Below are 123,423 nucleotides of genomic sequence, written 5' to 3'. Positions count from 1 at the left end.
CCGTTCAGAGCGGGGTCCCGGCGGGACCCCGCTCTGAACACCCCAAGCGGCACCATGACGTATCAGATACGTCATGGGTCGCTAAGGGGTTAAGGACAAAACAGGCTGCGGAGGCAAGGGGTTATTATCTAATTTATGTGGCATAAACATTTTCCTTACAAGCACAAAATGTCAAATTTATTTATTTTTTTTCCTAAAGATAGGCTGTAAGTATCAACTCAATTTTTCCAGAAATATAAAGTATAACATGTCACGAGAAAACAATTTCAGAATCAGCAGGATAGGTAAAAGCATCCCGATGTTAATAATGGATAAAGTGACACATGTCATATTCCTGAAATTTGGACCGGTCATCACCTTCTCAGCTCTGCTACACGGTCATCACCTTCTCAGCTCTGCTACACGGTCATCACCTTCTCAGCCTGCTATACCATCTTCACCTTCTCAGCTCTGCTATACCGTCATGACCTTCTCAGCTCTGCTACACGGTCATCACCTTCTCAGCTCTGCTACACGGTCATCACCTTCTCAGCTCTGCTACACGGTCATCACCTTCTCAGCTCTGCTACACGGTCATCACCTTCTCAGCTCTGCTACACGGTCATCACCTTCTCAGCTCTGCTACACGGTCATCACCTTCTCAGCTCTGCTATACCATCTTCACCTTCTCAGCTCTGCTATACCGTCATGACCTTCTCAGCTCTGCTATACCGTCATCACCTTCTCAGCTCTGCTATACCGTCATCACCTTCTCAGCTCTGCTATACCGTCATCACCTTCTCAACTCTGCTATACCGTCATCACCTTCTCAGCTCTGCTATACCGTCATCACCTTCTCAGCTCTGCTATACCGTCATCACCTTCTCAGCTCTGCTACACCCTCATCGCCTTCTCAGCTCCACTACACCCTCATCACCCTCATTACCTTCTCAGCTCTGCTACATCATGGACCAATCAGGCAGAAGCATTGCATGATGGGAAATGTAGTTTCCTATCTTGAATATAGAACATCTTTTAGAAAAAATTGGAACTCGGGAACGGCAGCAGCTAGAAAGATGGGAGACGGCTCAAAATACTCAGGGGGCTTGGTGAGTAAGACCAGCTAGGTTTGGGGGCATTTAATTTTTTTAGCTCTTGGGGGGAATACCCCTTTAAGGCCATTTTCGGCTCCGTCCTTAAACATGGCCACTTTTCCCCCTACTGTTGTCTCCAGTTCAGGTGCGGTTTGCAATTAAGCTCCATTTACTTCAATGGAACTGAGTTTCAAAACCCCGCCCAAACTGGAGACAACAGTAGGGGGAAAGTGGCCATGTTTTTGTAGCGCTGGATAACCCCTTTAAGAGGTTAAGGGGTGTAGGAGGATTTTTTTGATATCTTTTTTTTTTTTCTCTTCAAGCAAATGTGTGGTGTCCCAGTATGGGTGGTACACTAACTCTTATGTCACCCGGGTAAAAGTAACTCTGTCAGCTGTCACACAGGGGGATGAAGCTGCCTTCAGGGCTTTCACCATCACAGGTGTGATGTTGGTACCTGCTTTGTATGGACGGTTTATAACCCCAAATGGTCGGCAACCTCCGGGCTTGTTGCGGGTCCCTTAGGCTTTTGTCATGGCATCCTGGAGTGGTAGTTAGCCCACCAGGGTTGTCGGTACCACCACTCACAGAAGGGGGAAAATAACCCAAGGTAGAGGTAGATGGTGGTGTGTATGGGTGCAGGTGCGAACAGAGGAGATAGAGTCACGTGCATTTGGTACAAAAATAGAACAGTTTACTGTAGAACGTTGCAGGTAGACAGTGCAATCAATACCAGCAGTGCAAATCTTGACAAACTTGGTTGCTGACAGTAGAATAGACTTAGTGCTTTTGAGCAATAGGTGCTTGGTGGAAGTGCTTTGTAGAAGCAGAGAGAAGAGGAGTTGCCAGAGGAGCTCTGCCCAAGGTAGATCTTGTACTCTGCCAGACTAAGTCAGACCGTCTTCTGCCCCCTAGTATCATAGAACCCGTCCCAGGTGGGTAGCACAAGCTCCAGTCGTCGGTCATCTGGGTGTAGCAGGTGCCCGAGACTTCCCAGTCGACCTGCTCTGCAGAGTAGTATACATAGACCTTTTACTCTGGCAGCTTTGTCCTAATGGGGTCAGCTCCGCTTGGTTCAGAAGTCTGCCCTGCACGTTTTTGAGAGGTTCCTGGTGTGGGCAAAGGTGTTCCTAAGTGGCTGCTCTCCCCTACTTGGACTTAGCACTGCATAATAGAAATAGTGGTCACTGCTGTAGAAGCAATCTTTAGCTGAGCTGGTCTCTCACACATCTGTCCTCTCGAGCCTCCAACAACTAACTTCCTGTCACGGGTCCTGGCTTAAGCCAGGCCCTGGCTTAACTTCTGCAGAAACTGGTTGGTGTGACCTTTCTCACTAGAAACTTGGACTAGACACTCACTTCCACTGCCAAGTTAACTCTTCCTACAGGGGCATTTGTGTAGCCTCATGTGAGTGCTGGGGCTGAGTGTGTGTAAGAGAGGACAGACAGCATAAGAGAGATAGAAAGAGCACCTACTAGTGGTAAGCACAAAACACATGGTGCAAAATGCTTAACCCATTACCTTCAGCTGCGCAAAGAAGTAATACATATAAAGAACAGTGACACCTAGTGGGGAAACTAAACACTTCATCCACTTTTACCTGAGTTCATGACTTACTGGGGTGCTAGTACACAACAACACCCATGGTGGGACACCACACTGGTACCTCACATAGTTCACAGCCAACTACAAGTCTCCTCTCTCTTACACAGCCCCACCAATAGGAAGTTAGACCCAGTCATCCCTATATAAGCCTAGTTAGTCTCTGGTGTTTCTTGTCTGATTTATGGGAGAGAGAACAAGCATACTAGAGAGCCCTTGTCAGGGACCAAAGACTAAAGACACAGCCTTCGTCTATAAGAGAGACTCTTGCTAAGATGCAGTGCTTAACCCTCAGGAGGGATAGCTGTCCTCTAGGGAAAACCTTGTCCATGCCAGCAGGGATCCTTCTCCAGATTCGTCAGGACAGTCACCAGAGTCAAGAGACTGATCCCCAGGAACACAAAGAGCACAAGCTGAAGTATCTTACTCATCTCGCATGGCTACCTTGGGGAACCTCGAAAAGTCTGCTACCCCCAGTTGTATAGGTCTTGGGGCTTGTACTACCCAACCTGACACTCTCTGAACTGGTTGAGCAGAAGGCGGTCTTTTATATACTTGACCCTAAGTACTTTTCTTTACACTAATCCTGGCAGAGTACACTTCTACCTTTGATAAGGCCCCCCAAGACGGTGCCTAGACCTTCTCTAAGTCAAGCCACACTTCTACTTCTGCTCACTACTTCTCTAGTCACTACCTCACGCACTACTGTCACCTGCACCTGTCCAGTTCTGTGTTTCCATCCACTGTATTGCCCTGAAGTTCATAAGTAAAAGTCACCTTTGTTTAAGTGGTGGGCTCTGTGCGGATTCTTCCGCTGCACCTCACGACTGTGCTACCTTTACCAGTGTTGGCGCCCGTGTGTCTGGGGGTGGGTAATACTGCTCCTGCCCACTGTGACAAGTGAACCAGTCACAAAACACCAAACGCCCACCAGCTGCATAACACCTCAGCACCCTGGGCCACGGCAAATGTACTTTAAATTGGAGTTCATCTTGGAGTGGGCCTGTAAAAGTAGCGTATTTCAGGGACCTAGGAGTTTTTAATGCATCGATGCATGCCCCCCTGCGGTGCCAGTTCCATTTCCATTTAATGAATTGCAGTACTGTATCATTTCATTGTGTTCTTGCCCACACAGCATGCCATATGCTCTACCTGTAGTGCCAATGTTGGAATAAAGTACTGAACTTTTTGAATTTAAGGTTTTATGATCAAGCATCTTTAGTCTTTGAAATTGATCCCACAATAAGGATTTATCTGATATTATCTTACATGGGATATACTGTTTATGCCTCATTTTTTGTCCAGGTGGGATTGGCAGTGCCGTCTCTGATTCTCTATGCTGTTTAGCATCATGTAATTGTGTTACTGTGTCATTTTTGTGAAGACGCTGCAGTACTGCAATGAGACTCCAGCATGTGTGAACATAGCCCGAATTTGACTGCAGACTTTTGCACAATCAGTGAAGTTGCAGAAGTTGCTTCTATCACTCCTTGTCTGCTCAGGAGTCGGCTGGAGGGGCTGGTCAGAGATGATGAACCACTAGTTAGAAGCTGAGGGTCAATACAAGTTTTGTTGTCCGTCCATTTTCCATTTCCTGTCAGTAGGTCTATTGGTAATAACATTTTACTACAAAGTTATATATCTTGGGGTGATAGTTAAATTTAAATACAATTTTCTCATAATGGAGTGCCCCTTTAAGTCTCCCATTGACTTTAATGGAGTTTGTTACTCAAGTAATGTACTCAAGCATCAGAAAATACTTGACTCAAATAACGAACATTCAAGCGTTTACTCGCTCATCTCTAGTAGGGTCCTTTTACAGGTCTCGCTGATCTACACTATGCCTTCTCCTTATCATTAAAGTACAGTATATATATACTGTATAGATAGTGTATAGATAAGATGGAATCCGGCCATTTACCATAGCTGCCCTTCCTGCACAGGTCATAGAACATGATTTGATTTCCCAGGGGCCAATGTTCCTAGATTCACTGATATTGAGAAACGTGATGGTGTCTCTGTGGTGTTTTGTTTGATCTTGTCCTAATGTTGCATCCTGCACTTCTACCACAGAGGAAAAGTACCTAGTCCTGGACTCCAGCACTCCTTCAGTCCTTCAGTCGGTTGTCGCCAAGGTCCTGAGGGTTGTGACCTGGGGGTTTGAAGTCCATCTTGTCTTGCAGTGAAAACTGGGAGCTCCGTAGACTTTGTCCCTCGGGAAGGAACGCCAGCACTCCTTGGTGATTCAAGAGATCCACCTCTTTGTGCTTGGACCATCCATTACACAGTGGTTTACAAACACATGGCCTTGTCTTGGGTCGCTGTGACAATCTTGTTGACTAATGGCTCTTCAAAGTCTGCGATGTTTCATTCTTTAGATTGGGCTCCACTTTTTTCCTTGTGCTGTTTCTTACATAAAACAGTTCCTATCATGTCCTGATGGTAAAAGGCTGTCAGGCCATGATGGGTGTTGTAGTTTTGAAATCACTAGAGAACTGCTGTTTGGGAAACACTGGAGTGGACTACCTTGTTCCCACTGTCCACCATCCAGACACAGATGACACCACCAGTACACCCCTTGTCTGTGCCTGTAACGCCCGGAGTAGTGGATCCACTGAACTGTCACTAGCGATGGTGGTAACCTCACCAGGGAGCGGAGTCTAAGGGGCCGCTGGTTTTCACCAGAGCCCGCCGCAAGGCGGGATGGACTTGCTGTGGCAGGCGACCCCCAGGTCGCTACCCCTGGCTTGGTTGCTAGTGACAGCAGGCGAGGCGTGGCAGGAGCAGTAGGCAGATGGTAATGCAGGCAGAGGTCTGTAGGCGTGACCGCAGGTGGCAGGCAGAGCACAGGAACAATGGTAAAGCAGCGGACAGGGACCGGGACAGAGGACAGAGACTAGGAACAAGGACTGAGGTCAGGAACAACAGGGAGCTGGGCCAAACGCTATGGGAAGCATGTAGAGGCTCCAACACCTGTAGTGGGGCAGGGCTGGAATTTATAGGAGAGTGTGATGTGCAGCAACCAATTAGGGGCGGACTGCCCCTTTAAATCTGAGACAGCCGGCGCGCGCGCGCGCCCTAGGAGGCGGGGACGCGCGCCGGCCGGCACATCGGGTGACAGGAGCAGGGCGAGGTAAGGCGCCCCCAGGGGCCGAACTAGTAGCAGCACTGGGTCCCTGCACATGGACCCCGGCGGCTGCACGGGACGCCGCCACGGCTGTGACAGTGCCCCAACATTTCCAGTAGCTCAGCAGAAGGAAATTTGGTGCTGTACCACCCATTGTATGTCCTGTCATTAAAAGGGCCACCATTTCCATTGCTAGTAGTCGTGAATGAGAAACCTGAAGTGCTATGGGCTGGCATCATATTGTTTTTAGCAAGTAATCCAGGTTGTGTTTGGGATTTAATGACTATCAAGTTAGAGTATGGAACCTTGTAGAGAGAGTTTCTATCCTGCCTGTACTGTGGAGCGACATATTCCTCCCAGCTGGTGTGATGATGTGGAGGACACACTGCCCCCTGCTGATATGATGATGATGTGGAGGACTAACTGCCCCCTGCTGGTGTGATGATGTGGAGGACAAGCTGCCCCCTGCTGGTGTGATGATGTGGAGGACAAACTGCCCCCTGCTGGTGTGATGATGTGGAGGACACACTGCCCCCTGCTGGTAATGATATGAAGGATACACTGCCCCCTGCTGGTGTGATGATGTGGGGAGGACACACTGCCCCCTGCTGATGTGATGATGTGGAGGCCAAAGTGCCCCCTGCTGGTAATGATATGAAGGATACACTGCCCCTGCTGGTGTGATGATGTGGAGGACATTTTGCCCCGTACTGGTGTAATGATGAGAGGACACACTGCCCTCTGCTGGTGTGATGATGTGGGGAGGACACTTCAACCTTCTGGTGTAATGATGTGGGGAGGACACACTGCCCCTTAAAGGGGTTATCCAGCGCTACAAAAATATGGCCACTTTCTTCCAGAAACAGCCTCACTGTCTCCAGCTTGGGCGGGGTTTTGCTGCTCAGTTCAATTGAAGTGAATGGAGCTTAATTGCAAACCGCACCTGAACTGAAGACAAGAGTCGTGCTGTCTCTGAAAGAAAGTAGCCATGTTTTTGTAGCGCTGGATAACCCCTTTAAAGTTGTGAAGTTGAGTGTTCACATAGTGTAAGACAACGGCCATTCTGTGACCCGGTGTTACTGAAGATCATCCTCACTTCTAATAATCTTCACTTCTGCTGAATACGGATGTGGGTGCACCCTTCTGCGCTCACATACGAATTTACCGCTGCACACAATGGAGCGTGCGGCTGGAGCTGCACGCTGCATTGCGTGAACTGACATGTCTATTCATTGAATAGCGGCCGCAGAAAACTAACATGTCAGTTTTTTGCGTGACCGCTACTATGTGTACACACTCCGGCCGGGATTCCCTCTAGCTGCAGCACAATGTAAGTTAATTATTAATCACGGCCGTGTTGCAAATCGTCAACAACGGCCGTGATTAATACTTAACTTACGTTGTGTGAACATTATAAAAATACGTAAAAATGTTCCAGTATGAAGAACTGAAGGAAAAGCATCACAAATAAGACACTGTGCCATGGGGCTACATATGAATAATCCAAACAAGCTCATGAGAAGAATAATCATATCAGTTGATGTAGAACAACACTTGTGATTACAGTCATACTCCATGGCTTCATGTAGATAAGCCAATGTGAATATAGTCATGTGGGTACATGGGGATAAGCCTGAGGATAGTTCCCAAGGAGCTTATAGAGCATCTTAAGAATCATCATGAGGAAAACATGATGACCAGGAGGTTAATGGCTCTGCAGGGCACGAACCCAAAGGGGGCTGTAATATACATATTGCATTATGGAGAGTGGTCTGAGACCCTCACAGAGACAAAATATCACTTCTTCCAGTCAAAGACAGCCTGGCACTGGCGGCACGGACAGCCTGGCACTGGCGGCACAGACAGCCTGGCACTGGCGGCACAGACAGCCTGGCACTGGCAGCACAGACAGCCTGGCACTGGCAGCACAGACAGCCTGGCACTGGCAGCACAGACAGCCTGGCACTGGCAGCACAGACAGCCTGGCACTGGCAGCACAGACAGCCTGGCACTGGCAGCACAGACAGCCTGGCACTGGCAGCACAGACAGCCTGGCACTGGCAGCACAGACAGCCTGGCACTAACAGCACTGGGGAGACTGGTGGCAACCTGTGAATTTGGGGACATCAGAGACAGGATAATGTGTGAGATCAGTGACAGGATAGTGTGTGGTATCAGTGACAGGATAGTGTGTGGTATCAGAGGGTCTCATCAGTGACAGGATAGTGTGTGGTATCAGAGGGTCTCTCATCAGTGACAGGATAGTGTGTGGTATCAGAGGGTCTCATCAGTGACAGGATAGTGTGTGGTATCAGAGGGTCTCTCATCAGTGACAGGATAGTGTGTGGTATCAGAGGGTCTCTCATCAGTGACAGGATAGTGTGTGGTATCAGTGACAGGATAGTGTGTGGTATCAGAGGGTCTCTCATCAGTGACAGGATAGTGTGTGGTATCAGAGGGTCTCATCAGTGACAGGATAGTGTGTGGTATCAGAGGGTCCTATCAGTGACAGGATAGTGTGTGGTATCAGAGGGTCTCTCATCAGTGACAGGATAGTGTGTGGTATCAGAGGGTCTCTCATCAGTGACAGGACAGTGTGTGGTATCAGAGGGTCTCATCAGTGACAGGATAGTGTGTGGTATCAGTGACAGGATCATGTGTGGTATCAGAGGCTCTCATCAGTGACAGGATAGTGTGTGGTATCAGAGGGTCTCATCAGTGACAGGATAGTGTGTGGTATCAGAGGGTCTCATCAGTGACAGGATAGTGTGTGGTATCAGTGACAGGATAGTGTGTGGTATCAGAGGGTCTCATCAGTGACAGGATAGTGTGTGGTATCAGTGACAGGATCATGTGTGGTATCAGAGGCTCTCTCATCAGTGACAGGATAGTGTGTGGTATCAGTGACAGGATAGTGTGTGGGTTCAGAGTGTCTCATCAGTAACAGGATAGTGTGTGGTATCAGAGGGTCTCTCATCAGTGACAGGATAGTGTGTGGTATCAGAGGGTCTCTCATCAGTGACAGGATAGTGTGTGGTATCAGAGGGTCTCTCATCAGTGACAGGATAGTGTGTGGTATCAGAGGGTCTCATCAGTGACAGGATAGTGTGTGGTATCAGAGGGTCCTATCAGTGACAGGATAGTGTGTGGTATCAGAGGCTCTCTCATCAGTGACAGGATAGTGTGTGGTATCAGAGGGTCTCTCATCAGTGACAGGACAGTGTGTGGTATCAGAGGGTCTCATCAGTGACAGGATAGTGTGTGGTATCAGTGACAGGATCATGTGTGGTATCAGAGGCTCTCATCAGTGACAGGATAGTGTGTGGTATCAGAGGGTCTCATCAGTGACAGGATAGTGTGTGGTATCAGAGGGTCTCATCAGTGACAGGATAGTGTGTGGTATCAGTGACAGGATAGTGTGTGGTATCAGAGGGTCTCATCAGTGACAGGATAGTGTGTGGTATCAGTGACAGGATCATGTGTGGTATCAGAGGCTCTCTCATCAGTGACAGGATAGTGTGTGGTATCAGTGACAGGATAGTGTGTGGGTTCAGAGTGTCTCATCAGTAACAGGATAGTGTGTGGTATCAGAGGGTCTCTCATCAGTGACAGGATAGTGTGTGGTATCAGAGGGTCTCTCATCAGTGACAGGATAGTGTGTGGTATCAGATGGTCTCATCAGTGACAGGATAGTGTGTGGTATCAGAGGGTCTCTCATCAGTGACAGGATAGTGTGTGGTATCAGAGGGTCTCCCATCAGTGACAGGATAGTGTGTGGTATCAGAGGGTCTCATCAGTGACAGGATAGTGTGTGGTATCAGAGGGTCTCCCATCAGTGACAGGATAGTGTGTGGTATCAGAGGGTCTCATCAGTGACAGGATAGTGTGTGGTATCAGAGGGTCTCCCATCAGTGACAGGATAGTGTGTGGTATCAGAGGGTCCCATCAGTGACAGGATAGTGTGTGGTATCAGAGGGTCTCATCAGTGACAGGATAGTGTGGTATCAGAGGGTCCCATCAGTGACAGGATAGTGTGTGGTATCAGAGGGTCTCTCATCAGTGACAGGATAGTGTGTGGTATCAGAGGGTCTCATCAGTGACAGGATAGTGTGTGGTATCAGAGGGTCTCATCAGTGACAGGATAGTGTGTGGTATCAGAGGGTCTCATCAGTGACAGGATAGTGTGTGGTATCAGAGGGTCCCATCGGTGACAGGATAGTGTGTGGTATCAGTGGGTCTCTCATCAGTGAAAGAATACGGAGGGAGGAAGAACTGACATTAGAGAAATGCCATGGCCTGGGGCGCTGTTGCAGGTGTTGTGTGCAGCTGGTGGGCTCTGGTGTTTTGGGGCAACTTTTTACGGTGGCCAGGAGTGGTGATACCTACCCCAGAACACACGGGCACTGGATTTTGGTAAAACCTGTGTGAGGTCCTGAGTCCAGCACTTAAACAGAAGCTTAAACTTTACTGAAAAGATCTTCAGTGCAATACACAATATATAAGGAAAACTGCTCACAGGTGCTAGTGCAAAAATAATACAGTAATACTTTAGAAGTAAACTCTTGAGGTAGATTTAAAAATAGTAGAGAAAAGAGCAGACTTGTTTGCGAGGGTAGTATCGGAGCCGGATAGGAGCCCTTGCCCAATTAGTAACAGGACTCTACAGAGATGAGTGCTGAAAGTTGCTTGAAAGAAGAATCATCCTCATACTCACATATACATATCTATATATCTGACCGCCTTCTGCCTACACAAGTTAGGAGACCACCATGTGAGGTAGTATGAGTCCCAGTGTGGTGTCCCACCACTGGTGTTTTCCTCTTCTCCTATGCACCTGTCAAAAAGTTCTCAGGTTTAGTGGTGGATGAGGTACTTTACGGTTTCTCCACTAAGTGTCAGTGTTTCTTATATGTGTTGTGCACTGGCCACTAGGAGGTGCCCTTTTGTTTCTACCTATCCTCTTCTGCCTTTCTCTTGCACACACTCATCCCCACCACTCACAGGCAGGAGAAGTTACTGGTGGAGGAAGTGCAAGTCAGTCTTACTAAGTTTCTCAGGGAGAGAGTACACAAAGAAAACCGTTCCTGCAGTAGCTAAGCCAGGGCCTGGCTTATGCCAGGACCCCTGTAAGGGACACTAAGTTCAGTTCAGACTAGCTTTCAGTGTGAACAGATGCAGCTAGAAAGACTTCTTCTAAAGCAACTACCACTTATCCTATGCAGTGTTAAGCATAAGTAGGGGAGAGTAGCCACCAAGAAACACCCTAGCCCACGCCAGGAACACATCTACAAAGTGCCGGACAGACTCCTGAAGCAAAAGGAGCTAATCTTAGTAGGACAAAGCTACCATTGTGCAGTGCTGTGCAGGTAACTGGGATACCTCGGACACCTAGCTACACTCAGATAACCACAGCTGGGGCTCTTGCTACCCACCTAGGACGGGTTCTACGATACTTGGGGGCAGAAGGTCGCCAGAGACAGTCTAAACGGGAGTACGAGTATCACTTAACTACTAAGGATATCTACCAAGGTTCGGTAAGAGTACAAGGCTACACTGGGCTTAGGGCTCCTCTGGAAAACTCCTCTCCTCTTTACTTTCTACAAGCACAACTACAACTACTTCACCTCACCAAGTCTCTGTCTCTGGGTGGAGCTCGAACTGAAATTTTACCCAGGTGAACGAGCGCCTGCCAGTAAGGTGCACCAGCTCTTAGCATCTTAGTCTTACTGGGGACGAGTCCCTCTGCCTTTTCTTAGGGTGTGACTTTCCTGACTGAAAGAATCCTTGGTGTAGGCAAGGGTTAGTCCTAGTCTTCCGGTTACCTCACCTCTGAAGCTTAGCACTGCATAGTAGCTGGCTTAGTTTATCATATGAGAAGTAGATGTAGTCCCTTGTCTAGGGCTCTGGCCTAAGCCAGGCCCATTTAGTCACTGCAGCAGAAACTCTGGGCATGGTCTGTCTCCCATACACTGAACTAGACTGTAGACTGACTCATGACAGCAAACCTCTGTCCTATATATGGTCATGTGTCAGGAAGAGAAGAGAACAGAGAGCAAGAGAGTGTAAAGTGTATGCACCTGTGATTGGCTAAACACACATATAGCTAAAACCTTGCTGCAGCTGTACTACAGCTGTGCACATGAGAGAAGTGAGACACCTAGTGTTTGGAGTGAAAACCACAGCTCACAGCTCTTGGTCTGACACCTGACAGAGTTACTTTCTAAGGGGTAGTAAAGTTAGTGACCCCTGTACTGGGACACCACATACTCCCCCACTTAGAAAAAGCCATTCATATAGCTGTGCAGGGCTTCTGAGATGACTAAAGATGAAAGAAGGCAGTGATGCCTTGTTCAGAGTAAAAAGAGGCAAATAGCTCAGAGAAGTCCACACAGTGGTCCAGGTTGCAAACAGTAACAGTAGGTCCCCTGGCTGCAGCATGCTTTAATGCAGTAACTTAAAAAGGAAATGCATCAGGCAGGTTAAGAATATGTATTGATCCTAAGCCACTGAACAAGGCTCTAAAAGTAAATCAGTATCCAAGGTCTAGAACAGAAGACGTTCTCTCTGTGTTGTGGCATGTGGAACTAGATAAAGAATCAAGTTTATTGATAGCATTTTCTTCTCCATTACTTATAAATGACTGAGAATGCCCATGGGAGTAAACCCTGCCCCACGACTGTTCCAGCAAAAAATGATGCAAACCTTGGAAGGACTCTTTGAAGTAAAAACAATAGCAGGTGACATAGCATATATTTTACACTGTGCTATAAAGCTTTTTATGTTGTCATACATTCCAGGCCAATAACAGCAGACATAGCACGCCTCCGCTCTCTGCGCCTCTCTGCTCAAAGAATTGACAGGTGTGAACAGAGCCTTAAAGTAGAAGTCCAAAGGATTATAAAATCCTGCAGCCAGCAGGGGCAGGGTGGAAATTGATTAAAAGTACTTACTTACCTCTACCCGTTCACATGGTGAGCGGATGGAGTGGCCACGGGACCCCTGCTGGAAGACATTTTTCCCCGAGCTGTGATGACGTCACAACTAGGGGCAAAATGCCTGTCCAGCTGATGGACTGGCCGCTCAGCCAATCAGTGACTGAAGCAGTGTCCCACCCCAGTCAGCACCGGAGATCCCAGATCCTGGGGGGGCTATGCCTTCAAGATGATACGATTTAAGATCTGTTGATTCTTATCTTCCTCTCTGAAGGTCTGGATTGTTTTTAAGCAAAACAGATATTCACACACATTGATGCTGTCAATGTCTTTTTCTTCATTTGTGATGGGTAAGTAAGCTCTGCTTAGGGCATCTGCAATCAGTAAAGGCCGTATTACAATAAGCCATTATCGCCTTGCTTGGCTGATTACCTGGTGTTTTGGCCGATAATCGGTTAACGCAATAGCGCATGTTTAAAAGCCACAATCGGCTTATCATGGTTTTTCAACATGTTGAAAGATTCTGATTTGTGCAGTGATGGTCCGCTGCAAATCACTCCATGCAATAGAACGAGTGCCAGCAGACTGCCACTGACATCAATGGTCCACCTGAATGCTCTTAAGAATCGTTTGGGCAGCCCTTTGTGCTGCTCTCCACTTACTGTCTGTGCAAGTAATAGCACAAGCAGTGAGCGAGGAATAAGAGGAAAGCGAATGCCAGCCTCACAGGTCGGCGCTCGCTTCATCAGACATTAGTGTAGCTCCAAGGCCTATTTCTGAGGCATTACATTGTACTACCACTGCTTGATCAACATCATAAAAATATTCTGTAAGTACTATGCTAGACAGACACTTGTTCCACAAGACTGGTGCACAGCTAATGTGGTACCAATATTCAAGAGTGATCCTGGAAACTACAGGCCTGTAAGTCTAACATATATAGTGGGTAAAGTATTTGAGAGTTTTGTAAGAGATGTTATACTGGAGTATCTTAATAATAATCTTATAACGCAGCACCAGCATGGGTTTATAAGGCATCGGTCCTGCCAAATTAATCTGATCAGCTTCTATGAGGAGGTCAATTATAGACTGGACCTGGGGGAGGCTGTGGATGTTGTGTATCTGGACTTTTAAAGGCCTTTGATACTGTGCCGCATGAAAAGTTGGTCTACAAAATGAGAATGCTGGGCCTATCTGCTTGGGCAGAGAAATGGCAAATTAAGTTTAATGTGGATAAATGTAAGGTTGTGCACTTTTTTTTGTAATCTGATTTTATTGAAAGAAGAGGGGTGTTTTTACATAATTTTTGTCGCAGAACACACAGCTATCTGGCAGACCGACAGCCTACAAAAGGTACAGTATAAGGTGTGTGGGGACCTTTCACATGCTGATGAACCCCATTTCTGAGGGACAAGAGAGGAGAAGATAAGTAGACAGACTGTGGGAAGAAGTTAAAGTGTCACTGTCGTGAATTTTTTTTTTGCAGAAATCAATAGTCCAGGCGATTTTAAGAAACTTTGTAATTGGATTTATTATCCGAAAAATGCATTTTTATCATGAAAAAGCAGTTTGAAGCTCTCCCCCCTGTCTTCATTGTTCTCCTATGGAGAGAGCTAAAGAAAAGACCAAAACAGGACAACAAAGAGTTAATCTACAAATCCCTCACGGGATATCTCTTCTGACCATCACCAGTGACCTGTCTGAGCTCGGATTACAGCTGCACCCAGCTCCGTGCCTGTAATCCTCTGTTATCTGCTTTCTGCTGCCGGCTAACTCCCTCCTTCCTCCTCCCCCCTCCCCTCTCCCTAGAGCAGACAGGGGACGTCTCCTGCAACAAGTCACAATTTTCAGATTTTTCAGAGTGGATGAAAAAGAGGAAGGAGGGGGGGGACCTGGGAAAAGGCTTTTTACATGCAGATAATGGCAGATTTGGCTAATAAACCCAATTACAAAGTTTCTTAAAATCGCCTGGACTATTGATTTCTGCAAAAAAAAAAAATACGACAGTGACTCTTTAAACGTGAGCCCCCTAGCTATCTGAGGACCATTGAAGGCTTCAGGCCAGGTCTAGTGACTTCATGGCTGCCAAGTTACAGATTATTCAGGAGACTTTCACCTTACATTGGACCTTGTAGCGCATTCAGTAATACTTGTTTCCTGAGGATCTAATGGGAGCCAACCAGTAAACATGTGTCTCTCAGAGTTGAAAGCAGGCAGGTTATGTACCAAAGTGGTTGCACACACAGGTGCTTTTAGTTGAAAAGGGACGGCTGTACCTTGTTCCCCTATGGACAGTGTCCTGCTGGGCTGCTACGGGGTCCCTTGGGTTGATATCACGGTGGGCCGGAGTGGTTTAGTGACCCTCACCGACTACTGGAACTGCCACCCAGAGAAAGGGGAAATGTCCCAAGGATGTGGTATACACTGTGTTGGTGTGGGGTGAAGAATCACAGTCTCTTTACCAGGGCCGGCTCCAGCTTTTTGTGGGCCCTTGGGCGACAGAGCCTCGGCGGGCCCCTTTGAGGAGCAAATCATGGAGAAACAGGTAAGGAAAGATTTGCAGCAAAAGAAACATGCGGCTGCTGCATATCTTTCTCCTCCTGTATCTCCTGATCTCTGTGGTAGTCAGGACTCTGGAGGAGTCAGACCCAGTCACAGGATTATATAATATATATATTATATAAACATGGTCCGATCACGTGACCCGTGACATCATCAAAGGTCCTTCACACTCAAAGGTCCTCTTTCCTACTCGGCTGTAGGGAAGATTTGTGAAGGAAGACAGGTGCCCGGGGACCCCAGTATGTGTATGTGTCGGCGGGCCCCTAACTGTCACATGTGGCCTCTAGGGGCCCAGTCCCCTTTTTTACTACACTTTTTTTTTTAATAACAAAAAAAATGTAGTAACAGACGGGACTGGGCCCCTAGAGGAGCTGTGGGCCCTGGCATTTGCCCTAGTCAGCCGGGTGCTGATGCCGGCCCTGCTCTTTACCATAAATAATCTCATTTTTACTTTGAAATTACTGGTGTGCAGCAGGTAATACAACTTTCCCTTGTCAAGGTACGATACACTTGATGAATCCTTTGATAAAACTCTTGATAAAACACTTGATAAAACACTTGATAAGACACTTGATAAGACACTCGATAATACACTCGGTTGTACACTTGATCATACAGCAACCAGATCTGTGATAGGGATACAGTGAAGAGCACAGTCTTGCTGACTGAGTTGCGTGCTGAGAGATACAAAGAATCAGAGGAGCAGAGGGGAGGATGTTGTGAAGGTCCCAACCCAAGTAGTACTGTGCTCTGCTGGGATGTTGGAGGATGAGGTAGAAGAATACTTAGAAGAGGAGAATACTTGTGCCCGTGTTCTGACCTTTGGGTCTTTGCACCACCTAATGCCCTACCAGTGTCGGGTGAGCCGTCCTATGAGGGTGACACAAGGCCCCAGACCTTGTTACCTGGGATGAGCGGAATGCTGAGGATTTCCTGCTGACAACCACGCTGCAAGATAGAGTTCCTAGGCTCTTAGCAACTTTGTTCTATCCGGATCAGTTCCTAGCTTACTGCTGTCTGTGGTGTGGGTTGAGGTTATCTCTGACTTGTCCTCTCCTGTAAGGGTTTTAACACTGCATAGTGTTGTGTGAAGTAAGCTGAGAAAAAACTGTTAGCTGAGTCTTGTTTTGCTTTCAACCAAGACAGGGATCTAAGACTAGACTGAAGGTAGGGGACCTGGCAGAGGGTCATGGCCCAGAGAGGACCACTGTAGAGAGCTTGCTAGCGTAAGTCCTTCCTCTACAATGTCCAACACAAAATACTTCTACACCTCCTCTACCCATGTGACTTCCTTCCTCAGCGTATCTAAGGTGCGCTGTGAGTGGGTGAAGAGTGCATTAGAAGAAGTAAAGTGAGAGATGATAGGATAGAAGAAGACATTCCCATAGGTTCAAAGATCAATGTGACACACAAATAAACAATAACCCTTTTCATACTACAGCCGTGCATCATCTAAGTACACATACCTATAACAATGACATCTAGTGGCGAAACTTTATCACTACTTTCATCACCACTAACTCACAATAAGTACAGGCTTATACGAAGGGTGTAACCAATAGCAACACCTGTGGTGGGACACCACAAGTTTTTTTCCATTCACTGTATAGCAGTGGCGAACCATAACTACAGCTCAACTGGCATTAAAGGGCAACTCCGGTGCTGATTATAAAGAACTGAAGCTCCAGTTGGTGTCTTCATTTTTTCTTCACTTGCTAGTTTGGGTTTTCCCATGATGCACTTTGTCTCCTGTCATGTGTAACAGACTCTGTAGAACTGTTAGATGGCTCACAGCTTGCTCAGCCAATCAGAGCTGAGCAACCTGAGTCATCTGACATGATGATGTCATCTAATGATGTCATTGTCACAAAATGGCTGCCACAGAAAAGCCTGGGGTCAACAGTCATTAGGTAAGAATGAGTTTACTCCACTTCCTGGTGGGGGGTTGAGGGGGGAAAAGATAGGGAAGGGGGGCAGATAGGTGATTGAAGCAAATTACAAAGTTATATAACTTTGTAATGTGTTTCAATTACTGGGAAATAGCTTGTCACCGGACTTGTCCTTTAACTTAAAAAGGGACCAACAGCTGATTGGCAGGGATTCCAGATGTCAACATCCTGACGATCAGTGACTGATGAGGTACCCCGTGAAGTCAGCGCCACGGAGCAGAAGACTTCAGCTTTCGGACAACCCCTTTAACTCCAACATAGATATAGGCTTAGCCTATAGAAAATGGTCACGTTGGAAAGTTTTGTCTTACCTGCAGCCCTATTAAAAACAGATCTTCAAAAGACATTGGTTAGATACTAAAATTCCACCACCGCTAAGGCGCATACTAATTTATTATTGAGTTCAATGTATATGGAGTATGCAGTAAGCTCCTATGCTCCCCCTAGTGGTAGCTTCATAAATAACAATTTTATGTAAAGCTGAAATAATGGAAAATCTGAGCTGCGGAGAAGAGTTAACACTGAATAATGTGAGGTATACAATGCCTGTTATATACAGTCACGCTCCTCAGACACATCAGTGTGTTTAAACTCAATAATTTATTATCAATATAATGTAAATGCAGTAACAGTCAATTCCAACATCAATCAATCATAATAAGCAAGATACATTCAATCCCGGGCACTACCGCCTGCAGCAGCCCAGGAGCACGGTCTAGGACGGAAGCCACAGAGGTCGGACAAACATAACCCAATGGCCTCCATTCTGCAAGCAGCTAAAAAAAATTGTAACACCTCCCCCAGTTTGGTTTTGGATGGCAAATCATGTTAATCTTCAGGATATGAATTTGAATTGGCATTGCCATCACCCTTGGATGATGCCATGTGTGTCAGCCTGGGATCAGGATTACAACCTTGGCCATCAATACTGTAGTCTTAAAAAATCCTTTTGATGAAAATCCAACGTGAAGAAGACATCTTTGAGAGGTCTTCTATATTGTTAGAAATGATTGAATATAAAGTTCTAACTTGAGGAAGGCTCAAGCAAATACTGGAGGGGAGTAGGGGATAATGGTCTTCAAGATGCAGGACCCTGGAGATGGTGTTTAGAAGAGAGACCCAATTCTTGTGCCATGATTGTCTAAGGAAAGTCAACTGGAAAAGTTTAAAGAAACACCAACACTCTGCTATGCTAATCCAGGCCCAGAGTGGGCGGAGCATAACAGGGATTTTCTCTTTGGTCGTGTTAGAACCACTTTGTCAAGCCCCGCCCCCTCAGGCCCTGAACTAGGCAGGATACAATGTATCATATGAGTCTGGAGTGTTCCTTTGATAATCTTGTGGTACCAAATATTTAGTTTCAGAAGAAATAACCTATGGTCCAGCACCAGACAATCCAAGAGCATTGTAGAATACGACATCTCCATCACATTAAAGTGTCCTCCTGATAATGGGAGCCTTACCCTGGGATACCCATGCCACCTAGTGCTACGTAGGATGCAACACTACACAGCAACATCTAAGAGGAGGAGGAGGAGGATGTCACCATGATGGCATCAGGAACACAGTTTAGGAAATAAATAATATTCCGTGAGCTTCATACATTACACAGCAGATCCTGTAAGCGCGGAACGGAAAAAAAAAACTTCCCGATCCCACCGGGAATCATCCACAATGGGTGAGGGGGAAATTAACACTGTCAATCTCCTATGGAAACAACGGCTTGGTCCTCCGTCAAGGTCTCAAGCAAACACTCCCTGCAAATCTTGAAAATCCCTGAGAAGGATTCAGAAGATCGAACTGGGGCTGAGGTGGCACAATGTCACATCTTCAGCAGGAAGACAGAATTTTTGTAGAAAAGTGGATGTTTTTGATTTTTTTTTTCTTATATATGTATCCTTTTTGCAGAAATAAAATTCACCTTGATAAGCAAAGATCCAGTCTGTTGTGCATGGAAGTGGTGAAGGATTCTCCTCTTATTCCAGATCTGGATTCACTAGTATAAAAAGAGTTCAAGAGTTCTCCCGAAGGTTTGAGCCTACTGGCAGTAATCTCCAGTCTACGGCATCGGTCAAATCCTCTTGTATTATTCTCATGTGTTGTGCCGGTCACGTTACGTCATCTAGGAAGTGTTCATATTAAATTATGTAAGTGACCATCAATGAAGGAAGGTGTCCTGGAATACCACCACAGAGGGGCGTAGTTTGGTCACCTGGCCCAGCTGCTGAACTGACTGTCCTGGCTTGTAACGGACTTGACGCTGCAGCGCTTCTTGACAATCATGTTGATGTAGGCTCTCATGATCTTGGTGATCTCTCCCACCTAGAAGAATAAGCACATGACAATAAGTTACTAAAATGTATAGTTAAGAAAAAAAAGCAAAACTAACAGTGGGTTGTACTATACTATTACTAAAACATGCTAGACTATAATGCTTCTCCCAGGAGAAGGTTGGAAAACCGCTCATTTTCTGTAACAATTGGGGTCCCAGAGGTTGGACCACCACCTAAGTTACTTTTATGACACCATCCATGAAGAGACTAACCTGGGTTGTTTCAAAAAACATTTCTCGGTCATCTACTGTAATCTTGAAGGTGTTGGGCTGAGGAGCACCGAAGAAAATGATGTGCTCATACTGAAAGGTCTCCAGAGGCTTGGGTTCTCCACGCTTATAAACCGACACATTTTCTGCACTGACCCCGAGCCACAAATCATTAGGAAAACCTCCTTCTTTATACTGTAGAACAAGGAAAACTGGATATTTATGACTAATAAAACACAAGGAACACAGTTACCCAGATGTATATAGAAGCAGTATTATAGTAGTTATATTCCTGTATATAGGAGCAGTATTATAGTAGTTATATTCCTGTATATAGGAGCAGTATTATAGTAGTTATATTCTTGTATATAGGAGCAGTAATATAGTAGTTATATTCTTGTATATAGGGGGCAGTATTATAGGAGTTATATTCCTGTATATAGGAGCAGTATTATAGTAGTTATATTCTTGTATATAGGAGCAGTAATATAGTAGTTATATTCCTGTATATAGGAGCAGTCAGTATTATAGTAGTTATATTCTTGTATATTGGAGCAGTATTATAGTAGTTATATTCCTGTATATAGGAGCAGTCAGTATTATAGTAGTTATATTCTTGTATATTGGAGCAGTATTATAGTAGTTATATTCCTGTATATAGGAGCAGTATTATAGTAGTTATATTCCTGTATATAGGAGCAGTATTATAGTAGTTATATTCTTGTATATAGGAGCAGTAATATAGTAGTTATATTCTTGTATATAGGAGGAGTATTATATACAAGAATATAACTACTATAATACTCCTCCTATATACAAGAATATAACTACTATAGGAGCAGTATTATAGTAGTTATATTCCTGTATATAGGGGGCAGTATTATAGTAGTTATATTCTTGTATATAGGAGCAGTATTATAGTAGTTATATTCTTGTATATAGGAGCAGTATTATAGTAGGTATATTCTTGTATATAGGAGCAGTAATATAGTAGTTATATTCTTGTATATAGGGGGCAGTATTATAGTAGTTATATCCCTGTATATAGCAGTATTATAGTAGTTATATTCCTGTATATAGGAGCAGTATTATAGTATATTCTTGTATATAGGGGGCAGTAATATAGTAGTTATATTCTTGTATATAGGGGGCAGTATTATAGTAGTTATATTCCTGTATATAGGAGCAGTAATATAGTAGTTCTATTCTTGTATATAGGGGGCAGTATTATACTAGTATAAGCAAGAAGGCAGCAATGAGGGGGAAGACAAGCAGGTACAGATGTTTGCCTGTGACAGCTTTCGCTGCAATGGTTGGCGAGTGCTGGCTTTTTTTTTTGTTTTGTTTATATCAATTTTAGGACCTTTTCTTTTGCTGGTGCATCCCAGTGATTATTATATACCTTCTCCAGTAAATCCAGTGTACAAACCCACTACCTTGTATTAGTTTTAAAAGAGCATTGCTGGCTTCTATTTTCTTATGCTGGATTATAGTAGCTCATACCTCAACATCAAATAGAGTGGATCCATATCCCGGCCACTCCGTAACAATGGCCATATAATTCACCATAGCTTGGTGCTGGGACATTCCGTGAAGACGACTCCATTTCTCCGCTATACTTGTGCGAGCTGCGGAGAGTTCCTCTTTCACCCACATCTCCATCATCTGTTCTTCCTCCATCTTTTGTTTCTTCATGGAGCCCACTTTGAAGCCCCGTTTTAGGGTTCCCTCTAGGAAGCTGGTTCTCCTCCTCTCCAGGGTCTGACCGGAGGAGCTGCTGGTTTTGGTGGCTTGAAGAATCTTGTTCTTTAGCCGCTGAACAGGATAAACCATTTCCAGGGACCATGAGACTTTGGAAATATCTCCATGTTGATACTGAAGCCTTAAGGCCGCCAAGTGCTGTAAAGTGTCTTCAGGGGCCGGGAAGTGGCCGCTTGTAAGACTTTCATGGGCCTGGAAAAATTTGGAACAATCAGACACATTGCAGAAGAACATATGGAAACATGTGTAATTGTCCATATTTTCTAAGTTATAAAACTAATCCAGATTACCTTGACCTTATAAAATATATGTAATGAAAAAAATCTATATTTTCCCTGGGCTATCAGTACTTCACATTATAATAGGCCCTAATTCTGCATCATCATGTCTAGTATGACGTTATGAGTTGTCATAGGGGCACTTTTTCCATCAATGTCCATGTCCTAACTGGTACGACTATAAGGGAATGTCAGTAACCCTATGACAAAACTGAAAAGAGCCCAGAGCACAGAAAGGAAGTGTTGTCATGTGGACCCAGAATACGATACAAGGGTTCAGGTATCAGGGCCTGTCACATACAGAATACGGTTTTGACAACCCCACTAGTCGCGGCTTCTTTGCCCTTATTTCGATAGTGGGTGTGTGTGGGTGTCTGTGCTCTATATTCCCTGCAGTCTGTGCCAAACTAAAGTAGTATCGACATTTGCTGCCAAATCGATTTGGCATAAACCTTCGTAAGCGAGCCTGGTAGTCACCAGAGTTTCATGTTTATTATGGCAAATGTTCAGGGTGCAAAGTAGTGAAGAAATTGTCCCGAATGCAAATATACCTTGTTTTTCATCACTTCAAATATCTTTTTTTTCCAAAGATTACAACTTATCAGCTGTCTGGAGGGCTGTGACTTTTGGGAATATTAGTGATGACAAGAATGTGGGTTAAATAGTCCCCTGTGTGAGGGGATTGGCGGCCTAGCATGTGCACTGCGCCTATCCTGTGGATAGATGAGAAGTTGTATTCTTGATATAACCCTATTACCGCTATGTCTGTACTGGGGAATCTGTTAAGGCCCTATTACATGAAACGATTATCGGCCGTATTGGGCAGATATCGGCCGTTACTACCGATAATCGTCTTGTGTAATAGAAGACAACGATCAGCTGACATTAACGACGTCGGGTGATCGTTGCTGCCGTTTGTTTTTCAGTGTTGAAAAACAAGCGACTGATATAGCAGCGATCTGCTGACGTCAGTCCGTGGAATAGAAGCAGCGGCAGCAGATTCCTGCTATCTGCTATGTGCTCCCCGGATTATCAAGCAATTATCCGGGCAGCTCCCGGCGGCCCCCCCTGCACTCACCCGCTCACTACCGCCGTGTGTAATAGTGAGGAGTGAGGAGCAGGTGAGCGCTGACAGTGCTCCTTCCAGTCGCCCCGTGTAATAGGGGCTTTACTTAGAAAAAGTAAACTCTAAAATATATCTTATCAGAGAAAATGTCACTATACAGGCCTATCACCTTTCAAGCTGAGCTCAGGACGGGTAACTACAGAGAAAACTGCCATATAAAAATATAAAATAGTCAGGAATAGCTTTTCTAGAAGAGTTCCATGAAACTGTTGCCACCTCTGTCCATGTCAGGAACTGTCCAGAGCTGCAGCAAATCCCCATAGAAAACCTCTCCTGCTCTGGACAGTTCCTGACATGGACAGTGGTGGCAGCAGAGAGCATTGTGTCAGACTGAAAAGAATAACACCACTTCCTGCAGGGCATACAGCAGCTGATAAGTATGTTTTTCAGTAGAATTCACAAATCTGTATACCTGTCAATTTAAAAATAAAAAAACTCTGGAATACCCCTTTTAGTACTGTATATTCCTCCCAGCATTTCAGATGTAATAATTGACTCTTGGAAATGAAGATGAAGACATAATCATTTCTTGGAAAGTTACTTGTCATCTATTCCAGGTTATGGGAGGAGTTAGTGATCGCTATACAATCTTCTCACCCATTAAGATGAAAGACTCTCTAAACTTCTATTGTGCAGACTATGTGTTAAATATAACAGACCTGCTCAAACATGAAGGCAAACTCGACGCCCTCCTTGGGAACACTCTGCACATCCAGGAAGCAATAGAGCTTGAAATACAACGTCCACTGACCCGATTCTTCCTCCTCCTCTCCTGTGCCGGCAAGTCTGAGAAATAAGGGAAGAGAACCCACACCCGATCAATACACAAAAATAGGAGATGTGAGGGTCTTAAAGGGACAGATCAGGGGAACGCCATTTATGGTCTATTATGTCCCAACAGATGAATGAAGGAATAAAACTAAACTAACTACAACAGCTATACAAAATGCAGCAAAATCCAACCTCTCAAATTTTGCAAGGACGTCCGCCACGATAACCCGACTCTCCACAGCTCGGTCTGTGTGATTGTTGCGTTCAAAGAGAGCAAACATGTTCCGGCTGTCATCCATAGACAAGCCACGGATTAATTTCTCCACCACCTGCAATGATATAAATCACCACAATGATCACTTAGATTCTACAGGGACAAATCAGTATTTAATATGGTGTTAAACAGGAGCTGTATACATCTATAGGCAATGCGCTCCCCCTAGTGGTCCCTGCAGACATGTTCAATTTTATCATTTATGTCTGCAGGAAATTTGGAGCTCTGTATCTGAAAAACTAGCTGCTTTAAGAATCAGCACAGTACATTGAACCTTGAGCACAGTACATTGAACCTTGGGATCCAGATGAGTAATGCCTTGTTATTATGGTTTTCTGCACCCTTTTACAAAATCACTGTCACTGTCTTTTTTTTTGCAGAAATCAATAATGCAGGCGATTTAAAAAAAAAAAAATTGTAATTGGGTTTATTAGGCTAATATGCCATTATCTGCATTTAAAAAGACATTTCCCTGGTCCCCCCCCCCCTCTCATTCACTGCTCATTATCAGAAAATCACGTCTTGTTGCATCAGACGTGCCCTGTGTAATCTATGGAGAGGGGAGGGGGGAGGAGGGAGATTAGGCAGCAGAAAGCAGAGAACAAAGGATTACACAGTGGGACCTGTGTGAGAGCCTCTATTCAGAGGTCAGAGAGGTCAGTGCTGACTTCAGAGGCGATAGCCCAGTGATGTAGCTGTAAATTAACTCTTTGTTGTCCTGTTTTGGTGCCTCATATCCCTCCACCCCTCCCCTCTCCATTGAGAACAATGAAGACAGGGGGAGAGCATAAAACTGCTTTCTCATGATAAAAATGCATTTTTTGACTAATAAACCCAAATAACAAAGTTTCTTAAAATCACCTGAACTATTGATTTCTGCCAAAATAAATTACACAACAGGTACACTTTAAGAAAAGTTTGTGTGGGATCAGACCACACAGACTAACCTTCACCCCCCAAACACACATCAATGAGCATTGGGCCTCCCATGACCCAGTCATCCTTCCATGGTCGGTACTAACCACTACATACCGGCCGCTCTGGAGATGATCTGACCCCGGCGTATACACATCACTATTCAGCCCTGGTGACAGCCACTCAGATCCATTTTTCCTTCTTCCAACATCAAGTTCAAGAACTGACCAGTCACTTACTGCCTGATATCTCCTCCCTCTATAGACATCTGAACATGAACAAGCAGCTGGTGGGATCACCTAGTCCAATCTTTGCTCCTTGACCTGTAGCTGCCCCTCCACCTGGGAACATCTGTCCTATGACTATGTGATGTATGCCTGTAACGTGTAGTCACACTAACCTCTCCAGCCGTGGTATGAGAATTAATACTGATCTGACAGGAGCCTCCGCCATGACAGTAGACCGATGTGTTCATGTTGCTGCGGGTGAGCAGAGCCGAGATCTCTTCTTGCGATGGAACCAGCTCTCTGCATTTCGTCTTCTTCAGGGCGTCAGCAATAAAATGAGCAAATTGTTCAACCTCAGAGCCAGGGAAGTTGTCCCGCACCCTGAAGAGAAGAACAAAGTCACAAGGATCAGTCAAGGAAACATTATATATATATTATATATATATATATATATATCTATATATTATATATATATATATATATATATATATATATATATATATATATATATATATTATATATATATATATATATATATATATATATATATATATATATATATATATATAAAAAAAAAAAAGTTTGCAATTCTATCTATATCCATATACAAAAAAAAATATTTCAAATCAACTGGTGCCAGAAAGTGTCAGAGATTTGTAATTTACTTTCTTTTAAAATCTCAAATCTTCCAGTACTTATCAGCTGCTGTATGTCCTGCAGGAAGTGGTTTATTCTTTCCATCTGACACAGTGCTCTCTGCTGCCACCTCTGTCCATGTCAGGAACTGTCCAGAGCAGTAGCAAATCCCCATAGAAAACCTCTCCTGCTCTTTAGACTGGAAAGAATACACCACTTCTTGCAGTACATTCAGCAGCTGATATATTTTTTTTAAGTCTTCCAGTTCTTAATAGAAGTAAATTACAAATCTCTGGCGCTTTCTGGCATCAGTTGATTTGAAACATTTTTTTTTAACAATCCCTATAACAGCAGCATCTAAGTGGGGGTCTCCTAGCAGAAAGACCCCCTATGATCAGCATCTCAGAGATTGACCTGACTGTTTTTGAGAAAGTTAATAGGTCACATGCAGAGTTGACAAAACATAGAAATAACAGGTACACCAAATACCAATATGCATAGGGCCAAATGTTACCTCTTAAGGTGGAATTTAAGGTAGCGCAGGATCTCCCGTCCAGGTAGGAAGGTGCAGCTCATACAGGTGAGTAGCTGCCAGTGGCGCAGGTTGGCAGCGCTGTTGGGTTGCGGGACGTGATTGGTCTGTTTGATCAGCTGACAATATACTTCATCTCTTAAGGGTTTGAGGTCTTGGCAGGTCTGCAGGATGCCCTGGATTATAGGGACCGGATCAGGGACGGTCTCAATCTCCTGGAGGGAGTTGAAGATCCTCACCGCCTCGTCCTGCAGCGTGGTGTAACCTTTCTCCTTTTGCACTATAGGAGAGATAGAGGTACACTTAGAAGGTGCATTAGTCGTATCAGGACAATGTGCTCTGAATCTATGCGGTAACTATAGGACCTGTCAGCTCTCCATCTCTAGGATATGTATACTACAACTGCGAGCCCAGTGACTCCACTGCCCTTATGCATAGTGCCTATGATCTGCAGCGATTAGACAGCCTGTATATTGGGGAATGGTTACAAGATGCTATCAATGTATTTATACAACAGAGGAACGGCAGAACACAAGGTTCTAAGAAAAGATTATACAGAATGTTATCTTATAGGGACTGTATCCTATTGTGTCCCCATATGTGACCTTAGTGGCAGGCAGGGCACCCCACACATTATAGAGAAGCAGCGGAGGATCAGGAGGAGACTTACAATTGAGGTTGATGTCCCCATAAGGCAGTGGTAGAAGTGGCGAGTGCAAAGCATGCTGGGTGTATCTTAAGATGGGGTTCCTCCTGTACGTCTGCTCCACAGCTTCAGCGTTCAGGCTGTTCTCCTGGTAGGAAAGGAATAGGACAATGAACAACTGGTATTATTTGGAGGAAAAGATTAGGATGGTGGTGAAAGAAGGAAGCTCGGCATGGGTATAGCTAGTATTTAAAAGGGTTGTCCACTTTTAACCCATATCGATAAAAATATGGCATATGCATATAATAGACCAGAGAAGCAGACAATGCGCTATATCTCATGGTGCATCACTGATTATGTAGTCAATTAATGGAGTAATTCCAGCTGCTCTGAGTCCCCTCAGTCCATAGAAATCCTTCTGCCATGCAAAAAATTTATCAGCAGTCAACTCTGGCTGCAGCATCACTATTGACCACAGGGTGGCACTAAAACACCAGTTACAGTACATATTTAGGCTGGGTTCACACTATGTAACTGTGCGGCTGTATTTTTTATGCGTCTGTAAATGTGCGGATGAAACTACGGCCGTGGGAAAAAATAGACATGCGGCTGAAAACATACGGTCATTTACTTGGAAATCTGGTTCAACTAAAAATAACAAATAAAATCTTAAGAAAGTGATGCAAACACCTCTGGATGCATCTGGGAAAGCAGGGAAACAGTTTACATGAATCGCTATTACCGGGGTTTGCGATCCTCTGCAGTATGCCGAATGCCGATGCCTCTCATGTTTAATATATAGAATTAATAAAACACATTTTCTTTGTAATAAAGTCCCTTTCGTTGTTCAATAATTTAATTCTAACGAATCCATCATTTTGCAATTAAATATACTGTTAAAATAAATATATATATAAATAAATGTATATTTATATATATATTTATTTTTTGACAGTATATTTAATTGCACAATGATGGATTCGTTAGAATTAAATTATTGAACATCGAAACTGATTTTATTTCAACGAAAATGTGTTTTATTAATTAAATATTTATTAGTACAGGAAGCTCCATAAGCCCTTAATTCATATTGCCGGCAATAGAGCTTTCTGTACTAATCAGCACTTTACTTTAATTAAAACATCAAATGTTTCTTCTAATTATGTTATCACAATAGCATTATTAGAAGAAACATTTAGAATTATATGTGCGCTCAGCTGATTGGCTGATCGGCTGAGCGCACATATAATGAGCCGGTCCGCAGCACAGTGACTTCATTGTGCTGCGGACCAGCGAAGAGGACACATCGGGGTGAGTATAGAGCTCTCCCCACCCCCTCCCCAGCACTGCACCCCTCCCAGCAAGGAAGGGGGGGGTCACTTAACCCCTTCCTTGCTGGGATGGGTGCAGTCTGACATCAGTCTGGCCCCCAAGGGGTTAAGGGGGATGCAATACATCCTCCCTTAACCCCTTGGGGGCCAGACTGTAAGCAGCGATCTGTAAAGATGCTGCATACTGTAAGGAGCACAACACCGCTCACAATGATGGGTGTTGTGCTCCTGTTTGTGTGTTTTTTGTGTGTTTCTCCCTTTTTGTTTTTCAGATATCGGTATCCTGGGGATTACGTCGGATTCCGTGGACTACGTCGATGACCAGCGGTTGTTTGTTGTTTTTTTTTATAAAATGGTCAATGAGGGGTGTGGGGGTGTTTTTATTTGAATAAAAATTTATTTTAACTTGTGTCTTCTCTTTATTTCTTTACTTTATAGACTTAGTAGTGGAAGACGGAATCCATTACTAAGTTGGGGCCTAGTGTTAGCCGGTATAAAATGGCTAACACTAACCCCCCATTATTACCCCAGTACCCAATGCCACCAGGGGTACTGGGAAGAGCCGGGTGCCAGTGGTCCCGGAGCGTCAAAATTGGCGCTCCTGGACCGGGCGGCAGCAGGCTGGTAAGATTTAGGCTGGGGAGGGCCTAAACCAATGGCTCTTCCCACCCTGGTGTTACCAGGCTGCTGTCGTTTGGTTTTAACCCGGCTGGTTATAAAAATAGGGGGGACCCTATGCGTTTTTTTTTTTTAAATAAATAAATAATTAAAAAAACGCATAGGGTCCCCCCTATTTTTATAACCAGCCGGGTTAAAAACCAAACGACAGCAGCCTGGTAACACCAGGGTGGGAAGAGCCATTGGTTTAGGCCCTCCCCAGCCTAAATCTTACCAGCCTGCTGCCGCCCGGTCCAGGAGCACCAATTTTGACGCTCCGGGACCACTGGCACCCGGCTCTTCCCAGTACCCCTGGTGGCATTGGGTACTGGGGTAATAATGGGGGGTTAGTGTTAGCCATTTTATACCGGCTAACACTAGGCCCCGACTTAGTAATGGATTCCGTCTATTAGACGGCTTCCACTACTAAGTCTATAAAGTAAAGAAATAAAGACAAGACACAAGTTAAAAAAAATTTTTATTCAAATAAAAACATCCCCACACCCCTCATTGACCATTTTATTAAAAAAACAACAACAAACAACCGCTGGTCATCGACGTAGTCCACGGAATCAGACGTAATCCCCAGGATACCGATATCTAAAAAACAAAAAGGGAGAAACACACAAAAAACACACAAACAGGAGCACAACACCCATCATTGTGAGCGGTGTTGTGCACCTTACAGTATGCAGCATCTTTACAGATCGCTGCTTACAGTCTGGCCCCCAAGGGGTTAAGGGAGGATGTATTGTATCCCCCTTAACCCCTTGGGGGCCAGACTGATGTCAGACTGCACCCATCCCAGCAAGGAAGGGGTTAAGTGACCCCCCTTCCTTGCTGGGAGGGGTGCAGTGCAGGGGAGGGGGTGGGGAGAGCTGTATACTCACCCCGATGTGTCCTCTTCGCTGGTCCGCAGCACAATGAAGTCACTGTACTGCGGACCGGCTCTTTATATGTGCGCTCAGCCGATCAGCCAATCAGCTGAGCGCACATATAATTCTAAATGTTTCTTCTAATAATGCTATTGTGATAACATAATTAGAAGAAACATTTGATGTTTTCATTAAAGTAAAGTGATGATTAGTACAGAATGCTCTATTACCGGCAATATGAATTAACGGCTTATGGAGCTTCCTGTACTAATTAATATTTAATTAAGAAAACACATTTTTGTTGAAATAGAATTAAATTATTGAACAACGAAACTGATTTTAACGAATCCATCATTGTGCAATTAAATATACTGTCAAAAAATAAATATATATATATATATATATATATATATAAATATACATTTATTTATATATTTATTTATTTTAACAGTATATTTAATTGCACAATGATGGATTAGTTAGAATTAAATTATTGAACAACGAAAGGGACTTTATTACAAAGAAAATGTGTTTTATTAATTTAATATATTAACTATTAGAGGCATCGGCATTCGGCATCATTGCCGGCTATTTTTGAAGTACTCCGTACGGACCGCCTGTCAATCCACGGCCGCATGTCCAGCCGCAAACAATAGTCTTGTTCATTTTTTACGGGTCCGTTTACGATAGGGCCGTAGATTCATACATAGTGTGCACTGTGCAGCCGTATTAAAAAAGCTGGGTAATGTTGAAAATATATTACCTGTACTGATTCTAAGTTACATCCTTTATTATACTCTAGAGCTGCACTCACTATTCTGCTGGTGGAGTCACTGTGTACATACATTACATTACTGATCCTGAGTTACATCTTTTATTATACTCCAGAGCTGCACTCACTATTCTGCTGATGGAGTCACTGTGTACATACATTACATTACTGATCCTGAGTTACATCCTATATTATACTCCAGAGCTGCACTCACTGTTCTACTGGTGGAGTCACTGTGTACATACATTACATTAGTGATCCGGAGTTACATCCTGTATTATACTCCAGAGCTGCACTCACTATTCTGCTGGTGGGGTCACTGTGTAGATACATTACTGATCCTGTTCTGATTCTGAGTTACAAAACTTACATCCGGTATTATACTCCAGAGCTGCACTCACTGTGTACATACATTACATTACATTACTGATCCTGTACTGATCTTGAGTTACATCCCGTATTACACTCCGGAGCTGCACTCACTATTCTGCTGGTGGGGTCACTGTGTACATACATTACTGATCCTGTACTGATCCTGAGTTACATACTGTATTATACTCCAGAGCTGCACTCCCTATTCTGCTGGTAAGATCACTGTGTAGATACATTACTGATCCTGAGTTACATGCTGCATTATACTCCGGAGCTGCACTCACTATGCCCTCTGGTAATTTGATTTATTACACTTACTTTGATGTCCCGGATGAGTTGCTGAGTTGGGGTCTCTATGGGGGCTTTGCTGTCGATCACTCCCTGGATGGCGTTGGCCCACCTCATGGCCTCATTGAGCAGCTTTGTATACAATCGATAGGAATGTTTCCTCCCATACACGACAATATTCCAATATCCTACAGACAAGAAGCATGCTGATGAGTGAGCGGGTGCAGGGAGGACAATGGCGGACGCTCCCTGCTCCCGCCTGGTTACTGCACCTGTTTCCGTGTGCGTCTTCTCGTCCGGCTGCACCACAGAGCACAGGCTGTTCAGCACCAGGGTGCCCAGTTTGGACGCCATTCGCTCGGAGGACTTGTAGTAATCTAAAGCGTTTCGGGTCAGCACAAACCAGCGACGTTTTAATTTGAGCGACGCCATTTTGTTGCTGTTCTGGACTTCTTTATGGAGCCAACCTGGGAGATCAGGAATACAGGGAATGAACAAGGCAAAGTATGGGGATCAGGAATCTCAGAGCACATTATAGTTTATTTACCATGTATACGTATAGTCACTTTCTGTGTCCCTATGGCAACACTTCTTGACACAGTGTTTTGGTAGATCAGTGTTGTTATAAGGACACCTGCCTTTTTATTATCCTACACAGTTACTTAAGAGGCTGAGTGTTTATAGCAGCCTTTGGCTGTCCAGGCATGATGGGAGTTGTAGTTTTGCAACAGCTGGAGAGCCAAGGTTCCCTTACCTAGGTCTATATTATAAAACTAAGCTAAACAGAGCAGGAAGTGTTGTCATGGGGACACAGCCACTTTACCTCTCACAAGGAACTCCTGTCCGTCCACCTTGGCCTCTCCTCGCGGCTTCTGCAGCAGTGAGATCCAGTGATGCATCTCCTCCGGGATGTCCGTGTTGCAGTGGATCACCCGGTTAGCAGTGATTATTACAAAGGAATTTGGTCTGTAATAAAAAAACATCACAGGTGAACGGGGCAAAGGCGGCAATATCTGCATACTGTGGGTTAGAGGTTAGTGACGGGACAGTATGCAGTATCTATGGTCAAAAATAGATATTTCCACTGGCCATGATGATCTTGGGTGATAAAGGGTTAAAATTTATAGGAAGTTCAGGGGTTAATATAAAGTGAAGGGATTAAAGGGGTTATGCAGCAAAAAAAAAATTATTTCAAATCAACTGGTCTCAGAAAGTGCCAGAGATTTGTAGTTTACTTCTATTAAGTACTGGAAAACTGGAGATTTTGTTTTATCAGCTGCTGTATGTCCTGCAGGAGGTGGTGTATTGTCTCCAGTTTGACACAGTGCTCTCTGCTGCCACCTCTGTCCATGTCAGGAACTTCCAGAGCAGGAGAGGTTTTCTATGGGGATTTGCTGCTGCTCTGGACAGTTCCTGACATGGACAGAGGTGGCAGCAGAGAGCACTGTGTCAGACTGGAAATAATACACCACTTCCTGCAGGACATACAGCAGCTGAAAAGTACTGGAAGACTGGAGAGAATACACCACTTACTATAGGACATACAGCAGCTGAAAAGTACTGGAAGACTGGAGAGAATACACCACTTACTGCAGGACATACAGCAGCTGGAAGTACTGGAAGACTGGAGATTTTTTTTTTTTTTAATAGAAATAAATTACAAATCTCCAACACTTTTTGAAACCAGTTTTGAAAGATTTAAGATAATTTTTTTTACTGGAGTTCCCCTTTAAGGTTGAAGTGTATTTACTGCAGGTGCTGGGCTGCAAGTGTCAGTATCTGAGGTAAATCCAATCCCATCCAATTAGCCTCCTAAATGTCACAGGCAATAATGACTATACAATCTAGTCACTTAAAATAATACTGGGTCCCTCCATCGACTATAGGGTGCCATTGAGATGACATGGCTAGTGTAGGAGTTTAGTTTCCAGGAAATCTATCTTTCAAAAACAGTGCCTCACCGGTCTACAGGCTACAAGTGGTATTGCGGTTCAGCCCCATTAGAGAGAACAGCTCAGCTGCTATACCAGATGTAGCCTATATACAAGTGTGGCGCTGTTTCTGGAGGGAAGCAGGGACCTTCCTATCCATGTGTAATGGAAGATAAAGGAGCACTCCTCACCTATCAGGACAGTCCGAGGCGCAGACAGAATCAATCAGCCCCACATCCAGGGTTCCCTGTGGGAGAGAGAAGAGATGGTCAGGATGGAGGAGATGAGGGCTGACGACTGGGAGAACAGCAGCCGCTCTGCAGGAGACTTAGAGGAATCAGAGCTCCTGGGAACGTGGGTGACTCACGCAGACACTCACCACAGCATTCTTGGGGTTGGCTTGTTCATCCCTCATATCTCGCAGCTGTTGGGAGGTCGCACTGTGAACTCTGCTCAGGACATTGAACCAGCCGCTGCCAGGAGAGAGGACAGAGGGGAGTTAGTCACCGACCACCAACACTGATGAGTCAGTCACACAAACAAGACTAAGGGAGTCATCCTGTGTCATTTTCACACTTTCTAATATACAATTCTTCACCAGTAAGTACATCTGCCTCCTGTCAGTGAACGCCAGCAAACACATCCAACAGCTGGGGGGTCGTTACAATGAATCAGTTAAGGTCCTTTTAGACGGAACGAATATCGTTCGAATTTGCACGATAACGATCACATTTGAGCGATTATCATTCCGTGTAAACACAGCGACCAATCAATCGATGAGCGAAAAATCGTTCATTTTGATCTTTCAACATGTTCTCAAATTGTCGATCGTTCGCAAAAAATTCGCAGATCGTTCAGTGTAAACATTCTTTCAACGATTTCACCTATGTGTGAGATAGGCTTAAGCGATCGCAAAATGATTTTTCTGTACAATGTATCGTTCCATCTAAACGCTGATCGTTAAAAAACACATCGTTCATTCAAAATCATTAATCGTGCGATCAGGCGAATTAGCGCTCCATCTAAAAGGACCATTAGGAGAATACTCTGTGCAAAGTGCAGGGGAAATACAAAGCCCAGTCCTGCCCTGATCATCTGCTACAATAGATCAGTGCAGGTTAGTTCACAAAAAAAAATATTTCAAATCAACTGGTTCCAGAAAGTGCCAGAGATTTGTAAATTACTTCTATTAAAAAAATCTCAAGTCTTCCAGTACTTATCAGCTGCTGTGTGTCCTGCAGGAATTGGTGTATTCTTTCCAGTCTGAACAGGAGAGGTTTTCTATGGGGATTTGCTGCTGCTCTGGACAGTTCCTGACATGGACAGAGGTGGCAGCAAAGAGCACTGTGTCAGGCTGAAAAGAATACACCACTTCCTGCAACACATACAGCAGCTGATAAGTACTGGAAGACAGGAGATTTTTTTTTTTTTTTTAAATAGAAGTTAAATCACAAATCTCTGGCACCAGTAGATTTGAAAGAAATATTTAATGGGAACTACGCCTTTAAAGTAGCAGTCAGCTTTTTCTTCAACCTAGTACTGGATACATTGTAGCAAACTCTCAGCTGTAAGATACATAAGGCCAGGTTCGTATATATGTTCGGAGATCTGGAGCTGTGTCCAATAGGAAGGTGAGTTGGTTCTGTATTATAGTACATACTATATAGGAATATACCATAATGTAGCTCTTACCTGGCATCTTCGGGGGTCTCCGCCACGATATGATACGTCCGCTCCTCAGTTACGACATCCAGAGCGTTCTCCTTCTCGTGAATATCAATGATGGCTCTGAATGACAAGCACATGAGAGTCACACATATGTAACATGTAAGGTGTGTATACCTCCAGCCCTGCTGGGACTCACTTGGCTGTGCGGACATCGATGGTCCCTCTTAGACGTTCCTCGCTATCGTTCTCAAAGTACATGAGCTTGGACTCTCTCAGCACAAACCAGCGGCGTTTCCAGTTGCGCCGGGACAACGTGGACATCCCGCCACCCTTCTTATACAGCCAGCCTGACTTCAGAGCCTCCTGCTTAGTCCGGAACCACATGAAGGTTTCGTCTTTGAGGACACACCACCGACGTCTCCACATGTTCATAAGGCCACCAGCTGGAAAGACACAGAGAAGAAAGAGTGTTTTCCTCTACAGAGAACCCAACACTTCAATGTGAATTATGTAATGCTTCATTTCTCCTGTGGGGGAGCTATAGGAAAACTTTACACTTGCTAATGGGTTCTTCTACAGATTACAGTACATGCACAACATCAGAAGAGGAACAGAGGAGCAGGACCTGCCAGCATCCTGCACACTGAGGAGAGTAATGAAGGACCTGATCACATTATTAATGCCAATCTAATGCATAGGTCAGAAAGAGGGACATGTAAGGGGCAAAGAGGGACAGAGGGACTTGGCCCAAAAGTAGGGACTCTCCCTACAAAAGAGGAAGACCTGAAAGGTATGGTGTATGTGAAGCAGTGAGTGTATGTATGTATGTATGTATGTATGTATGTATGTATGTGTGTGGGTATATATGTATATGGCAGTGTATGTATGTATGTATGTATGTATCTTTGTGTGTGTATATATATATATATATATATATATATATGTATGTATATATATATATATATATATATATATATATCAGTGTATGTGTTTGTTCGGCAGTTGGTAACCACCATAGGCTGAGCCATCACTTGTGTGCAGGGGAGCTAGGAGAATGAAGGAATGCCAGGGTACTTGGCCCATGGACTCTCAGTGGGGAGGAGAAAACTGCTGCCAGACTCCTCTGGTGGTGGCTTATCTCCCTGAGAACAACGGTGTTGGTTAAAGGATTGGGCACGTTGGACTTCTGCATTGTGGATTGTGGAAGAATCAGAGGGCTCACATACACGCAAGTTCAGCCAACATATCTAATGTGTAAAGATGAGCAAACTTGCCGAAAGTTTTGGTTCGCACAAACCCGAATGATCAGCATTTGAATCAGACTGCCTGGAGAAGATGGATGCCACCCGAGGACTGTATCTGTGTTTTTCAGGCAGTCCTTGAGCGGCATCTACCTTCTCCATACAGCAGGATTCAAATGCTGATCGTTTGGGCCAACTCAAACTGTCTACAAGTTTGGTTCTCTCTACTAACGCATATGGCCACCAGTAGGGTTCCCAGCTATAGGACAACCTGGAATCAAATCCATGGGAGCCTTCTAATATAAAGGTGATGACTTTAAATCAGGGGGTAGTCAGGTAGATCAGTTCCGTTACCTTTCATATACAGGTAACTGTGAAAATAAGGTGGGCCCCCTCCATTAAAGAGAGTGACACGTGAGGTCATGAGTTCTTCATCGGTGTCAATATGGCTGTCCGCTTCTTCATCACTGTCCAAAAACTACAACAAAAAAGTTAAGTAAGCGTCAAGAGCTTTTTATAACCGTTCTGTAAAATCAGCACAAACACTTCCTGCAGAGCTGAAGCAAAACACTACAGATCCTGAGTACGGTAACAATAAAAACCTTTTCTGCGGCCACTAAAACAGATGAGCTCAGAAAAGTCAATATAGCAAGTCTGTGCGAGTGATCAACGGGAACCGTACACATACCAGCCCACGAGGTGTCACCAAATGTACAAGCTCCTGCCAACAATAACAAGAGCAGACAATGACAATCTGTCAATGGAGAACGTTCGTCTCGGCCTGGACAACTCACCGAATCCAGACTCCCACACTGTGACCCATAGCTGCCAGGTTTGGAGATACGAGGGATCTCTTCATCAGTTAAGTGACCATCACTTGAAGTCCTAGCATCGGTAGAACCCGGGGGACCTTCATCAAACTCTTCATGGTCATAGTCCGACTCCACGTCAGGGGGGTAGCTGTAGATGGGTTCTTGGGCCTCCTCGCTGTTACTCTGGACATCTGATAGACACTGATAAATGCTCTCAGATTTATCAGAGAGGGCGCTATATACATCTTGAGTAGATGGAGGCCCTAGAGGAGACACCTGGGAATCGGTGGAATTGCCTGGAATTTGGGTGTAGGTTCCATTCTCAGAAAAGCTCTCGCTAGTCTTAAAGACATCATCGTCATCTAACAACAGCATTGGAGGTGGAGGTGGTAACATCTCATCATCTGCGTGAAATCCTTCATCTACCTCCTCTTCGGCCAAAGGTGCCAACAAGCTGCCTTCCACATTCAAGGTTCCTTCAACTCCATTCTCTAAGCTGTTGGCACTCTCATCCAAGTTTCCAAAGTCCAACAGCTCCAAGAATTCTTGGGCCACCCGAGAGGCTTCCTTCTCCAGCTTATGGATCTGCTCCTCCCGCTGTCGCGTCAACTCATTACGGGTATCCATGCAGGTGATGGACGCTCCATCTATCTTCTGTTGCTGATGCAACTTCTCGATCTCTTTTTCTAGTCTCAAGATCTCGTCCATCTGTCGCTTTTCCTCTTCTTGTAGAAGCAGGTTTTCCAGATTCCGAGCTTTTTCCTGCTCTTCCTATGATAGAATGTCACAAAGTTAATACCATAGATGTTCTTAGCAAATATGTAGTGCAAGGATCGAAAAATATGATATGCTGGGGACCTGTAGGCTTTCACCACCCAATAAGTCCATCTTTAGAGATAGAAAACGAGACTTGGTGGTAGATGTCCATCTCTGTAGGTAATTGACCAAGTTAGGATGGCTCACCACCTTCTAGGGAACCCAACATTAAGAGTATATTGGTTGGACTCACCTGAGCAGCTCTGAGCTCAGCCTCCAGCCTCTCTTGCTCCCTAAAAGAAAAAGACAAAAGAGCTTTGTCACATTTTATAAGCCAACTCAAGACTAGAGATCCTTGAAAAACTTGAGCCTTTTATGAATTTATGGTTCATTAGTATGTAATAGTATGATGAGCAAACTTGCCAAAAGTTCGAGTTGGATGCACCACAATGACTGCCTAGAGAATAAGGATACAGCTTATCCAGGCAGCTTTCACGGATTTGAATGGTCATTGTTCCGTTTTGTGCTGCAAGTTTGCTTATCTCTATGTCACCATTGCTTCCCATCCCTTCCAGAAACGTCAATATCGGCCAATAGTATGTCTATACAAGGATTGGTGCTCCAACCAATCCACAAAAGTAAGGAGTTCCAAGACTTGGTTGACCTATTACCTTCTCTCTTCTTCTTCTCGTCTTTTCCGCTCTTCCTCCATCTTTCTTTGCTCTTCCAGTTCTTGTCTCTGTCTTTCCTCCTCTTCTTTCCGTTTTCTCTCTTCCTCCTCTCGCCGTCTCCTCTCCTCCTCCAGCATTTGCTGATACAGGCGTCTCGCGGTCCTCCCTCGCCAGTGCTTCTGAAGCTGCAGAGCAGAGTGCCGGAGCCTTAGGTACACCGACTTCCAGAAATGAGCTCGATAATTCTTCTGAATTGTGATGATGCTGAGACGCACGTGCTTATAATGCTTCCTGCAAGAAGAGAGAGAGGAAGTTACTGACTGGATGAATTCCATCAAGGACACGGTCAATATGTATGTCAGATTTCCTGCTATTCTATGTTCTCAGCCTCCTTGACCTACAGAATGGTTACACAGTATTTAGGCAGAAAGCTCAGGATACTCAACCAGGTAGGGTAACAGGTTTGAAAAAATGTCCTACCTCTTTGTCCATAGGGGGCAGTATTATAGTAGTTATATTCTTGTATATAGGGGCAGTATTATAGTAGTTATATTCTTGTATATAGGGGCAGTATTATAGTAGTTATATTCCTGTATATAGGGGCAGTATTATAGTAGTTATATTCTTGTATATAGGAGCAATATTATAGTAGTTATATTCCTGTATATAGGAGCAGTATTATAGTAGTTATATTCTTGTATATAGGAGCAGTATTATAGTAGTTATATTCTTGTATATAGGGGCAGTATTATAGTAGTTATATTCTTGTATATAGGAGCAGTATTATAGTAGTATATTCTTGTATATAGGAGCAGTATTATAGTAGTTATATCCTTGTATATAGGAGCAGTATTATAGTAGTTATATTCTTGTATATAGGGGGCAGTATTATAGTAGTTATATTCTTGTATATAGGAGCAGTATTATAGTAGTTATATTTCTGTATATAGGAGCAGTATTATAGTAGTTATATTCCTGTATATAGGAGCAGTATTATAGTAGTTATATTTCTGTATATAGGAGCAGTATTATAGTAGTTATATTCCTGTATATAGGAGCAGTATTATAGTAGTTATATCCCTGTATATAGGAGCAGTATTATAGTAGTTATATTCTTGTATATAGGAGCAGTATTATAGTAGTTATATCCCTGTATATAGGGGCAGTATTATAGTAGTTATATTCTTGTATATAGGAGCAGTATTATAGTAGTTATATTCCTGTATATAGGAGCAGTATTATAGTAGTTATATTTCTGTATATAGGAGCAGTATTATAGTAGTTATATTCTTGTATATAGGAGCAGTATTATAGTAGTTATATTCTTGTATATAGGGGGCAGTATTATAGTAGTTATATTCTTGTATATAGGAGCAGTATTATAGTAGTTATATCCCTGTATATAGGAGCAGTATTATAGTAGGTATATTCCTGTATATAGAGAGCAGTACTATAGTAGTTAGTTATATTAGTTAGTTATATATGGGGCAGTATTATAGTAGTTATATCCCTGTATATAGGGGGCAGTATTATAGTAGTTATATTCTTGTATATAGGAGCAGTATTATAGTAGTGATATTCTTGTATATAGGGGGCAGTATTATAGTAGTGATATTTGTATAGATATCCAGGGACAATATCAATAACCTATAGGCTTTTTTCTCTCCTATTTTTATTACTATATATTACCATGTATAGAGGTGAAGGAAAGCAGGAACGTGCATCTTATATATGACTCATCTAGTTTCCCTTCATCCCCCCTGCACAGATTTGTTACAGCAGCTAGCCATGCACCATCCTGAATTCTATTTCCAAAACAAAAACACTACCTTGTCCTACATCCTGCCCGATGACCCCAAGTAACAGCGGGACTAAAAATAGGATGGCAGATTGACATTATCTACCTCCCTGACAAGGAGCAGCCACCATTTCTTAATCTGGTAGAATCCTGGATGCTCCACTCAACACTGTGACTTTCCCAACATGTTATAAATATAAATGTATGTGCAAGTATTTTGGGATGGGATGAACTGATCGTAAGTTTATCAATAGTGTTATAGAAAGCCTATTATAGAGTCTACAAAATGGTGCAAAGTGTTATATTCTTGTATATAGGAGCAGTATTATAGTAGTTATATTCCTGTATATAGGGGGCAGTATTATAGTAGTTATATTCTTGTATATAGGAGCAGTATTATAGTAGTTATGTTCAGGAAAAGAAACACGTAGTAGCACTCACCCGTACTTCAGCTTAGCGACTTTATTGCATCCACAAGTTGCGGAGAGGGGAAGGGTTCAGGTGTGTTCGCGTCCTGGGACGGCCGTTTCGGGGATACGCCCCCTTTGTCACCTGGTCGACAAAGGGGGCGTATCCCCGAAACGGCCGTCCCAGGACGCGAACACACCTGAACCCTTCCCCTCCCCGCAACTTGTGGATGCAATAAAGTCGCTAAGCTGAAGTACGGGTGAGTGCTACTACGTGTTTCTTTTCCTGAACTTTGGTATATCTTGCCTCTGTAGTCTGCACCCTCACCCAGCAGCTGTATCCACATTCATTGTCTGGCTCAAGACCGTTCCAAAGACCCATTCCACAGTGTATATCTGGAGCGGTGCAGGTCTCTACATCTCACCACCTATTATAGTAGTTATATTCTTGTATATAGGAGCAGTATTATAGTAGTTATATTCTTGTATATAGGAGGCAGTATTATAGTAGTTATATTCTTGTATATAGGAGGCAGTATTATAGTAGAAATATTCTTGTATATAGGGGCAGTATTATAGTAGTTATATCCTTGTATATAGGAGCAGTATTATAGGAGTTATATTCCTGTATATAGGAGCAGTATTATAGTAGTTATATTCTTGTATAAAGGAGCAGTATTATGGTAGTTATATTCTTGTATATAGGAGCAGTATTATGGTAGTTATATTCTTGTATATAGGAGCAGTATTATAGTAGTTATATTCTTGTATATAGCAGCAGTATTATAGTAGTTATATTCTTGTATATAGGAGCAGTATTATAGTAGTTATATCCCTGTATATAGGAGCAGTATTATAGTAGTTATATTCTTGTATATAGGAGCAGTATTATAGTAGTTATATCCCTGTATATAGGAGCAGTATTATAGTATATTCTTGTATATAGAACAGTATTATAGTAGTTATATTCCTGTATATAGGAGCAGTATTATAGTAGTTATATTCTTGTACATATTATGTGCATATTATATTTGGCACAACTAGACATATTTCACTTTTCCATTACATCGTCATACAGTGGAGCAGAGTAAGTTTCCTCCTATTATATTCAGATATAGATCAATCCACCTAACTACACATGCCTACGAGTGGGGCCATGACTGGTAAACAATACTATGCATGCACTATTATATTCAAGGTCAAATATAAGAGTTATTAGTTTACCTGGCAATGTAGCCCTGGATATAAGCTCGGATGACCAATGCTGCTCTCTTCAACTCCTGATCCCGATGCTTCTCCAGCCGTTGCTCCAGAGCCTCTTTGAGGAACACCTGTGGGTGAGTAAAAACACCCTTTAAGTGAGGTGATGGGAGCCATATGACAGGTGGGACCCGCAGCAGTGTGCTCTATGTGACTCCGTCCTAGGATTTTCCTCTTACCCTCTAGCACCAAGGGAAGCCTGGAGCTATCGGGAGGGGTGGAGTAGAGGAGGAGTAGGGGGTGATCTACAGATATGAATCAGTGAACTGGAGCTGGTCACTACTTACACAGCAGAAGGGCATGCACCAGTTTATACAGGATGGAATAGCAGCGCACATGGAGTTTGCTCAGTTTATCTGATGGAATTTGTCCTATGTAGCAGAGCAGAGTTTGTCAGATGCTGTAACGCAGAGTTTATGGTTTGTCAGAAGGGGTAGCAAATGTGGCAGGGGGCAGAGTTTGGGGGTTTTAAGGAGGAGCATCGGGGTTCGGGGGTTGTCAGGAGGAGCAGCAGGGTTTGGGGGTTGTCAGGAGGAGCAGCAGGGTTTGGGAATTGTAAGGAGGAGCAGCAGGGTTTGGGAATTGTAAGGAGGAGCAGCAGAGTTTGGGGTCTGTCAGGAGGAGCAGCAGAGTTTGGGGTCTGTCAGGGGAGCAGCAGAGTTTGGGGTCTGTCAGGAGGAGGAGCAGTTTCTCAGATGCCGCCATACATTGTTTCTTCTGTGCTTTTAGCTGCAGACAGAAGTTAATATTTTCATTTTTCCCCCTCTTTGTGGCTTTCATGTTAGGCCACCTGAAACTCTGTGAGCTACAATAGTACAGTAAGGCTTACAGTCAGTCCTATGTAAAACCACAAATACACTATACATAACATCAAATGACAAATAAGGTTGAGATACCGGTCAGTGACTGAGCTGAAACAGATTCATGGCATGATGCACAAATAATGTGCTACGTAACAAACCCAGCTCTGCTACATCTCCATAGGACACACAGGATGGGAGGGACACTGGGACATAGGAATGCACACAGGATGGGGAAAAGACACACAGGATACAGAGATGGGTTTGCAGGAAGATCCACAGAGACATACTGTATACTACACAATGAACATAGACACATAGATTTATATAGAAGAAGCAGCAGATACAAGATAAAGCCCCAAAGGAGACACCAAGAGTGGAGGATGAGTTCAGTAAACAGAGGCGATAATCTGCAGACATACACACCGAGGGTAGAGTCGCTGTAGATGGCACTGCCCAGCATTACCCTCCAAGGAGCACTTTGTTCTCTATACTGTACAAGTCATTGCAGCTGTTTTATTTGGTTAAAAAAAAATATGACAAAGAACCTGCCCCCCTCCTCGCGCTCCCAGCTTCCTTCCAGAAGTTGTTCCTTCCGTTCACAAACAATCGACGGGAGAAAAAGCACATGGAGCAGAGTCAATGAGTTGGCTGGAAGTAGGTGCAAGTATGTATGCCATAGAGCAAGGAGGCGGGGGCCGAGAGGTGCAAACACAACAAGAACAAGGGGGGCACCTACAGACGTATGCCATAGATCAAGGAGGCGGGGGCCGAGAGGTGCAAACACAACAAGAACAAGGGGGGCACCTACAGACGTATGCCATAGAGCAAGGAGGAGGGGGCCGAGGGGTGCAAACACAACAAGAACAAGGGGGGCACCTACAGACGTATGCCATAGAGCAAGGAGGAGGGGGCCGAGGGGTGCAAACACAACAAGAACAAGGGGGGCACCTACAGACGTATGCCATAGAGCAAGGAGGAGGGGGCCGAGGGGTGCAAACACAACAAGAACAAGGGGGGCACCTACAGACGTATGCCATAGATCAAGGAGGCGGGGGCCGAGGGGTGCAAACACAACAAGAACAAGGGGGGCACCTACAGACGTATGCCATAGATCAAGGAGGAGGGGGCCGAGGGGTGCAAACACAACAAGAACAAGGGGGGCACCTACAGACGTATGCCATAGAGCAAGGAGGAGGGGGCCGAGGGGTGCAAACACAACAAGAACAAGGGGGGCACCTACAGACGTATGCCATAGAGCAAGGAGGAGGGGGCCGAGGGGTGCAAACACAACAAGAACAAGGGGGGCACCTACAGACGTATGCCATAGAGCAAGGAGGAGGGGGTCGAGCGGTGCAAACATAACAAGAACAAGGGGGGCACCTACAGACGTATGCCATAGAGCAAGGAGGAGGCCGAGGGGTGCAAACACAACAAGAACAAGGGGGGCACCTACAGACGTATGCCATAGAGCAAGGAGGAGGGGGCCGAGCGGCGCAAACACAACAAGAACAAGGGGGGCACCTACAGACGTATGCCATAAAGCAAGGAGGAGGGGGCCGAGCGGTGCAAACACAACAAGAACAAGGGGGGCACCTACAGACGTATGCCATAGAGCAAGGAGGAGGGGGCCGAGGGGTGCAAACACAACAAGAACAAGGGGGGCACCTACAGACGTATGCCATAGAGCAAGGAGGAGGGGGCCGAGCGGCGCAAACACAACAAGAACAAGGGGGGCACCTACAGACGTATGCCATAGATCAAGGAGGCGGGGGCCGAGCGGTGCAAACACAACAAGAACAAGGGGGGCACCTACAGACGTATGCCATAGATCAAGGAGGCGGGGGCCGAGCGGTGCAAACACAACAAGAACAAGGGGGGCACCTACAGACGTATGCCATAGAGCAAGGAGGAGGGGGCCGAGGGGTGCAAACACAACAAGAACAAGGGGGGCACCTACAGTCTCACTAGTGGTGGTGCTACAGGAGGATTCAACACTTACTAAAGGTCCCAGCAGAGAGAACACCTGCTGGTGGTAGACCCCTCTGAATAAAAAGAGATTATAGATAGCATAGAACTCCTTTAATTTGCTACATGTGGCTGAGAGGATGACTGTAGTGTCAGTAAAATACCCTGCCCCCGTGGTCACCATGTTATATCAGAAAATAACAAAATCTAAACTTACAGGGGTGTACGCCAGTCTTAAATTAAGCCTTGCCCTTGCACCCCTCTTAGTAAAGCCGGAAGGACCTGCGCAGAAATCGGCAGATTCTCCGAAGAAGATCTCTGCCTTTATTCAGGCCATGAATAGTGTCAAGGCGGCGGAGCTTATCATTCTCAGGGCCATAGCAGCGCTAGCCACATATAGATGTAGGGCTGGAGCAACTGTGCTGTTCCTGACATGGCCATTGGTGGCAGCACAGGAACCATGTGACCCCTTACTGCTGCCAATCAATGGAAAATAAAATTACATTTAATAAAAAGTTACAAAAATGTTTTATATATTAAATAGTTATATAGTAAAGAAATGTAAAAAAAAATTAAGTAAATTCAGGCCTTGAATGATTCATTAATGTTTTTTTCCTCTTTGGCTTTCCATGGCTTACCACTTACAAGATGTCTGCTTGCTGTTTTTTAATGAGAACGTTCTTACGGACACGCCGGACCCAGTTGACATAGCGGAGGGTCCAGGTGATATAGCAGAGATTCAATATATATAGTCTACAGCATGGGTCTCTGCGGCCCTCCAGCTGTTGCAAAACTACAACTCCCATCATGCCTGGACGGCTAAAGCTTTGGATTTGGCTGTCCAGGCATGATGGGAAATGTAGTTTTGCTCTAGCTGGAAAGTCACATTTTGGAGAACATTGCTGTTGGGTGATACAATGAATTGTAGTTGCAATGTTCTCACTAAATGATAAAGCTTAAAGGGGAACTATCAGCAAGTTAGATGGCTCTAACCTGCTGATCTCTCCTTATAGTGCACTGGATGCTGAGGATGACAGTAAGTTTATCACCTTCTTCCTCGGCGCAGTTTCTGTGCAGTTTGTTGGTAAATACATAGGCGGTTTGGTGCACTGGGGGTAAGACTACCTCCTTAAGTGTACTGATCCACCCCAACAGGCCTGAGTGGGCCGGCAGGGGACAGGCTGGATTGGTGCACTGGGGGCGTTAGTCCCGCCCACACCAAACCACCTTATCAGCCCATGGATTTAAAGGGGTACTCCCCCAAGAGCTAAAAAAATGAAATGCTCCCAAACCTAGCTGGCCTTACTCACCAAGTCCCTCTGAGTATTTTGAGCCATCTCCCATCTTTCTAGCTGCTGCCGTTCCTGAGTTACAAGTTTTTCTAAAAGCCAATCTATATCCAAGATCGGAAACTACATTTCCCATCATGCAATGCTTCTGCCTGATGATGGTGAAGTAGGAGAGCTGAGACAATGAAGGAGATGATGACAGTGTAGCAGAGCTAAGATGGCGGTGTCGGTGTTGCAAAGCTAAATTGGAAGTGACGTTGTAGCAGAGCTGAGTTGGGGACGACAATGTAGTAGAGCTGAGTTGGGGGGGACGGTGTAGCAGAGCTGAGTTGGGGGGACGGTGTAGCAGAGCTGAGTTGGGGGGGACGGTGTAGCAGAGATGAGTTGGGGGGGGGGGGCGGTGTAGCAGAGCTGAGTTGGGGGGGGACGGTGTAGCAGAGCCGAGTTGGGGGGGGCAGTGTAGCAGAGCTGAGTTGGGGGGGGCGGTGTAGCAGAGCTGAGTTGGGGGGGGGGGACGATGTAGCAGAGCTGGGGGGGGGACGGTGTAGCAGAGCTGAGTTGGGAAGGACGGTGTAGCAGAGCTGAGTTGGGGGGGGACGGTGTAGCAGAGCTGAGTTGGGGGGGACGGTGTAGCAGAGCTGAGTTGGGAAGGACGGTGTAGCAGAGCTGAGTTGGGGGGGATGGTGTAGGAGAGCTGAGTTGGGGGGGACGGTGTAGCAGAGCTGAGTTGGGGGGGACGGTGTAGCAGAGCTGAGTTGGGGGAAGGTGTAGCCGAGTTGAGTTGGGGGTGACGGTGTAGCAGAGCCGCGGACGATTGGGGGGGGCGGAGCTTGGCGCGGGCGATCGCGGGGGGTGGAGCCTGCCGCGGGCGATCGCGGGGGGGCGAGCTTGCCGCAGGGGGGGGGTGCCGCGGGTGAGTGAGGGATGCCACGGGTGATGGGGGGGGGGCGGTTGGTTGTGGGCCAGGTGGCTGTGTGCTGCGGGTGAGTGCTGCCGGGAGGCTCTGGGCTGGCGGTGACCGGGCGGCTGCTGTTAGAGAGGGATGCAGTCACAGCTGCGCTGATCACCGTCTCCCTCTGTAACAGCAGCCACCCCATGAGTGTTCTCAGTAACTTCACTGTGCTGGGACTGAGGACACGTGATGCCGTCTCGGAGGGTGGGGGCCAGGAGCAGGGAGCGTGTCGGAGTGGACTGAGGTCTGATGATTCTATGTAATCTGTGGAGGTGAATGCAGCTGGTTAACAGCAAAACTGTGCAGAATCCATAATAACTTTACATTGGAAAGATGGAAAGCTACGGGTGGGCAGCGTATTAATGCAAAAATAATTTTGGGGGGAATACCCCTTTAACTACAAGCTGCACGGAAACAGCGCCGAGGATGAAGGCAAGAAACTTACCTTCATCCTCAGTGTCCCCTGCGCTATAGGGACATAACAGCAGGTTAGATTTGTCTAGTTTTGCATTAACTGACATGAACTGGGGATATGTAGCAGAGCCGACCAGGCTACAGTTAGATAGACTAAGGGTTAAGATTAATATTAACTGCAATAACACTTCTGGGCTGTTAAGAGAACACGTTCCATTGAAAGCTCAAATATGAAAACACAAAAGGCGCAGCCTGTGACCCTTAGCAGAACAAAGAGGCTTTCTGTGCGGCGGGCCCGAGGCTATGAGCGCCACAATAACCCAGTGTAACTCTTCAGGCATGGCAGGCATCCACCAGCTCCCGACTTGTGCCACCCAACTAGGGCAAGCTCCATGTGACTCTCCGACGGCCCTTTCTTTAAAACGTCTCCATGTGATGTCACCTCGTCCTTGACCCACACGATCCCCCTGTACCTCCCTCGCCCACTGCCTCATACCACAGGGCGGAGTCACTGCTGTCGCAGGGCAAACAAATCAGTCATGGCGGCTCATCGCTTATAACAAAGCATCTGTCTCTTTAACGCAGAAACAATACTCGCTTCATAGCGCGCTGAATATTAAGTGTGACATTTCATCAGAAGAGAATCTAACACTAAAAAAATGATCATTCCAAATCACAAAACCATTAAGAGAATAGAGAATTTGTTGTTGTAGGACTACAAGTACCAGCACTGTCACTGGTGATGGTAGTTTACAGGAGGGGTTCAAACTCAGGCCCTCCAGCTGTTGCAAAACTACAATTCCCATCATGCCTGGACAGCCAAAGCTAGATCATAAATGTCTTAGTGCAAAAGGTATGGGTTACGTCCACAAGAGTACTATAACTCCCATCATGCCCTGACAACATCATTGGAGTGTTAGCTTTGTATCAGCTGGAGAGCTGCAGATTGAAGAAAATGGCTTTAAATGATACGGCCGACCTGCAGTCACCATTAGGGGGAGCTCTGTGCACACAGATTTATACAGGTCTCAAGTTCCCCCTGGTGGTCAGCAGTGGTATAGCATCTAATAATTCCCGGTTTTCATACCTTAGTTTTCCCCAGCTGCCATTCTTTCTTGGAATCATCAAAGGTCTGCAGGAAAGCTGCACACTTTCCTCGAACATCTTCAGTACTGGTAATATTCTTCAGAAGCATCTTATACCTGGAAGCAGAAAAGTAACGTAATGTTACTCTAGCTGCAGTATTTCTTTACAGTGTGTACCAGAAAAGTTCTCTAACATATGTGGTGTTTCAGTTCCACACCATAACTCTGCTGACTGTCAGTGACTGGAAACACTCTTGCCAGTGTTGGCTGATACTCACAGCAATGACACACTGCAATGTATGGTCCGGCACTCACCTACTCACGAAGTCTGCGTACTGCCTCCGGACAGGGTAACCGGCTCTCCTGATCTTCACCGTTTCCAGCATCCCCGAGTATCGCAGCTGATTGAGCACTATGTCTGGGCTGAACTTGTCTGGTAGCTAGAATACATGAATCATGGTGAAGCAGTGATTACAGGGGCCTCCAGTTACATGATGGAATGTTCTGAAAGGTTCTACGGCTTTTAACCCTGCCCACGAGGGCTTACATAGAGCGAGAGAGGACCCTGCCCGCGAGGGCTTACATAGAGCGAGAGAGGACCCTGCCCGCGAGGGCTTACATAGAGCGAGAGAGGACCCTGCCCGCGAGGGCTTACATAGAGCGAGAGAGGACCCTGCCCGCGAGGGCTTACATAGAGCGAGAGAGGACCCTGCCCACGAGGGCTTACACAGAGAGAGAGAGGACCCTGCCCGCGAGGGCTTATAGAGAGAGAGAGGACCCTGCCCGCGAGGGCTTATATAGGGAGAGAGGACCCTGCCCGCGATGGATTACATAGAGAGAGGACCCTGCCGCAAGGGCTTACATAGAGAGAGATGACCCTGCCCGCGAGGGCTTACATAGAGAGAGAGAAGACCCTGCCCGCGAGGGCTTACATAGAGAGAGAGGACCCTGCCCGCGAGGGCTTACATAGAGAGAGAGGACCCTGCCCGCGAGGGCTTACATAGGAAGAGAGGACCCTGCCCGCGAGGGCTTACATAGGAAGAGAGGACCCTGCCCGGGAGGGATTACATGGGGAGAGAGGACCCTGCCCGGGAGGGATTACGTGGGGAGAGAGGACCCTGCCCGCTAGGGCTTACATAGAGAGAGAGGACCCTGCCCGCAAGGGATTACATAGAGAGAGAGGACCCTGCCAGCGAGGGATTACATAGAGAGAGAGGACCCTGCCAGCGAGGGATTATATTTCACAGCTAAGAATGATTAATGAGCCTCACAAACTGTGCAGATATTGATGGGATAATAATGCAGGTTATGCAAATCAAATAGAGAAATTCAATTACTAGTAACATGGATGTAGAAGTCGGAGGGTATGAGATGGTCACTGACACATGACTGCACTCACCTTCTCTGTATTGGGTTTTATGCAGCGGATGAAGAAGGGGTTGGAGGTATTGAGCATTGCCATGAGGGAGTGGAGGGATTCCTAGTAGGAAAGAAGAGAACAACATCACTAACACATTGGCCAAATAATCTATAAAATATATAAAGCACGCATGCGCGCAAAATGGCAGTCATGTCAATGTTGTCTTTGTGAAGTAAGTTGGCAAAACACGGGAATAGCCAGATATAGGAAGGAAACCCATTGCTGAGGAGGGCCTCCCAATGGGGAGATCACCAAACCACCCTGATATGTAGCTCCTTAAATCGCACTTAATTACGAGTATTGGAACACAAATTGGGAGGCATCAGGTTCTTGTTTTTTTGCATATGGTTATATGATAATCTTCTGTATACCTCTAGCCACCACTAGAGGGAGCTTACTGAATACTGTTTATACACTCGATAATAAGCCCAGCATGCAGTGAGCTTTTCCCAGTGGTGGCTAAAGACAGACAGAATGGTATCACTTAAAGGGGTTATCCAGCGCTACAAAAAGTGGCCATGTTTTTGTAGCGCTGGATAAGCCCTTTAACATCATGTCTGTATATTTGGAGCTTAGTGTCAGGAACGTGGGCTCTGACCACTATAACAATATATATTATACATTTCAGTAGGTGAGGGCCCATAGGAAGTAAACGATGATCATGGCACTTACCCTGAACTGAGAACTGACTGTCGGCTTCTTCTTCTGTGTCCCCATCTTCAGCGTTTCCTCCCCACATCTGCTGGAGACTTTTTCAAACAGGTCGTAGATAAAGTCCAACCTAAGTAAAAAGGATATAAGTGTATGAGGAGGTGTATATATTCTGTGTCATATGCGGCTCAGATCCCCCCATCTGTAGATCTAGCACTGTTCTTACCTGCTGTCTCGCAGCATGTTCAGAATATCATCCCGGAAAGTGTCCCTGTTCTTCTCCAGGAATCCCTTCACATCGTACATGACCTAAAGGGCCGACATGGACAGATAATCAGACATGGCGGTAGAGGAGTGGTACACCTTCTTGTATATAAAATCACTTTATGATCAGGATCATGGGACACTTACCTCGCCTGCATAGTGCTTGATGCCAAACTGATTCTCGGTTACCCTCGGCTTCACATAATGCAGGTTATTCTGGGAGACAAACAGGAGATTATATATTATAAAGTTGAACAACACAACAAGTAGCGGATGGCACGGCCACAACAATCATTCACTCTGAACCATTAAACCTCGCAATTAGCTTCAGCCAGAGTCCACGGATCGGACGTGCTCAGTCCATCAAAACATTACTGAAATCCCATTGAGATACACACAGCAACAACACTCCCCAGCATCCTTCTTATAGATGCTTTTATTAGGCTACACAGCAGGGTATGAACAAGGGTTAAACAAAGCAAGCGACAGCAGTTTCACGTCACAGTGCTTTTTCCAGCTCTCCAGTCGGAAGAAGCAATCTGAGGTGAAACGGCCATCGCTTGCTTTAACGCTTGTTCATGGTCTGTTGTTTTGCCTAATATAAGCATCTATAAGAAGGATGCTGGGGAGTGTTGTTACTGTGTCTACCCTATGGGATATATTATATAGCAGCTTACTCGACAGGAGTCAGTTTTCTGGGGATGGTTCTGAGAACTTGGCCACAGAAGAGGCATTTAAAGAGGAGTGTGAGGATGCTAATGGGTAGAGACTGGGATAGTCAAGACTTCGGGATCGGATTCAGTATCTAGATATTATAGTAAACCTGTAATTACTTTCAAGCTATCTGAACCACAAGTCAACAGGGTGGTCTCCATCTGGCCCACCAGTCTGTGAACTTCTTTTGGCATACATAAGGTTAGTACAGAATAAGAATACTAAGAACACAAGATTGGAACAATGGCACAAATCTGTATCAGTGGAAGAGTAAAGAGCACTTACAGCATGCTGGTTATGGAGCTTCTCCAGCAGGGTGAAGTCTGTCCCTTTAGGAAAACGACTCTCCTCATTGATCAAAGCCAACAAGCCGAGTTTCTATAGATGTGATGGGGGAGAGAATAAGAATGAATTACAGATGGCGGGAGAGGTAAGGACAACCTCCAGTTTGCTAGTCACATGACAGATACATCGGTATATAATCTGTCTAGATATGTTAGATAGAGAAGTAAAACTTTGTATACATGGTGCAGCTCTTACCTTCTCCACTAGATCCAAGCATTCTGCATTGTCCATCCAGTCTATAGCCTCCCACTGTATTCCTTCCCTGCAACACAAGCAGTACTATCATTCTACAGTACTATCCATTACTTACTTTACCAATCCCTGTTTGCGTTCAGGGAATAGAAACATTTGTTCACCTGAGGTTCATTTCATCCCACTTATACACGACTGAGGGTTTGTTACAGTGTACAAGTATAAACAATTAATTCATTAATTCCCCCCCCCATCATCTACCGTCTTCGTATACAGCCTCTTACCTGTTATATTCCAGCTGTTCCAGGGAGAAGATGTGTTTGTTGAAATACTCCTGCAGCTTCTCATTGGCGTAGTTAATATTAAACTGCTCAAACCGGTTTATCTGGAAAACAGAAGAACAACATGGAGTTAGAATTTGGAGTAATATGGTTCAGGTCCTGCCTGACCCTGCGTGGTGAGGAATGATGGAGAAACAGTCTAGGACCTTCTGCTGCTGCTACCATCTTAATAGTGCCCGGTCCCCACTTTCCATGGAGTCCTCAGACATTGCTAACCTGCAGGAAATGTCCGCCCAACCAATCACTACCGCGGCATCAGAGGAAGCGATGAGCAGGAGGGAAGAGAACGCATCATCATACTCTGACCCCTATTACTTATTTTACCACCCACAGGGGCAGCCTATGGCCGCATCCATGTTTTCCAGGACTTCTTGGGGCTGCGTCCAACTTCTTCACCCCCGAGAATACATTTTGCTGGGTCTGAGTTCTGCTCATCTCTAAGATACTCCATTGCTTATGTAGATTTTAATTGCTGGTCCATAGAGTTATCCTTGAAAGCTGGCCCGACCTGGAAATTACCTGGAAGTTTTCGAATCCAAAAATATCCAGAATCCCGATAGACTTGAAGTTTTCTTTTCCCTTAACACGAGCGTTTATTTTGCCCAGAAGCCACGAGAAACACTGAGCATAGAGCGCCATGGCCAAGGAGTCTCGGGAGTCTGTAGCCTGGAGGAGACGGCAGAGATGGGATGATAAGTGAATATATATTAAAGGGGGACTACAACATTCATTCTAAAGGAGACCATAAGATCTGTCAGCCGAACGATCATCAGGCCCATAGTTATTCCTCCTGGGAATAAGCTGCTGCCAGACACCTGATCTGCCTTAAGAACAAAGATTGAAAAGGTGCAAAAATTCAACATGTCCCATCCCACTTTTCTTATCCTATTATCTTATCACATTGTTTACTAAGAGGGCACCAGCATCTCACCTGCTCCACTGTGAGGGGAGAACTGATCTCTTCCCCCCGCAGAATCATCGATCTCTGAGTAAGAACCTCTGAAAGCTGAAAGGAATCCAGTCCCAGCAGGTCGGCCACGTCGCTCAAAACTGAGGGGGAAAACATGAAAACAGCTTAATATCCTACTTAGAAGAACACTAAACCTACAGGCTAAGATTTATCAAAGTGCCTAAACTGCCCAAAGCAGCCAATCACAGCTCAGCTTTCAGTTCTGGAAAAATGAAACCTGAGCTACGACTGGTTTCTGCAGGCAGCACAACTTTGCTCTATTCTTTTTAATGGAACTGAGCTGCAATACTGCGCCCAAACTAAGGACAAGGGTGGTGCTGTTTCTGGAATAAAGCAATTCATCTATGTCCATTATAAAGCCCGTCACCTGCTTTGGTTGTGATCTGAGCGCCCCCTGCAGTCATGAACTCCAGGTTCCCCATTTGCAGCGTGCCAGAAAGCAGTTTCCATACTTCATGGATTTCTTCATCGCTGAAATCCATCACTTGCAGCGCTGTCTGTGACCAGAAATTAACAATTATTGCAGAGACTGACAAAGTGACAGAGACCTGTTAAATGTAATGATACTTCCAGCTAAATTACAGTATAAATCCAAATCTCTATGCTCCCCCATTCCCTGGAAAAGCGATAGCAGATTCAGAGAACTTGGAAAGCGGAACCATCTTTTCTATAGGAAAACAGATAGCCCGTCATTGCTTGAGATTCTGATTTGGTGGCTCATACTGTAGTTTCGCTCATCTCTACATGAAATTATCAAATAAATTGATCAATTAAAGTGGCAAAACACCATTTTATTTGATCATGAATCTGCAGCCTGAGAGTGACTCACCAGTACTTTGTTATACATCTCTTTATCATTGAGTCCCTCAGCCGTCACACACCCAGAGGAGTTGAGATACTGATAGGAGTGCGGATCCGAGAGGGAGAGCGCTTCTGTAGAAGAGGAAAATCATTAAAGAGAAGATACTGAAAGGGGAGTTCTACCAAGAATCTGATTTTCTGCAAATCCCTGTATACCGGAATGTTCTGCACATTATATAGTTCGTGATTTATTCCTCAAAACTTTCAAATCCTGTTTGTTGTCAGCGCATAAAAGAATCTGAAAACCTTTACAGACGTAACAATAATTATTTTCTTGATTCAGTTTGTACAGAAAAACTCCAAAACAAACTGACAACTCACCAGCAGAGGGCGCCTCAAGTAAGGAAATAAACTGGGAGAACGGTTTAATCAATAGATAATGATTGAATTACATAGATGATTTAATACTCTTGAGGACAAATTAAATGATCAACTCAAGGCCCTGTTCCACGGAACTTTTTCAAACGATTATCGTTCATAAAATCGTTCAAACAACCGCTCGTTAGCGATATTCGTTCAGTGGAATAGCTGTAAAAGAGTTAACGACAACAGCGAAATCGTCGTTGAGTCGTTCACTATTTTTTTTCAACATGTCGAAAAAAAATCCTTGGTCTTTCAACAATAATTTGCGAATCTTTTCGTTGAATAAAAAAAATCTTTCAGTCGTTCTTGAAACGTCTACCTACATTTCCCCACGTTTTAAACGACCATGTAACGATGTAACAACCGCAAAAAAATCGTTACACTACAGATATCGTTCACGTTCTCACACGTATTATGTGTTATTGTTCGCTTTAAAAAAATCGTTAAGTGTTCGTTAACGAGCGGTCGTTGGAGTGAGTCTATGAACGATAATCTTTCCGTGAAATAGGGCTATTAGATACCACCTCCACGTACTCTCAACATACCTGGATGAGAACTTAGCACTTCACGTCAGGACCACCATACATGTGAGTCTAGATGAATATCAAAGGGAATCTGTCTCTAGGCTTATACGGCCTTACATGAGGGCAGCATAAACTAGTGAGAGAAATGCTGAACAGATGGGTGTATTACTTACAGCATTGTGTTCTGCCGTTCTCCTAATATGCAGGAGAATAGGATTCTTGATGCAGACCTCCCCCCTTCTTGCGGCTACTGTTTGACATAACTGCCTATACACAACATGGATAGATAACTGCCAATCAGCAGCTGGTGGGTGGAGCTTTCTGCTTCTCATGAATATCAAGGACTACTGAGCTCATGCACTACTTATTGTCCATGTTATACAGGAGGAGATCTCTGGATCAGCTGCACAGAACAATGTAAGTGATACATCATTCTGTTCAGCTTCTCTGTCACTAGCTACCCTGAGATAGGACACCATACACCTACTGAGTCTCTTTATGTAAAAACAATAAACTTGCTACTGTCTAATTGCACATCTACATTTCAGAACATCTAACACAGGAACAGAATTAAAACTTATTCTGAAGAAGTAGTTTTTATATGTAAAGGGACAGTGATGGGGACCAGGTTGGTGCCTTGACATACATATTTATTGAGGTTTTTCTTTCATTTAAAAGGGGAACTATCAGCAGGTTAGACAAATCTAACCTACTGATATAGCACAAGAAACACCGAGGAGGAAGGTGCTGTATGTCTCTTACCTTCCTCCTCTGCGCTGTTCCGGTGTGGTTAGCCTTGTGCTCCGTGGTGCGGTGAGTCCATTAGGAGCACTGAGAGGGGGGGGGGGGGGGGGGGGGGGGGGGGGGGGGCGTTATCATTAGATGGGGGAGGGGGAGGGAGGATCGGCATTATTAGGGCAGGCAGTGCTTTTATTGCCCCCCCCAGGTGCTCCTAAGGGCACCTTTACACAGAGAGATTTATCTGACAGATTTGTGAAGCCAAAGCCAGCAATGGATTTGATAAGAGAAATCTCAGTCTTTCCATTATGACCTTTTCTCCGTCTATAGTCTGTTCCTGGCTTTGGCTTCAAAGATCGAACAGATAAAAATCTCTATGTAAAGGCCCCCTAAGGCCTAATTCACACGTCCGCTGTTCTGTCCGCAATTGCGGACAAAACATTAGTTTTATGTTATTAAATGGCCCCGTTCACACGTCCGTACCTGTATACGGGCCATGATCCGTCCAGCAAAAAATCTGGACATGTAATGCGGACTAGTTTTTGCGACACGGATCACTAGGGTGAATGAAGTGTCATGTAGTGCTCCATGAAGCGCGGAGCACTACGGATACACATTCGCAGTGCGGGCCGCGGGTCGCAGACTGCACTACGGGTGTGTGTGAATGTGGACTAACAGTCTCACCAGACCGTGAAGCATGCGGCTGGATTCATCTAACCTGCTGATAGTCACCCTATAATGACATTTTTAATCAACAGTTTATTAAAATATTTTATCAATGATCTGTTCATCTGAAGAGAAGAGGAAGCCCCGATAAGCTACGTTATTAAAGCCATTAATCAATCTGACTGGGGCGTAATATGACACAATATGTGCTTGTGCCTCAGCCTATTGGTATTCCACAGGCGAGGAAGAATACGGACTGTCTAATGACCGGCGGGTCTGACCTGGAGCTGAATTGGGTAATAGACACATAGAGGGAGATTTATCAAACATGGTGTAAAGTGAGACTGGCTCAGTTGCCCCTAGTAACCAATCAGATTCCACCTTTCATTTTCCAAAGAGTCTGTGAGGAATATAACCTGGACTCTGATTGGTTGCTAGGGGCAACTGTCACTTTACACCATGTTTGATAAATCTCCCCCTTATATTATATATCAGTATAAGGATACTAGGACCGTACCTCTTTCCTCCTTACTGGCCCCAGCAAGTAAAGCATAAAATATGTGATAGTTCCTCTCTCCGGGACTCTGCCGCGTCACTCGGGTCTATGGGTGGAAAGAAGGATAGAACCGGCAGGATAAGAAGGGTTCATGGTTTTATCTGTAAGAATTAGTCAGAAGATTGCGCCCTCTATGGCAGATAGTGGGATAAACTTACCTTCTCCAGTAAATCTGGGAAAACAGCAGTTAAGGAAAGTAACAGAAACCAGTATTAGATCAATATCTCATTATTTACATGCCAGTTCTATAAATGTAATTCCTGCAGCAGACTCTAGGGGGCAGTCATCCACTTTCTTCTGCTTCAGTACATCCCTTTATGTATGAAATTAAATTATCTATGGCCTCATATACACACCATCATGGGGGGAGATTTATCTAACATGGTGTAAAGTGAAACTGGCTCAGTTGCCCCCGGCAACCAATCAGATTCCATCTTTCATTCCTCACAGGCTCTTTGAAAAATAAAAGGAGGAATCTGATTGGTTGCTAGGGGCAACGGAGCCAGTTTCACTTTACACCATGGTTGATAAATCCTCCCCCATAAGCCTACATAAGGTATACATCAGTGGGAATCCCAGGCATATACTCACACAGGAGGAAACAATGTGCCATGGGCATTCAAGTTCCATAGAATTATTGGTCGCAAAAGAATTAAAGGGGTTGTTTACAAAAATTTTTTATTGCTATTGAAAAAATCTCCAGTCTTCCAGTTCTTATCATCTGCTGTATGTCCTGTAGGAAGTGGAGTACTCTTTTCAGTCTGACACAGTGCTCTCTGCTGCCACCTCTGTCCATGTCAGGAACTGTCCAGAACAGGAGAGGTTTTCTATCAGGATTTGCTGCTGCTGTGGACAGCTCCTGACATGGACAGAGGTGGCAGCAGACAGCACTGTGATACACCACTTCCTGCAGGACATACAGCAGCTGATAAGTACTGGAAGACTGTAGATTTTTTAATAGAAGTAAATTACAAATTTCTGGCACCAGTTGATGTAACTGAAAAAAAAATGTGAACTACCCCTTTATCTAATCAATAATATTTACCTAAGAATAAATTCTCTAACTCTCTAGTTCACAGTGATGTCATATGTGACCACTGTATAATATACAGCATTGCTATGGTATAGAGCTTTGGCTGTCCAGGCATGATGGGAGTTGTAGTTTTGCAACAGCTGGAGAGCTGAAGGTTCCCCATCCCTGGGATAGAGAACAACCACCCTACTACTACTGGTGTATATATAGCCATAACATCATAGACAACATGCTGTGAGGAGAAGAGCGGCATATCGGGGAAGGAGACAAGACTGCTCAATGAATGTATATGCAGAAAGTATGTTACTACACAAGTCCTACAAGTCTAACTATATTAGCCGAGATGGGAGTTCCCCTTTAACACCACCTGACCTTTCAATAGGAGAAAGGACCCCAATGCGAAACAGGTTGTGGAACTTTCATCCAGACGAGACATTACTCCTTTTTAGATTCATGGCGTGCTCCCTCACCTACTCTCTGACCACTATTATATATAGCAGAGAATTATTCATAATGCAAGCTGACGCTTCCTGTTATCCCGCTATATACCTGCTCAGGACAGTCTACACCACATACAGATTCCTCTACCGCTGTCACATTTCCTTATAACAGAGATTCCTCTTCTCTGCCCAAACCAGTTTCCTTTTTCAGATCAAACACGGAACATACACTCCTTATATATACTACTTGTATACTCCTTGTATATACTACTACACATACAGGGCACTTACAATGGTTTTACAGTACTATAGTATAGTAGTTATATTCTTGCATATAGGGAGCAGTATTATAGTAGTTATATTCTTGTATATAGGAGCAGTATTATAGTAGGTATATTCTTGTATATAGGGAGCAGTATTATAGTAGTTATATTCCTGTATATATGAACAGTATTATAGTAGTTATATCCCTGTATATAGGAGCAGTATTATAGTAGTTATATTCCTGTATATAGGAGCAGTATTATAGTAGTTATATTCCTGTATATAGGAGCAGTATTATAGTAATTATATTCTTGTATATAGGGAGCAGTATTATAGTAGTTATATTCTTATATATAGGAGCAGTATTATAGTAGTTATATTCCTGTATATAGGGGGGCAGTATTATAGTAGTTATAGTCTTTTATATAGGAGCAGTATTATAGTAGTTATAGTCTTTTATATAGGAGCAGTATTATATAGTTTTGTTTTCACACAAGGATGTTTATTGTATCACTGCTGGTTATATCAGCTGTTGTGATATATTCTGACTATACGCTGTAGATTCTGGTATTGCTGCTTCTGCTTCTACAGTTATTTTTAGTAATCATCTGATTCCGCTTCTGTGTAGACTTCTCATGTATTTAGCTTGGGTGATGATCTGATCGTCTGTATTTCTATGTTCATTTAGAAAGTGAGAATTGAATTTCTGCTTTCCCTGTCAGTGACACAAACATGGGTGGTTCCCCTGTGGAGAAGAAATGGAGTAATTAGGTTCTCTGCGTGGCGGTGTACTGTGCCCATGACATGAACCTGTCACTTTCTGCCTTGTCAGAAGGATACAGTCCACCACGCGGCCCCCCTGGATGTGGCCCTGCTGGGAGAAGTGCAGCTGGATGAATTTTCCAAAGCGACTGGAGTTGTTATTGTAAACAGTCTTGGCGTTTCCAAAGGCTTCGAGGATCGGGCTGGAGAATAAGACATAACTCAGGGGGTAAATACAGCAAATATATATATATATATATATATATATATATATATATATATATATACACACACATACACACGGGTCATATCAACCCTATACATAAACAATGTACAGCCAGGGAGCTATGAAATGACAGGGGATGATCCTACGATGAATGTTTATACATCTCATGTCACAACAAGCAGAATAATTGATATTTCCTTCCGTTGACCTATCAAGGGTTAAAAGCCTATGAAATACACAAGTGAATCCTTTATAATCCATGCTACTGTATGAGCAGACCGAAACAGTGAGACACGCCTCTTTTATGGCAGCATTTGCATAAACCCCACCCACTTCTGGCCTAATTTATACGATAGACCTGAAAAAGTGCAGCAATTGGCATCTATGGTATAGGTGGTCAAATATTATTTAATATATAAAACATATAGGTCATTCTGCTCACGCTCTCACCTGCTCTCCATGATGGCCTCCTCCACATGCGTCTGATTGTCTCCTCCTCCAGCGCAGCTCTGACTCATCGATGACAGGAACTTAAGGAGCAGTTTCGTACTTTCTGTTTTACCAGCACCGCTCTCCCCACTAAAAGACACATTATAGTATATCGGTTATATACTTATGTACATAGCGGCAGTATTATAGTGCTTATATACTTGTATATAGGAGAAGTATTATAGTAGTTATATTCTTGCAAAAGAAGAGTCTCAAAACACAGGACCAGCCAGATATCCCTCCGGGAAGGACCCAGCCAAGGGGTGGCTCCTGTTAGGAAACCGCCAAAACCATATTAAGTGGCCCTATAAGTCAATGTAATGACAAGGGATAAACCAAGGCTAGGTAACCATCCACATACAGCTGTTTCGGGGTGTTGCCCCTCATCAGTGTGGAGCAGGATTCTGGCTAGGTGGGAGCAATGCCTAGTAGAACCATAAGAGAAACAGATCGCTGATCTTAGGGAGACCAGGCAAACGACAACACTGCCGGCTGCTAGTGAAAGCGCTCAATGCAGTGAAGTCCTAGGTGCATTGCCCCCTGGGAAACATGAATATGCAAAAGAAGAGCCGGTGGAGCCCGTTATATTCATGTATATAAGGGGCAGTATTATAGTAGTTATATTCCTGTATATAGGAGCAGTATTATAGTAGTTGTATATAGGAGCAGTATTATAGTAGTTATATTCCTGTATATAGGGGGCAGTATTATAGTAGTTATAGTTTTGTATATAGGAGGCAGTATTATAGTAGTTATATTCTTGTATATAGGGGCAGTATTATAGTAGTTATATTCTTGTATATAGGGGGAAGTATTATAGTAGTTATATTCTTGTATATAGGAGCAGTATTATAGTAGTTATATCCCTGTATACAGGGAGCAGTATTATAGTAGTTATATTCCTGTATATAGGGGCAGTATTATAGTAGTTATATTCTTGTATATAGGAGCAGTATTATAGTAGGTTATAGTCTTGCACATAGGGAGCAGTATCATACTAAGCCCTGTAACTGTCCTTCACTATTTGCAGCCACCTTGCCTTGTACCTTATGAGGACACACTGGCTGTCACGTCTCTTCCACAAGCAGCGGTAACACTCATTGGCTATAGCAAATATGTGAGGCGGAAGTTCCCCTAAATTATGGCGGCTGTATAAATCCACCGCGCTCTCATCGTATAATCCTGCAATTTGCTTGTAGGGATTCACAGAGGCCAAAATAGATCCGATATTGGTCTAAAAAGAAAAGAACAATAAGGAATACTAGCAACTAAAACACTTATATACACATTGTTATTTCACATAAAAAGCCATGTTGTGATAAGAAATCAGTCATCTTAAAAGGCATAAAGGAGATTTACTCCATATCATGGAAAGGGTTAAGAGTGGCTCTACAACCATAAACTATATTTTGCCATATAGAGCTGTGACAGCTTTGGCAACAACTAGTGGCAGTTCAGGAGCTTAGTGTTCACCATTTGTATATTGCACAGAGCAATGAAGAAATAAGGAAGCGCCACCTAGTGGAGACAGGCATGTTCGCACCATGTTTAGCTTCCTTAGGATTCTCTACACGGATACAATGTAACTGCGGTTGTGCAAATAGGACTTAGAGGATTTGATACTAAAAAGTGTAAAAGTTGCAAATTCTCAAAGTTTTAGAACTTCTCATTGTACATTAACTGAACTGTTAGATTCTTATTACTCTGAAGTTCTACAAGGCAGCACAGACAGTAATAAAACTCACATAGATTTTGTCATCTTTGTAACGTTGATGAAGATTCAACATGATGGCGGCTTCATGCAGATCGGCCAGCAAGGACATGTCCTCCACACCTTCCCTGTTACTCTGATGCATTGGGAGCACCAAGTCCCTGGTGAGGGCGCTCCGGGGGTACATAAACTCCTACAAAGAGAGAGGGGAACAAAGTCAATGACAATTCTAGAAATATGAAAACCAAAAGTTCAGATCCATTATTTTATTCTTGTATATAGGGGCAGTATTATAGTAGTTATATTCCTGTATATAGGGGCAGTATTATAGTAGTTATGCAGTTCAGGGAAGAAACAGAGTGCTGCACCTCACACCTATGGCTGATACTAGTGCCCCTAGGCTAAATAAAAAACATATCAGAATTTTGTGTATGAATTGATCAAGCCATACTGCCCCATGTACCATCGTGCAGGTATCTGATACACATGGGTCCCTACATTAAGTCCACACCGTGCCAGTCAGTGGCCACCAACCCCGCAGGCGCGAACAGTCAGGGAGCGGGGGCCATGGGACGGCCCTGCGAACCCCATGCCACAGGACCAGACCCAAAAACACCACACCAGAACCCGGCCAGCACCGCCGGCGGAGAAGGTCGCCCCCAAACAGCACAAGTCTAAATGAGGTATTGCGCTCACCATAGCTGCAGCAAACAGAATGGGAAAAGACAGGAGGGATTAAAACCATGTGCACTCAGGTGTCTCCTGCTAATTGCGGTCATGTGGGTCTCACCAGGAGGAGTGCAAAACACGGAGAAAAGAGAGAAACAAAATGCGGTTCAGGGAAGAAAAAGAGTGCTGCACCTCACACCTATGGCTGATACTAGTGCCGCTAGGCTAAATAAAAAACACATCAGAATATGGTGAGTGCAATACCTCATCCAGACTTGTGCTGCTTGGGGGCAACCTTCTCCGCCGGCGGTGCTGGCCGGGTTCTGGTGTGGTGTTTTTGGGTCTGGTCCTGTGGCATGGGGGTCGCAGGGCCGTCCCATGGCCCCCGTTCCCTGGCTGTGCACGCCTGCGGGGTTGGTGGCCACTGACTGGCATGGTGTGGACTTAGTGTAGGGACCCATGTGTATCAGATACCTGCACGATGGTACATGGGGCAGTATGGCTTGATCAATTCATACACAAAATTCTGATGTGTTTTTTATTTAGCCTAGGGGCACTAGTATCAGCCATAGGTGTGAGGTGCAGCGCTCTTTTTCTTCCCTGAACCGCATTATAGTAGGTATATTCCTGTATATAGGAGCAGTATTATAGTAGTTATATTACTGTATATAGGAGCAGTATTATAGTAGTTATATTCCTGTATATAGGGGGCAGTATTATAGTAGTTATATTCCTGTATATAAGGGGCAGTATTATAGTAGTTATATTCTTGTATATAGGGGCAGTATTATAGTAGTTATATTCTTATATATAGGAGCAGTATTATAGTAGTTATGCGGTTCAGGGAAGAAACAGAGTGCTGCACCTCACACCTATGGCTGATACTAGTGCCCCTAGGCTAAATAAAAAACACATCAGAATTTTGTGTATGAATTGATCAAGCCATACTGCCCCATGTACCTCGTGCTGGTATCTGATACACATGGGTCCCTACACTAAGTCCACACCGTGCCAGTCAGTGGCCACCAACCCCGCAGGCGTGCACAGCCAGGGAACGGGGGCCATGGGACGGCCCTGCGACCCCCATGCCACAGGACCAGACCCAAAAACACCACACCAGAACCCAGCCAGCACCGCCGGCGGAGAAGGTCGCCCCCAAGCAGCACAAGTCTGGATAAGGTATTGCGCTCACCATAGCTGCAGCAAACAGAATGGGAAAAAACAGGAGGGATTAAAACCATGTGCACTCAGGTGTCTCCTGCTAATTGCGGTCATGTGGGTCTCACCAGGAGGAGTGCAATACACTGAGAAAAGAGAGAAACAAAATGCGGTTCAGGGAAGAAACAGAGTGCTGCACCTCACACCTATGGCTGATACTAGTGCCGCTTGGCTAAATAAAAAACACATCAGAATTTTGTGTATGAATTGATCAAGCCATACTGCCCCATGTACCTCGTGCCGGTATCTGATACACATGGGTCCCTACACTAAGTCCACACCGTGCCAGTCAGTGGCCACCAACCCCGCAGGCGTGCACAGCCAGGGAACGGGGGCCATGGGACGGCCCTGCGACCCCCATGCCACAGGACCAGACCCAAAAACACCACACCAGAACCCGGCCAGCACCGCCGGCGGAGAAGGTCGCCCCCAAGCAGCACAAGGTGTGAGGTGCAGCACTCTGTTTCTTCCCTGAACCGCATTTTGTTTCTCTCTTTTCTCCGTGTATTGCACTCCTCCTGGTGAGACCCACATGACCGCAATTAGCAGGAGACACCTGAGTGCACATGGTTTTAATCCCTCCTGTTTTTTCCCATTCTGTTTGCTGCAGCTATGGTGAGCGCAATACCTTATCCAGACTTGTGCTGCTTGGGGGCGACCTTCTCCGCCGGCGGTGCTGGCCGGGTTCTGGTGTGGTGTTTTTGGGTCTGGTCCTGTGGCATGGGGGTCGCAGGGCCGTCCCATGGCCCCCGTTCCCTGGCTGTGCACGCCTGCGGGGTTGGTGGCCACTGACTGGCACGGTGTGGACTTAGTGTAGGGACCCATGTGTATCAGATACCGGCACAAGTTACATGGGGCAGTATGGCTTGATCAATTCATACACAAAATTCTGATGTGTTTTTTATTTAGCCAAGCGGCACTAGTATCAGCCATAGGTGTGAGGTGCAGCACTCTGTTTCTTCCCTGAACCGCATTATAGTAGTTATATTCCTGTATATAGGAGCAGTATTATAGTAGTTATATTCTTGTATATAGGAGCAGTATTATAGTAGTTATATTCTTGTATATAGGAGCAGTATTATAGTAGTTATATTCCTGTATATAGGGGGCAGTATTATAGTAGTTATATTTTTGTATATAGGGGCAGTATTATAGTAGTTATATTCTTATATATAGGAGCAGTATTATAGTAGTTATATTCCTGTATATAGGGGGTAGTATTATAGTAGTTATATTCTTGTATATAGGAGCAGTATTATAGTATTGTCCTTTTCTATAAGATGAATTATTGCAGTATGAAATCTGTGCTTTTCTTTACTTGTGTAACTTTGGAATATCCTGAACCATAGATTTTCGACGGGGCTGCAGTAATAATTTCTCTAACCACGTCTTGCTTTTAATTCTATCCATAAACCACTGTACAAAATGATGTAAAATAAGAACATGATTTGCAGAGTCAGCCATATATTACTGACTCTCATAGCCTTTCATTATGCCGCCTACTGGACATTCAGGAAACTACATGTGATTAGGATATTGATCTGGATTCCGGACACGGCCTTTTACTGGAATTCTGCTTTTACGGCTTTCAGTCAACAGCTATAAACTTGTAAGGGCTGACATCAGTGCCGCCCTGTAAACCACAGACAGAATAGTGACAGCCGGCTGTCCACACCTTACCCTCCTATTTAAAAGACACTGGTATTATTTTGCTTTTTTTACGGTCGCCTTGTGTGACGTTACAGCTCCGGCTTCATGTGTGTCAGGAGTTTACAGGAAACGGAGGATTCAGCGTGCAAAGGGAATTATTGCGACACAAATTTAATTCACACGCAAATGTTCACATTTCCCTTCTCAATTACAACATTCCCGGGAAAGTCCTGGAGGCATCATCGTCATCTGTCACATAGTTAACATTCTATCCAGCTTTTTCTAGGAAAGATGAGTCTGAGACGGTAACTTAACTCCTTTGGGACACCACCACATTGGCCAAGTGTGTCTTATAGGCCATGCAATACCCCATGGGAAAAAATGTATGTAAAGTAGCAAAAGAAGAGCAAGCACCAGGGTAATAGCCAAGATGACCACTATTGCAGCTTTCCAATCACCCTGATTAGTGTATCTATATGTATTGCTCAATAAATAGGCAGATTCATCACTCAAGAGTCAAAGAAAGATGGAAGACTGTAGACTCATTAGGAGTTGTAATATTGCCATCAGGATGTCACCCAGCTTTCCCAGATGCAGAACTATTTGGCATTAGAGAACAGTAGGGACAGGGAAACTATTTGTGCTGGTAATGCGCTTAGCTGAAGGATGATTGTCTAGACTGGATGCAATTGCAACAAACCCTCAGTTGTATGATGCAAATGTACATTTTCAGCTTCTTAATGTGTTCCCTCAACCTGTGACTCTGCAGCTGTTTCAAAACTACAACACCCATCATGCCCTGACAGCCTTCTGGGAAGTAGTCGGTTGGAGACTATTGCTTTAAATTGGTGTCCTTCAACCTGTGGCTCTCCAGCGGCAGCAACACTTTCAAAAAGGAATTGTTCCATTCACTAACAGGAAGCAGAGATCTTAATATGGATTTAGCACAATGCACATCATAAAATTTTAAAACAGGAAAACCCCTCTAAGTATTACAGTAAAGCATCTGCAATGTGGGTGAAGAGCTTCACTCTCCACATCTGGCACTGGCGGACGGTTTATGTTGGCGACAAAGGGCGGGCATGAATTATTTCCCATCTATAAATGTCATCAAGCAGCTGGGGCTTTCTTTACGCTCCAAAATGTCACTCACAGACTGAGCTTCGCAACATATTTATAACCAGTTGTCAAGGTGACATTAAAGGGAGTTACTTATGATTATCAAAACATGGCTGCTCTTTTCTTTTTTTTTCTCCTCTCATAAACAGCACCACTCTTGCCCTCAGGTTGTGTGTGGTATTGCAGCTTAGTTTCATTGAAATGAATGGAGCCGACTTGTAATACCACACAATCAGGGGTGGTGCTGTTCTTGGAAGAAAGCAGCAATGTTTTAATGTTTATTTTTAATGCGCCAACAGATTCCACGTTACTTGTAATCCTGAATAACCCCTTGAAATTTGTGCCCCACAAATTTTTTTTTTTTTTTTTTTTAATGATATATACACACATAAATATATACACAGTGTATATTATCATCATCATCATCATCATCATCTTGCTTCTATGTAAGAATCCTATCACTTTCAAGTTGCAGGCCCAAAGCCTGAGGCTGAATTACTGGAAGATTACGAAGACATGTTCCCCACTGATAACTGTTAGGAGCAGTGTAACCATGGAGACCATCATGGGGGAGATTTATTAAATATGGCGTAAGGTAGAACTGGCCCCTAGCAACCAATCAGATTCCACCTTTCATTTTCCAAAGAGTCTGTGAGGAATGAAAGGTGGAATCTGATTGGTTGCTAGGGGCGACTGAGCCAATTCTACTTTAAACCATGTTTGATAAATCTCCCCCCATGTGTAGACTCAGACGACTTATATATAGACTTTCTCTACTGAAGTCAGGCGGGATACAGACACACATCTCCATGACAACACAGCACATAATATTGGCCTCTCAGTAGTGCAGCCTCAGGCTTTGGGCCTGTAACTTTAAGTGCTTATATAGAAGGAAGATAATAAACAATTTTCATATGTTTATATTCCTGTAGACACAGCTGCCCATACGCCAGAGCAGACAGTCAGTCAGTCCCTCTCATTTCATTTCACAACTCAGTAGGCCTCATGTAAATTTCACAATTTCTCAGAGTTCACCACAGTGGTTGAAATGCATGGTGGGAGTCACATGGTGGGCACATGCATGTAACATTTACTATACATCTTTATTGGATTGCACCTGATACAAGGCAGGCTTTGCTAGGAGTTTTCCATCCTGGTCGTGTGACGACCACAATGTCAGCAAGCAGAGATTTGAGACTTAACGTCAGACATGTTTAAGGGATGAAAGTTCCCACAAGAAAGAAGCGTAGGTTTCAGGCAGCCATGATTGATCACCTCATGTGACTAAATCATAGATAATACGAGGGGTAACACCAGAGGCATTGCAAACTGTCCCGGAATGCTGTGTGATGTTACACAGACATACATGTAACCCTCATACTGTACACGTCTAGATTTATCACTGTGGAGGCTGTTAGCTTTGTGTTATACTACAGACCCCGCTCTGCTTTCTTTCACACTCCCCATTATGTCTGAAACCACAAATTCCTCTATGCTATATGACAACATCTCCTCCACCAACTGAGGCATCCATATTAAGAAATAAACTTTACAAGTTTAAAATTTAAACGTTTCCTATTGTTTTGTGTATATAGATCCTAAGCATCTCCATGGTAACAGACAACAAACTGTGTAGTCTGATTTTGCAGCCATACTTTTTTTCCTTTACATTTAGTGCATCAGTAAGAAGTTTATCTAGTTGGTTTACATTTGGAACAGTTAGGTGACCGATTTCCCCAACTCCTACTTAGCAAATATTCCTTGTATATGGTAGAATACAGTATATGCTCAGGAGTTTGGAAGAGCTGGTTGACAACTATTACTGGGAACAAGTAATGGCAGCCATATTGGAAGATCTCTGCTTCCCACAGTAAAAAAAAAAAAAATTATTCAGAGGATGCAAACCTGTACATAGCTAGTTCTGCTCTCAGGTGAGGAGTAAGGGCCCTATTCCACCAGACGATTATCATTTGCATAATCGTTAACGATTTGCGAACGAGCAACGATAAAAAAAGGTCCAGGTATTATAAAGCGATCAACGATTTCTCGTTCGGTCGTTAATCGTTAACTGCTATTAAAACGAACGATTATCGTTGGGATTCGAACGATTTAACGATAATCTGAACGATAATCGTCCGGTGGAATAGGGCCCTAAGTGAATACACATGTACCCCTACACTGGCAATGTTCTGCAAGCTAAACAGCCTAAACCATAGACTTATAAATTATAGCAGTCTACCAGATCGTTTGGAGAAGCTGCTGATGTGTTTAGCTCACAGAGCATTGTCTAGTTTGGATTAACATGACTTAATTTGTTTTCATTCATTGACAGGAAAAAAAAGTATATTAGGAACTATGCATAAAATCAAGTACCCCATCAACAATGCTGAAACTCCCGTTGCGGTAAGGTATGAGGCAGTGCAAGGAGTTGTGGGATAGTAGATCCATCGTCCCTGTAGACAGGTCACGTGTACATCTCCTATGAAGACCCCGAGAACTTTAATAAATAAACATCATGCTAGAGTAGTGAAATTTGCAGAGTGTTACCCAATGATAACTTTCCCATATATGTGACCGCTATGTTCCTGTTTCACTTCCCTCATCCGTCCACGAGTGTTCCCAAAAGAAAATCATTCACGGTTTATGTGCGAGCAAATAAATTAACCTATTAATGATCACGATAATATCTATTCACCAGAATTGTACTAAATAGATGAAACGTCTTGGCTAGTCCAGCACTCATTTGTAATAACTCAAGACTAGAGATGAGCGAACCAGGAGCATGCTCGAGTCCATCCGAACCCGAACTTTCGGCATTTGGCTAGCGGTGGCTGCTGAACTTGGATAAAGCTCTAAGGCTATGTGAAAAACATGGATATAGTCATTGGCTGTATCCATGTTTTCCAGACAACCTTAGAGCTTTATCCAACCTCAGCAGCCCCAGCTAATCAAATGCCGAACAATGGGGTTCAGATGGACTCGAACCCGAACCCGGTTCACTCATCTCTACTCAAGACACATATGGCTGCCATTGTCAGATCAAGCGGATTGTTCTACAACAGGGATGTCCATCCTGCGGCTCTCCAGTTGTTGAAAAAAACTACAATTCCCATCACGTCTGGAGTCCGGACAGGGATTCAATGCATTTTTATACTGCCAATATGTCCTGAACAATATTGGCCCAAATCTCATGATGTCTTAGACCACTTGGATTTGATGCCCATAGTGGCTGCTTAAGCCATCACAAGGTTCAAGGTTTCTTTAGTAGATATTGGTGGTAGCCATCTCACTGGTTGGACCAGTCTTCGGGAGGATACATTGTTGGCAGTCAACCAAAGGGTTGGAGCAATGTCTATAAGGGGTGAAGTAGTTCCACATACTCCCAAGACATCACTGAACTGAATCTAATAGATGGTGGTTAGTAGAAGCCCCCTAGATCTTTAAGAGGGTGAAGTTCTTTGAGACAATCACCACTTCCTATAACCAAACCCTGGATGTAGCTCTTGAACACTGGTCCAACTAAGACGACTGCTGCCCTTTTACTAACATTGGCCCACTCCATTAAATATCTGCTGAAACTTCAACTATATCTATGAAGATGGTGCAGGAGTGGCTACATTATGCAGTTGACTTAAAAATTTAGTGGTAGCAGCCACTTTTTGGGTTGAAGCATTGTCCATGAGGTTGAAGCGGCTACCACCATAATAGCCTCATAAACATTGGTCTACCTCATAAAGCCACCACCCTGAATGTTGGCTCAGACCATATGGCGGCTTCTTCCACTATGTTTAGGATCTGTAGACATCTAATTCTCCTTCAGTAATTGTATATGGCATCATTTTCCATATTGGACTTCTACTTCTCATTGTGATTAGTTCAGTGTAAAACTCCTTGTTTTGTCTTCACCACTACTGGTGCGGCGATAAATCTTCTTTTATGATAAAAATCTCAAGCAAACATTAGTCACACGAGCATCAATTAGTCACTTCCAGGGAATAAATCTGTCAAATTGTGTAAGTCGGCTCCACTCAGTGAACCAGCGCTGCTGCCCCGTTCCCCTGATCGCGGCCACTTCCTGCAGGAAACTCATTATCTTGGTCTATTTACTTCTGTTTTCAACTAAAACATTGTTTTCAGGATTGCGGAGAAAAAACATCAGCGCAACGTGAAGAAAAGCCACGACCGACAGTAAACAAGATTATTTGCTTTGTTTCCTGCAAACTAAATAGGGATAAAGATACCAGGTGTCTAAGACAGATGTAAAGTGTAAAACTTAGGACCATATCTGACCCGCTTTAGGGCCCTATTACACTGGACGATTATCGTGCGAATCATCATTATATTGTTCAAATTTAAACGATTAATGTTTTGCATGAATGCAGGCAACAGTCAAACGATGAACGAGAAGTTGTTCATAGTTCATTTGGTGCGGACACTAAAATCATCGTTAACAGGGCCGGCGTCAGCACAGGGCTTACCTGGGCAAGTGCCGGGGCCCACAGAGCCTTTAGGGGCCCAGAGAGAGACAGGGGCCTAGTGTTCTAATGTTCAGCCTGATCACTGTAGTGCAGGGTGAGCAGAATTAACATCAGAAGACACAGGAGACAGAGCAGGACCTTCACAGAGAGAGAGAGAGAGAGAGAGAGAGAGAGAGAAGGGTGAAGGACCCGATCACATGATCCGAAGGTCCTCAGCCTCACAGTGTGGAGAGCAGCCCCACAGAGAGGAAGAGGGAGAAGACTGAGCTGTAAGTGCTGTGTATCAGTGTCCGAGTCTGTTAGTGTGAGTGTTTGTTAGTCAGCGTCAGTCAGTCAGTGTCAATGAGTGAGTCAGTCCGTATCAGTAAGTCAATGTCAGTCAGGAAGTGACTGTGTCATGTGTGTTTGTATATGTTAGTGGTGTCTTAAGTGATTGTACACAGTGTGTTAATGATGGGTGCATAGTGGATGGATGAGGGGCCCATCGAGGTTGTGTCACCCAAGGGCCCACAAAAACCCGAAGCCAGCCCTGATCGTTAACCGTTCGCTGTGATTCTGCATCCATTCACTAATTGTTCAGTGTAATTGCACATTGTTCCTACATTTGCTGGGATCAGATGGAGAAAACTATTGTAGTAACAATCGTAACTAACGACTGTGTAATATGGTGGACGATTTCGGTTAACAATAATCAATCTCATTTGTGATAGTTTATCGTTAATCATTAAAAATCACTTTGTCTAATAGGACCCTAACATTGGGGCCCATGCATAGTGGTGGAAATAACTGAGGGGGGTGGCGGCGGGGGCATTTATAGTATAAACAAGGCCCAAATTATTTCATGGACTCCGTAGAAGCTTCCTCTATAGTGAGTACACCCTTGACCAGAAGGAGGAATAGGTGGTTATAAAGTTTAAGGCTATGTTCACACTGTGTAAAACTACGGCCGTAGTTTTGCGGGGTGGGACATATGTGCATCGTATACGCTCTGGCCGGGAGCCCATGTGGCGCCGGAAAAAACTGACAGGTCAGTTTTCTGCGGCCGAAATTTAGTGAATTCCGGCCGCAGAAAGCACTGTCAGTTCACACAGTGAAGCGAGCGGCTCCGGCCGCTCGCTTCACTGTGGGCTATGGGAAGCTCTGATGTGGGCGCGCGCTGATGCGCCCGCATCAGAGCCCTGCGGCCGGAAAGATCATCCGGAGATGATCCGGCCGTTCCGTGACCCGGCCGGGGTCACGGAACGGCTGGTCTCATACCAACTGTGAACATAGCCTAAAATTTCTTTAAAATCACCCTTCAGTAGGATTTTTGAGACCCATTCACATCACAGGTATATGTCGGCAATGAAGCCGACTAAGTTGGCCAACTTATACGCGACACTCTTGGCAGGCCCAATAAATGAACATGACCTAATCGTGACTATTTGCTCCATTTCGTTTAGTGTGGCCGGTTGCTGACTTAATTGTCTCTATACACCTTCAATAAGAGACAGCTAAATGATCATTCAGAAATCGGGTATTTCTCCTGCCCGCTGCCCATTCTCCCCATAAACAGGAACATTTGGCGTGTTCTCTATGAAGAGGGGTAAGCCATAGCAAGAGCGTTATTGATGCGGCTTATCTCTTTCTGAACAAATGAGTCGGCCACAATTTTCCATCACAGCTGACCCCTATCACCACGGACATCATCTATCAGTGGTGGTTCAGGACGGTCCCATACACGCTAGACTAGTGGCCGAATCTATCACGAGTGGTGGGCTCAGCTGACAATAGTCTTGTGTATGGGGACCTTTAGGGTCTTTTTACACGGGTTCCTTCGTTGGCTGGTCATTACTATAATCGGTATCATGAAGTTAATAGGCCACACAACCTATCCAGCGATTATTCTTGTGGTCTGGCCACATGTTTCACCAAGCCACACTACATCAGGCCATGTAAAAGAGCCCATATAGTCTGTAGACTATTGTTGTTGATTTCTAGCATGGTCCAACGCAAGGATCTCAGTAAGCCATAGACTAAATAAAGATGATATTTGCACATGCGGAGCTCCTAATGCAGATAAGGACAACCTGCGGCCCTCCAGCTTCTGTAAATTACAAGTCCCAAAGCTTTGGCTGTCCATAATCCCCTATACCTGCCCTAAAGCCAAAAGGATTACAGAGTAAAGGACCATTTGGTTTGTCCATCTTGACATATGTATTAGCTAGAACCCATTTACATTACAAAGACCGTCCCCTATAGGCTCGTGGTGACGCTTCACTAAAATTCATGGTCGTCCTTGTGTAATCTGTCAAAATTCACAGGAAAGTTTATTTTTATTAAACAAGGTAATGAGAAAACTAACTACAAGAGAGAAGACAAATGCTGCCCTGGAGAGTTATGGGTAATGACATGCAAAAGAGGGATCCCTGGCAGATCAGCTAGGAGGTGTAATGTTATCACTGCTGAAGTGAGGCCTTTTGGCCTGTGGAAATGACATTACCAGTGAACTAGATCAGGGCTGACAGAGATCAAAGCAACCTGCTGGGGTAAAGGACCACACGGGGCGGACAGGGCGGGGACCATTAAAGTACAGACAAGGATTTCTGAGTCTCCTGAGGAAGCAGCTAAAAATAGACATAATTGGTCTAATTTCTGAGTATTTCAAGGAGTTTAAGGGATATACGAAAAGGACTCCTCCATCTGACTTGTATATAGATCATAGTTATATATCACACCAACATGTCGAAGAGGTAACAATTTGCAGGGACTTGGCATATAATCTAGTATTTTCCTGATGCCTTGGTTTTATAGCATCTGCTCTATTCCAGATCTGAAGGGGAAAAAGTTATGGATATTAGTAGCATATCAGACAATATAGAATGGCATACGGACTCCAGCACTCTCACAGCAGGTAAGGTTTACTTACGTCATCTCAAAATGGACATAACAACCCAAACAGTAAGCACATAATAGGAATAAACATGAATGTTAAAAACTGAAACTGACGCATTTCAGACCACAATCTGAGACTACAGGTAACCACTAGTGGTTTGAAACACGTCAGCTGACAGTTTGTAACCTGCATGTTTATACTGTACCTATGTGCTCATTGTCTGGGTTGTTATGTCCATTTTAAGATGATGTAAGTAAATCATATCTACTACGAGGAGTCAAGATGCTGTAATGATGGGGAAATTGGATTCCGTGACCCCCATACAACAGGTGAGCAGACTATTGTTTCTTATATTGCATAATCACATACGAGGCGCTTCTGTCATGTATAAACGCATTTTCAATAACTTTGTAAATGGCTTATAATTGTCAGAACTACTGGCAGATAATTTTTCCAAAAGTTTTGCTTCCTCTTTCATCTCTTTGTCATTGAAGATTTACTAAGTAAAGCGTCAGGAAGATCCGATCAATAGATACATGACCCCATGGTATCGGCTTTCCGTAAGTTCCTCACATCAGTGAACGCATGACCAAAACTTCAAAGAGGCGATCACAATAGGTGTCCATTTGCTCTTAGGGCACAAGGGACTGTTCAAAGAGACCATTACTGGTCTTAAAGGGTTGTCACTCAGCTTTCCCAGGCTCCTGAATGACAAATCTGTCTGGCTATGCTGTAATATAGAAAGAAGTTGGTGCCCAGAGGCTTCTGGTATGACAGTCCTAGGAGTCCTCACGGTATCATACCAGATTACTCCATGAAATCATAATGACTAAATGAATCAAGGGACGATTTGTTAGATTAGGATATGGCGGCTCTTGAGATTCTCCTATTTCTAGTTGTGATGTTAACAAAAAGCCCCGATAAACAAAAAAAAAAAAAAAAACAGTACAGGATTTTTCTTATTCTATGTGAAATACCATTTAACAGCAGCACAGAGTATTTGAGGATAGTAAAAAGAATGTAGAGATGGACTGTCTTAAAGGGATACAGAGATGGACTGTCTTAAAGGGACAGATAGCAACCACAGCTCTCGGACAGATGGATACATGGAACAGTTTTAGTTGCCCGTTGCCACCAATCACAGCCCAGCTTTCATTTTCCAAAAAACAGAATAAATGACAGTTGATTGCTGATGGTTGCTAGAGGGAAAACAGAGTTTTGTAAATCTCCCCGTCTTTGTTGCCCCTAGCAACCAATCAAAGTGCAGCATCCATTTTGTATTCTACTCTTGATAAATGACAGCTGTGCTGTGATTGGTTGCTATGGAAACAAAGAGGAGATTTATGACATTGTTTTGCTCCCTCTAGCGACCAATCACTGATCATCTATCATTCCGTATTCTACTATTGAGAAATGAAAGCTGCGCTGTGATTGGTTGCTACAAGCGACAAAGAAATTTTGTTTTAGAAACTTTCATGAATGAGGGGTTTTTTTTCCCCCACAACTCCTCTGTGCCAGAAGCGGTTCTATATCCATCCGAGAGCCATTATGTGTAAATATAGATCTTGATTTTCTGCTGATTTTCTCCCTTTCGTTCAGGATTTCTCATCCCCGCCATGACAAAGGATTCATCTATGGCTCATTGCGTCCAGCGATAACCACATCCTGCCCTTTATTAGCTATCCCAGGACCCAGCAAAGGGCATTCACACCCACGGGAAATACACGGGGACGCATGCTCCCTGGGTCTGGACGCCAGGCTGGAAGTCCCTGACTTTATTTCTTATTAGTATGAATAATGATATCTTAGCACGAGGGGTCCGTCCAAGGAATGTGAAACATCTTGCACAATAACATTGTCCACATCTGCAAACAGCTGGCTATCTGGACTATGGCGGCCTGCCCCGGCCCCACAATCGATTACTAAATGCACTAAGTGGTGGAGGGACCTGAGGCAGTACAGCAGGAGATCACATCCTGGATCAATGGGATACGCAGAGTTAAAAACCACATTAGCAAAGGACATATTAGCATTCTTTGTTGGTGGCGGGGGAGGAGAGACAATGGCTGCTCTGCTTTCATCTGCCATGCACACTCAGCAGCATTGTATACGGTAATTACCGCCATACGATAAGCTACGAGACTGAGCAAGTCTGATGGAAAAAGTTCAGCAACTTTCAAATATTCTTTGTGTTTCCGTATCTCACCATTTGCAACATCACTGCTTGCTGTCAATGACTGCGAGTAATACTTAAGTGAAGCAAATATCTTACCTGTCCATAGTCACTTGTGAACAGCACATCTCCATCAGTAGAGGTGACCGTAGCCGGGACCAAGCTGCCATTTATGACAAGCCACACACGACCTCCCTGCAACATAAGGGAGAGAAATAATAAAATGGCGGTTTAGTCACATCTGATATTAAAATCAATCATATAAAAATATTCCATACTTCTACCATTCATAGTACCTCAGGATAGAGCACAGAACAAAAAAAAAAACAAACACATAACATTACTATAATAAAACAGATAAATTGAAAGGGGAGCACTACAATTAAGCTCAGGCACCTCGGCTCTAAAATGGATAGGCAGTGTGTCTAGGCTCCGGTAAGCAAGCACTGTAAATGGTGCTCTGATAGGAAAAAAGACAAATAGTAACAGTGAGAAAACAGTTCCAACACTTCCGGTTGATTCAGACTTCCATTAGTGCAGGGAGGGGAGGTGAGAAGGCGGGTACATCCCCACAAGATGACTACGATCGTTTCACGCTCTTATTGCTTCTTCCGGTTGAGGACCTCGACCGGAAGAAGCGATGAGAGCGTGAAACTATCGTAGTCATGTGAGGATGTACCCGCCTTCTCACCTCCCCTCCCTGCACTAATGGAAGTTTACTGAATCAAACAGAACATATTGCAACTGAGGGGTGAGTGCCCCAACTGTTTTCTCACTATTACTATAATCAAGCCTCCTATGTACAAGAATATAACTACTATAATACAGCTCCTATATACAAGAATATAACTACTATAATACTGCTCCTATGTACAAGAATATAACTACTATAATACAGCTCCTATATACAAGAATATAACTACTATATTATTGTTCCCTATGGATAGGAGCAGAATTTGCAGTCACATCGGGTTCTTAATGCTGGAATATGGGAACAGTTTTTGTATAGGTTCTAGTACAGAGATGTGGTGGTCACAAGGTGGGTCTTTATATAGATTACCGGGACCCAGAGACCGCAGGATACACCTTTGCACTTATAGAAAACCTTATAAGCAGAGTATTGCGGGTTACTTTACTGCAGAGATTCCGATACACTGATCCTTCCAATGACATAAAATTCTGTGTCACCTCTGCTACACTCAAGCATCAGGACAGACAAGGGGGGATATCGAAGCTGATCTGTGAGGAGTATGTCTGCCCGAGCAGATATGTCACTACAGAGAGTCATCCCAGAGGTTAACCCAGTCAGGATGGTGGTCTCCAGGACACCGTGAGAAGGACTGTCACCTCCAGGGACTGAGTGACGAGATGACTGACAGCCTGTCACTGACACAGAAGCAGCAGTGCAGAATAACAGGAGCAAACATTGAAAACTCTCAGCTCTCGTCCTCCTTGGGCGGGCAGAGATTTTACGCCAAACTGCAGACACTGCACTTTAATAATTTACAGGACCATATGTCACCGACCACACATTTAACCCATTGCACGGTACGGATACATAGAGAATGGGTCTTTATGGTTCATGATGTTAATAGTTTTTGTTCCAGTTCTTTATGATTTTAGGGTCTCTGCTGTCAGTGAATAAGAACACTGCTGTTTACTGAACTTGGCGGTGAAGTATCAGGGCTGGTGCAGGGGTTACAGCTGCTATATGGATCCTATGGGCCGCCGTGTGAAACTGGATGTAAGGTCTGTGATCCACAACTCGGGGTTCTCCAGCTGTTGCCAAACTAACTCCTGGCATGCAGGCCATACAGAGTTAAACATATACCGTGTACTATAACATGGCAGCCCAATGGTGACGGATGCCCCTCTAACTATACAGTGGCATATGGCTTCTGCTGGAGGTACACATCAGGAAAGCCACCTGATGTATGGTTCCTTAAAGGGAACCAATCACACTAAAATTGGGCATAAAGGTAAGGAAACGTGCTGGTACATCAGCCAGCACACTTCCTAACCATCCCCCCCCCCCCTCCCCGTCCCATGAACATTCAGCCCGCAAAGTTAGTTTAATCGTGTCCCGCGCTCTATGCAAATTACCATACAAGTAATCACGGTGGGCGGGGTCTTGGTCAAGTAGTCACTGGGTCCTGGGCCGGCTCCTGCTCTGTAATCACACCCCTCCGGGCGTGTTGTAAAGCGGCGCCTGGAGACGTCACTCGGGGGGGCGGCATTGCACGTTGGCCACGCCGACGCCTTTACTAAGCTGCGCATGCGCGGTACAGTGGGTGAAGCCGCTGCTGTACTACGCCGCGCAAGCGCAGTACAGTAGCGTCTTCTCAGGCTGCACTGCGCATGCGCAGCTTAGTAAAGACGTCGGCGTGGCCGACGTGCAGTGCTGCCCCCCCCCCCCCCCCCCCCCCCCCCGAGTGACGTCACCAGGCGCCGCTTTACAGGCGCCCAGTGACTACTTGACCAAGACCCCGCCCACCGTGACTACTCAAACAGCCGTCCCGCCCACTGTGATTACTTGTATGGTAATCTGCATAGAGCGCGGGACACGATTAAACTAACTTTGCGGGCTAAATGTTCATAGGACAGGGGGATGGTTAGGAAGCGTGCTGGCTGATGTACCAGCACGTTTCCTTACCTTTATGCCCAATTTTAGTGTGATTGGTTCCCTTTAAAGGGGTTATCCTTTAACATGGCCACTTCCTTCCAGAAACAGCACCATTCTTGTCCTCAGTTTGGGTGTCAGGTTTTTCTGCATTGAATGGAGCTGAACTGTAATAATCCACACAACCTGAGGACACAGGTGGTGCTGTTTTTGCAAGAAAGTAGCTGTGCTTTATCTAATCCTGGATATAAAGACAGATAAATATCAGATGCATGCGGATCCCGCTACTTGGACACCTATGCAGAGAATCAGTGGCGTAGTGACCGGTCATCTGCGCTGACACAAGTGATCAGTCCAATGCTGGCAGAGGAGGGGAGCCCCATGGTCCCTGTCCTGCCACTTGCCCTTCCTTCTGTGTAATGAGAGCAGAGCAGTACCATTAGCTCCTCCTACATTACACAGCATCCAGACCTGACCAGAAGAGGCCAGAGCATCGGAGCTGAGCAGGAGCCAGGACAGGAGGATGGAGGGTGGGGGGGTCTCAGAGTAATATGGGTTGTGTTCACCAACCTGTGGATCTCCAGGCTGCAGAACTAGAACCCCCATTATGTCCTGCTGATGGAGGTTGTAGTTTTGCAACCTGTGATGTTGAGGAGGCAAGCCAAGATTTTTGCACCAGGGTCCACAAGCCTTTAGCTACGTCCCTGCAGAGAATGGGTGTCCCCTACCCACGGGGTGGTCAATGGCTGCTCAAATAGAGACGTGTCCACACAGGTGGCTCTCTTCATTCACAGTGAACAAACCTTGCATACACAACAGAAAACTCCGCGTTCATGGGCCAAACACAGGAACAGACCCTATTGACCCGGGATATTGTCCTTTTGGTCTCCATTGGGGTGGTAGGAATGGGCACACCTTTTTTTTTTACAGCATAGGATAGTATTTCAGACTGTTTTGGCAACATTTGGCATACAGTACATCAGAAAAACACCCAACAAATAGAACATAGCAGAAATGCATGATACAGCTATCCATGGTGAGAATACCACACTAAAAATTATTTCACTATGTCTGAAATCACCTTGGACATATAATTTCACCTACTGTATCAGTAATATTAAAATAATTCCAGAATAAAAATATTTTTTATTTACATGTTTATAGCTATTTTTTATACCAAAGAAACAAAGGCTTATACTAAAAGTCATTCATTTATTTTCAGATAAAAAACACTTTATAAAAAATAGTATATATCACGTATTCCAAAAGGTTACAAAATGGCGTCCAAAAAACACACCGCCTATAGTATATCATATACCAGCTAAAATAACCAATGTTCTGAATCACCACAAATATACAAAGTACATATAGGAAATATATGTACTTATAGTTGTGGTGATTCAGAACATTGGTTATTTTAGCTGGTATATGATATACTATAGGCGGTGTGTTTTTTGGACGCCATTTTGTAACCTTTTGGAATACGTGATATATACTATTTTTTATAAAGTTTTTTTATCTAAAAATAAATGAATGACTTAGTATAAGCCTTTGTTTATTTGGTATAAAATTTTTTTCTATACATAAGGCTTTGATTGTATTTTTTTGTTTGGGTTAAGCGAGAAATGGGTAAAATAGCCCCATATTATATAATTATACCCATTGGAGCGTGTGTTTCTAATGTTTATAGCTATGAATAAATACAATCTACTAAGATCTTTAGATTTTATGGAGAATAAATATTAACAAATGCAAATTAAATAAATAAAACATTCCGTCTATATTTTCTGGCTATAAATATTAATATAATGAAATCACTTCATTTATTCAAATAGGTTTAATTAAAATAAAAAAAATATATAAAATAAATTTCCAGTATAAAAGTAAAATAATTATAGAAGCAATAAATGTGTCGGCTCGTCTCCCCCAGTTCCTGACCTGCTCGGTGGATACATGAATTATTGACGGCAGCGTACAGAATGCATTTATCCCCCTATTAATACATAACCATGAAGACAAAGAAGAGGCAATCCTACTATCTGGTGGATCTGTGTTCAGCACTTATATCCCATCCCCCCCCCCCTTAGCATCCCCTCCTAGGTGTACAGGGAATAATGGAGGGGGTTATGTTCTCAGCCCCTGTGATGTTACATTCCTGTGCGCCCACCGCCCCTCACATCTCTGACAGATGCTGCGCTTATTACACCTCTTATTAATAGTGTCGGATCACGGGAAGAAGCCGAGCTCCAAGGAGGAAGAATCTAATCTGGCAGAAATGGGACCCCAGTAAATAGCTCAGTCTTGCACACAGCATGGGGGGGCAGGCAGGTATATAGACAGGCTGGGAAGGGGGGCAGCATGGGGGATGTGAAACACACGTTCACAATTCCTGTACTCGGTGGAGCCTTGCTTTGTTGGTTTTAAGGCTGGGTTTACAGCTACATGTTTACTGATTCATTCAGACTATGAGGATGTGCAAGAGACGTTTGATAGATGGTGGCCCTGCCTTTTGGTAGTACAAGGCTCCCCTGACTCCTACTGGGTGAACAATACCCCTTTAAATAGCCAGCCCCCTCGTGTGTATACAGAACAGATCCATTGTAGACTTGTGTGTCTCCATGGTTACAGACCACAAACAGACCTTGCGTAGTCTGATGCTGGATCAGTTCCATGCACAAGCCCTATTGGATCAGAAAGAGGCTTGTGATTGGCACCAACCCGATGTTACCCGAACTTCTGGCAGCAGGAGTGGCTGCATGCCGGCCAGGTCAGAAAATATCTTGACAGGTACTCTTTAAAGTGCCAAGACCTTTAAGCCCAATTTTAATCTCTACAATCCATGCCAAAAACTGCTGGCAAAACTACAACTCCAATCATCCACAAACTTTTAACAGGAGTAGTAATTTTGCAACAGCTGGCGAACAACAGGTCGGGGGACAATGCCAGAAAGATTGAACAATAGTATCAACAGTATCAGACTACACAGGGTTGGTTTGTAGTCTGTAACCATGGAGACACATAGGCCTGCATGGGAGCTGTGTACACAAAACGCTAGGAGACTTTTAAAGGGGTTATCCAAAAACATAGATTCTAGTGCAGTCATTGACAACCTGAGTAAACTTCTCTATACGAAAAAAAAAAAATTACTAACAAAAACTGCAGCCCCTGGATGGTTCGGGGATGGTACCTTTACCATAGATGGCAGACAGGCGACAGCGCCCATGTGACCAGCCTACGCTTCCAGCATTCATTGACCATGGCGGTGTTTGTGCAGCGAGAACAATGCAGCCGTCTGCAGCCGCTCTCAGGGGACACGCTTAATTTAATTGTCTGTTTTGTGCGTTCACTAGGCGAGCCGCACTTCCCGCCTGACTACAATACTCTAAGAAGCCAAACCGGCTGTAAGCCCCCAACACGACACACTGTAACAACACTGCATTACTGGGGACAGATATATATATGTATATGTATACACACACACACATATATATACATACATATATATACACACACACCCCAAGGATAGGTGACAGGCCAGTAGAGACGTTAATAAAAAGATTACAGTTCACATCAGGATACTGATATAACAAATCTTATCCCCCATAATCCCATCATATCCATCACCCATAACCCCATCACATTTATTCAGCCATCACCCAATCTCTGCTCTCCTATAACCCCATCATATCTATCCATCTCCAATAACATCAATCCCACAAAGGATCACTAATGCTGCCCGAACCATAAGCCATTTATCCCCAACATCTTCCTCCCACCCCTCTCAGCCTTCATTGATAGATCTCTTGTATCCAGACAGGCAGGGGTCTATCAGCCAAATGCCGGTGGGGTGGGGAGAAGACACCAGGAACCGCTCCAATGACTGACAGAGCATGAAAGTTATAACAGGTCCCCTTTTGAAAGGGGTTAGAAAAACATGGCCGCTGTGCACTGTCTCCAGTATGATTGGGGTTTTACAACTCAATTGACGTGAATGATGTGAATTTCCAATTAAAAGGGTAGTTTACCCCAATTTTTTTTTCTTTCAAATCAACTGGTGGCAGAAAGTGCCAGAGATTTGTAATTTACTTCTATTAAAAAAAATCTTAAGTCTTCCAGTACCTATTAGCTGCTGTATGTCCTGCAGGAAGTGGTGTATTCTCTCCAGTCTGGCACAGTGTTCTCTGCTGCCACCTCTGTCCATGTCTGGAGAGCAAGAGAGGTTTTCTATGGGGATTTGCTCCTACTCTGGACAGTTCCTGACATGGACAGAGGTGGCAGCAGAGAGCACTGTGTTATACTGGAAAGAATACACCACTTCCTGTAGGACATACAGCAGCTGATAAGCACTGGAATGCTTGAGACTTTTAAATAGAAGTAAATTACAAATTTATATAACTTTCTGAAACAAGTTGATTTAAAAGGAATTTTTTTTGTCAACTACCCCTTTAAACTGCCCACTAATCCCTTTGACCCATGTCACTAGCCAGCCAACACCCTGCTCTGCACTGATGAGGGGCAAAAACCCCCAAATAGCTGTCTGCAGATGGGAAATCTTTCCTTTTGGAGAGATTGCTTGCCTTGGCATAAAATCCCCTGTCAATGTTCTAAGGCTCCTTGACTGAGCGAGACTTGACTTTAAGGGACGTCTCTTTGCTCAAGAGGTGTGAGAGCTATTTTGCATATCCTTACTGCCCACTAATGTGAGACAACTATAGTGTCCCTTTAAATAAAGCAATATGGCCGCCTCCTCTTTCCCATAACACTAAGTTTTTGTACCAGGAATTCTTCTTGAAGAAACTTTCCCTTCCTGTGGCGATGAGCGAGGGCTTGGCAGACAATGGGCGACATTGAGCCGGTGACACATTTACCCGCACGGCGAGGGCATCGCGCGGCTTTATTTGTGTTTACGACGCAGACAATGAATCATTTTATAGACTCGGCGATGACTTTGGTTTCGTCTCTCTGGCAAATAATTTCTTCCTTGAGTGAACCACGAGAATCGCTTTAGTCACGGTGGAGAAAGCTTCTTCGTACGCGGTCTCTGGAGGAAGAGGAATCCATCAGCTTCATGGAGAGCTCTGCAGCTTCCTCATACATGGCGGGTAGCAATTCTTCACCATTTTCAGGACCTCCGCTTGCAGGCAGTGAACACAACGACTGTTTCTATCTAGACAATGCTCTGTGAGCACAAAGCTCTGTCCTGATGGTTATATATCAGTCATTGTATCTGGCCACAGATTTACTTTAATTCATCTCCCCTCCATTTTCTTAGAGAGTCTCGGCTAAGGCTGTGTTCACAAGAATGACATTGATGATCTGTTCCTGGCTTTGTGTTCAATAATTGGAATTAAAAAACTGAATGTGTGAACACAGCCTTAATGTTCTCCGATCAGCGGTCTGCAGCAGGTGGTAGCTCTGCACTCTAGTTAATTGCCATGGACCTTGTGAGGGGGAACCAGCAGGAGGGTGCGGCCATCATCTCCTCCCATTACTGTGGAGGTGCTGTATACATAATGTATGTGAGCTGAGGGTGCGCTCTGTTGGTGCAGTTTATAACTAGAGGGGCCCCTCCAGTAGTGCTATAAGTTGAGGTCAGCTAATTGTGAGCTGAATGTTCCATTGGTGGAGAGGTTAAGCCAAAAGGCTACTCTATTGGTCCAGTCTTTGAGCTTAGAGGGTGTTCCACTGTTGTGGTCTGTGAGCTTTGAGATTGCTCCACTGGCACAGTCAGTGACCTTAGAGCGTGCTCCACTGGTGGAATCTTTAAGTTTAGAGCAAGGGTTCTTCACTGGTTTTGTTCAGGACCTTAAAGGGTGCTCCATTGATGCTGTCCGTGACCTTAAAGGGTACTCCTTTGATGCTGTCCATAAGTTTAGTGGGTGCTCCACTAGTGATGTCTTAGAGGGTTTTCATTGGTGCTATCCGCGAGCTTAGAGGTTGCGCCACTAGTACTGTGTATGAGCTTAGAGGGTGCTCCACTGGTGTGGTCCTTGAGTTTAGAGGTTGCTTCACTGGTACCATCTGTGACCTTAGAGGTTGCTCCACTGATGCAGTCTCTGGGTTTGAGGGTGCTCCATTGGTGTGGTCTATGACTTTAGAGGGTGCTCCACAAGTGCAGTCCATGAACTTAGTGGGTGCTTCATTTGTGCAATCTTTGAGCAACGGTTCTCCACTCGTACTGTCCATGACCTTAAGGGCTGCTCCGTTGATGTTGTCCATGAGTTTAGGGGGTGCTCCATTGGTGCTGTGACTTTAGAGGGTTTTCATTGGTGCCATCTGTCAGCTTAGAGGTTGTGCCACTAGTACTGTCCAAGAGCTTAGAGGGTGCTTCATTGGTGTGGTCTTTGAACATAGAGGGTGCTCCATTAGTGCCATGTATGTGTCGTCTTCATGCCATATGGCATTGTGGCCATCCCTGCCTGTAATAGTCAAATGCAAAAACATCATGCCAACCACAAATAGTTACTACAGCTGGTGTTCTGCAGCTGACAACTGTGCCCTAGTCAGACAAACATGACCTAAAGGGTGGGGTCATGTCAGGAGCACAGTAATAGAGGGAACTTCCCTGGGTTACGGCACTCTCTCATGTGAAATTTATGACGTTACAAAACCCTCCAGATTTTAATTTTTTATTTTTATATTTTGCGCAATTTCCGGTTCCATCTTTTTAGCAGCAGATTGCGCCAATGTTGCAGCAGCCTCCCGGATGTATACATTTATACACATTCCAGGCCGAGACTTGTACAAGTGTTTGGAAATAGCAGATCTTGGTGTGTATTGCGACATATAGGAGTCTGTCAGGCTGACAACCACTCTGCTTCTATAACATGAAGAGCTTCCTGCATGGAGGGAGGGGCTGCTGGATCATGTACATTGGTCTCCCCTGTGTCCTGACCCCTCTGATGTCTTCATCAGTATCATCGCCCCCCCTCCCCTTACATTTCCTTCCACTGACTCAGCAGCAGCCCCTCCTGCTGTTCCTCTGTCTACATTCCTGGCCCACATCAGACAGCGCTCAAGGGGTTAAACCCAGCCTGGTCACGGGTCCAGCGCCTGAGCGTCCCATGAGCGCAGACATTCAGGATGGGTGTCATAGGAAGCTGCACGCTGGATACTGAAAGACATATAGGAACAGGGTGGAAAGCAGAGATGGGGCGTTCAGAAAAATTTGTCTTTTTCTTGGAAAGTTGGGTGATAAATGATACCTAAACTTCCTAGTATAATGGGGTCTCAACTAGACAGATGCAAGGGTCTGGAAAAGCTGGGTAGGAGCTATAGTGATCTCTTAGAAGTTGTCACCCAGCTTTCCCAGAGTCCTGAACAACAATTTTCACTTTCCTGGACTCCTGCATAAGAAAAACAGTGTTACATCCCTGACTCCTATCCTTCTGCATAACTAGCCAGAGTAATCATTCAGGCATCTGGGAAAGCTGGGTGGGATCTAAGACAACCATTACACTCCACATTACAATTTCTATAGGAGAATAATAGTTTTGGATTCAACTCAGCTTTCAGATATGTCCCTGCCTGGCCAAGTAGACCACTCATTGGGAAGCCGGATAGGTTCTAATGACAAATACAGTCCCTATTCCAGCATCCGCAAGGGTTGTCACCTAACTTTCCCAGACACCTGAATGACTCTGCTGTCTAGCAATGCACAGGAATGAGACTTCTGGTTACATCACAGTCCAAGTAGACAGGATCTGGCAAAGCTGGATGGGCATAGTCTGGCTTACAGACCCTACAGGGGTTGTCACTCAGCTTTCCCAAACTCCTGAATAGTTAATTTGCCAAGCAATGAACAGGAATGGGAGAAAAGGATATATACTTTCTGATTCAAGGCCTGGAAAAGCTGGGTGGAATCCATAATAAGAGGTCATCACCAAGCTTTCCTAAAGTCAAGAATACCTCACTACCCATCTAAACAGACTTACCTTATGGGACAGGATTGGGAAAGATGGGTGGTATCTACAATGAAGATGGTCTAAAGGGATAGTAACCCAGCTTTCCCGACTCCTAAATGGTTAAGCTGTCAAATAAACATTATGGGAGTCACAGACTGGGACTGGGAGAGCTGGGTGGACTCTATGATAAATATCGTCCATAAGAGATTCTGCAAGGTTGTCACCCAATTCTTTTAGAACTATAAATAACTTATCTATTTAGCCACGCAAAGGATCTATCACAGCCTGGCCGGACAGACTTATCATCTGGGCGAGGTCTGGGAAAGCTGGGTGGAATCTATATTTGTTTTACACATTACAGATTCTACCAGGACTGTCACCCAGCTTTCATAAACTACAGATGACTACAGGAATCAGATACGGGAATAGAATATTGTGGAACTAGTCAGACCTGCCATTCAGGGGTGTGGGAAAGTGGTGTGGGATCTATAATTCTGGTTGTTCAGGGCCCGTCCTTAGTGAGAGGACAGAAAGATGGTCAGGTGCAAAGAGATTCCAAAATGTTGGAGAGAAAGGAAACACTGGGCCCTATGTGACCTACTATAACTAATCCTACTACAACCTCCATCATCCTCCACAGGTCAGAATCATTCTGACAATGGAAATGTGAAATCATTACATAGACACAATAGTGAATTCTCAGGAAACAATGAAGATCACTGGGGGGGCTATACAGTGAGGACTGGTGATTGGCCACCTGTACACCTAGAACCGGTCACCGGTGGTCTGTATGGCAAGGACCGGTCACCGGTGGTCTGTATGGCAAGGACTGGTCACAGGTGGTCTGCATGGTGAGGACCGGTCACCGGTGGTCTGTATGGCGAGGACTGGTCACCGGGGGGGGGTCTGTAAGGCGAGGACTGGTCACAGGTGGTCTGCATGGTGAGGACTGGTCACCGGTGGGCTATAACAGCCTGGTATCGGAGGGAGAGGCCGGGATAACAGAACCAGCCCAGCACCGCCGCCTCCATCATACCAAAACACTGAATGAATAAAATATGAGGCGGATGGCAGGAATCTGCTAATGGAAGAGAAAGCCGGGGGGGAGGGGAGCAGAGATCGGAGAATGGGGGGGATATTCCCAGGGAGGTCTGGTGCAGCGAAAAGGTAAAGCCTTGTGGGAAGGAAGACAATGTCATATCATTAACCCTTACAGCTCCAGGCTCCAGAAATGCAAATACATCATAATAAAAGCGACAAAGCGTAATACAGACGCCTAGTGAAAGATCCGCTATTTAAGGGGAGCGTCGCTGCTTCACATCATCCGGGCTATAAGGAGTTAAACCCTATTGTAATGCACTTCCGGGGTTACTGATGCCAAGTGATGCCCAGAAAAAAGAAGGATTGTGTCACTTAATGGGAACCGTTTGTGCGCTTTACGTTCCACAATGTTAGTTTTGTCTTTAACAAAAGGGTCAGCGACGCAGAACGCTTGGGAAATCCCTCACGATGCAAGAAAATAAGAGGGTACGGTTGTGCTGCCGCCTGGGTCTATTCCTTACTGGGGTCTTATGCTCATGGGAGGGATAAAATAAAGTGACAAAGTTGCAGTATGGTTGCAGTATTGTGTAAACCAAGTGAAAGTGAACGTTATCCATTCGTCTCTATGGAAGGTGACAGTGTCAGATAAGATTAGGGCTCGCTCAGGTGTGACATTAGGAAACGTACAATGGGAAAACTTACATAGGTGGGAACTGTAAAGGCCCTGCGGTATTGCAGCTCAGTTGTATTGAAGTGGATGGAGCTCAATTGTAATACCACATACAACCTGAGGACAAGGGTGGCGCTGTTTTTGCAAGAAAGTAGCAGCATTTTTTTTTCTAATCCTGAATAACCCCTTTAAGTATTGGCAATATCTGATTCTCTCTTGTACTTTGTGTTAGTAAATGTCAGAATACAATGTGCAGATGCCTATCAGGGTCCGGCCCCTCTCCGCACAGCTGGCCGTCTCACATCCTACTTTTGTACGTCCAACAATGGTCAAGACGTCGGGGCCCATTATTACAGGAGTTATTTATATATGGGACCAAGGAATTTTCCCACGGACACGGTGCACAGGGATGTCCCAGGCCATGGTCACCGCCGGCAAAGGACTATATGGGCTCCCACACCGACTACTGGACTCCACTGTGACACAGGTAACAGGAATTACAGGTACAGTAGGTATTCTGGTCTTATATCTGGTCTTATAACACAGCTATTACATGTACACCAAACTCAACTGAGCATACATGTATTCTGAATGGGAAGAGAGAGAGAGCACTGTTACACACTGTGGCAGCGGCTTATCTCCCCAAGAACAAAACGATAGTGGCATGCAAATATTTAACATGCCTGATTCTTCTATCCCCCAACATTATCTGCCAGACAAGGATAGGGATATAAACCAGCTGACTAATGTGTAAGGCGGCCTCCTGACTCCTCTGACAGATGATCTCTTGGGGGATCTGACCTTTTAATGGAGTCTGGCTGTGACTTTCTCTCTAGAGGCAAGCATGCATGTGTATGGGGAAATTGAGTGACTGCTACTCAAGGTGTATGGGCACCTTTTGACTATGTTTTAGTCTTCATTCTGGTTCTGATAACATGGGGTTGATATAAAGGGGTTTTCCGATTCCATGTATTGATGGCTCATCCTCAGAACAGATCATCAATATCTGATAAGGAGGATACCGAGGATCAGCGACACACCGATAAGTATCCATGCTGCTTCTGGCTCTTTCCACATCGGAGTACTCAGGATCCCCCTTTTAATACTGGCGGGGGTCCAGGTAGTCAGATACTACCTCCTAGCTTATAAGTTGTAATTTGGGGATAACCCCTTCAACTGGTCACCATGGTCTATGACTCTATACCATAGAGGGCAATGGCAGCAGTCACACCTGGACCCCAAAACCCCTCTGCTTCCTAAGACACCAGTGTTATATAAGTATTGCATAAGGGGGTCCTGTTACAGATCCTGCGCTGGGACCCAGGAGCTATAAGTCTAACAGAGGGGGCTTAGAAGGTACTACTATAAAAGACTGACATATATATATTGACCCCAAGCCTGAATGACAGCGGTAACCAGGCAGATCAATGCCCTCTGCCCGCGTTCCTGCCCATTACACATGATGGGACACCAGTCAGGACGACTTCTATCATTCCAGGGCAGTGGTTTGGGTGACTGGCGGAGGTGGCAGCTGGTCGCCCCCGGAATGCGGCTGCATATCTGCTTACAGACCAGGTTGTATATAATTGGCAGCAAATCAGCAACCAACATTACCTAATGACAAGCAGGACTATCAGCCGGGACCGAAATAGCAGAAGCAATGGCCTCCTGTAATAATACATGCAATCCACACCAGTCTCTGTAATCCCTGCACTGCCCCGGGGGATGGAATTTGTGACTCTTCAAACCAGATCTGTGTCATTATTACTCGCTAAATCAGGGACTATAAACTCCAAGTGAGCAGCTACTGTATTAACCCTGTGAGCGCCTGGCATGCCAAGGCCTGACTGGCACACTTAGAAATGTCGACTTCAGCTCCATTCACACATCCTTATACATAGGCCTATAGTGCTATTATAGCGGTGCTGTGCCCCTATGCAGATGCAACTGACCTCTATACACCATTATAGCCTAAAAAGAATGGAGTTTCCCATGCAGACTTGAGAGCCCCATAGGCTTTTGCCTGATCCTGTAAAATACAACTGGATTTGCATGGGAAATGTAATTTTTTTCCTTATTTCCGTAACGTTTCCCATTTTTGCCTATTGCAGACCTGCGCTTGATGGTACCCGCCACTCCCAACATCACAAGGGCCTCGGGATCATCGATTTGGATGTGCCCCAGCTGATAATAGTGTCACCATAAGAATGTCCGATATTCCAGAGATGTAGAGAACGCTACATTGACAACGTTATTTGTATAGCGGAGAGGCCGAGGCTCTGCGGTCAGTGACCCACAGTTTCCGGTGTCTGGATACTACTGCCTATTCTGAATACAGTTTAGGAAACATCTATCCTGAACACCCTAGCAGGCAATGAGCGGTTATACCAGGTGATATCATTGCCATGCTTTAAATCCAATGCATTCCTATGATTCCATACAGGGTGATATAGCTTGAACGTCAAACAGTGACTCCTATAGGTTGTTAGGAGAAATGCACTGCAGGAACTAAAACTTTGACAAGTTAATGTTGTGAGGTCAGGTGACCTAAAAAAATTCTGTTGGCGCCAAGATTTTGGGACTTTTTTTAGTGACATCTATAGGAGTTTCTATTATCTAGGCTGGTTCCTGGCCTAGTGGACGTGATCATAGTATAGCGGCAAAGCAGGAGAGGACATACCATATAAACAAGGGGCCAGCCGTCATACATAGTGTTGAGGGGACCTGTCAGTGTTCGGGTTCAGCAATGTTCTCCGAACCCAATCATTTGGCATTTGATAAGAGGTGGTTGCAGAAGTTAGATGCTGCCCTAGGGAGTCCTGGAAAACATGGATACAAGCATAGGCCATAGACTGTATCCATGTTTTCCTGGCAGCCCTAGGGTGACATCCAACTTCTGCAGCCACCAGTAATCAACTGGCAAACATTTGGATTCCGAGTTGGTTGCAGAACCCGAACACTTTGACAGGTAGGTCATCTCAACACCAGTCATAGACAGTCGGTCTGCTGGATCACATTCTATTGGAGACACATATACTGTTCTTCCGCAGAGGTTTTCTGCTGTCTGCCGCTTTACTCCATAGTTTTAAAGGGGAACCCCTTTAAGTCCTCTTGAACATGTGCATTATATGGAGGCAAGTTCTAGTCTCACTATGGGTCTAGAGACTTGAAATGGAACTTGCATTTCCATTACAACCAGTACTTACGTCTGTATTACGTACATGTGAAAGCGTCCCTAGTACCCAACACGACAACCATACAACTCTATGGGCCCATACAGCCATACAACTCTATGAGCCCATTCTATATTTCTACATCCCTTTGATTTTACATTTAATTAAAAAAAAAAAAACTACGGCACGTTCCACTGCTTATAGAAGTGAATACGTCTACATGCCGTATGGAGCACCATATGGCGGTACACAATCTGTAGTATATGCACCACTCTATAGGCTCACATATTATATAATTCTCACACTTTTTCCAGCTGAACAGTCATCCAGATCAAAACCATCATATATAATAGACATAGATAAATCACACTTTGACAATTCTCCGACTTTGTTTCCACCTTAAAGAATCACCACGATTATTTCCACCGTCCATTCAAGTCGGTTTTGTGTCAATGACGATCTGGAGTTTTTTCTTCCCATTGAAAAAAAAAAAATAAAACGAATCAAACGCAAAACTTTTAGCCGAGGAACAATATGACAGCGGTTATCGCTCATCTGAATGGCGGGGGGGCAGGCGAGGAGTCGGATTTAATGAATTCTCGGCACAGCCAGACAGCGGCCCTGCAGAACCGGCAAACAAAGTGGACACTTTCACTAGAGAGCGACGCGTGTGTCCAGGTGAAAAAAAAAGAAGAAAGACAGATGGACGACGGGGGGGGCGACAGTGGCGAACAAATAGGCATGACGAGAGAACAAAGCATCCTTCTCGACAACGACAGCAAATATGGGAGATGAAGCCCCAGCATCCCCAACACTGCAGGAAGAGAGCACGCTCATAGCATTCACCCGCACAGGTTTATTGTGCCAAGAAGATTTCACCTCCATGGCCTGAAGACCCCTCCACCAGGATCCTCATAAAGTGCAGCCGTCCGCAGAGTCCTTTCCTGGAAATGACTGCACCTTCCTGGAGTCACTATTTTAACCTATATGGGTCATCTGGTCTTCAACATGACAAATGCAATAATGGAGGATTCGGTAACACCTGGGAAAGTAGCAGAGGAGGCGTGAGATAGAAGTGATGACATCATGGCATCTGATGTGATGTCACCTGAGTTGAAGTGGCACAGTCCTTCAGCTCACGTTTTCAGATGGGGTCGACTGTTAATATGGTTGTAGTATTGGGCTCCATGACACATTATGTAGGTCAGGGATGGGGAACCTTTGGCCCTCCAGCTGTTGCAAAACTACAATTCCCATCATGCCTGGACAGCCAAAGCTTTAGCTTTGGCTGTCCAGGCATGATGGGAATTGTAGTTTTGCAACAGCTGGAGGACCGAAGGTTCCCCAACCCTGATGTAGGTACTCGCTACTTGGGATCACTCCGCACAACGTATTTCAAGCCTCTTAATTTAACATGGTAGTCACAGTGCGATGACTCCAGCAAATGAAGCCTAAACTTGAGGTAAGATCTCCCATAAAATTTAGGATGGTCACAACTCGGCAACTCAGATTTCGATGAACTACTACGAGATGATAGACAGTTCACGCAACGACGTCATGTGACTCATAGTGCAACACATTTCATGGCCCATTGACTGGCACCAAGTGACGTGACATCCTAGGACACTGGAATTCCAGATATTTCCATAAGGAAAAATAAAAGTGGGGCATGACTCAGGCACTACAAAGTCATGTCATGAGTCGCACCGCAACAGTAGTCGTGTAGACCTGACCCGGCTGGCTGCAGACATGAGAATTTAGTTGGATGACTCATTAGTCTTTTGATGATATCATTGAAGTGTCGGTATAGTAAAAAATTATTATATATATATATATATATATATATATATATATATATATATATATATATATATATATATATATATATAGATATATATATATATATATATATACACACACACACACTCTCTGGCATTACTGGAGTTCCCCTTTAAATTCACTAGTGCACACCTTAGAGGTTGTGGTGTGAGTGCAGCGTTATGCAGTGCAGGATACAGTGTCACACTTGCTCAATATCAGCTATCCCGTAACCCTCAGCGCTGGTGTAATGTAATATACATAATGCACTACAGGCGGCCGGAGTCCTGCAATGCAGTTCTGTAGAGTCTCGTGCTCACGAAGTAGTGGAAGTGACCTCTACAGCGTCCTGTGATGATGATGGGTGTGGTGGTGCCCCCGGGATACCTGATCAATGCATGTAAATCGCATCACCCGCTTATAGCATTGCTACCGCCTATACATTTTACAAATTTCTCACTATAGACAAACAGGTTCAATGTCAAAACGGTGGAATGTCGGAATTATTCTAACATTTACTATAGAATGAGGGTGTCAATGGCGACCGCCCATAAAGCGTCAAATCTAACTTTCCCGAAACATACAAAGAGACCTCAGACGTGTGCGACTACAGATGTCCCGCGACCTGGAGACCACGTATAGCGTCCCGCACTTACCTCTATGAAATACTCGTCCATTTTTCTACGGGTTCCGCAACTTCGCTATAACCCAAGATTGAAAAAAATCCAATGAATGGGCAATATTTTACGGGTTGAAAATAAAATTGCCTCCGTACGTTCGTCTAGATGATACAGGGTCGGCGATGTCTGGTTAGTAGCCGGAGTCCATGTGCCTTGGTGTCAGCGAGTAGTCACCGGGGTTAGCTTGGCTGATCTCATTTAGGTATCCAACTCCAATACAAAGAGCTGGTGCGGGCAGACGGGCAGTGAAGCCCCAGCTCCCCCCGGTGTCCTTTGTTCTCTATTATAGGGGGTAATTGGGGACATAAGCAGAAGCCGGACCTGCACCCCACCTCCCTGGGCAGGAGCAGCATAGCCTTCAATGAAAGATCCTTCAAGACACACTCACATCTCCCAGTGCTCCTGCATTGACTGAGGCTTTAACTGAACTCAGCTGCTCCCAGACAGCTCCTCCTATAGAGGCCAGGCCTGTGTGAGACCCCTCCTGTGCTGCTGCTTCTCTTCCCCAAGCTCCACGCGCTGTGATACACTCACAAAGACTCGCTACAGCTCGCATTGTGTGCGCCAGGCTTATCTGCAAACATTGATGGATGCAGCAGAGCCGAGCTGGTCTGATGTAGCGGAGCCGAGAATATAGTTATAGTGCGGGTTTCATGGTTTTATAGATGACTGCGGGGAAGTCCAAGGCAAGGTCGTATAATATAGATAAATATGTGAGTCCCGGATAAGGACGAATTCACACAGAGCAGGATAATGGCAGATTTTACCTTTGGTTTTGCGGCGACTAGCTAGTCATACATCCTTTTTTTTTTGCAGATCCGCAATCCGTGACAAAAAAAAAAAAAAGGACATGTTGCAATACTGTCTGTAATTACAGAACGGACACCCCAATAGAAGTCTATGGAGAGCACAAAATTTGTGGAGAGTACATTGCAATCCGCAAAACCATCCGTATCACGCATCCGTTTTTTTTTGTGACATCACCAAGCGTCTCCTGCCAGAAATATCCAATGACTGTAAAACGGCCCCCAGACAAGCAGGTGACTTTTTTTTGGGGGGGGGGGGGGACAGCTAATGACGTCATTTTTGTCATCCCCTCTTTTTTCTTTACTACACCTTTTTTGCGGTTCCCCAAAAAACGGATACAAATACGGAACACAATACGGATGCAAAACAGATGATTTTTTGCGGATTGCGGATGAAAAATAGAGGATCCAGATTTTCATTCAGGAAAACATACTGACGTGTGAGTGTAGCCTGAGATTTCCCCTCTTCTCAAATCCATTCCTGGCTTTGGCTTCAAAAATCTGTCAGATAAATCTGTCTGTGTAAACGCACTGTTAAGCAGGACTATAGATCGATTCCTATCCGTGCCACCAGGAACCACCATGTTGCACCGCCTGTCGCACAACTCCATCACTCATACAGGTGAATGTTGCGTTGCGACTCCGTTCACTTGTACGAGTCATGTGTCCACGAATATCCGGTTTGGGGTCTATTCACATGATAGCTTTCAGCTTTGTCCTATTCTAATGGTTTGTTACAATTTATCAGTCTAGTGGTCCTTTTACACGGAACGATTATCGTTCAAATTTTCGCGATAACGATCGCATTTGAGCGATAATCGTTCCGTGTAAACATAGCGAACGATCAAACGACGAGCGAGAAATTTTTCATTTTGATCTTTCAACATGTTCTCAAATCGTTGTTGATTGTTCGCAGATCGCAGATGTGTGAGATAGGCTTAAGCAATCGCAAAACGATCACATAACGATTTTTCTGTACGATGTATCGTTCCATCTAAACGCTGATTGTTATAAAAAAACATTGCTCATTCAAAATCGTTAATCTTGCGATCGGCGAATTATCGCTCCGTGGAAAAGTACCATTAAGCCCAAATTGTTTAGTATTTAGATACAATTGAAGCAAAATCTCAGCTGTGAGAAGTCTTAGCTTTATACAGGCCCTCAGCCATTTTCCGGTTATTCTCGCCCTATGTTATTTTTTCGCTCTGTCTGCATAACCTCTCCAGCCGGACATCTGCTCTTCTTCGGGTACAATTATCATAAGCGTCCATTAAATTTATGATGAAGAATGACAGGAGGGTCTCCGCCTGGACCAGGGTGGTCACCAGTCTTATGAACATTTCCTGTCGATCACAGCCGGGGCCCCTGCCACCTCCTCAGCAGCCGCCTTCATCTGGAGAACAGAGAGCGCAGCCCTGGGGGCCATCTCGCCCACCGCCCCCTCCCTGGAGAATACCTCCTCCAGGGACTCATTGTGTGGTTGACCTCAGAGACAGGGGCTGGAGCCTCGGAGGCGTCTCCCCGCTTTCCTCAGGACCACTCGTCCTGATTTTTATGATTTTTTTGTTACCTTGATCTGAGATATGGAATTACCTGAGTCAGGCCTGAGGATGAAGTCACCAAAACCACAGGGTACAAAGCCAGGGGTAGAGGGGGAGGAGGAGGGGGGGCGCACATTTGGCTCTGCACAATCTGCAAGTGAGAATGGGAAATGAGATTAGTGTAATCTGCCTTGGTTATCTCCCTCCCTGCAGATCAGACATGGGCGGCTGGGGGGACCCCGGGATGGGGCAGAAGCAGATGTGCCTGGCGCTGCATTCATCCCAGTATGAGGACCACCAATCTCATCAGCCGGAGTGACAGCTCATTAACCCCTGCAGATCAAGTTCACATCCAGGCTCCGCAGCTATAGGGCTGTACATATCAGATAGACGCACAATATTCACAGATGGAAATCAGATCAGTAATGACGCTGGCCCCCCTAGTGTCAGAAGTATACAGTATTCTCATAGACCTCCTAATGGCCCTATTCCACGGAACGATTATCGTTCATAAACTCGCTCAAACGACCGCTCGTTAACGATCAATAAACGACTATTTTTTGCGAACGATTACACATTCAATCTAGTGGTAATGTGAACGATAACGATTATTTTGCGGTCGTTACATGATCGTTAAAACGTTCGCTAATTGTTAATTTGAATACAACACACCTACTTTTTAGACACATTTTACGAACGATTTCTAATTCAACAAAACGATTAGCGAATTATCGTTGGAAGACAAACGATTTTTTTTCGACATGTTGAAAAACTTTTGAGAACGATTCAACGACCATTTTGCTCGAGTCGTTCGATCGTTTTCATCAATTCAACGGAACGATTATCGTTAACGAGCGGTCGTTTGAGCGAGTTTATGAACGATAATCGTTCCGTGGAATAGGGCCTTAAGGAAGGCTTTGATGTGTGATGATGACACATAGGCTGTGTTCACACTTTTAGCCAAAACCAGGAGAGAAACCATAAGGCTGTGTTCACACGGGACTGAAACGCTGCAGATTTGTTGCAGATTTTCTCTTCCCTATTAAAGGTTTCTGGGGCAATCTACAACAAACCTGCAGTATTTAAGACTAGTGTGAACATACTCTTAAAGGAGAAGTCCAGGCAAATCGATTTTTTTAACGCGTGTCAGGGAGGATAAAAAAAATAACGCGCTTTTACCTCCCTGGGTCCAGCACTGGTGGCCGCGTACCGCCGCTCCGGTCGCCAGCCGCTTCCTGGTGTGAGCTGGATCCGGGTCGTGACGCGTGCGGTCCGCTCAGCCAGTCAGTAGCCAGGCGGGACCTCTGACCAGGAACGGCAGTACACGGCCACCAGCAGTGGGGCAGGGGAGGTAAGAGAGCGTTTTTTCCTTTATCCTCCCCCTCCCCAACGATTTGCCCAGACTTCTCCTTTTAAAGGGGTTATCCAGGATTAGAAAAGCACAGATACTTTCTTTCAAAAACAGCGCCACCCCTGTCCTCAGGTTGTGTTTGGTATTACAAGTCAGTTATAGTACATTATCTTTAAATACCCAAACTGAGAACAAGAGTGGCGCTGTTTCTGGAAGAAAGCGGCCTGGATAACCCCTTCAAGGCCCTTTTACAGTGGCCAATGGGTGCCAATCCCTGTGACTGGCGCTCATTCACATAGTCTTTAGATAGTTGTTCAAAGAGGGGCTATGTGGCTGATACCGGTGATTTTATTGGCTGCACAATAGATTCAATCCGCCGACGAACAACCATTTTCCCGTCCATCAGCCGATCACTGATCCTTTTACACAGAACTTGTCCACGTCTCCTTTCGTTTTGTGTATACAGCTCATGTGCAGACCTATGTACATCTTCATGTATACAGACTGTAATCTGTATATCTGTGTAGTTGATGCTTTCTTATATCTCTTCCTATCAAGATTCTAGCAACCAGGGCATGCTGGGAGTTGTGGTTTTGTTACAGGTAGGAGACCACAGCATTAGAGGAGCACAGGAAACTCCATCTGTCCTGATGATTCTCATCCCTGATGTAATTAGACCTGGATTACAGAGCGTTGTGGAGCCCGGTGGTCTGTATCCAGGTATATAGCCCGCCATTATCCATGTAATGCTATCCTGTGCTTGCCTTCTAATTAACCATTTACAACCAGAGAGATTCATGGATGGAGAGCTGACTGCAGAAGTGTGTATGTGAGGAGGAGGGGTGGCTTCGTGTTATTGACAACTACTTAAAGGGGTTGTTCACCAATTTTTTTCTTCTTTCAAATCAACTGGTGCCAGAAAGTGCCAGAGATTTGTAATTTGATTCTCTTAAAAAAATTTTTTTTCCAGTACTTATCAGCTGCTGTATGTCCTGCAGGAAGTGGTGTATTCTTTCCAGTCTGACACAGTGCTCTCTGCTGCCACCTCTGTCCATGTCAGGAACTGTCCAAATTAGTAGCAAATCCCCATAGAAAACCTCTCCTGCTGCCCAGACTGGAAAGAATACACACCACTTCCTGCAGGACATAAAGCAGCTGATAAGTACTGGAAGACTTGAGATTTTTTAATAGAAGTAAATTAGAAATCTTTGGCACTTTCTGGCACCAGTTGATTTGAGAGGGAAAAAAGTGAATTATCCCTTTAAAGGAGTTGTCTAGGCTTAGAAAAACTGCCTTCTTCCAAAAACAGCGCCACCCCTGTCCTCAGTTTGGATGTGGGGTTTTTGCTACTCAGTTCCATTGAAGTGAATAGAGTTGAATTGCAGTACCAAAAACAGCCTGAAGACAGGGATGGCGCTGTTTCTGGGGGAAAAAAAATAGCTATTTTTTTTTCTAATTCTGGATAAACCATTTAAAGGGGTTATCCTGAGATTATCCACATGATAGAGAATAAGTAGCTGATCAATGGGGGTCCAACTACTGGGACCACCACCAAAGTCGCCATGTAGCCCCAGCTCAGCATCCTCCATCCATCTGTTGAAAAACTACAACTCCCATCATGCCCGGACAGCCAAAGGCTGTCCGGGCATGATGGGAATTGTAGTTTTGGGACAGCTGGAGGGCCACATGTTGGAGAACACTACTCTAGTTTAACAATATATCCAAGCTATGACCCATAGTCACTACATACCCAATAAGGCACCCATAGGGGTGTACTATACCGCCATATGCTTCCCATTCAGTGCACCATATGGCAGCACAGCCAGTGATGACGGCTCCATAGCGTGAAGCCATAAGGTCTGTGCATACAGCTCCGCCACGTACATGACACCTATGCCGGAGATTCTTATGGAGCATCTGTGACTTCTTTTTGGGAACACTGGAACCGTAAAGCAGCAGCCCTCCTGCTGCAAAATTCTGTATGGAACCCTGCTTTGTGTTCTGTACTCATGTGGGGGAAGTAAATGATGCTTCGGGGAATAAGGGGTTAATGTAGCTGGTAATGAAATTAGAGGAGCTGAAAGCTTCTTGTGGTGCGGACCCAGCTGCACCTGCCCCCCTTGTTATCCAGCGACCCCCCCTTAGTGATAGGACCTCGCTCCATCTGACTAATGCATCTCAGACTCTAGCAGAGAACTATTAGCAATCCCCCCAGGAGGACCCCTGCACTGCAGGCAGTAATCTATTACCCAATAACCAGATTTACCCATTAATAACCACAGCGCCACCATCAGACAGCTGCTGGTATTACATGTGGTGACCAGTTCTAGCTATTACAACACCCAGGTCACACCCAGTTCATAGACTTGGGGGCTTGCAGTATTACAGTTCCCGTTTCTTTAGTTGACCTTTCCTGTTTCTGGGAAAGCTGGGTGGACGCCACTATGGCTGGTCACCGCACATCCACAGACTTCTGTATACATAATAAATGACACACTGTTATGGGGATCTGTAGATGACACTGTTACGGGGGGGGGGGGGGGGGGGGTAGATGACACTGTGTTATGGGGGATGTGTAGATGACACTGTTATGGGGGATGTGTAGATGACACTGTTATGGGGGATGTGTAGATGACACTGTGTTATGGGGGGATGTGTAGATGACACTGTTATGGGGGATGTGTAGATGACACTGTTATGGGGGTTCTGTAGATGACACTGTTACGGGGGGGGGGGTGTGGATGACACTGGTATGGGGGTTCTGTAGATGATACTGTGTTATGGGGGATCTGTATATGACACTGTTATGGAGGATGTGTAGATGACACTGTGTTATGGGGGATCTGTAGATGACACTGTTATGGGGATGTGTAGATGACACTGTGTTATGGGGGATGTGTAGATGACACTCTTATGGGGGATGTGTAGATGACACTGTGTTATGGGGGATGTGTAGATGACACTGTGTTACGGGGGGGGGCTGTAGATGACACTGTGTTATGGGGATCTGTAGATGACACTGTTATAGGGGATCTGTATATAACACTGTTATGGGGGATCTGTAGATGACACTGTTATGGGGGATGTGTAGATGACACTGTGTTATGGGGGATCTGTAGATGACACTATTATGGGGGATGTGTAGATGACACTGTGTTATGGGGGATCTGTAGATGTGTTATGGGGGATCTGTAGATGACACTATTATGGGGATGTGTAGATGACACTGTGTTATGGGGGATCTGTAGATGACACTGTTATGGGGATGTGTAGATGACACTGTTATGGGGATGTGTAGATGACACTGTGTTATGGGGGATGTGTAGATGACACTATTATGGGGATGTGTAGATGACACTGTTATGGGGGATCTGTAGATGACACTGTTATGGTGGGATGTGTAGATGACACTGTGTTATGGGGGATCTGTAGATGACACTGTTATGGGGGATCTGTAGATAACACTGTTATGGGGGATCTGTAGATGACACTGTGTTATGGGGGATCTGTAGATGACACTGTTATGGGGGATGTGTAGATGACACTATTATGGGGATGTGTAGATGACACTGTTATAGGGGATGTGTAGATGACACTGTGTTATGGGGGATCTGTAGATGACACTGTTATGGGGGATGTGTAGATGACACTGTTATGGGGGGTGTAGATGACACTGTAATGGAGGATGTGTAGATGACACTATTATGGTGGATGTGTAGATGACACTGTTATGGGGGATGTGTAGGTGACACTGTGTTATGGGGGATGTGTAGATGATACTGTTATGGGGCATGTGTAGGTGACACCGTTATGGGGGATGTGTAGATGTGTTATGGTGGATGTGTAGATGACACTGTTATGGGGGATGTGTAGATGACACTGTGTTATGGGGGATGTGTAGATGACACTGTTATGGGGGATGTGTAGATGACACTGTGTTATGGGGGATGTGTAGATGACCCTGTTATGGGGGATGTGTAGATGACACTGTTATGGGGGATGTGTAGATGACACTGTGTTATGGGGGATCGGTGTAGATGACACTGTTATGGGGGATGTGTAGATGACACTGTGTTATGGGGGATGTGTAGATGACACTGTAATGGGGGGGATGTGTAGATGACACTGTTATGGGGGATGTGTAGATGACACTGTGTTATGGGGGATGTGTAGATGACACTGTTATGGGGGGATCTGTAGATGACACTGTTATGGGGGATGTGTAGATGACACTGTGTTATGGGGGATGTGTAGATGACACTGTTATGGGGGGATGTGTAGATGACACTGTGTTATGGGGGATCTGTAGATGACACTGTTATGTGGGATGTGTAGATGACACTGTTATGGAGGATGTGTAGATGACACTGTGTTATGGGGGATGTGTAGATGACACTGTTATGGGGGGATGTGTAGATGACACTGTGTTATGGGGGATGTGTAGATGACACTGTTATGGGGGATGTGTAGATGACACTGTTATGGGGGATCTGTAGATGACACTGTTATGGAGGATGTGTAGATGATACTGTTATGGGGGATGTGTAGATGATACTGTTATGGGGGATGTGTAGATGACACTGTTATGGGGGGATGTGTAGATGACACTGTTATGGGGGGTGTCGATGACACTGTTATGGGGGGATGTGTAGATGACACTGTTATGGGGGGATGTGTAGATGACACTGTTATGGGGGATCTGTAGATGACACTGTTATGTGGGATGTGTAGATGACACTGTTATGGAGGATGTGTAGATGACACTGTGTTATGGGGGATGTGTAGATGACACTGTTATGGGGAGATGTGTAGATGACACTGTTATGGGGGATCTGTAGATGACACTGTTATGGGGCATGTGTAGATGACACTGATATGGAGGATGTGTAGATGACACTGTTATGAGGGATCTGTGTGGCACCTAGGCTGAGACTATAGGGGGCCCAGGTATATACATTATATTGTGGCACTGTATATAGTATTCCTATCAGGCATTGTATATATTATTCCTATGAGGAGCTGCAGGGTGAGATTTGCTTTACATGTTGGAGATTATGAAAAACTCAGCCGAGCGCGCAATCTAAAGCCGACCGCACACATTACGTAGCCGTCAGCCGAATATACCCGCTTCCTTCATGGAGATAAGCTCCTGCCAGACACCTCTGTCCCCTCCAGACTCCTCCGTGCCCTCCAGACTCCTCTGGCAGCAGCTTATCTCCAGGGGGGCAACAGAGGATCAGCATGTTGAAATTCATCAGGATTGATCCTTTTTTCCCCTCGAGCAGTCGTGGAGGGATTGCTGAGCCTCCACCGTACATGAGCTGACTGTATAGTAAGACACAGTATATACAGAGATCACACAGTATTTAGCGATCTCAAAGTATATAGCTGATATAAAGTAAGACACAGTATATAGAGATCATACAGTATACAGCTGCTGTATAGTAACACACAATATATAGAGATCGCACAGTATATAGCTGATGTATAGTAACACACCGTATAAAGCTGCTGTTAAGTAAGACACAGTATACAGATACTGTATAGTAACAAAGTATATAGCTGACTGTATAGTAACTCACAGTATATAGCTGTTGTATAGTAACACACAGTATATACCTACATAGCTGCCAACAGCCCCGATTTCGCAGGGACTGTCCCAATTTTGAACAGACAGTTCACATTAGCTCCCCACTGTGACAGTACCTTGTGTGGCCGCAGGTAGTATTATGCCTCCCACCTCTCTCTGCTCCTGGGGCACAAGTGATGTCACTCGCACAGAGCAGGGAGTGTGGAGCAATACAGATGGGGACTTTGTGTAGAAGTAAGGACAGTGCTGCAGCAAAGAGCCTAATATGTTTGTCTGGCAGATTCTACTTAGATAAAATGTGGCCGGGGGAAGTCTTCATGATGGCAAAACCAGATGGAGAAGAGGAGGAAAAGTGAGTGACTCCGATCAGAGAAAACACCCCCCTGGGAGTCACTGAATATAACTGCACTGTAATCACTTATCTTGATCATCATCTCTGTCCACATGATTATCTTTGCCAGCAGGGGCGGAACTACCGCCGTAGCAGCCGTAGCGGCTGCTACGGGGCCCCTAACATCAGGGGGCCCGTGGCCTTGGCCCCCCGAAGATGACCGATTGCAACACCCGGCGGCCGAGCGGGCCTCCCGGGTGTTCAGTGTTCTGACTGACAGCGCGAGAAGCCATAGGCTTCCCGCCCTGTCAATCATTCTTGTGACCGCAAGCAAGCATTCTGCTTGCGATCACAAGAGTGTCCCACCCAATGTGCAGCTCTTTGGTAAAGTCCTGGCAGCGTCATCGCTGAGCGCTCAGTGTGCGCCGCCGCGGCTGGGACTTCCGGTACTAAGAACACAAACCGGAAGTCCCAGCCGCCGCGGCGCACACTGAGCGCTCAGCGATGACGCTGCCGGGACTTCACCAGAGGGCTGCTCATCGGGCGGAGGCAGAGAGAAGAGGAGACCGGCGACCGACGGGGGAGCGTGGGGTTAGGTGAGTTATGTGTTTGTTTTTTTAATCAGAGGGGCAACACTGCGGGCTATGTGGGGAAGGGGATGCACAACACTGGGGGCTATGTGGGGAAGGGGATGCACAACACTGGGGGCTATGTGGGGAAGGGGATGCACAATACTGGGGGCTATGTGGGGAAGGGGATGCACAATACTGGGGGCTATGTGGGGAAGGGGATGCACAATACTGGGGGCTATGTGGGGAAGGGGATGCACAACACTGGGGGCTATGTGGGGAAGGGGATGCACAACACTGCGGGCTATGTGGGGAAGGGGATGCACAACACTGCGGGCTATGTGGGGAAGGGGATGCACAATACTGGGGGCTATGTGGGGAAGGGGATGCACAATACTGGGGGCTATGTGGGGAAGGGGATGCACAATACTGGGGGCTATGTGGGGAAGGGGATGCACAATACTGGGGGCTATGTGGGGAAGGGGATGCACAATTCTGGGGGCTATGTGGGGAAGGGGATGCACAATACTGGGGGCTATGTGGGGAAGGGGATGCACAATACTGGGGGCTATGTGGGGAAGGGGATGCACAATACTGGGGGCTATGTGGGGAAGGGGATGCACAATACTGGGGGCTATGTGGGGAAGGGGATGCACAATACTGGGGGCTATGTGGGGAAGGGGATGCACAATACTGGGGGCTATGTGGGGAAGGGGATGCACAATACTGGGGGCTATGTGGGGGAGGGGATGCACAATACTGGGGGCTATGTGGGGAAGGGGATGCACAATACTGGGGGCTAAGGATAGACAACACTGGGGGCTACATGGGGGATGCACAATACTGGGGGCTATATGGGGGATGCACAATACTGGGGGCTATATGGGGGGATGCACAATACTGGGGGCTATATGGGGGATGCACAATACTGGGGGCTATATGGGGGGGATGCACAATACTGGGGGCTATATGGGGGATGGGAATGCACAACACTGGGGGCTACCTATATGGGGGATGGACAACACTGGGGGCTACCTATATGCGGGACGGGGATGGACAACACTGGGGGCTACCTATATGCGGGACGGGGATGGACAACACTGGGGGCTACCTATATGCGGGACGGGGATGGACAACACTGGGGGCTACCTATATGCGGGACGGGGATGGACAACACTGGGGGCTACCTTTATGGGGAATGTGGGCCATCTAAAAGGGGAACTACACAGAGGGGCCATTTATGAAGGGGACTAGGGGGCATCTATAAGGGGAACTACACTGGGGGGGTTGACACAGAGGGGTCATCTAAGAGGACTACACAGAGGGGACCATATACTGTAGGGCAGGGATAGGGAACCTTGGCTCTCCAGCTATTGCAAAACTACAGCTTTATTTTTGACTGTCCATACATGATGGGAGTTGTAGTTTTGCAGAAGCTGGAGAGCAGAGATTCCCTACCTCTGATATAGGTGATGCACAGAGGGTGTCATCTACTATAAATGGATTACACAGAGGGGGATCTCTACTATAGTAGATGCACATGGGGCCATCTATATGGAGGACTGAACAAGGGGCAATCTATAAGCTGTCTACACAGAGCCTAATTTGTCTGTCTGGCAGATTCTGTGGATTCGTGGCTTGGAGTTCTTATAATGGCCCAGGACAGATGGAGAAGAAAATGAAAAGGAAACAACTCTAATGAGAGAAGGCGTCCCCTGTGAGTCACTTAATATAACTGCAGTGTAATTTATATGGTGTATAGAACCTGTGTAGAGCTGGGTGTGTTGATGGCATAGTGGTTGGTCGAGGAGGGGGGGGGGGGGCCCAATCAAAAGTTTGCTGTGGGGCCCAGCCATTTCTAGTTACGCCCCTGTTTGCCAGCAAGCAGCTTCAGAGATCATCCTCTTAACTCTGCTTGCTGGAAGTGGCAGAGAAGGGTATAGGGAGAGTGAGTATGCTGGGGGCCAGATACTGGGATCTGTAATATGCTGGGGGCCTGATACTGGGGTTTGTAATATGCTAGGGGCCTGATACTGTGGCCTTTAATATGCTGGGGTCTGATACTAGGATCTGTAATATGGTGGGGCCTGATACTAGGGTCTGTAATATGCTGTTAACCTGATACTGGGGTCTATAATATAGTGGGGCCTGATACTGGGGTCTATAATATATTGGGGCCTGATACTGGGGTGTGTAATATGCTGGGGGCCAGATACTGGGATCTGTAATATGCTGGGGGCCTGATACTGGGGTTTGTAATATGCTAGGGGCCTGATACTGTGGCCTTTAATATGCTGGGGTCTGATACTAGGATCTGTAATATGGTGGGGCCTGATACTAGGGTCTGTAATATGCTGTTAACCTGATACTGGGGTCTATAATATAGTGGGGCCTGATACTGGGGTCTATAATATATTGGGGCCTGATACTGGGGTGTGTAATATGCTGGGGGCCTGATACTGGGGTGTGTAATATGCTGGGGGCCTGATACTGGGGTGTGTAATATGCTGGGGGTCTAAAATATACTGGGGGCCTGATACTGGGGTCTGTAATGCACATGTACAATGTCCCTTTGGTGTTGTGCGGTGATATGCTGAGGGGTTGTATTGGTGGGTGGTGTAGTGCAACCTTAGGGCTTACCTTCTGAAACCTTCCTGTCACGGTGGGGTCCGAGGGTGCTAGGGCCCTTGTCTTCTTCAGCATACACACAGGGACATATAATTTTTAATAAAAGTCTTAGCGGTGAAAGTATATCAAGACTTTACTTGAAGGATAACTATATACAATCCAATACAGGGGCATCTGATGAGGGTAAACTGTTGGCTTGATCAGAGTCCTTAGCTTCAGGGAGAGGATTACCTTAGTTACTATAGCTTAGACATGGTAGATAAATAGGATTTCAAAGAGACAGACCTGTTCCAGAGACTTTGCAGTTTTCCTGCCTTTATAAGGTATGTGTGAATAGGTACTTGAAGTTACTGAAGAGACTTGACGCTGTTAACGCTCGCTATCATGTAGGAGGAAGACGCATGGACACACTGACATGGAAGACAGGAAGATGTGGACGGTGAATGGGAGACCCTCTATAACTTCACCAATCCGAGAGCAGGCACTAATAAACACAGAGGATGTCCTGCTGAGACTTTGAAGACATGTATTAGTCCTTATGGCTGACTGGAAACAGGTTAGGGGGTTGAAGATGGAGTCTGACAGGATTACTGAGGTGACGTAGGGAGGTTAGATGTGACTCTGGCAATGCCAGACTACCAACTGTCACTGACAAGACCGCACAGCCCTTCTGGGTAAAAGGTGGGCGGAGCTAGATTTCCCCTGGCCAATCACTAGAGTGTGATAGGTTGCAGGGGAGGAGCACTGATCAAGCTCAACACTTGTATTATTAGCGTTTAAAGGGGTTGTCCGGCGATAAAAAATTATTCACAGAATAACACACATTACAAAGTTATACAACTTTGTAATGTATGTTATGTCTGTGAATGGCCCCCTTCCCCGTGTTTCCCCCCACCCACGCTAGACCCGGAAGTGTGGTGCATTATACTCACCGCATCTCGTGTCGTCCACGGTCTCCGATCGTCAGCAGTTACGTCTTCTTCGGGAGGCCGGCGGATCTTCCCGAGTGCCGGCCACCCTCTGCAGCGTCATCCGAAGCTCAGCCGCGATTGGCTGAGCATAACTGTGCTCAGCCAATCGCGGCTGAGCGGCTGATGACGCGGCCACGTCATCAGCTGCTCAGCCGCGATTGGCTGAGCACAGTTATGCTCAGCCAATCGCGGCTGAGCTTCGGATGACGCTGCAGAGGGCGGCCGGCACTCGGGAAGATCCGCTGGCCTCACGAAGAAGACGTCACTGCTGAGGATCGGAGACCGTGGTCGGCACGTGACAGGTAATGTATAGCGCACCACACTTCCGGGTACACGGGTGGGGGTGGTGGGACACGGGGAAGGGGGCCATTCACAGACATAACATACATTACAAAGTTGTATAACTTTGTAATGTGTGTTAATCTGTGAATAATTTTTTATCGCCGGACAACCCCTTTAATGGCAAATATTTGCTGTTATTTTAAAACAACGGCTGTTATATTGAAATAATGGAAGTTATTTACTGTTATATGGCGGCCATCCACTCAATTACACCATTGTGTGGACAGACACCTCATACACCTATACAGACACCTCATACACCTATAGAGACACCTATACAGACATCTCATACACCTATAGAGACACCTATGCAGACATCTCAGAGACCTACACAGACACCTTATACACCTATACAGACACCTTATACACCTATACAGACACCTTATACACCTATACAGACACCTTATACACCTATACAGACACCTCATACACCTATACAGACATCTCATACACCTATACAGACATCTCATACACCTATACAGACATCTCATACACCTATACAGACACCTCATACACCTATACAGACACCTCATACACCTATACAGACATCTCATACACCTATACAGACATCTCATACACCTATACAGATACCTCATACACCTATACAGACACGTCATACACCTATACAGACACCTTATACACCTATACAGACACCTCATACACCTATATAGACACCTCATACACCTATACAGACACGTCATACACCTATACAGACATCTCATACACCTATACAGACATCTCATACACCTATACAGATACCTCATACACCTATACAGACACCTCATACACCTATACAGACACCTTATACACCTATACAGACACCTCATACACCTATACAGACATCTCATACACCTATACAGACATCTCATACACCTATACAGATACCTCATACACCTATACAGACACCTCATACACCTATACAGACACCTCATACACCTATACAGACACCTCATACACCTATACAGACACCTCATACACCTATACAGACACCTTATACACCTATACAGACACCTCATACACCTATATAGACACCTCATACATCTATACAGACACCTTATACACCTATACAGACACCTTATACACCTATACAGACACCTCATACACCTATACAGACACCTTATACACCTATACAGACACCTCATACACCTATATAGACACCTCATAGACCTATACAGACCCCTCATAGACCTATACAGACACCTCATACACCTATACAGACACCTCATACACCTATACAGACACCTCATACACCTATACAGACACCTCATACACCTATATAGACACCTCATAGACCTATACAGACACCTCATAGACCTATACAGACACCTCATACACCTATACAGACACCTCATACACCTATACAGACACCTCATACACCTATATAGACACCTCATAGACCTATACAGACACCTCATACACCTATACAGACACCTCATACACCTATACAGACACCTCATACACCTATACAGACACCAAGTAGCAGAAAATGGGGAAGCGGTCAGCAGCACCAATGGACCCAGGAGTGCCTGTCGTTGTAGGATGGACGCTGGTGAACCCACAATCCCTTAGTGGGTATACACAATACTGTATGAAGAAGGTCCAACAGCATCCAGAGATGTTCTTCAATGTTTTTATTAAGCAAACAGCTTACATAAATACAACATTTTGACCCCTGCTGGGAACTTTGTCAAGTATACTACCTCATACACCTATAAGCTGGGTTCACACACTGTATACTTCAGGCAGTATTTGGTCCTCAAGTCAGGTCCTCATAGCAACCAAAACCAGGAGTGGATTGAAAACACAGAAAGGCTCTGTTCACACAATGTTGAAATTGAGTGGATGGCCGTCATATAACGGTAAATAACTGCCATTATTTCAATATAACAGCCGTTGTTTTAAAATAACAGCAAAAATTTGCCATTAAATGACGGCCATCCACTCAATTACAACATTATGTGAACATAGCCTTTCTGTGTTTTCAATCCACTCCTGGTTTTGGTTGCTATACAGCCTCACAAATACAGCCTCAAATATACATAGTGTGAACCCAGCCATAGGCTGGGTTCACACTATGTATATTTGAGGCTGTATTTGTGAGGCTGTATAGCAACCAAAACCAGGAGTGGATTGAAAACACAGAAAGGCTATGTTCACATAATGTTGTAATTGAGTGGATGGCCGTCATTTAATGGCAAATATTTGCTGTTATTTTAAAACAACGGCTGTTATATTGAAATAATGAAAGTTATTTACCGTTATATGACGGCCATCCACTCAATTTCAACATTGTGTGAACAGAGCCTTTCTGTGTTTTCAATCCACTCCTGGTTTTGGTTGCTATGAGGACCTAACTTGAGGAACAAATACTGCCTGAAATGTACGTAGTGTGAACATAGATAGGTGTATGAGATGTCTGTTTAGGTGTATGAGGTGTCTATATAGGTGTATGAGGTGTCTATATAGGCGTATGAGGTGTCTGTATAGGTGTATGAGGTGTCTGTATAGGTGTATGAGGTGTCTGTATAGGTGTATGAGGTGTCTGTATAGGTGTATGAGGTGTCTGTAAAGGTGTATGAGGTGTCTGTATAGGTGTATGAGGTGTCTGTATAGGTGTATGAGATGTCTGTATAGGTGTATGAGGTGTCTGTATAGGTGTATGAGGTGTTTGTATAGGTGTATGAGGTGTCTGTAAAGGTGTATGAGGTGTCTGTATAGGTGTATGAGGTGTCTATATAGGTGTATGAGGCAGGGCCGGGACAAAGAGTAGGCAGGGGTAGGCGATGGCCTAGGGCGCCAAACGTCAGGGGGCGCCATCTGGATGGGTAAGTAATTTATTTACCCATCCATCCTACCCCCCGCTCGCCCCCCTGCCTGTCTGCCGCCCGCCCTGCACTGTAACTGTTACATACAGCAGCAGGAATAGAGTGTCCAGGAGGTGTAAAGGACCTTTGATGACATCATGCCCATGTGACCAGTGTGGGAGGAGCTATCTTCCTTTGCTAGGCTCTATGAGGCAGCTAGTTTCCTAGGCTGTTTATGAGGCAGTGAGGGCAGTGTATAAGATCAGCAGGAGGTAAGCCACACTGAGGGCACTGGTCAGCAGGGGGAGGGGTAGGGGGGTGTGTGTGTGTGCATAGATATGAGATGTTCTGCAGGAGTGTGTGTGTGCATAGATATGAGATGTTCTGCAGGGGTGTGTGTGTGCATAAATATGAGATGTTCTGCAGGGGTGTGTGGGTGCATAGATATGAGATGTTCTGTAGGGGTGTGTGTGCATAGATATGAGATGTTCTGCAGGTGTGTGTGCATAGATATTAGATGTTCTGCAGGGGGGGGTGTGCATAGATATGAGATGTTCTGCAGGGGTGTGTGGGTGCATAAATATGAGATGTTCTGCAGGGGGGGGGGTGCATAGATATGAGATGTTCTGTAGGGGTGTGTGGGTGCATAGATATGAGATGTTCTGCAGGGTCAGGGGTGTGTGGGTGCATAGATATGAGATGTTCTGCAGGTCAGGGGTGTGTGGGTGCATAGATGTGAGATGTTCTGCAGATCAGGGGTGTGTGGGTGCATAGATGTGAGATGTTCTGCAGGTCAGGGGTGTGTGGGTGCATAGATGTGAGATGTTCTGCAGGTCAGGGGTGTGTGGGTGCATAGATATGAGATGTTCTGCAGGTCAGGGGTGTGTGGGTGCATAGATGTGAGATGTTCTGCAGGTCAGGGGTGTGTGGGTGCATAGATGTGAGATATTCTGCAGGTCAGGGGTGTGTGGGTGCATAGATATGAGATGTTCTGCAGGTCAGGGGTGTGTGGGTGCATAGATGTGAGATGTTCTGCAGGTCAGGGGTGTGTGGGTGCATAGATATGAGATGTTCTGCAGGTCAGGGGTGTGTGGGTGCATAGATATGAGATGTTCTGCAGGTCAGGGGTGTGTGGGTGCATAGATATGAGATGTTCTGCAGGTCAGGGGTGTGTGGGTGCATAGATGTGAGATGTTCTGCAGGTCAGGGGTGTGTGGGTGCATAGATATAAGATGTTCTGCAGGTCAGGGGTGTGTGGGTGCATAGATGTGAGATGTTCTGCAGGTCAGGGGTGTGTGGGTGCATAGATATGAGATGTTCTGCAGGTCAGGGGTGTGTGGGTGCATAGATATGAGATGTTCTGCAGGGTCAGGGGTGTGTGGGTGGACTGTTATGTGATGCTCTGCAGGGTCAGGGGTGTGTTGGTGCACTGTTATGCGATGGGGAGAGCGGCCTCTTGTGACCGCAGGTAACTCTGCCACAAGAGTGCAGTGAAGAGAAGACGCATGGCCCAGGTGAGTATAAGTGGGGTTTTTTTGTCTGTTTTCGAGAATTACTGTTATATGGGAAGGGTTAGGGAGCACACAGGGGTCTATATATAACTGGAAGAGCACACAGGGGTCTATATATAACTGGGGGAGCACACAGCGGGTCTATATATAACTGGAAGAGCACACAGGGGTCTATATATAACTGGAGGAGCACACAGGGGTCTATATATAACTGGAGGAGCACACAGGGGTCTATATATAACTGGAGGAGCACACAGGGGGTCTATATATAACTGGGGGAGCACACAGGGGGTCTATGTATAACTGGGGGCAGCACACAGGGGGTCTATGTATAACTGGGGGCAGCACACAGGGGATTTATATATATAACTGGGGGAGCACACGGGGTCTATATACTTCTGGGAGAGCACACAGGGGTTCTATATACTTCTGGGGAGCACACAGGGGGTCTATATACTTCTGGGGGAGCACATAGGAGATCTATATATTTATGGGGGAGCACTCAGGGGGTCTATGTATTTCTGGGGGCAGCACACAGCAGTCTATACTATATTAGGGCTGCACAGAGGGGCTTTACTACAATACTGGGGCACAGGGACACCTTAAAACTATGGGGGCACAGAGGAGTGTAACTACTATATAGGGGTACAGAGGGGGCTAACTACTGTATGTGTTGGAGCCTAAAATGTTTCTCTGACAGATTCTGGAGAGAAGATTCACAGCCAGAAGACGACTTATAGGTGGCCCAGGCTGGATGGAGGGAAAAAGAAAATGTGACAGATCGGAGAAGACGGCCCATGTGAGTCACTGGATGTAACTGCACAGTTATAGGGTTGTAGTGATAGGGGTCATGATGTGGCGGTATTACGGAATGGTATCATTGGGGATATCTTTCTGTTCTGTTCAGTGCAGTTTTCATGTAATATGTAATCACTGTATGGTGGAAATAGTGTTATAAGGTAACTACTGTATGTATTGGGGCTCTTAATACAGTGTGGGGGTACATTCAGGGCATTATACTGTGCGAGGAGCACCAATTCTAATGTGGGGGGGGGGGCGCCATTTGCCTTCTCTGCCTAGGGCACCAAAACTCCTTGTCCCGGCCCTGGTATGAGGTGTCTGTATAGGTGTATGAGGTGTTTGTATAGGTGTATGAGGTGTCTGTATAGGTGTATGAGGTGTCTGCATAGGTGTCTATATAGGTGTATGAGGTGTCTGTATAGGTGTATGAGGTGTCTGTATAGGTGTATGAGATGTCTGTATAGGTGGTCTAAGATGTCTGTATAGGTGTATGAGGTGTCTATATAGGTGTATGAGGTGTCTGTATAGGTGGTCTAAGATATCTGTATAGGTGTCTGATGTGTCTGTATAGATTTCTGTGATGCCTATACAAGTGTCTGCCTTCTCAGATTCTCAGACCCATATGGGGGTACAGTACAGGGATTGTTGGGGTGCTGTCCGCCTCTCGTCCATCCGTCAGGGCTGATGTGGAAGTAATGAGCCGCAGTGGAGGGGGATCCATCACATCACTTGCAGCAAATCCAATTACACCATGAAACCTGATAATCCGGTGCTCATCCTCCCCGCGTCCCAGTCTCCCCTGTCTGCCTGATTCTCCATGTCCACAGATTTTCTCTTGTTACCAGAATATAATTTAAACCCTCGGAGGCCGAGGCGGTATAGGCAGGCAGCACGCTGTTATTGACTCATGTGGCGCGGCCTCTTTTCCGGTTGGGCCGTGATTAGCCACTTCAGAGCCCATTGAGGGAGCTTAGCCTTAGTCCTTATCCTTCTGAATTAAATTGTCTGTGACGGGGAGTGGATGTGACACCGTGCGCCGCTCCTCATTCACTCATTATAAGAAGGTGCAGGCTCTTACATGAAACCATAAAGTGAAAGTCAATACATTGTATTCTGGTCTATACCGCCTTGTTATCTTGTTAAAATAGGAACTTACTGTATATCAATTGCAGATTTGCATTTATCTGGTCTCAGGAAAGCTGGGTGACAACCTGTATAGCTGCGATTACACCTACCCCAGGGGTTGTCACATAGAAGCCCAATGGCTAATCTTTCTAGTTATGTAATGCCATATACAGTTCTTTTTTAAAAATTAGACAAATAAACAAACTAGCTCCAAAGCTTTCCTGCATATATAAAATAATACCGCCATTCGTTGAATGGAATTTTTAAATAATACTGCTATAAAGAGTCCACGACCTCTGTAGTATCTGCCAATATAACAATGAGATTTGAGATCTAAATAAAATAAAAAATGTTTAAAAAAATACCGCCATACAGTGACTAAATTTAATCAGCTGTCAAATTAACACTGCCATAGAATTCCCACATTTTACTGGAATATTTGCCAACGTAATACTGAGAGTCAATGTCCAATTAACATGTATATAATACCGCCATACAGTGACTAGATAATACTTCTGTACAGTAGCCACATATAAAACTTAGTGACAAAATTGTAACCTCATATAATACCACTGTATAATACCCAAATAATACTCCCAATAAAACTAACCTAATACCTTCTACAGTCATCAAATAATATCCCTATAGTGTCCACATTTACACCTCATATTATGCCACCAAATAGAGCCAAAATGATACTGCCATATACACCCCATATACTACCACCATAAAGTAGACAGAGAATATAGCATCCAAATATACTCCTAGTAAAGTACTCCCATGCAGTGACCACATAATACTCCCATATATTATCCACATATACAGTATACCTCATATTATGCCAACAACTTATGCCAAAATAATATTGCCATATACTCCTAATAAAATACAGTGCACAAATAGTACACTATCCAATACAGCTCACCTAATACTGCCATATAAATCTCATATAACATTAAAATTTAGTTCCTAAATAATACCGTCATATAGTGCTTAATAATACTGGCTAGTTTTAAGGTTCATTTGAATGAAGGATGGAGCCCATGGGGCCCATGCTTCCATATAGCTGTATAGATTTGCCGTTCCTGACTGCAGGAAAGCTGGGTGACATTGCTCTTTGAAGCTGATTTGAGCTTTGATGTTGGGATCTGACACTCTGCTCTATATCCTGCATACATGTTACATTGTACATGATCTGTCCCTTCTATGTTGTCCCCTGGTGTTCTCTTTTCCTGACTCTCCTGTAAACCTCTTCCCTTTCCTCCTCCTCCTCCTGACCCTTCTTCCTTCCCTTCCCTGTTCTTCTCTGCCATGTGCTCTATGTCTCTGACCTCACTCCAGTGGTGCGTGCGGCTCAGTGATGTCATCTCCCACCGGAGAATCGCTGAGCATTATCCTAGAGATCTATAGACTCTACCCTCCAGGGGCCTCCGAGAAGAGAGGATCAATCCATTATAGGAGCGATGAGCTCACATCACAGGATGAATCTGATCTGGAGTCACCTTAGGGGGTCACAGCACATTACATGTATCAGTGTGGATAGTTCAACTGGATACAATTGTACCAAACCCTCTGCTGTCAGAAGTAATAGATACAAACACCAATGTTCATTCACAGAAAATTTCAGAACAGCTGATTATATGGCGGTTGTACCGCATGGTCGCTGCTGCGACTTGGTATTGATCCCTAACTATCCTGCATGTAGGGTTTACCAGCAGATAGATTCTAATTCTCATAACAATTTCCCATAGGACCCCCCTCCAATCATAGCTCAAATCATTGTATATTTAAAGGGGAACTCTGGCGAAGAAAAGTTCATTTCAAATCTACTGGTGTCAGTATATAGTTATATAGTAGAAGTTATATAGATTTTTAAATTACTGTGTCTTCCAGTACTTATCAGCTGCTGTATGTCCTGCAGGAAGTGGTGTATTCTCTCCAGTCTGACACAGTGCTCTCTGCTGCCACCTTTGTCCACGTCAGGAACTGTCTAGAGTGGTAGCAAATCCCCATAGAAAACCTGGACAGTTCCTGACACGGACAGAGGTGGCAGCAGAGAGCACTGTGTCATACTGGAAAGAATATACCACTTCCTGCAGGACATACAGCAGCTGATAAGTACTGGAAGACTGGAGATTTTTTAAATAGAAGTAAATTACAAATCTGTATAACTTTCTGACGCCAGTAGATTTGAAAGAAGACAAAAAAGGGCTTCTCCTTTAAGAGAAAGCTATTGTTCTATGTTATCAGCCATTCCTATGTTATCTGATGGGAAGTCCAGAGAAATCCCTGTCTGCACAATCACTACTCTATCGATACTTTGCAATCACTACATATCTGCTGTCCCAGGCTGTATGACTGTTACTACGTCCTGGATATAAATTATAGATACTGACCCCCCTGGGAATCTTGCCCAACGCTCACTACAGAATGGGTTCCCAAGGACATCAGCGACATGGCAGCACATTAGTAATTCATGAGGAACTCTCAGCCTGTTTAGAAGATACGTCCTATAGTTCGAGGGTCGGAACAGGCAGCAGGAGCTACAGAAATGACTGGATAAGGAAACAGCAGGAATCCTCATGTATAGTAACGGCCACAGAACGTTCTATAGAGATCCGTCACTAACATTCCTGAAAATGTGTAAATATCCGGGAGTCGCTAATAAATTCCTTTCCATATGTCCCGTGTAACAGAAGGACCTCACCTTCCCGCAGGCGAGATTGTATACAGAATAGTCATTTCCCCCAGTGATAACATAAATTTTTGGGGGCTCCAGCAGTGGCCACTCCCCTTCTTGTCAATCATATTATAAGTAATGACACACTGTATGTAGCCATAGTCATCTGGCAAGGATGTGTGGTGTCCCACCACTGGTGTGGTCTATGGCACCTTAGTAAGTCACTCCCTCAGGTTTACACAAGTGGGAGATGTAGTATTGTATTTTCCCCACTAGGTGTCACTACTGTCTCTCCTTAACTTATTGCACAGCTGAAGGAGTGGAAGGGTTAATTGTTTGTACCACATGTTGTGCACTGACCAGTCACAGGTGCTAGTTCTCCTCTGTCCTACCTCTTCTTTTCTCTCTTTTACACACACGTAGCCCCACCACTCACAGGAGGGTTTAGTTTAGCCCCTATAGGAAGAGCTACATTTTGTTGGAAGGAAGTGAGCAGTTCTAGTGTGGTATTCAGCGTGAGAGGTAGCAAAAACAAACCAGTCCCTGCAGAAGATAAGCCAGGGCCTGGCTTTGGCCAGGACCCCTGACAAGGACACAGAAACAGACTATTTTTTATGCAAACAGCTAGGACAACTATGCAGTGCTAAGCTCTACAAAGAGGAGAGAAGCCAAATAGGAAACACCCTGCCCACGCCAGGAACCTCGCTAAAATGTGCAGGACAGTTACCTGAAGCAAGATGAATTGACCCCCGTAGGACAAAGCTACAGTGAAAAGGTCTTCTTATGCTACTACACAGTGAAGGATGACTAGGAAACTACAGGAGTCTGTTACACCCAGATAACCGACAGCTGGGGCTCGTATTACCCACTTAGGACGGGTATTCCTCAACTAGGGGGCATAAGGTGTTGCAGAGCCAGTGTAGGCATCCGTGAATACGAGTATTCTCTTATCACTTCTATTTCTACACCTGTTGCGGAAGAGCACATTCACTACTTTGGGCAAGGCTCCTCTGGCAACCCCTCTCCTTTCTCTCTCTACAAAGCACCTACTACTACCAGCACTGATCCTACCTCAACTGCCAGCACCTACGTTCTATGTAAAGATTTGCACTGTTTTCCTCATGTGTACTGTTTACCCTGAGTTATTCTTCAGTAAAGTATTATATTTTTTTAATAAAACGCACAGGACTCTAGTCTACACTGTCAGCACCTGCACCGACACACCACCATATACTGTACTTGGGTTATCCTCCCTTTTCTGTGAGTGGCAGCACCAACAACATGGGGTGAGTAAACTACCATTCTAGGCTACTGTGACAAGTGCCCAAGCGACCCTAAACTCCGCCGGAGGTTACCGACCATAGGGGCTCCGACCATTACAGGTGGGTAAACTGTTTCCATTCACTGACATCAAGCGTGTGCATGATCTCCTCCTGGGGGGGAACTTTTATCTTGGAACATAAATATATTTGTTTGCCCCTTTGCAGGAAGTAGGGGGCAGATACAGTAGATGACTACCTGATGTGCATTTCCAGGAGAAAGTACCCACACACTTTTTATAACTATTACATGCAATCATTAGATTGCTGACAGTGGTCAATGCTATGCCATTGCATATGATTGGAGGTATGAGACCTCCGTCAGACAGGGAAAATGATCGGGACCCCTGCAGTGTGACTGTGATTGGACAGTGAAAGGAGATGCGCGGCCATTGCTAAGGGGTTAATGGCAGGCAGCAGCAAGATCATTACGGAAATCAGTATTTATGTCAGTGAGGCAAAATCGTAAGGACCTGCCATCTTCCATTGGCCAGTAGGGGTCATTCGACTACGTGGATGTTGTTATGCAGGACCTGCAAGTTTCTATTGGCTGCTACATTTCAGCTATTTGCATGTGTGCTGTGATTGGTTGGTCACTGCTGTGCTGTGTGATATTTGAATTTCTGAACATTTCTATGGGGGAATTTTTGGTCTTTAAAGAGGTTGTCCGGGCAAAACAAACCTCGGTACCCCTGCCGATCTCTGTATCAGGCCCCTGGCTTCTTTGTTATGAATACAGCAAAAGCTACTTTCTTGCAAAAACAGCACCACCCCTGTCCTCAGGTTGTGTGTGGTATTTCAGCTCAGCTCCTTTCACTTCTATGGAGCTGACCTGCAAAAACCCCCACACCCAAACTCAGACTGGCGCAGTTTTTGAAAAAAGGCCATGTTTTTTATGCACCTGGATAACACCTTTAAATAGTTGCAGAGTTCTGAGTCTACAGTGATGAGAGAATAAGAGATAATTCAGCCATATGGAGCAGATCTTCCGGCCTCTGTGATCTATGTATCTGTCAGTGATGTCACCTCATCCTGTGATGTCACTACTGTAATGTGATTAATACCGCACTGCGGTGCTGAGGCTGAAATCGTCTGACCTTATCTACCTACATGGCTGCTGGGCAGGGAGAGCCTGCATTGTATGGTCATGAATCAGCCAGAGAACATGGAGTCTGTGCTGAGTTATAGGGAATGATCCCAAAGTATCCACATCAATCAGTGAATCACAGCGACTGCTCACATCCTCCATGTTCTATCATTGTAGCCATATGCCGGGGTGGACCATACCTCCTGCTCCACAATAAACAGAAGTGAGTGCCCCAGCTGATAGATAGCTGATGTACTCAACCCTGCATGACCCCCCCCCCCCCATATCATGTACCTAATATATAATACAGAATGTAACTCAGGATCAGTACAGGATAAGTAATGTAACGTATGTACACAGTGACCCCACCAGCAGAATAGTGAGTGCAGCTCTGGAGTATAATACAGGGTGTAACTCAGGATCAGTACAGGATCAGTAATGTAATGTATGTACACAGTGACCCCACCAGCAGAATAGTGAGTGCAGCTCTGGAGTATAATACAGGATGTCACTCAGGATCAGTACAGGATCAGTAATGTATGTAGACAGTGACCCCACCAGCAGAATAGTGAGCGCAGCTTTACAGTATACGCCTATGTTCACACAACCTATGATTTACAAAAATCATGGCAATTTGCAACAACGGCCATGATTTATGCAAAACATATGTTGCATTTGAATGAATGGAATCCCGGTCGGAACGTATAAACATAGTATAAACTCCGTCCGGAATTCCATCTGACTGCACAAAAAACTGACATTTCAGTTTTCTGCGGCCGCTATTTATTGAACAGTGGCCGCAGAGAACCTGTCAATTCAAACAATGGAGCGTGCGGCTCCGGCCCCATGCTCCATTGTGTGCAGCGGTGAATTGGGATGTGGGCGCACACGGATGCGCCCGCATCCCAATGAATCAGAAATGAAGATCATCCGGCCGGGATGATCTTCTCTGACACGGGCCGTTGTCTTACGCCATGTGAACATGGCCTAATACAGGATGGGACTCCATGTTGATTAGGAGTTTTGGGGTAGATGGTATAAGTTTGCACAATTCTTTGCTTACGCGGCTATTTAAAGCCATTAGTAGACTATGGCGGCTGTGAAGTTGTTGTGTAAGCCTTATGCTGTGGAGTGGAGTGACAGGAGCCGTCAGTGTGTAGTGACAGCTCAGTGTACAGTCCGGAGCTGATGATCGCTGATCCATACAACCATTAGGGAATTGATTACCTGATAATTAGAAGAATGTAGAGAAGTTCTAGTAAGCAGAAACAGAATTGAACCGTGTCAGTTCTCCTCTATTGTCATGGCTGCGCAGTTTTCTCTTTCCTTCTCCTAGTAATACAATGGACCTGACAGTTGTTACCATCACTCTTCACTTTACTGATTTCCCTTCTTATAAAAAAAACCTAAATATACTGCAATTTCCGCATAAGTCTTTATAGCAATAATGTGCTTAAAGGGGTACTCCAGCAAAAAAAATAAATTGGTATGTCCTGCAGGAAGTGATGTATTCCTTCCAGTCTGACACTGTGCTCTCTGCTGCCACCTCTGTCCATGTCAGGAACTGTCCAGAGCAGGAGAGGTTTTCTATTGGGATTTGCTACTGCTCTATACAGTTCCTGACATGGACAGAGGTAGCAGCAGAGAGCACTGTGTCAGACTGGGAAGAATACACCACTTCCTGCAGGACATACAGCAGCTGATAAGTACTGGAAGACTGGCTATTTTTAAATAGATGTAAAACACAAATATATATAACTTTCTGAAACCAGTAGATTTAAAAGAAAAAGATTTAAGTGTTTAGTATCCCTACAGCGCCACCACAGGGGAAATTAGGTATTAGGCATTTTATATTCAAATCAATGATGTGTCGGTGTAATAAAGGACAGGATTCGTCCTCCACTCTCTTTGTAACGGCTCTACACTCAGGCCAATGGATAAGGGTCAATGGTGGCGCTTCAGAGTATAATGCAGGATGTGCAGTAACCCAGGGGTAGGTGTTGCGGTAGTGCTGCGGCATTTGTCACAGGGCTCGGAGTGGTATATGCCTTTCCAACAAACGCCGCTATGATATAATCCCTGTATCCCTGGGGTGTGGTGGTGTAGGTTAAGGAAGCCACTGAGCCCAGATTACTTAAACACTTTTACTGAATTTCTCTTAAAGGTGCAGTACAGAGAATACAGAGTCCTTGTACGCAAGGTGCAATATAGCAGCTTAAGAGGTTTGCTTGTGAGGGTCCCTGATTATACCTGGATAACTGTGTTGAGCAGGTAGACTATACAAAGACCGGATAGGACTTTAAGCGCTGGCTACAGTCCAGTTAGAGAGGGCTAATTTGGACAACCTGTTGATTTGAAAATAGTCAGGCAGAGGGGGGTCCTATCCAATAAGTACTGTACTCTGCTGGAGGGACTCTAACCACTTTGGAGTCTGTCATTAACTTAAAGAAACACTCTGTACTCACGGCTATGAAGATCAGTCAATCGCTGGATGAGCGCACCTACACTTCGAGTAATACAGGCCCTGTTGGGGCTCCCTGTTAGGTCCTGGTGAGTTGCAGCGGGTTAAATCTGTGTCGGTGAAGATCCAGGGGTTGGAAGAGAACAGGATAGCTCCTCAGCGTGGATAGGATGTAGTCCCTGTAGTAGCCTCACCCAAGGTGTAGTAGCCCGACATGGTTAGCATGCTGAAGCAGTTGAGAATCAGTATACACTTATGGGGCCCTGGCCAGGTGGCCAGGCCCTGGAAAGGCAATCGCTGGGCCAAGACCATCTGTGGGACACCCTGTGAATGTTGACTTGTAATAGGCTAATTGCTATTGGTGGAGAGGGCATGGAGAGACAGTGAGACCAGACTCTGATAGGCAGAACATTATTAAAGCAACTTTTTTTAAGATAAACTATGCAGGGATTGGTTAACCAGCCAACTCTAATCTGGTGGCAGACAGGAGAAAAACATGTGCCTTGGCAGCTACACCATTAACCATCTTTTACACTTCCCTTTAGCTGTGCTTTGCCATTGCAGACAGTGACACCTAGTGACCAAAATGCAGTACTACCTTTACCATCCACAGAATACCCAATAATACATATACCTTCAGTGCTGACCTACATATACACAGAACCAGGGGCAGATGGGTTATGGGACGTATGTAACTCAGGATCAGTATAGGATAAGTAATGTATGCGGTACATGTCTCTATATAAGCACAAGTTTGTAATGGAGGAGTTTAAAGGGGTATTCTGCACAGGAGCACTTTGTCACCTATCAACTGGATAGATGATATATTTTAGATTGCTGGGGGGTCGCCCGCCACTCATCAGAAGAATAGAGGTCCTCAGCCTCCAATTCCCCCTACCTGCTAAGTGGCTATATATATACAGTATATATATATATATATATATATATATATATATATATATATATATAACATTATATTATGTATGTCCTCCTGATGCATGGCCGGCTGCTGGAAGCTTTCTCCCCGGACCCCTCCATTAAAGACCATTGTGCTAACGCTGCGATTCCTTATTCAATGAGAGGCAGTAGATAAATTGAGCTGCAGCGCGGCCCCCTCCCCGCCTCCCAGAGACGCCTTCCTCTGACCTGACGGCAGACACAATGAGCACGCTCTCTATTTGTACAAATTTAATTAGTATGAAATCAGCCGTCAGCTCCTTCATTAGCTGCGGGCCCTGAAGTCTTAACCAGCCGCCGCTACAGCAGAAATGTATCCGCCATAAATCCTCTGATGACAGAAAGCTGATTAATGTCATTTAGTAACGCTTTCTTGTTACTTGCGGTACAATCCTCTACTTAGGGATGACATAACAGATGCATTTCATCCAGCAGAGGCTACAGGAGAGCGGAAAACATTGCCATGTATTTCTACAAACAGCGCCACTCATGTCTTTAGGCTGAATGTGGTATTGCAACTTTACACTGCTGCAGTATTGCACACAGCCTATAGTGGCGCTGTTCCTAGACATCCGCTGCCATGTTTTTTAGGACACTTTAGCTTTGCCTTCCATTTTCCAGTAAAGATACC

The 123,423-nt window shown here is 45.0% G+C and overlaps 1 protein-coding gene across 4 annotated transcripts; it reads right to left on the bottom strand.

Annotated features, from left to right (window-relative positions):
* Positions 1 to 18,607: 18,607 nt before the first annotated feature.
* LOC138800709 (unconventional myosin-X-like) lies at positions 18,608 to 94,311 on the bottom strand. Of its 4 annotated transcripts, XM_069982601.1 has the most exons (41): positions 93,895 to 94,311; positions 76,112 to 76,207; positions 61,865 to 62,023; positions 61,166 to 61,353; positions 60,081 to 60,209; positions 59,483 to 59,607; positions 57,064 to 57,077; positions 56,867 to 56,951; positions 54,027 to 54,130; positions 53,565 to 53,694; positions 53,159 to 53,277; positions 52,747 to 52,893; positions 52,171 to 52,271; positions 51,890 to 51,956; positions 51,635 to 51,727; positions 50,783 to 50,851; positions 50,598 to 50,680; positions 50,393 to 50,501; positions 49,700 to 49,780; positions 48,616 to 48,740; positions 48,303 to 48,417; positions 41,757 to 41,863; positions 38,328 to 38,618; positions 37,910 to 37,949; positions 36,883 to 37,671; positions 36,443 to 36,566; positions 35,044 to 35,290; positions 34,872 to 34,967; positions 33,559 to 33,652; positions 33,371 to 33,426; positions 32,072 to 32,214; positions 31,521 to 31,715; positions 31,279 to 31,436; positions 26,978 to 27,101; positions 26,290 to 26,587; positions 25,313 to 25,520; positions 23,916 to 24,052; positions 23,612 to 23,738; positions 21,291 to 21,740; positions 19,791 to 19,982; positions 18,608 to 19,567 (listed from the first exon to the last, which is right to left on the bottom strand). In XM_069982601.1, exons 1-41 carry the CDS (start codon positions 93,913 to 93,915, stop codon positions 19,454 to 19,456), a joined length of 6,150 nt encoding a protein of 2,049 aa, XP_069838702.1. In that variant the 5' UTR covers positions 93,916 to 94,311; the 3' UTR covers positions 18,608 to 19,453. The 4 variants fall into 4 exon arrangements, with proteins under 4 accessions (XP_069838702.1, XP_069838703.1, XP_069838704.1 ...); XM_069982602.1 differs by lacking the exons at positions 57,064 to 57,077; positions 59,483 to 59,607; positions 60,081 to 60,209; ... (2 more) ...; positions 76,112 to 76,207; positions 93,895 to 94,311 and adding an exon at positions 57,497 to 57,573; XM_069982603.1 differs by lacking the exons at positions 56,867 to 56,951; positions 57,064 to 57,077; positions 59,483 to 59,607; ... (3 more) ...; positions 76,112 to 76,207; positions 93,895 to 94,311 and adding an exon at positions 56,631 to 56,683.
* Positions 94,312 to 123,423: the final 29,112 nt, after the last annotated feature.

Source organism: Dendropsophus ebraccatus, chromosome 9, assembly GCF_027789765.1.
Source record: "Dendropsophus ebraccatus isolate aDenEbr1 chromosome 9, aDenEbr1.pat, whole genome shotgun sequence".
In the NCBI taxonomy this organism is placed as follows: domain Eukaryota; kingdom Metazoa; phylum Chordata; class Amphibia; order Anura; family Hylidae; genus Dendropsophus; species Dendropsophus ebraccatus.
Note: the sequence above shows the minus strand (reverse complement) of the source record. Positions and strands in the feature narration are given on the sequence as shown.

What these genes read in the sequence shown, in the direction of transcription:
- LOC138800709 (XM_069982601.1), bottom strand. Translation starts at nt 93,915, where the DNA reads ATGGACGAGTATTTCATAGAG. An exon ending in GCTTGGATCTAGTGGAGAAG is followed by an intron (nt 51,728 to 51,889) that starts GTAAGAGCTGCA and finishes TCACATCTATAG; the next exon opens with AAACTCGGCTTGTTGGCTTT. An exon ending in GTCCTTGCAAAATTTGAGAG is followed by an intron (nt 23,739 to 23,915) that starts GTTGGATTTTGC and finishes CTTATTTCTCAG; the next exon opens with ACTTGCCGGCACAGGAGAGG.